At 54.7% G+C, this 126,559-nt stretch overlaps 7 protein-coding genes across 16 annotated transcripts in view; 3 read left to right on the forward strand and 4 right to left on the reverse strand.

Annotated features, from left to right (window-relative positions):
* The window catches only part of PER2 (period circadian regulator 2), a 40,508-nt gene extending 21,642 nt beyond the window's left edge, over nucleotides 1-18,866 (forward strand). For 5 of the 6 annotated variants that reach the window (XM_029225343.1, XM_029225340.1, XM_029225342.1 and 2 more), the window contains exons 10-24: nucleotides 2,012-2,118; nucleotides 2,710-2,863; nucleotides 3,074-3,182; nucleotides 3,890-4,015; nucleotides 4,481-4,565; nucleotides 5,003-5,165; nucleotides 5,252-5,376; nucleotides 6,200-6,364; nucleotides 7,353-7,607; nucleotides 9,651-10,471; nucleotides 11,586-11,772; nucleotides 12,532-12,582; nucleotides 12,696-12,885; nucleotides 13,854-14,004; nucleotides 16,659-18,866. In XM_029225343.1, the coding sequence (XP_029081176.1) occupies nucleotides 2,012-2,118; nucleotides 2,710-2,863; nucleotides 3,074-3,182; nucleotides 3,890-4,015; nucleotides 4,481-4,565; nucleotides 5,003-5,165; nucleotides 5,252-5,376; nucleotides 6,200-6,364; nucleotides 7,353-7,607; nucleotides 9,651-10,471; nucleotides 11,586-11,772; nucleotides 12,532-12,582; nucleotides 12,696-12,885; nucleotides 13,854-14,004; nucleotides 16,659-16,808 (2,839 nt within the window). In that variant the 3' untranslated portion in view covers nucleotides 16,809-18,866. Of the gene's footprint in view, nucleotides 1-2,011; nucleotides 2,119-2,709; nucleotides 2,864-3,073; nucleotides 3,183-3,889; nucleotides 4,016-4,480; nucleotides 4,566-5,002; nucleotides 5,166-5,251; nucleotides 5,377-6,199; nucleotides 6,365-7,352; nucleotides 7,608-9,650; nucleotides 10,472-11,585; nucleotides 11,773-12,373; nucleotides 12,583-12,695; nucleotides 12,886-13,853; nucleotides 14,005-16,658 lie in introns of those variants that run through there. The other variant, XR_003793951.1, reaches the window with a different exon arrangement.
* Nucleotides 18,867-23,372: 4,506 nt separating this feature from the next.
* On the forward strand, nucleotides 23,373-24,508 carry HES6 (hes family bHLH transcription factor 6). Of its 2 annotated transcripts, none has more exons than XM_029225799.1 (4): nucleotides 23,373-23,524; nucleotides 23,598-23,684; nucleotides 23,794-23,875; nucleotides 24,084-24,508. In XM_029225799.1, the coding sequence occupies exons 1-4, from the start codon at nucleotides 23,444-23,446 to the stop codon at nucleotides 24,506-24,508; spliced, it is 675 nt and encodes a 224-aa protein (XP_029081632.1). In that variant the 5' UTR covers nucleotides 23,373-23,443. The 2 variants fall into 2 exon arrangements, with proteins under 2 accessions (XP_029081632.1, XP_029081633.1); XM_029225800.1 differs by having other exon boundaries at nucleotides 23,800-23,875.
* A 19,659-nt stretch (nucleotides 24,509-44,167) lies between these two features.
* On the forward strand, nucleotides 44,168-73,230 carry ILKAP (ILK associated serine/threonine phosphatase). Of its 3 annotated transcripts, none has more exons than XM_029225325.1 (12): nucleotides 44,168-44,249; nucleotides 53,098-53,307; nucleotides 53,637-53,693; nucleotides 56,898-57,017; nucleotides 58,436-58,562; nucleotides 59,961-60,067; nucleotides 60,697-60,790; nucleotides 61,076-61,163; nucleotides 62,536-62,657; nucleotides 69,407-69,526; nucleotides 72,612-72,693; nucleotides 72,952-73,227. In XM_029225325.1, the coding sequence occupies exons 1-12, from the start codon at nucleotides 44,195-44,197 to the stop codon at nucleotides 73,090-73,092; spliced, it is 1,323 nt and encodes a 440-aa protein (XP_029081158.1). In that variant the 5' UTR covers nucleotides 44,168-44,194; the 3' UTR covers nucleotides 73,093-73,227. The 3 variants fall into 3 exon arrangements, with proteins under 3 accessions (XP_029081158.1, XP_029081159.1, XP_029081160.1); XM_029225327.1 differs by having other exon boundaries at nucleotides 44,169-44,249; nucleotides 53,098-53,163; XM_029225326.1 differs by lacking the exon at nucleotides 56,898-57,017 and having other exon boundaries at nucleotides 72,952-73,230.
* On the reverse strand, nucleotides 49,176-52,263 carry LOC114896857 (heterogeneous nuclear ribonucleoprotein A1-like). Its single transcript, XM_029225328.1, is given in 2 exon segments — nucleotides 49,176-51,462; nucleotides 51,465-52,263. Coding segments are annotated over 2 exon segments (960 nt in total). The 5' UTR covers nucleotides 51,889-52,263; the 3' UTR covers nucleotides 49,176-50,926.
* A 3,068-nt stretch (nucleotides 73,231-76,298) lies between the features above and the next one.
* Nucleotides 76,299-84,522, reverse strand: ERFE (erythroferrone). Its single transcript, XM_029225598.1, has 9 exons — nucleotides 84,376-84,522; nucleotides 84,050-84,196; nucleotides 81,829-81,993; nucleotides 80,389-80,491; nucleotides 78,895-79,160; nucleotides 78,714-78,822; nucleotides 78,530-78,620; nucleotides 77,691-77,769; nucleotides 76,299-76,431 (listed from the first exon to the last, which is right to left on the reverse strand). The coding sequence occupies exons 1-9, from the start codon at nucleotides 84,520-84,522 to the stop codon at nucleotides 76,333-76,335; spliced, it is 1,206 nt and encodes a 401-aa protein (XP_029081431.1). The 3' UTR covers nucleotides 76,299-76,332.
* A 7,421-nt stretch (nucleotides 84,523-91,943) lies between these two features.
* KLHL30 (kelch like family member 30) lies at nucleotides 91,944-100,474 on the reverse strand. The gene is made up of 7 exons (XM_029226095.1): nucleotides 99,701-100,474; nucleotides 98,267-98,402; nucleotides 96,284-96,370; nucleotides 95,594-95,749; nucleotides 94,245-94,433; nucleotides 93,568-93,713; nucleotides 91,944-92,195 (listed from the first exon to the last, which is right to left on the reverse strand). Exons 1-7 carry the CDS (start codon nucleotides 100,472-100,474, stop codon nucleotides 91,944-91,946), a joined length of 1,740 nt encoding a protein of 579 aa, XP_029081928.1.
* A 7,129-nt stretch (nucleotides 100,475-107,603) lies between these two features.
* ESPNL (espin like) overlaps nucleotides 107,604-126,559 on the reverse strand; it is a 27,025-nt gene continuing 8,069 nt past the window's right edge. The window contains exons 5-9 of one of the 2 annotated variants that reach the window (XM_029225768.1): nucleotides 119,775-119,906; nucleotides 114,053-114,170; nucleotides 112,886-112,995; nucleotides 111,818-112,012; nucleotides 107,604-109,691 (exon numbers count right to left, since the gene is read on the reverse strand). In XM_029225768.1, coding sequence (XP_029081601.1) covers nucleotides 108,099-109,691; nucleotides 111,818-112,012; nucleotides 112,886-112,995; nucleotides 114,053-114,170; nucleotides 119,775-119,906 — 2,148 coding nt within the window. In that variant the 3' untranslated portion in view covers nucleotides 107,604-108,098. Of the gene's footprint in view, nucleotides 109,692-111,817; nucleotides 112,013-112,885; nucleotides 113,002-114,052; nucleotides 114,171-119,774; nucleotides 119,907-126,559 lie in introns of both variants that reach the window. The other variant, XM_029225767.1, reaches the window with a different exon arrangement.

The following is a 126,559-nucleotide window of genomic DNA, read 5'->3' on the forward strand; positions in this document are numbered from 1 at the left end:
ACATAGACGATGAGACAGTCATGGAATTACACTGCAGACCTCTAATTATACATAGACAATGAGACAATCATGGAATTACACTGCAAACCTCCTAAGATGTGGACGCTGTGTAGGTGGGGCACTCTAGGGAGCTGGTCATCCTTCTAACTGAGCCTGTCTTTATTACCTTGTTTAATAAACCCATTTCAAAAATTGGGCACATGAATAAAGGCTGGTACAACCAGGGACCGTGTGCCTGGGGCAGTGTTAGGACACCCTTGGCAGGATCCCAGCACAAGTGCATCTTCCAGCCTGCGTGCCACAGGCTGCTACAGGGAGGGGGCCACCTCGTACCTCTGCCCAGAGCCCAGTCAGACTCCCCTCCTGCGTCTCCCACCCAGGGTGCTGTAGCTGGTGCCCATGGCCCCGCTGGAGTCGGGAGCACTGACCATTCTGAGAGGGCTCTGGGTTCTCTGGCATCGGGTCAGGGGCTGTGTGTGACTCCCCTGGCTCCTGGGCAGACGCACGAAGACGCAGAGAATGCCACGGCTGCCGGCAGTGATCAGGGAGAAGTCTCCTGGGAAGACACACGGGAAACACGCTGGGCTTCATGCAGTGGCATCCGTGGAGGGTCGGGACCTCCTCGCAGCCTGCACCTGGTCTGGGACACGAGGTGCCCCCTCGGATGCAGGCCCCGGGGCCTGCTGGACAAGTTCTGCTCTTGGGCAGCCAGGGCCCATCAGCCTCCACCAGCCCCTGACTGCTCAGGTGTGCCCTGCCGGCCACCTGCGGCAGAATCTCCAGAGGGACAGCGTCAGGTGCAGGTTCCCAGGCCCCGCCCAGCCCTGCCCAACAAGATCTTGGAGGTGGGGGAGTGGGAGCTGCATTTGTGTAGCAATCCCAGGATAATTTTTATTCCTCCAAAAGACTAAGAACTCCTGTCTGCAGCTGCCCCAGGTGCCCACTCATTTGTGTGCAGGAGGACTGGTGAGCAGGTCGTTACAGGCCAGCAGGCTGCAGAGCCTTCCTCAGCAAAGCCCAGTGGGCAGCCCAGCCCATGAGCCCAGGCTGGCCAGGGCTCCCCCCTCTCCTCCAACCAGGCCTTGGCCAGGGACATTCTGTACATCCTGTGCAAGGGAAGACACGAGGCCCAGAGAGCATGCCTCAGACGAGAAGGGAATCCAAGAATGGCGCCGGGCCCGTGAGGAAGTTCCACCCCACACAGAACAGGCAGCCTTCACTCTTAACGATGCAGGAGGACATCCTCCACCAGAACAGAAGGGTTTGGGAAAACAGCTGTTGGGATGAAAGAAGACGGGTCTGAGAAGGGGAAGGCCGAGCTGCAGCTCAGAAGCGGGGACGGCAACTGAGCGGGGATAGCAGAGGGTGCTGGACACACAGAGGGGACGGGACACAACAGAGGGAAGGGGGACTACAGAAGTTCAGTGCAAGACGTTGCCCAGAAAGCAAAACAGCTCCCAGGGAAGACCTGACGGGCACAGAGCGAAGGTCCCCAGCCAGTGGTGGCCACTCCTGGGGAGCCGCGGTCAATTGGACCGGACACAGCGACCACACTTAGAGCTGGAGCAGAACACCTTGAGCTGGAAAAGACGCACACGGGCGGGGTTTTCCTGGTCCCGGCAAACCTGTTAAAAAAAAAAAGTCCATGTCAGGCCACATCTAGCCAAACTCACGAACGACACAAAACAAGAGAAAGGTCTTAAGAGAAGAAAACAACGTTGTCATGATTGATTCAGGAAATAGACGCAGAGCTAGAGCACTGAGCCTGTAACGGGCAGGGACTTGTGGGGCCTTATTTCCTATCGCAGACCCTCGGCGATGCTGCCGTTGTCTGTTTGCTACTTAGCTAGAAGACTGACTGTTTCTTTGTTAGCATGAGACCCACATTTTGGTCTTTGGGGAATTTGGAGTCGGACTCGTTCCTGGAGATGGTCGGCTGCCCCGTTTGGAGGCTGTGTTCTGGCTCGTGTCCTGAAGCGCAGCCATGACCCTGTGTGCGCTTGCTTTGCAGGGCGGTCCCCCTCCTGGGCCACCTGCCCCAGGACCTGATCGAGACCCCTGTGCTCGTGCAGCTGCACCCCAGCGACAGGCCCCTGATGCTTGCCATCCACAAAAAGAGTAGGTCCCCTTCTCACGGTCCTTCCCGGGGGCATGGACAAAGCTAGCGCACTCTGGGAGTGTCTACCCGAGGTCAGCACCCACCGGGAGGGGTCCAGTGGGCTGCGGGCAAGGGGTGCCCCGCCCCCTGCCTGAGTCCTGGCGCTGTCGGTTGGTTGAGAGTCGCCCTCGGCCCGAGTCCTCGGCCTCTCATCTTTTACCATTGGCTTCGCCAGCAGGCGGGAGGAGAGACAGGGTCAGCTGCGGTGGGGGGTTGGGGGGTGGTCTGCCCAGGCCAGGGGCTGGACGACACATGTCCCCAGCAAGCCCAGGCCTCACCGACACAGGTGACACTGAGCGTCCCGCTGGCAGCAGACCTGTGAGGCTCGCGGGGAAGTGTGTCCTAAAACGTGTAAGGACACTGCTGCAAACAGTCCCCGGTCGCAATTTAAAGCAAGACGGGGGATTGAAAGTGGTGGCTTTGAAGAGGTATTGGCACCTCCTAAGTTTTCAGATGATTCCAGAATCAGGTGCATCTCCACGTGTCTTTTCTTGTACCGCGAACACCGGTTGAATCTCTTCGCTCCCTGAACTCTGTTTTCGCTCTCCTAGTCGTGCAGTCCGGCGGGCAGCCTTTCGACTATTCCCCCATCCGGTTCCGTGCCCGGAACGGGGAGTACGTCACGCTGGACACCAGCTGGTCCAGCTTCATCAACCCGTGGAGCAGGCAGATCTCCTTCGTCATCGGGAGACACAGAGTCAGGGTGTGAGTGTCCCCAGTGCCCCGGGGGGGCTGGAGACCAGGACCCCGGTCACCTCCCACCACGTGCTTGTGCTGACCTGCCCCCTGACCCCTGGGGGGCCCCAGCCTCGTTCAGGCAGAGCAGTGAGGGGGGGGGGAGGCAGGTGGCAGGTCGGGGGTCTGCAGAGAGGAGGGCGGGGCCCCGACTCACAGAGACAAACGAAAACCACGCAGGGGGCCTTTGAATGAGGACGTGTTCTCGGCTCAGCCGCACGCGGAGGAGAAGGCCCTGCAGCCCGGCGCCCAGGAGCTCACGGAGCAGATCCACCGGCTGCTGCTACAGGTGGGTGGGCTGCCTGCACGCCCTCCCTCCTGCCCCCGCAGGCAGCCCAGAGCTGCCCTGCGGCCTGGGGGCCCCCCACCCCCCGTTCTCAGGCCCTTCTCCTCCTTCCAGCTCTGCCCTGCGCCCTGCTGCGCATGGTGGTGGTTTCTGTCCCGCCCGCATGGGGCTGCCCCCGCCTCGCACATTCAGGGCATCTGTGTCTGAACCACAGCTCTGGGCAAGTGGCTGAAGGGCGCACCCCAGCCCAGTCCCCACGTCCCAGGCGCCAGCCCACACTTGACCCCCGTGGGTGGAAGGGGGCGGGGGCATCCCTGCAACACGGGACGTCGCGCTGTCCCCAGGGGGAACTGAGGACGCCCCTCCCTGTCCCTGGGGACACAGCACTCAAGACAGATTCCTGCAAGCACGTTGGCCCCACGAGGAGTGGCCTCTTGCCTCTCGGTTCCGGGGGCTGTGGGAACCGTCAGGCACCTTGTTTTGTTTCCAAGCCCCGTGGCCATGGACTCCCTGTTGGTGGAGTCTCCTGGGGACTGGGATCCAGGACCAGCCCCGCGGGTGGAGCCTGGGAGCCCACTGCAGCCTGACCCTGGGTCCAAGCCCGGCCCCACCTGGTCCCCGCCGAGGGCCCCCGGGCAGGTCGCGGCGCCTCTGAGAGAAGGCGGGCGCGCCCCGGCCCGTCCAGAGTCCTTCTGTTGCTGTCTCCCCAGCCTGTCCCACACAGCAGCTCCAGCGGCTACGGGAGCCTGGGCAGCAGCGGGTCCCACGAACACCTCCTGAGCCAGACCTCCTCCAGCGAATGCACCGGCCAGGAGGACCCCTGCCGGAGGAGAGCCGTACGTGCCCCTCTGTCCCCCCCTGTCCCTCTCTGTCTGCCATCTGTGACTCAAATGTCTGAGCACTTTAGAAACAGCCCTCGCCGGGGCCGAGCCTTTCCGACCTCACCTGCTCCTGGCTGCTCTGAACTTGGCTCACCTGGGACTTGTTGTGTAACCTCGAAAGGGTGGAGGCAGCCACAGACTGGCTAGAGGTTCAGGTGAAAATTATTTAACAGGCCAATCAAGCAAAAGTGAGGAGTTAACTGTAGGGTTAGGGTTAGAAAGAAGAAAGTGTAACCTGCCGTTCCCTTTACTTCTTATTCTTCCGAATCGTAAAATCTGCTGTATCTAGTTCTGCCTCTCAGGTCTCATTCAGAACTTGCTGCTGTTGCTGGGATTAATCCTGCTTTTCTCTTTCCAGGGTGGGGCAAAGGCTGCGGGGGGGGGGGGGCTCCCAGGGTGAATGATGTGTTTTTCTTCCAGGAGATTTGTAAAAATGGTAAGAAGGTCAAAAGCAAAAGCCCTTGTCCGGATGAATCTGGAGAACAAAAGAACGAGTCTGCTGCAGGTAACAAATGATCCAGCATTTCCTTAGTGAGACGGAAAAGCTGTACTGCCGGCAATTATGGTTAAAACTGTTATTCCCACCAAGTCATGTTTGAAAAGACCGACCCTCCCCAAGGCAGGGAGCGTCGACTGACCATAAGGCGCCTGTGATCTTATTGGCCCTGAAAGTTTCAGGAGCTCAAGTGAAGAACTGACCTTTCCCACTGCTGAGTCCCTGACCCTGGGGACAGGCCGGACCGAGTGCCGCAGAGAGAGCGCCCCCCAGGCCCCCTGCGGATGGCTTAGCAGTGCTGCATGAATAGCGGGTCTCTGTGTCCGTGAAGCGTATTCTGAGGCCCCAGCCTTATCTTTAGGTAGAATTAAAGTGCTTTGTCAGTATAGAGTGTACTCCGGGGAAAACAAGGATTAACTGAAAAAACAATGTTGTCGTTCCTCCAGAAATGCAGAGCAGTTCCCCGGCTCAGATGAAAGCTGTTGCAGCCCCGGAAAAGGACCGCTCCAGGGCCAGCCTGCCCGAGGCTGGCCTTCCTGAGGAGCCGGCCTTCAAGAGCCCGCTCGCGGGCTCCTACCAGCAGATCAGCTGCCTGGACAGTGTCATCAGGTGTGGCCCTCTGGCCTCCCTCCCCACCCAGCTGCTCATGCTGTGGGGTTCTCTGTTACGTGAAGCCCTTTATCACCCGCCCACAGGTACCTGGAGAGCTGCAGCCAGGCCACCACCCTGAAGAGGAAGTGTGAGTTCCCGGCACACCTCCCCACGCCGAAGGCCAGCGACAAGCGCAAGGCCACCGCCGGCCCCGGGCCACATGCCGCAGGTACCTGGTTCGTTTAAGCTGTTAACTGAGGGATAACTTAGACCCTCTCTGGTGGGATCAGGCGTCATTTGAGGTTCTGGAGCCCCTTTTTCCAGGTGGATTCTGAGCGGCTTCAGGGACACGGTATTAGGGTATAGGCTATTTTTTACATGACAAGAGTAGCTCAGAACTTCTTATGAGCTGGAGATAAAGGTGGTCCTGGACTTTGAGGGCAGGATCCTGCGGGGCTCCTGGAGGCCGGGGCCTCTCGGGCTGTCATTCTTGGGCATCTCAGAGGAGGCCTGGCCTCTGAGGGTCAGTGACCCCACGAGTCAGATGAGACCTCAGGCCCTTCAAACATGAGGGCGTTGCTGGCGGCCGCCACCAGGATCAGAAGTAGGGTCTTCCACTGTAGACGGAGGCCCAGGCGACCGGACAGCCGTGCCCTGGTGGAGTCTGGCCCAGCCCGCAGGGCGGGAGCGCCACCTGCCTGCCTGCACTCAGCAGACGGGTTCCTGACTGCTGGGCGGCCCTCCCCGCAGGCCCACGGCAGAGGCCCTGACCCAGGGCTCCATGGTCACCTGCTGCCTGCCGCCTCCCTCCTCCCAAAGGACTCAGGAGGTCAGGGCGGCGGCATTCCCATTTCAGAATCTCATCCTCTCCGCCATCCCTCGTGAATAAACACCTGAGGACACAGTGTCACCTGCCAGGACGTGTGCAGACTTGCAGCTGCCCCCCGCCCCTGCCCCCAGTACTGGGGCACCACCTAGGCCTCCACGCAGCTTATCCCGACAGTTCATTTTTATCGCATTTTTGTGTCTTGCTTCCATTTTCCCTTATAAAGAGACCGCATCACCCTTCAAGGTGAACAGCCACACGGACGTCAGCACGCACTTGACCTCGCTGACGCTGCCCAGCAAGGCACAGAGCGTGGTGTCCCTCACCAGCCAGTGCAGCTACAGCAGCACCATCGTTCACGTGGGCGACAAGAAGCCACAGCCTGAGCTCGGTACGCTTGCTGCTCCTTGGGTGATGTCAGGAGAAATCGGACTTGAACGATAGAGATGAGAAGTTTTGACTGCCGTCCTCAGATTCTCTTTAAGTTTATCCAAGTGTGGAGGTAGCTACACAGCCCAGTAACAGGGGTGCAGGAAATCCGTGCAGTGCCCGGCGGGGGCGGCCACACCTGTCCTGCCCCCGCTGCGCTCTGGTTCCACCTGTGACAGGTGTCTGCTCAGGTGTCGATACGGAGGGGCCTCCCAGGACCGAGCAGGGGTCCCAGGACTCCCCTTTCGTTGGTGCCGAGAGAAGCCTGGGGACGAGCCCCCGCCCAGCATCCTGCTTCCTTGGATGGGATTACAAGCCTTGCCCTCCCCACGTGAGGACAGGAGCCAGTGCGGGTCGTAATAGCAGGACAACCAAGGGCGTCACGCTGAGCTGTTCTTCAGATACCACGAGTAAAACGAATCCTGAATTCATTCTTTGCTTGGAAGGGGGGCGTGATGAGGGCAGAAGTACACATCAGAGAGTCAATGTCCAACCCCTTCCAGGACGGTCTGTGGTCCCACCCGCCCCATCCTGTCTGCACCCGCAGTTCCACTGGCCACACTGTCAAGCCCGTGATCCTGAGCCAGGATGAGGCCGTGCGCCAGCCTTAGCCTCTTGCTCTGAAAGCACAAGACAGCCTGGAGTGTCTTCAGCGTCAGAGGCTGAAAACCCCCCGAGGTGCCCCAATTTAGAGGACTGATCCCGGAGCCCCTGGGTAATGGGGCTTCCTACCCCTTTCGTCATTAACTTTCTCAGAAAGCTAAACAAATACATCATGTTGTGGGCATGCTGTGGGCGTCGTGAAGGAATCTTATCCCCATGCTGTGGGCATCGTGAAGGAATCTTCCGTGCGAATGATTTCTATTCTTCGTAGGTGCAGTATGCGTTTTTTCAGCCGTTTTAAAATAGAAGGGCCCTTGCAGATGAGAGCTGTGCGTCTTCTGTTACAGAGACGGTGGGAGATGCTGCCAGTGGGCCCGAGTCTCTGGATTGCCTGGCGGGCTCCGTGCTGCCCTGCGGCCTCGGTCAGGAGCAGGGGCCCTTCCGGAAGCTGGGCCTCACCAAGGAAGTGCTGGCCGCCCACACCCAGAGGGAGGAGCAGAGTTTCCTGCTAAAGTTCAGAGAAATAAGAAAGCTCAGTGTCTTCCAGTCTCACTGCCATTACTACTCACAAGACAGACGCAAGGGGCAGTCGAGTGAAAGAGGTAAGTGGTAATGCCTGAGCTAAAAGTGGATTTATTTTTTAACTTTATTCTTAATGCTACTGAGTCTAGCGCTGCTTTCAGAAGGCGAAACGTCCCCAGTTTGGGACACATGGGTTTGTAAGAAGCTGTTGGAACTTGACCAGTGATGTTCTCAAGGATGTCACTTTGTGTTCCCAAGGGAGCAGTGCTGTAAATAGTGGTGACAGTCCCAGCCCAGCCCCCTGTGGAATGCAGGGCGGACAGCTGCAGTGCTGCCATGCCAGACATTTCTTGCCTGGGTGACTTTGAGGGGCAAGAGACCCTACCCCACCTTCCCACCCAGACAGGACCCTCAGAGGACCAGCTGGGCTAAGGCACCGCCCAGAGAAGGAGCATGGCACTGACGGGGCGTTTGGTGTCAAGCCCCTGAGGGAGGAGGTTAGCCCCAGACGACACCGTAGGAGGGAATGGCACCCTTCTCCCCAGAGCACGTACGCTCCTGGCGGATTGGCCTCAGGGCCAGGCTGCTGACTCCAAGCCCGACAGAGCCCAGGGGTGCGTGAAGCTGCCCTTTAGGCTGAGAGCCATCAGGTGGTCAACGGGCAAGGGATGAAGTGGAACAGACAAGCTTCCCTGCCCCTTTTCTGGTCCAGGAGCCTGGCTCCCAACCCCCAGCCACCTTCCCAGGCCCCACTGACAAGGCCAAGCTGATCAGAGATGCCGCCTCTTCCCTGGGCTCCCAGGCCATGACACAGAGATCAGAGCTGAGAGCTAGTGAGCCCAGGGTACACACACCATGAGGACCCAACTCCCCCTGGTCTCTGGGCAGACACACCAAAACAGATGTCCCAGAAGTGAGAGGCTGACACACTCCTTAAGGAGTTTATCCCCAGACCCAGGGTTACTGCCAGCACATCGGGAACCTCTGTGGAAATCAGGAAACGGTGCCCACACCACCGTAGAATTCCAGCCCCCTCTTGCCCCCTTGGCCACGCATTTTGTGCAGTGCACAGACTGCACAGCTGTCCACAGCAGCCCCGCCCAGACCCTGGTGTGGCATCCCAGGAGCCCAGTGCTGTAGCTCCGGGTCCCAGTAGGGGGCAGATTTCCTGGGAAGAATACCAGGCAGATAGGCTGAATGGCAAAACCTCCACCCGCTTAGCAGTCTGCTTTGGGCTGGCCCATTTGCCTTTAGCGTGTGGCACAGCCGGCAGGGGATGTCCTCGCACACCTGCTGCAGGAGCCCGGAGTTACCCTCTGTGACAGGAGAGGAGAAGCTGAGGTTCCTGGGACCCGTTCCATTGCACACCCCACCCTCCCCACCCCACCCCCGGCTCGGCATGACCCCCAAGCCCATAGTACTCCCAGCGCCGGCCGGTGCCCAGGGGAGGTGGGGGGGGACATGCCCAGGGTCCCTTATGTCACTGGGTGGAGCCCCTCCAGCCTCCTGAGAAAGGCCCTCTCAGCGGCACTCATCGTCAGAGAGGAAGACCTTGGTTCCAAGGGCGAGTGTTCCTTCGGCCCTTTGCCTTCACTGGGCTGGAATCACAAGCTTTCTAAGCAGGAAACATCTCTTTTTAGGAACAGCAGCGATGAAGCTCGTAACACTGACAGATAAGGTTAGATGAGACCAGCGGTTCTGCCTCTAAGGTGTCACAAACCGCCCTTGGGGAATAGCGTCGACTTCCAGCTTTCTTACTGTTCTGGACAAATAAAACCTTCTTGATGCCACTTATCACTATTACTTCATGAAAGAAACGGCATTTTAATATGAGAAGAAAGCAAGGAATGTGATCTCGCAACAAAGGGTGGTCCTTTAAATGGATTGAATCTAGTTTTATGAAAACCTAACGTTTTGCCCTGATTTTTCTCACTTTCCTGAGGATCCGGGAAGACCGGGTGGTGGCCCCGTGATCCCCAGGCTGGCGATGGGGAGGGTGGGACTGACTGTTGAACTGGGAGGTGCCTTCAGGTTTCTGAGGTCCTACAAATCTCTGAAAATTGATGTAACAGGAAACATAACATAATTTTTACATTTTAACTCTTGTTTTCCCATTATTTTAGCTGCTCCCGGACTAAGAAATACCTCTGGAATAGATTCATCTTGGAAAAAAACGGGGAAGAACAGAAAACTTAAGTCCAAACGGGTCAAGCCTCGAGACTCCTTGGGGAGCCCTGGGTCCGGGGGGCCCCCACCCCAGCGGCTGCCACTGGTGGGCCTGAATGCCACCGCCTGGTCACCGTCGGACACATCCCAGTCCAGCTGCCCCGCGATGCCCTTCCCCACTCTGGTGCCCGCTTACTCCCTGCCCATGTTTCCAGCCCCAGGGATAGTGCCAGCTCCAGGGACCGTGGCAGCGGCACCCGGAACTCCCCACGCCGGCCTCGCGCTGCCCGTGGACACCCAGCGCGAGTTCGCGGTCCAGCCCCCACCGTCTGCCGGCCCCTTGCCCCCGGTCGTGGCCTTGGTCTTACCCAGCTGCCCCTTCTCTCCGGTGACCCCAAGCCTGCCCCCAGCTTTCTTCCCTGGCCAGCCGAACTTGCCGTCCGAGGTGATTCCTGCCTCGCAGCCCGAGTTCCCTGGTCGGACCTCATCCCCCAAACACCCGCACACGTGTGCCCTGGCAGAGCGCGGGCTGCCCGTGTCGCGCGTGGCCGCCCAGGCCGCCCTGCCCTCAGCCGCGGGGTCCGCAGGCAGGACCTCACCGCCGCTCTTCCAGTCCCGCGGGAGCTCGCCCCTGCAGCTCAGCCTGTTGCAGCTGGAGGAGGCCCCCGAGGGCGGCTCTGCGGCCGCAGGGCCCACGGGGCCCACAGAGACCGTGCGAGCGGGGCCCGACTGCCAGCTTGGCTCATCCTGGGACCGGCGGCCCGAGGCACCGCCAACCGTAAGGATCTCCTGATGCCCTTTGTCTAACGAAGGCAGGTGGCAAACGCAGCCGCCTTGGGCGGGTCACGAACATCCTGACCTCAGGTGGTCCCCGCACTGAGGTTACTACCAGACCATTTCAATTCCGACATAAACACGTGTGCTAGGAAATAACATTTTCCGGGTAAAAGACCCTATCAGAGTAGACCAGTTTTTATTGTCTTGGGATCTGAAGGGGAAAAGGGAGTTTGGTTGTCTGATGGCGGATGCAGGCTCCAAATAGCCACAGGTGATTTCGTGACTCATCGTCATGGGCCTCCAGGTTTTCAGTGAATGCTTTGAGGATAGAGCACAGTCAGGTGAAAGGTCAGAACGGAGGCGCCTTGGAGGGCAGCTGGCAGCAGAGGGGCTCACGGTGAAGGAGCAGGGCCAGGAGGGAGCTGGAAGCCAGTGCCATGGGTGTGTATCCTCCCACGTCTTGAGGGACGTTGGCGTGTACTCGTGCTCGGTTAATGAAATTGTAGTTTGATTTCCAGTTAATGCTTCTGTGTCCTGAGAGCTTCGGTGTGTGGTCGCATCCGCTGAGGCAGTGTGATCCGTGGGCCCTCCAAGGAAGGAGCTGCGCGGGGCTCCCCTGCCCGTGCTCCTGGGAGAGCAAGTGGGAACAGGGTGGCTGTCCCAGCACGGCTGCTGCCCTCCTGACTCCCGGGCCTACAGTCTGGGTTCCAAGGATTGGAGGGTGGGGGCGCTCCCAGGCCAAGCCCCCCTCATGTCCAAGCCTGTCCCCACTCTGGAGGTGCGGGAGCCGGGAAGCCAGAGCCCTGCCTCTGCGAGGAGCAGCTTTGGGGTGCTGCAGGAGACACTTGCCCGCCTTGGCGGAGGAACAAGCCTGAGGCTTCCCCCGCAGGGATCCAAGAGCTGCCGTCTTTAGTGGGACTCTCCCCAAACTAAATTTAATTAGATGGCATCCATCCCACTACTGAGAGTCCCGCTGTGGTCCCAGTAACCATGGGGTCTGCGCATGTGGCACGTGGAGGAAGGGCCAGCGGTCCAAGGAGGGTGCACCTGCTGTGTCCCTGAGAGTCTGGTGCAGACCAGACACCTGACTTGGTGTCTCCTCCCTGTTCCCAAAGTGCGACCAGCCCAAGGATGCCCAGAGCAGCGACGCCCTGTGCACGCCCAGCGGCCTGCTGCACCTCCTGCTGCGTGAGGACCTCCGCTCGGCCATGGGCTCAGCCCCGTCCGGGAGCGGGGCCTCCGCCACCTCCTGCTCCCTGGGCTCCGGCTCGCTGGGCTGCGATGCATCTGCAAGTGGGGCCGGTATGTAGGTGGTGCTGGGAGCGCCTGGGAGTCGGGGCGGGGTGGGAGGTGGCAGGTGTGTTTGGAAGATTCTCACGTGATACACCTGGGTGTCCTTGACTCTCCGGCCCCCAGGGAGCCAGTCACCCCAAAGCCGCAGGCTGACTTGGGCAGGGCCCCTACATGCAGGCATCCAGCTGCACCCCGAGCAGCTCCTTGGGGCCCTCGGCCGTTCAGACAGGCAGCTGGGTTCCTCCTACCCCGCTCCACCCGTGCAGATGGCAGCCCTGGCCCGCCCCACTTCCCTCTGTTGCCCGTCGCTCTTGACCTCAGCGGCACTGCAGGCCCCTCACCCCAGCTGGCCCTGCTTGGACTGTCCCTGGGGCTCCCCGGGTGTGCCGGGAGGGCTGGCAGGGGCTCGCCTTCCTGAGTTAGATCCCCTGGTGAGAAGCTAGCGTGTGGGCCGACCGGGATCGTTCAGGTGTGATCTGGAACCGCCCCACGGGAAGAGCACACACTCTCCCCAGACTGTAAGACCCCCGCTTCCCTGAAGTGAGCGGGCCCCTCTCCCTGCGGGAGGCCTGCCAGGAGGCACTCCGCGACAGCCGCCTGCCGCTCACAGGGGCGGCTTCTCTGTGGCCTGGCTTAGTCCGGAGGCAGTGAGCCTGGGAGAGAAGAGCACGGCTTCTAAGATATAGCCCCACCTGGATTCCTCGGGGCCTCCCCAGGAGAGAATCACCTCCATGGTACCAGCTGATATCCTGTTTTTAAATTACCCAGACAACTCGAGAATTGGAAAGAGAAGGGAAGGTCCACCAACCCAGGCACCAGGTACCAAACAAAACCCTTCAGCTCTGTAATGCTGCCGTTCTTTACACGAGCACAGCGTGCAAGGTCAGCGCAGTAGTCAAGGTTTTGACCTGCCATGCTTTGTGTTTTTAAAGGCAGCAGCAACACAAGTCACACCAGCAAGTGTTTTGGAAGCGTCGACTCCCCGGAGAATAACCACAGAGCAAAAGTGAAGGTGGACATGGCGGAGCGTGAGCGCCTCAAGGACGTCCTCCAGGACCCTGTCTGGCTGCTCGGGGCCCACACGGACGACAGCGTCATGATGGCATACCAGATGCCTTCGCGGTAACCGTTCACCGCCGGCTCGGGACGGTGAAGGGCTGGGTTCAGGTTTCCCCAGAACCCCAAGGCCAGAGGCCTTCCCTCGGGAGCCTTATCTCAGATTGAGCTGAGTGCACAGGTGGAAGCAGGGCTCCTCTAGATGGTGCCGCTGACCACACAGAGCCCGCAGAGTGACCTGCTACAGGCCTCCAGGATGACGGGCTCTGGGGACCCGCCACGGTGTCACAAGACGTTTACAAAGCATTCGTGCCAATGTCGTCTCTTTTGCTCTGTTGCCAGCAACCCTATGTGGTCAGTGATGTGTGTGTGTGTGTTTGTGTGTGTGTGTGTGTGTGTGTGTGTGTGTGTGTGTGTGTGTCTTAGAGATGCAAAAACCAAGAGTCAAGGTGGGTGACCAGCCCAAGGCTGCTGGCTGCTCTGTAGGGACCTGGGTCTGTGCCTCAGCTCTGACCACTCCAAGGAACCTGGAACCTATCAGGGTCCATGCCCCTGTGCAGTGCCCCCTCGGTGGAGGGACATGGGGGGGAGGAAGGACAGATTAACCCTGAGGCTCAGAACAGCCAGGCCTCTGGGCCAGGGGAGCCCAGGGCTCTGTCTCCAGGACTGCTGCGGGGCAGGCCAGTGTCGGCAGGTGGCAGGGGAGGGCTTGTCTACCTACCACCTCGCTGGTGAGAACCTCCCGGGCACAGAACCAAGTGTCTGCAGATACCCGGCTCCCATGGCTGCGCTAAAGTGAAATGAAAATTAGAACTCGGTGTATCATCTTCATAGAAAAACTACAGACTATCTACTAGGGAGATGACATTACCTTAAGTAGGGTAATTTATTTTAAATGGAAAGGAAATTTAAACAAAATCATCTAAAATTACATGATTAACACTGGAAGTGTTGGTAGAAAGCGAGTATATTCTTTAAAAAACAAAGCCCTTGAGACGTTCTAAAGCTTCCCTATTTCTAAATATTTCATGAAGAAATTTAGAAACGGTCCTGCAGGAGGACAGGGAGAAGCTGAAGGTGCTGCAGAGGCTCCAGCCCAGGTTCTCAGACAGGCAGAGGCAGGAGCTGCAGGACGTCCACCCGTGGATGCGATCGGGCGGCCTGCCCGCGGCCTTCGACGTGGCGGTGAGCTCTGGAGCGGGTTTTCTGACTTTGCGTTAAAAGGCACTGTGATGAGAATGCTCTGTGCTGTCTTTGCAACTGTTCTGTACATTTAAAACTTCTAAGATTAAAGGTTCATTAAAGGGCTTCCCTGGTGGCCCGGTGGTTGAGAGTCCGCCTGCCGATGCAGGGGACGCGGGTTCGTGCCCCGGTCCGGGAAGATCCCACGTGCCGCGGAGCGGCTGGGCCTGTGATCCACGGCCGCTGAGCCTGCGCGTCCGGAGCCTGTGCTCCGCAACGGGAGAGGCCACAGCGGTGAGAGGCCCGTGTGCCGGAAAAAAAAAAAAAAAAAAGTTCATTAAAAAAAAAAATACCACCACACTGTTAGGTTTCCTTCAAAGAACTTTCTTCCAATGGCTTTTCAACACTGTTTCCAAAAAGGTCTCGTAAATATCTAGTCTCAATCACATGCTGAAATCTGAATTTTTTTTCTTTCAATTCTGTTTCCAGTGAAAACACCCACACACACACTTCCTCTGTCATAAACCCTCAACATCCACGTAGAGCATTAAGTAACAGGGAGACAGCAGGTCCCCACCCTCCCTCCCACTCTCGCCAGGCTGCCCCTCCTGTCTCTGTTCCTTCCCGAGGGTCCCAGAGGTGTCTCTGTACCCCAGCTCCTCTTCCCCGCTCCCCTCAGAGCACCCCCATACCAGCACTGCCCGGGAGGCTGCTCTCGTCAAGGCCTCCAGATCCAGCAGCTGAATCCACTGACGTCTCCGTCCTCACCCTAACCGACCCACTCGCGGCATTCAGCGACGGCCGGCCCCTCCTCTGAGAGCACCCCTCCCTTGGCCCCGGGCCCTTGGCCCCTCGCTCTTGTACCCATCAGTGTGGATGCGCCCAGGCTCAGCGTTTGCACCTTCCTCTTCTCTCTACACTCCCTCTGGCGCTGTCAGCTCTCTCCTCCTGACCGAAAGTAGTGTCTTCGTGCCGAGACTCCCTAGCGTCCACCTCTGTCGAACTTCATCTGCTGTCCTGGTTATGCTCAGAGAGAGCCAGCCCACCCACTGTCTTCCCACCCACTCAAGGGTGACTCCATCACCCCTCTTGCTCGGTCCACAGCCCTCTGGACTCTCTTTCTGTCGTGCCCCATCCAGTCCACTAGCAGGTCCTACTGGCTTGACCTTCAAGGTGGCTGGAAACCAGCCCCTTCCCATCACTTCCAGCATCACCACCCTGGTCCACGCCACAGTGCTGCTTCACCTGATTGTCACAGTATCCCCCCCGCTGCACTCTGTTCCCCCTTGTCCCCTACAGTGAGATCACGTCACCCCTCAGCTCCGAGCCCTTCCAGCGGTGCCGCTTCTCAATCAGAATAAATTGCTGCGAAGCTGTTAAAATATGACACCCGCTCCCCACAGCTCCCATCTCCCCTCACTCCCTCCTCTCCAGTTCCCTGAACTCGTGGAGCAGGCTTCTGCCTCAGGGCCTTTGCACCTGCCCTTCCCTCTGCTTGGACTCCTCTTTCCTCAGACAGACACATGGCTCACTCCAGCTTCCTTCAAGTCTTTTTTTCACATGCTGCTGTGTTATTTATCTAATACTACCTAGCAAATAACCCCAAAGCTTAGGAGCTTAAAATAATAATCATTTATCATCTCCCACTGTTTCTTTGGGTTGGGAATTTAAGAGCAACTTAGCTGGGTGGTTCTGGCTCAGGGTCTCTCCTGAGGGCGAAGGTGAGATATTGGCCGGGGCTCATGCCATCTGAAGACAGGATGGTGGCTGGAAGATCCCCTTCCAAGGAGGCTCCCTCGCGTCCCTGCACATTGGTGCTGGCTGTTGGCAGGAGGCCTCAGTTCCTTGCTGTGTGGATCTGTGCATCGGGCTGCTTGTGTGTCCTCATGACATGATCCCGGCCTCCCCAGAGAGAACCGAGGGGCTGCAGTGCCTGTTACAACCCACATGTCACCTGCATCACCTCCTCTTTGTTAGTGGCAGGTCACCAAGTCCAGGCCTCCACCTTCTGAGGAAGGGGTGTCAAAGAATTTGTGGGCGTATTTTAAAACCACTACAGTCACTCTCTCAGTGGAACATCAGTAAAATTACAGACGTCCTCACATGCCTTATTCCACGTCAGCCCCGCATTTCCCATCTTTTAATACACTGTGGAGCATTTCTCATTCGGCTACTAGGAGATCACCTCCACTGGGACACAGATTTTCCTCTTTGTTCACTGCTGACTCCCAGTGCTTAGAACGTGCCTGGAACACGACAGGTGCTTAACAGATGGGAAATGAACAAATGAGACAGTACGTTGTTGCTATCCCTTTCTACAGATTAGAAAACTGAGGTTAGAGAAGGTCGGTAGCAACTCCAGGTCCCACAGGCAGAAAGAGGAGGAGCTGGCACTAGAGCCTCTGGTTGATGCTGTCCCCTCGCTATGCACAGCCACCTCGCAGACAAGGGAGGGGCCTGGGGAGCTGGGAGCAGGGACCTCTTGGGAAGAGCTCTGGCTCCTTGGAGAGCAGGCAGGGGTCCCATGCCCAGTGGCACCTGCTCACCCTCCAGCAGCCTCACGGCTGACTCCTGATCACCTGCACCTCTCTCAGCTTGAACTACTTTTTCGTACCAAAGATCTCATTTTTTTACTGATTTACATTTTTTCTTTTAAGGAATGTGTTTGCTGTGAAAACAAGGGAAAAGACAACGTTTGCATGTGGTATGAGGAAGCTACCCCTACTCTGGGACTCAGCGGAACAACCAACACCACAGAAGAGGAAAACGGACCCTCCCTGAGTCACAGAAACGAAGGGCAGACGTAACCCCCCACAGCGGGACAGCCAGTGGCGTACATTAGATGGTGATCTGAGGAGAGGGAGGGTCTTCACCTGTGTTTCTAATGAAATGGACGGATATACTTACATGGCTTTTTTTGTTCTAGAAAAAACCCATCGTTTTCTGAAGGGGTGATTTAAAACCGTGGCGGGTAGGAGAAGTTTGGGAAGAAATAGCTTTTTGTATTTAAAATATAAATATGGAGTTTTTGGGGACAGGGGAGGAGATTTTCATCATTGTTTAACTTGAGAAGGACTGCTTCCCTCCGTGTGTCGGGGAAGCGGCTGAGTGTCCTCAGCCAGAGCACCAGTGTCTGCTGGCTCCCCGTGGGCGGTCCCGAGGCATCGCACCGGGCTGTGACCAACAGCTAGGATGCCACAGGTGACTCCGCGCTGAGGGGCCGGCCTTTCAGAGCTTCCCCAGGGTGTGTTTGGATCAGATCAAAATATGTCCTCTCTGGGGGGCTGCTTTTTATCTAAATTATTTAGTCAGATTAGATGTTTTTAAAACATACCAAGTGGAGATCACAGCCTCTGCTAATTTTCTTTCAAAATGTTTTGCATTAAATGGCGTGAAGCGTAGTTTGGCAGACCAGCAGCTTCAGCTTCAAGTGTGGTAGCAGCAAACATTTCACCTGATGTAGCTTAAGTTTGGGGTGAACGAAGTTGAAATGCTCGCTCTGGACTAAAGATGCCTAGTGGTTTGTGTGACCAACTCCATCATAGAAATATACATCCTCAGAAATACACAGACCCTTGTGTATATTTTGACATCATTCTCGTATCCTTTTCAGACCGGGATAGCCAATATGTAGATAAAAACACATTGTCGGTCATCCCCTTATTGTGACTTCCCTCTGCAAACCAGGCTTTGATCGCCACACTTGGGACCCGCCCGTATTTATTCTTTGATTGGCACTTCCGAGACATCAGCTCTGGCCCAGCTGAGCCAGTGCTTTCTCCTGACTTAGCTGGGGGCTGCATCTGTGTTTTCCAGGGTGCCGTGATCTAACCGCTCTCACCACACCTGGGCTGGGACACGGACCCCTAATTCTTTTCATGAACCTGACCTCATTGGTGCGATTTCCAGTCTCTGTGGTGATGTCCACTGGCACTTTCAGGTGAATGGGACACTTGGGGAAAAGTGAGACCAGACGGCCCAACTTTTTGCAAAACCTCGTATTGCATCGTCTATCCCAAAGATTGTCTGCAAAAATGTTACATTGGTCCCTAGGGTGAATGAGAAGCTGCCAGTGATGAAACAACTGACTTACAATTGCATCGCGTCTGTAGAAAGTTAAAAGGGGGCAGCTTCCCCTGTTCTTTGCTGGAGAAGCAGCTACTAGAACAGGTGACGTCTCCTTGTAATCCAGTTGGTTTTCACAGTCAAACCACTTTATGCCTGAATATCAATCCTATTTTTCATAAACTCGAACACAGAAAGTTTAACTTTTTATTTTTTTTTAATTTACAAAGCAACATCACCTGCAGATACCCAAGACAAGGTGTAGTCTATGCATTTGTGTGGAGACTAGATGCTACAAACTGCTTCCTGCCACTAAAGTCAGATCATTAAGGGATTAGATGGGAGCCAAAGTTGCATTGACTTTCCCTAAACACAAGACTGCCAACACGTTCCCTCCTGTTAGCACTGTTTACCGGCAGCATTATCTTAGCGTTTATGTCTGTTCATTGATTGTTAACTGCTGCGGAGCTTCGACGTGTGCTGAGAAGTTGACAGCAGGAGCATTTTGTGAAATTGTTTACACGGTGCCACGCTTCGGGTCTTACATTTTCGTTAGTATGTGTGCTTACACGGGTGTTATAAAAAACTTCTTCTCGATTTTAAACTGAGCCTTCTTTTTAATATATTCCTAAAAAGATACGTAAATAAGCTCTCAGAGTCTGTGTAACGACGTGTTAAACCTTGCCGGACAAGTGGTTGGTTTATGTGCAAACCAGACTTTCTTCACCCAGTGCAATATGTTTGTTGGACTGCTTGTGTCTTTTTATGATTTTTTGCCTTTTAGAAAATTGGTAAATAAAGCAAGTATATTTTTATTTTTATTTGTGTATATTTTTAATGTAGCACAGAGGAACAGGAACCTGAATAGAGATCAAAGATTATCAAAATCTTTTTTTAAAAAAAAGAACCCGGGCTTCCCTGGTGGCGTGGTGGTTGAGAGTCCGCCTGCCGATGCAGGGGACACGGGTTCGTGCCCCAGCCCGGGAAGATCCCACATGCCGCGGAGCGGCTGGGCCCGTGAGCCATGGCCGCTGAGCCTGCACGTCCGGAGCCTGTGCTCCGCAACGGGAGAGGCCACAACAGTGAGAGGCCCGCGTATCGCAAAAAAAAAAAAAAAAAAAAAAAGAACCCTAGAAATTCTGGATTAGGAACTCTTCTGTCACAAAGGCCCCCCTCACCTCTTCCCCTGCACAGGGTGCCTCTCGCTGGTCCCTTCCTGTCTCTGTGTGTCTCTCTGACATGCAGCCCCACCCCAGTGAACTCCCAACGATTTAGATCTAATCCTGGAGTCCCGTTCCCCCATGGTTTTTCACTCACAGATGGGGAGTAAGCCACTCAGCTCAGCCCCTGGTGCCCCTGTCCACTCTGCGGTGACCCCAGGCACCTGCTCCATTCTCTTCCTGCCCCCTCCAGGATAGTCTGTCTCACCTGGGCTGGCTGCCTGTGTGCTGGCCATGGGGCTGAAAGCAGAGTGGTCTAAAGGACCTCGCGTCTCCATCAGAGGTGATACAGGCAGCGTGGCAGCCTCCTCCCACCCCACCCCCCAGTCCTTCCTTCCACAGCGATGAAGTCGTGCAGGGCCTGGTCAAACAGTGGAGGCCTGCTCCCCCCCCACCCCACTTTTCACACCAGGACCGTATTGTGGTGTCGGAGCAGGGAGATGAATGGATCCGGCCCTGGTGCCCAGCCTTCCAGAAGCTCCCTGAGCAGGAGGGAGGGCTCGACGCCGCTTCCTGTCCTGGCTGCCTAAATCCAAGTGGTGCTTGGGGGCTGGGGAGGCAAAGTCCTCCCAGTGAGCATGGAGGCCTCTGCAAACCCGCTAAGTGGCCAGATATGGCTGTTTCACTGAACGTCTGAGTGCCTTTGGGGGCTCTTAACTGCATTTTTATCTACCATATATCCCCAAGGGCATGTGCTCCCCTTATTTCTAAACCAAAAGGAGCTTCTCCAAGCCTCTGGGCTGATTGCCCACAAGGGGCCTGGACATCCGTAGGCTGGCCACTGTCTTTGTTCCCTGGGGATTTATGGCTTGCCACCCCTGCTGCTAACTGGTCCCCCTGTGGCCACTGCAGCCCTGCACAGCCTCTGTTGGCCTCTGTTTTTGGATATGAGGGGATCAAAGAGCCCAAATGCTCAGGAAGTCTGTGCTCAGGCAACCTTTGAAAGGGGGATCAGTCCAAGGGACAAATGGCAGGAAGCGTGCCTGCTAGACGAGGCCATGCAAAGGAGAAAGAAAGGGTGTGGTGGTCCTGAGACGGAGTAGCCAGGCTTCTGGGAGGAAAAGGCCAAGCCAGCCAGCCAATGGGCGCACTAAAGGAAATAGAGGCTGACTTCGAAGATGAGGCCTTGGGCAACTTCCAGTCTAACCAAGAAGGATTTTGCTGCCTCACACTCCCTGCTCTATCCCTATACTTTCTTCCCCAAGGGTACTTGGTCAGACTGAGGCATATCCCAGTACTTAATTTCTCCTTCCTTAACTCTAGACAGCGTTCCTCAATCCCCCCACCCCATGTAAGACAAGGGTTATGAGGTCCCTAGCCCATGCTTCAGCCTCCTCCCTTCTCCTGACAACTGTCATCTGTCCTTTTGTTTTTACAAAGCAATTTTATATCCTGTAACCATAATTAAGCCTTCCTTGCCTTTTCTATAGATTGACTCTAAAATGTTGAAACCCTATGAACAGTGTTACATCGTTCTGACTGTGAAAGAACTGGCTACTGGGCCAAGTAAGCGCTAAGATTACACTTCTCTTCTTCAGCAGCTTTTTGTTTTTCCTGGAGTTCCTAGTTGCCTTTCATTTTTTGCTTGCACCATTTGCCTTTATCATTCTTCCTCCACCTCCCACATTCAGTTCCCCATCCAATCAGGAAAAGATTACTAGTCTTCTCCCAGAGGCCTTCCCCAGAGCCCTGATCATCCTGTTCCAATACAAACTGCCTTTCAGGGAGAGCTTATTCAAACAATGTAATCAATAACGGGAGGGGTATGAATCAGAGTACAAGAAATATCACTGAGTTTATTTTTCCATATCTGAGCTCCTCAGAGTAGTAGAAGCTTAATTGTAGTTTCTTGGGGTGGGGGTGGGATTTCCTTCCCTGGGGTGATGTCTAAATGGTGAAGAAAAGTAAAGTTACAGGCCAGCTATCGGCTCTCTTGGGGTTCACTACTCAAGCCCCTCCCCCACTCTGTCAGTCCCTCCACTAGGAGTAGAGGGGGAAGGGTAGTCAGGTCTCTGACCAGGCAGGGGAGGATGGGAGGAAGAGAACTAAGCTTTCTGGCTTGTGGGGGAGACTGAGGACGACACAGGGTGATTGAAGGAAAGGAGTGGGTTCATACCTGGGTGAACAGCGCAGGGCTGGGGAAGTCCCCGGGCCCTGCTCACAGAAAAGCAAAGAGACGGCCAGGTGAGAATCAGCAGAAGGGGTTCCCAGGTACTTACAGAGGTCAGTGAGGTGACTTTGGGAACCATCAAGCCACTCACCAAACTTGTCCTACCTACGGAGGTCCCTCGGCGGGGAGCTGAAGTGAAACAGTCACCTGAAGGGCTGCCAGATCCATCTTCAGGTGGCTGGGGGCACAGGTGGGTGTCTGGGGCCTAGTCCTACCACCCCACCGCACTGCAGTCCCTGGATTTTTCTTTCCCCTGCTGCCTTCCAGCTAGGCTTGGGACACTCTCTCAATTTCCCTACCTACCCAGTGCTTCTGCTAGGCCAGGCTCTGTGCTGGGGGTAGATAAGGGGTCCTAGGTCAGACTGTACCCCCAGGGATGCTTGTAACCTGGAGGGGCACAGACCAGGCCCTGACAATCCCAGTCCCGGGAGGGAAGCAGAGGATTGGGTAAAGGGAAGCTGAGACCTGAACAGTGAGGAAACAGCCATTGAAGGGAGATCCCAGCGTGTTCCAGGTGTAAGGCTGTGTGTGTGCAAAGGCTTCACGGTCTGAAGACAAATTGGTACTCTGGCTGTGCCAGGAGACGCCGTGGACCTAGGCCGTTGGGGCTGTGGCCAGGCTGGGGTCCCCAGGGAGCTGCCCCACCGCCCACGCACCCCACCCTCACGGAGGCTGGGCCAACAGATGGGCGGCCAGCCGTGGGGGTGGCGGTCGTCTGGCGGACACAGGCGCACCCACCGCCCGCTCCCGCCCGAGTGACAAAGCGGCAAAGACAAAGGCGCGGCCAACACCTGTCGCTCTTGGCTAGGCTGCCGCTTTTCTCCGCCCGAAGCGGCTGCAGCTGCCAACTGTCACGGGCATCAAGTTACGGGGACCAGACGGCGGCCTCCACCAGCCGGGCGGGGAGCGGGGGAGGGCTGGGGGGGAAAGGGAGCCGAGGGGGACAGGAGGCGGGGAGGGGGACCGGGGCGAACAAACAAGGGTGCGGGGAAGGGTGGTTGGGCAGGGAGGGCGGGGACCAGGGAAGGGCGAGCTCGGGTTGGGAATCAGAGAACGTGGGTTCGGGGGCGGGCGGGCAGGGGAGGGCGGCGGTGGGTGCTGAGGGGGGAAAGGGAAGTGAAAGAGGGGTCGGGGAGCAAAGGGGACTAGAAGGAGATGAGGGGAACTCCGGTGGTGAGGGCGATGATGACCAGGAGAGAACAGACGGCCTGTGGGGACAGAGGATGACCCGAGAAGGAGAGCCTAGAGATGGAGCGGTGCGGGCGGGCCTGGGGACCCCGCCCCACTAGGATCCCTGAGCGGGCTGAAGGCGGTGTCGACGTTCGGATGTCAGGACCCACAGGTCCGCAAGAAACGCACTGGGGCCAAGGGCCCGCTCCCACCCCCGCTGCCCTAGGGGCCCTCACCTCCCTGGGGCTCTGCAGCCACCCCAGCCCGGACCTGTAGCTCCCTCCAGGCCCGGAGACCGCGGCTTTTGCTGTGGCTCTGGCCGCCAGGACCCCGGCACTTGGGCAGGAGCGTTCCTCTCCTGTTGCACCTTGGGTGAACAAAGTCAAGCGTGAATGAATGAATGGGCAGATGGATGCGCCCCTGCTAGCACGCACCGCAGACCTGGGCGCCTTGCTCGGGGTAGGAAGGGAAACAAGCGCACCCAGGGCCACAGCTCTCCGGGTCATCGCCCCCTCCGGTGCCCCACAATGCCGGAGTGGCGCGGAGGGCCCGGCTGGACCCCCCAGTCCCCGGCCGCAGGCCACGCCCCGCCAGCTGCCGGCCGACCCCGGCGGCGGGGCCAGACAAAGCACGCCTCTGCCATTGGCTCTCACGAGCAATCGGCGCCTTGAGATGCAAATAAGGCGCTATAAAAGGGGCGGTCGCCGCTGCAGGCGTGAGGACGCGGCGTAAGACGCCAGGGGGCGAGGGCGGCGGCGGCTGCGGGCCGCTGCGCTGCCAGGGGCGCGGGCGCGCTGCGCTCCGGGAGGTGGGGGTCATGGCTCCGCTCTTGGCGCCCGGCCGGGACCGTGCGGCCCGGGAGGATGAGGACGGCTGCGAGGCGCGGGGGGACCGCAAGGTGCTGGCTGTGGCCGTGGATGGGCGGGCGGGGGGCCGCGCAGCGCCGGGGCTCAGTTGCTCGCTTCCCGCAGGCCCGGAAACCCCTCGTGGAGAAGAAGAGGCGCGCGCGGATCAACGAGAGCTTGCAGGAGCTGCGGCTGCTGCTGGCGGGCGCCGAGGTGAGGCCGGCGGGCGGGCGCCCAGGGGCTGCGGGCGAGCGGGCGGGCGGGGGTCGCCGTCCGGCCTCGCCTCACCGACCCTCCCCACCGGGCGCTCCCGCCGGCGCAGGTGCAGGCCAAGCTGGAGAACGCCGAGGTGCTGGAGCTCACGGTGCGGCGCGTGCAGGGCGCGCTGCGGGGCCGGGCGCGCGGTGAGTGGCGGCGGGGCGCGCGGGCGGGGGCGCGTTCGCCTGGCCTGCCCCTGCCCGGGACCGAGGACTTCCCCTCCTGGAGCAGGGCGCGCCCCCCGCGTCTCCTGGGTGAGCCTTGTCCCCGGGGGCCGGGCGGGCCGGGCCACAGCAGTCAGTTGCTGCTCACCGAACCGGGCGCGGCCCTCTCGCCTCCCACCCCTGAACACAGAACGCGAGCAGCTGCAGGCGGAAGCAAGCGAGCGCTTCGCCGCCGGCTACATCCAGTGCATGCACGAGGTGCACACGTTCGTGTCGACGTGCCAGGCAATCGACGCCACCGTCGCCGCCGAGCTCCTGAACCACCTGCTAGAGTCCATGCCGCTGCGCGAGGGCAGCAGCTTCCGGGATCTGCTGGGAGACGCCCTGTCCGGGCCACCGGGAGCCCATGGGCGGAGCAACTGGCCAGTAGGAGGCGCCCTGGGGTCCCCACTGCCCAGCCCCCGGGGCTCCGGGGACGACCAGTCCTCCGACCTGGAGGAGGTCCCCGAGGCTGAACTGAGCCGGGCGCCTGCCGAGGGGCCGGACTTGGTGCCCGCAGCCCTGGGCAGCCTGACCGCCGCCCGCATAGCCCAGAGTGTCTGGAGACCTTGGTGACCAACGGCAGCCTGGGGCCTAAGGGGTGGGCCCTGCCTGCCCATGCTCTAGTCCCTCCTCCCTGGGGTCCAGGTATCTGGACAGGGGCAGGGCCCTGGATATCTCCCAGTTTTGCTGTCCTCCTCCAGTGGATGCTTGCAGGGCAGTCCCCGATAACCAGGCCAGCCAGGCCCCTGTTTCTTAAGGGAGTAACGTTTATGGACCATCCCCACCCCCGCCCCCTGCCCCCCTAGCCCTCTGGTGGGTGGAGGGAAGGAGCTACAGGCAGGAGGAAGTATCTTGCAGGGTTACCAGGTCTCTCACCTGTCCCAGACTTCTCAGGCACTGTGTGGGCCTGGGGGCAGAGGTGACAGAGTGGAGCTGAGCCTCTCCTGAGCGCTGGGCACGAGTGTCCTGGCAGCCCTGGCCATTCGGCCAGGACACAGGGGAGGCATTCTGCAGCACTGCCCAGAGCTGCCAGAGAGAAGCATGGCTCTCTGTATGTCTTGTGTTTAGCACACTTGAGTTTGTGTATTACGTTGCCTTCAGTTGTTCCAATTCTGTTAAGTAAAGGGTTTTGGAGAGTTAGTTACCCTTCTGAAGTATTGCTGAATGCTGTGGTGTCATTAAGGTGTCAAATGCACAAAGACTAAACCAAGCACATTTTTTTCCCATATCTAATGCTGTGAGTGGTTTTAAAACTTCTGACCCTTTGTCAGCAAAGTAAGTAGTGTAATGGCAGTGGAGATGGGACACCCTGCGACGTGGTCTCACGTTGGACGGTGCTTCTACCTCCCTACTGCCAGCCCATTCCACATCGGTTTCCCCTTCAGGTCCCTGGGCCCGGCCTGCACTCCCTGGGGATTGTGTGCATCCTGGCGATGGAAACCACTGCATGGAGTTTGTCTCCAGAGTAACTAAGCAACAGGGAAACGGCCTGTCCCTGGACCATTCTCTTGTTTGTGAGCTTCCAGGAATAAAACAAATGCCTGATTACTAGCCATGTGGTTTGGAAGTTTCTTTCAGAAGTCTGTTTTAAGGTCCATGAGTTTGATGCAGACGTCGGTCTAATTAGGTGGTCAGTTTTCTTGACTGAAGAGGGAGCTTCCCCATTGCCAGTGACCTCGGGGGCATGGAGACCCACCCAGTTCACGGCCCAGGCAGTTTGGACTTAAGGCCAAATTGAGCCCAGGAGGTCAGAACCCTTGGAAGGAGGGTGATGGGATGGGTAGCTGGGGTGTAGGGAGATGGCCCTCTTGGCCTGGGTCTGCAGACAGCATGCGGTCAGCTGATAGCAATCACTGCCACAGGTATCCCGGCCCCTGCATCTCCAGCTCCAGGACCCCAAAGCAGCTTGTTCTTGTTCTTACTTTGGGTTGGCAGTGCCCAGGCCGGGTCAAGGTGTGACAATTTAGGATTGACACCTGTGTCTCCTCTCCAGTGTGTGCCTTTGCTTGAAAAACATCTCTCCCAAGAACCCTTTTACAAAAGCCCCCTAGCAGATCCTGGCCACCAGGGGTGTTTCACTGTGGCTCCCCGGTGATTTAGTCTTAGACCTCGGCCACCAGGCTATAACCAGATGCAGCCTAATTTTAGCCACTGGGGTTGAGTTATTGAGGGGTTGGGGTAGGGAGGCAGGTCCATAAAAGAGAGCTCAAGAGAGATGGAGAGTTTTTCCTGGGATTATCTTAATCGCCCCAGTCGGATTGATGTAGGATGTGTCCACAGGGACACGAGAGCAGGTCCACCTGTAAGACGTCTGTCCCGTGTAGCTCCCAGCAGTACCCAAAGGCCACTGTGATGAGCTCTGATGCCATCTGGGGAGCATCAGACAGGGACTGTTTAGGAGGAACCACTCTTTACTCTCATACCCACACTTGTCACGTCCTCCCAAGGGGTCCTAGAAGGGGGCCCAGGGGAGCCCAAGACACAGGATTCGAGGTGCAGGAGGCTGACCTGGGGGAAAGATGTTGCTGGGACCAGGATACCCCTAAGGTCAGAACTCTGGCCCTGGGCCCCCTCCCACCTATGAGTCAGCTTCTCGGGACCCCCTCAAGAGCGGTGTCTTTTCTTTCTCACAAATATAAGTGGCTCCCAGAGCAGAGACCACTGTCAGCCTCCGTGGGGTGAGAGCAGCTTTTGCCTATGGTGCGGCCTGGGACCACCAGTTTCCTGCCTGCGTTCCTTCCCATTCTGCCAGACAACTTTCACACCACCTCCTCTCTCTGAAGTACCCAACAAACCCTTGCAAGCCTTGCTCTAGGCATTTGCTAGCCTTGCTTCGTCATTCCCCATGAATCCCCTCCTTCCCACTTCAGTCCCTGGCCCCCTGTCTTCATCCTCTATGAATGACATACATTGCCACCAACTTGGTGTCTCAAAACAACACACGTTTATTTGCTTGCACTCCTGTAAGCTAGGAGTCTGACGGGATTCACTAGGCTAAAGCCAACGCAGGGCTTCATTCCCTTCTGGAGGCTTGAGGGTGAATCCACTTCCCTTCCTTTTCCCACTGCAGAAGCCATCCACATGCCTTGGCTGGTGGCCCCCTTCCTCCACCTTCAAAGCAAGCAATGTTGCATCTTTCTGACCTTTCGTCCATAGTCACATTTCCTTCTGACCGTCCCCTACTTCTTCCCTCTTCTTTCTACTTGTGATTACTTTGAGACCACCTGGATAATCCAGGATAATCTCCCTACCTCAGGGTCCTTAACCCGTAATCAGACTTGCAAAGCCTCTTTTGCCATGTCAGGTAACATAGTCGCAGGGCGTGGAAATGAGGATGTGGACATCTTTGGGGATCCCTGTTCTGCCAACCACACCCACCTGCACCTCTGCCGAGGCTTTCTGCCTTCCATCGTGATGCAGTGTGGTGCCAGCCTTCTGCACGGGCTTTGGGTCCCATACCCTCGGACCTGCTCAGTGACCCTGCTCTCTGCACTGCATCATTAATCTCTCCTTCCTTCTGGGTCATTCTCGTTGACCTACAAACAAGCTGTAACATCTCCACCTAGAAAAAGAAGAGGGACTTTCCTTGTGGTCCAGTGGTTAAGATTTTGCTCTTCCAATGCAGGGGGCGCAGGTTCCATCCCTGGTCGGGGAACTAAGATCCCACAGACCACGCGGCAGGGCCAAAAAGTAAAAAAATAAAATAAAATAAATAATAAATAGAAAAAGAAGAGCTAAAACCTCCCGGGCCCGACGTACCCTATTAACCTCTGCTTCATTTCTCTGCTTTAAAGCAAAATTCCTTGAAAGCATTGTCTACACTTACTGTTACTGCTTTGGCACCTTTCACTTCTCTTCTTCCTCTCCAGTCAGGCTATTGCTCCCACCCCTGCCCTTGTCAAGAGCTTCAGTGACGTCCATGTTTCCAAATCCAGTGGCTGTATCTCTGTTTCAATTTACTCAACCTTCCAGCGAAGCACTCCTTAGGTGTTATCCCTCTCTCCCTCCTAAAAGGCTCTCCCCTCTCAACCTCAGGAACACTCGCTTTCCGGGCTGTCCTACCTTACTGGCCGTCCTCGGCCTCCTGCCAACTTCTGAACGTGGGCCTGCACGTCCAAGGCTCTGTGCCCAGCTCTTCCCTATCACCCCTGCCCAGGAAGCCCATCTGGCCCATTTGGTTTGTTACATCCACGTGCCCTCGAGCTAAAGTCCATCTCCATTCTGTTGGCTTCCCTATATCCTCCTGTCTACTCAGTGTTTCCACTGAGATGTGAGATGGGCGTCACAAACCACAGCCAAAGCACAACTGATTGTCACCCGAAAGGCGTTTGGAGGCGCCCAGCACTCGAGCGCGCTCGGAGGTGCTCGGAGGCATTCGGGAGGCGCTCGGAGGCTCTCGGGGTGTTTGGAGGAGCCGAGGCCTGGGCCGCGCCCTCCCGCCCCCACGCCCAGGGGGTGCCGCGATGACTTCTGGGAAGTGTAGTTCAAGCCCTTTCGTCTTCCTTTCCCCGAGGTCCCTGCAGGCCGAGCCGGAACTACGACTCCCAGAGGCCTTCCGGCCCAGAGGCCCCTCCTTTCGCCGCCTCGAGCTCCGAGCCCGGGGCCCAAGGGAGCCCAGCGGAGGCCAACGGCGGTCGGGGCTCTCGCTCAGTCGGCTAAGTGGCTCTGCGGCCGGCAGAGGCTAGGCTGCGGTCCCTCCAACGTCCCTGGGACCAGGAGAGGAAGCGATGAAGGCGCCGGCGTCCCGCAGCTCGGGCCCTCCTCCTGCGTCTCCAGCCCAGGACCGCTGACCGCCTCCGGTCGCCAGGAGGCCTGGACGTCGGGAATACTAAAAGCGCCCCAGATGGTTCAAAAGTGCAGCCAAAGCTCACAGCGACTGGTGTCGAGGAAAGAGGGAGTCGTTTCAGGCTGTGGCAATGGAAGCAGGTTTCTCGAGGAGGGAACACAAGCCTTACTGACCCTTCGGGAGACCAAGCCTCAGCTTTGTCCAGGTGCTTTGAGCACCTGTTACGTGCAGGGAACACAGAGACGAGAGTGTCCAGACGTTTGCTGTTGAGGAACTTGCATTCTCTTGAGATGGGCAAGAGCCCACAGAGAGCCGCAAGCCACCACATACTGCCCAGAGGTAGACAAAGGCGTTGCTTGGTGGAGAGTAGCCAGAGAAGCCCAGAGCTCATCAGGTTATTAAAGACAGTCCTTGGGTTTAAATGGATCTGAAAGGAGGAGGGATAAGGTTTTAAACCTGTGACCCAGAGGCCTTCTAGCTCCTCATGCGGCCACGCAGGCTTTTTGCTCTTCCACCCGCATACAAGGAACTGCCCTGCCCTGAAGATCGCGCACTCCCGCCGTCCGTGTCTGTTCTGCCCCTAGTTGTCACGCTGTCCATCCACTGTCAACAGGTGGCACTTGGGGCACCATCTTCCTCTCCCCTCCAGATCCCGCCCCGCCTTAATCTGGGAAAGTCGTGTAGGTGCTGTAGCACGTAACCGACTTCTCAGTCAGTGTATGTACTGTAGTAGACTTCTCAGTCAATAACCATGCCACGGGCTTTGTCACCCCTTACAGTTGAACTAGCTGCAAAACCCTAAGCTCCGCCTTCCATCCACTCCGTCCCAGGAAACTTGTTTAGACGTCATCGGGGTCTCCTAGTTACTGTCCTGCCGTTTCCTTCACAGTCAGGCTTCTTGAGAATAGTCTCTATTCTTACTTTCTTCATTCCCTCGCCTGCTTGCTCGTCACAAAATTTCACCATTTTCCATTTCCCACCATCCTACTGAAAACTTCTGGCAGTCTCTGGCAAAGACCTAGTTGCCAGGTAGACCCTTCATTTCCATCTTCCCTAGGTGTTACAGCATCTGACACTGTCAGTAACTTCTTGCTTCTCCATCTAGCTTTCTTGCTTTGTCTTCAACCATTCCTTCTCAAGTTCGAGACAGGGCTCTTCTCCTCAGCCCACCCTGTAAATATCACCATGTCCCACGTCTTCCTCGGACCTGTAATCTCTAAACTATGACCTGTATGATCTCCGTGGCTTCACCTACTGCGTCACTGACTCCAAAAAGGACCTCCAGCCCAGTCCTCTCTGGAGCTGTAGTCGGGTTGGTCCAAATGCCCGGGTTGTCACCTCTCAGACATCCCACAGGTTCTTCAAACTCAGCTCAAACCTGAGCTCGGCTTTCCGGCAAAGCCTGCCCTTTCTTTCATGTTCTGGAACCCCGAGAGCAGCACGGCCATCATCAACCACTCAGGGCAGAAACCGGACATTCGGGGAGACACCCAGTTTTCCTTCAGTCCCACCCTGCGAGCGGCGTCCAGGGGGTGTCAGTTCTACATCTTTAACGGACGGAGTGAAGGAATGAATGAATGAGTTTGCATCTTATACCTTTTATCCCTTTTCCTCTGTTCCTGCTGCTGCCTTCTCGATTCACGTCCTTATCACTCACCTGGAGAATGACAGTGGCCATTAAGTCTCTACATCTAGTATTACCTCCTGAACTTAAGTCCTTCAAAAGCCCAGCACTCCGCAGATTAGCAGGTGTAGTAGGCCCACAGCTCCCGTGGGTCGGCTCGGAACTTCATAGCTCCGCCCCTGTGCCCCGCTCCTGTCCCATACCCCTGCCAGGTGTTCATCTTGCTGCGCTGCTGGCTCACTGCTTGCCTTCAAGGTTGGCTCAGATATCACCTGTGGGAAGCATTTCCTGGTCCCCTTGGTTTTATGTAGCTTCCAAGGTTTCTCCCTTGCATTTCCGTGATGGTACATTTCAAACAATGGGTGTTTATTCATTCCACAATGTTTCTTTCATGCCTCCTCTTTGTCAGGTGTTATTCTAGTTGCTGGAGATAAAGTTTCTTCTCAAGCTTATACTGTAATGAGGGAAAGGGACAAGAAATACATGCTGTGGCAGACGGGGTTTACGTGCCAAGAAGAAAAATCAGTCAGCTCAAGGGGACAGGGAGTGATGGTGTGGAAGCAGGGTGCAGACTGATGATGGAGGTGACTGTAGGCTTTGTCTGAGCGGAAAACAGATGATATGGGGGAACAAGCAAGCCGCTGTCTTGGGAAGGGGTGGTCCAGGCAGAGGAAATAAGTGCAAAGGCCTGGAGGCAAGACGTCGCAGGGCCTGTTCAAGGGACTGTGCTGCTGGGTCCCTGAGTCTCTTAAAAAATACTCATGTTTTCTGTGCTTGTTGACACACACCAGGTACCAACGGACAGTATGTCAAGCGCTCTATTCATGTGACCTTATCCGTTCCTTACATGTCACAGTAACCCTCTAAGGCAGGCATTACTATTCTTAATTTCACAAATGAGGAAACTGAGGCTCAGATAGGTCAAGTAACATTTTCTTCAACTAGATTTTTGTTGTAAGAGGAATACACACTCCCAGGAAAAGTCGGGCATCACCGAAAGCCTGCAGTGGAAGGTCCAAGGTCTTCCCTCTTATTCTGCGCCTTCATCCCTCTCTCCAGGAGTCTCCAGGTTTAACAATTTCCTGGGTGTCTTTTACGAGGCTTTCCATGAATCCAGAATCATATAATGGGATAGGATAAATGTCTTTCTCTTCTTATGCAGATGGGCCCATTTGTACATACCATTCTGCAGGTTTTTTTAACCCAACAACACAATTGTTTATTCCACAGTGTAGACTGTGCGTCTGCTGTGTGCCGAGCACTGTCCTAGGCGCTGGGGACACGGGTGAGGAGGAAGAAGCCCCTCCTTCACGGGACCTCCTGGCCCACCGCACCCGTACACGCAGACCCTCCTCGCGCATCTTAACCCTGCAGGTGTCCTCCCCCTCCAAGGTTTTGCTAAGATCAACACTCAGCGAACAACCTGGGTACTTTATAGCATACCATATAAATTTCGGGATTTAAAATGGCTGGGCAAATGGTAAGTCATTGAAAAGTGTAAATCTTGTCAGATGGCTGCCGTGAAAAACTGTCTCAATTTACACTCCCACCTTCGGCAGATGAGGGTGGCGGTTTTCCATGCTCTTGCTCAGAGCGGGCATTCCTAGTTCCCTGATTTACTACTGTTAAAACTTCTTTTAAGGGAAGGAGATGAAATTGGGGGGTTGCCTCTCGGCATCGTTTGAGGTAACCACGTGTTTTCTCGTGTGCGTCCTCTGGTAATCACGTGTTTTCTCGTGTGCGTCCTCTGGCCTCTGGACACGAGGTGTTTTGTGATTGGGATTCACGGAGAATGAGCAATGCTTGTGTTTTCGTTACGAGCCCCAATGGTCATGGTGGGATCAAGGTCCTGCTGAACTCGGTTTGTATATAACTTGGTGTAGGATGTTTTAGACTGGATTTTATTTGTTGGAGCAGTTTTAGGTTCACAGAAACATGGAGCAGGAGGTACAGATGTTTCCATATAGTCCCTGTCCCCACACGTGCATGACCTCCCCCATCATCAGCATCCCTTGCCAGATGCTGTGACACGTCACTGTCACCCAAAGTTTACAGTTTACACTAGGGTTCACTCTCGGTGTCTGTGGTACATACTATGGATTTGGACAAATGTATAACATGTAGCCGCCATTGTCAATCATGCAGAGTAGTTTCGCTGCCTTCAAAACCCTCTGTGCTCCCCCATCATCCCTCCTTCCCAACCCCCGACAATCACTCATCTTTTCCAGTCTCCGTACTTTTGCCTTTTCCGGAATGTTGTGCAGGACTTTTTTTTTTTTTTTTTTTTTTTTTTTCGGTACGCGGGCCTCTCACTGTTGTGGCCTCTCCCGTTGCGGAGCACAGGCTCCGGACGCGCAGGCTCAGCGGCCGTGGCTCACGGGCCCAGCTGCACCGCGGCACGTGGGATCTTACCGGACCGGGGCACGACCCCGTGTCCCCTGCATCGGCAGGCGGACTCTCAACCACTGCGCCACCAGGGAAGCCCCTCTGCCCCTTCCTTAAAGGACACGTTTCACAATAAAAATAGCACCGCCAATTAATTTTGCACAGTGTGAGAGATTTTCTGACATTTACTCCAATTTCCCCAAACCAGTGTTGCTGTAAAGTTCCTTTCCCCATTGCCACGGAAAATAGAACAGTTGTCATTTTCTTCCTTTTTCAGTCCTTTCTCACAGTGCACAAAACATGCCTGAATGACAGGTTGTTCAATCATTATTGCTGCATTTTACAGACTCCAAAACTTGGCAGTTTATGACAACGCCTTCATTTGTGCATGGCCTGGCACTCCTTGCTTCAGACCCTTTGCTTGGTTGCAGTTGAAACTTCCGACATTTTTCCTGGAAATCTCTTTTTTACTATTGTGGTACTGTTGTACATCCCAGTTGTTGATTCATCTATATTTTTATTTTTATATTCTTTCTAACATATCTGTTAGTTTCCTAGTCTAATTTTATTCTTTACTTTGTTATTGTTCTTTGTTTGTTTGTTTGTTTTTGCTACCCCACGCGGCTTGGGGGATCTTGTTTCACGAGCCGGGGGTCAGGCGAAACTCCTGCAGTGGGAGCTCCAAGTCCAAACCACTGGACTAACAGAGGACCTCAGACCCCAGGGAATATCCATTGGAGTGAGATCTCACGGAGGTCCTCATCTCAGCACCAAGACCCAGCCTACAAACCCCAGTGTTGGAAGCCTCGGGCCAAACAACCAGTAAGACAGGAACACAATCCCACTCATAAAAAAATTTTTTAAATGAGACAACAAAAAAATATGTCACAGTTGAAGGAGCAAGGTAAAAACCTACAAGAACAAATAAATGAAGAGGAAATAGGCAACCTACCTGAAAAAGTAATGACAGTAAAGATGATCCAGAATCTCAGAAATAGAATGGAGGCACGGATTGAGAAAATACAAGAAAGGTATAACAAAGATCTAGAAGAATTCAGGGCTTCCCCAGTGGCACAGTGGTTAAGAATCCACCTGCCAATGCAGGAGACATGGGTTCGAGCCCTGGTCCAGGAAGATCCCACATGCTGTGGAGCAACAAATCCTGTGCACCACAACTACTGAGCCTGTGCTCTAGAGCCTGCGAGCCACAACTACTGAGCCTGCAAGCCACAACTACTGAAGTCTGTGCACATACAGCCCATGCTCTGTAACAAGAGAAGCCACTGCAATGAGAAGCCTGCACACCACAATGAAGAGTAGCCCCCACTCGCCGCAACTAGAGAAACCCCGCGTGCAGCAACAAAGACCCAATGCAGCCAAAAATAAATAAATAAATAAATTTATAGAACTAAAGAACAAACAAACAGAGATGAGTAACACAATAACTGAAATGAAAAATACACTAGAAGGAATCAATAACAGAATAACTGAGGCAGAAGAACGAATAAGTGAGCTGGAAGACAAAATGGTGGAAATAACTGCTGAGGAGCAGAATAAAGAAAAAAGAATGAAAAGAAGACAATCTCAGAGACCTCTGGGACAACTGAATGCACCAACATTCAAGTTATAGGGGTCCCAGAAGAAGAAGGGGAAAAGAAAGGGACTGAGGAGATATTTGAAGAGATTATAGTTGAAAACTTCCCTAACATGGGAAAAGAAATAGTCCCCCAAGTCCAGGAAGCACAGAGAGTCCCATACAGGATAAACCCTAATAAAAACACACAAAGACATATAAATCAAACTAACAAAAATTAAATTCAAAGAAAAAAAGTAAAAACCAGCAAGGGAAAAACAAAAAATAACATACAAAGGAATCCTCATAAGATTATCAGCTGATCTTTCAGCAGAAACACTGCAGGCCAGAAGGGAGTGGGAGGATATGCTTAAAGTGATGAAAAAGAAAAACCTACAATGAAGATTCCTCTACCCAGCAAGGATCTCATTCAGATTCAATGGAGAAATCAAAAGCTTTTCAGACAAGCAAAACCTAAGACAAATAAGCACCACCAAACCAGCTTTACAACAAATGCTGAAGAAACTTCTCTAGGTGGGAAACACAAGAGAAGAAAAAGACCCACAAAAACAAACCCCAAACAATTAAGAAAATGGTAATAGGAACATACATATCGACAATAACCTTGAATGTAAATGGATTAAATGCCCCAACCAAAAGACACAGACTGGCTGAATGGATACAAAAACAAGACCCATATATATGCTGTCTACAAGAGACCCACTTCAGACCTAGGGACACATACAGACTGAAAGTGAAAGGATGGAAAAAGATACTCCATGCAAATGGAAATCAAAAGAAAGCTGGAGTAGCAATACTCGTATCAGACAAAATAGACTTTAAAATAAAGACTGTTACAAGAGATAAGGAGGGACACTACATAATGATCAAAGGATCAATCCAAGAAGAAGATATAACAATTATAAATGTTTATGCACCCAACATAGGAGCACCTCAATACATAAGGCAAATGCTAACAACCATGAAAGGAGAAATTGACAGTAACGCAATAATAGTAGGGGACTTTAACACCCCACTTACACCAATGGACAGATCATCCAACCAGAAAATAAATAAGGAAACACAAGCTTTAAGTGACACAATAGACCGGATAGATTTAATTGATATTTATAGACCATTCCACCAAAAAGTGGCAGGGTACACTTTCTTCTCAAGTGCACACAGAACATTCTCCAGGGTAGATCACATCTTGGGTCACAAATCAAGCCATGGAAAATTTAAGAAAATTGAAATCGTATCAAGCATGTTTTCTGACCACAACGTTGTGAGATTGGAAATCAATTACAGCAAAAAAATTGTAAAAAACACAAATACATGGAGGCTAAACAGTGCGCTACTAAATAACCAAGAGATCACTGAAGAAATCAGAGAAGAAATAAAAAAATGTACAGAAACAAATGACAGCGAAAACACGACGACCCAAAACCTATGGGATGCAGCAAAAGCAATTCTAAGAGGGAAGTTTATAGCAATTCAATCTCACCTCAAGAAACAAGAAAAATCTCAAATAAACAATCTAACCCTACACTTAAAACAACTAGAGAAAGAAGAACAAAGAAAATCCAAAGTCAGTAGAAGGAAAGAAATCATAAAGATCAGAGCAGAAATAAATATAGAAATGAAGAAAACAGTAGCAAAGATCAATAAAACTAAAAACTGGTTCTTTGAGAAGATAAACAAAATTGATAAACCCTTAGCCAGACGCATCAAGAAAAAAAGGGAGAGGACGCAAATCAATAAAATTAGAAAGGAAAAAGGAGAAATCACAACTGACACGGCAGAAATACAAAGGATTATAAGAGACTACTACAAACAGCCATATGCCAATAAAATGGACAACCATGATGAAATCGACAAATTCTTGGAAATGTACAATTTTCCACAGCTGAACCAGGAAGAATTAGAAAATATAAACAGACCTATCACAAGCAATGAAATTGAAACTGTAATTAAAAATCTTCCAACAAACAAAAGTCCAGGACCAGAGGGCTTCACAGGCAAATTCTATCAAACATTTAGAGAAGAGCTAACACTGATGCTTCTGAAACTCTTCCAAAAAATTGCAGAGGGAGAAACACTCCCAAATTCATTCTACGAAGCCACCATCACCCTGATACCAAAACCAGAGTAAGATATCACACACAAAAGAGAAAATTATAGGGGCTTCCTTGGTGGCGCAGTGGTTGAGAGTCCGCCTGCCGATGCAGGGGACACGGGTTCGTGCCCCGGTCCGGGAAGATCCCACGTGCTGCGGAGCAGCTGGACCCGTGAGCCATGGCCACCGAGCCTGTGCGTCCGGAGCCTGTGCTCTGCAACGAGAGAGGCCACAACAGTGAGAGGCCCGCGTACAGCAAAAAAGAAAATTATAGACCAATATCACTAATGAACATAGGTGCAAAAACCCTGAACAAAATACTAGCAAACAGAATCCAACAGCACATTAAAAGGATCATACACCATGATCAAGTGGGATTTATCCCAGGGATGCAAGGATTCTTCAATATAAGCAAATCAATCTATGTGATACAGAACATTAACAAATTAAGGAATAAAAACCATATGATCATCTCAATAGATGCAGAAAAAGCTTTTGACAAAATTCAACACACATTTATGATAAAAACTCTCCAGAAAATGGGCATAGAGGGAACCTAACTTAACATCATAAAAGCCATATATGACAAACCCACAGCAAGCATCATACTCAATGGTGAAAACCTAAAAGCATTTCCACTAAGATCAGGAAAAAGACAAGGATGTCCACTCTCGCAACTCTTATTCAACATAGTTTTGGAAGTTCTAGCCACGGCAATCAGAGAAGAAAAAGAAATAAAAGGAATACAAATTGGAAAAGAAGAAGTAAACCTGTTGCTCTTTGCAGATGACATGATACTATACATAGAAAATCCTAAAGATGCCGCCAGAAAACTACTAGAACTAATCAATAAATTTGGCAAGGTTGCAGGATACAAAATGAATGCACAGAAATCTCTGGCATTCCTATACACCAACAATGAAAAATCAGAAATTAAGGAAACACTCCCATTTACCACTGCAACAAAAAGAATTAAATGCCTAGGAATAAACCTGCCTAAGGAGGCGAAAGACTTGCACTCAGAAAACTATAAAACACTACTGAAAGAAATCAAAGATGACATAAACAGATGGAGAAATATACCATGTTCTCGGATTGGAAGAATCAACACTGTGAAAATGACTATACTACCCAAAGCAATCTACAGATTCAATGCAATCCCTATCAAACTACCAGTAGCATTCTTCACAGAATTAAAACAAAAAATTTTACAATTCGTATGGAATCACAAAAGACTCCGAATAGCCAAAGCAATCTTGAGAAAGAAAAACGGAGTTGGAGGAATCAGGCTCCCTGACTTCAAACTATACCACAAAGCTAATCAAGACAGTATGGTATTGGCCCAAAAACAGAAATATAGATCGGTGGTAAAGGATAGAAAGCCCAGAGATAAACCCATGCACATACGGGCACCTAATTTACAACAAAGGAGGCAAGAACATAAAATGGAGAAAAGACAGCCTCTTCAATAAGTGGTGCTGGGAAAACTGGACAGCTACATGTTAAAGAATGAAATTAGAACACTACCCTACACCATACACAAAAACAAACTCCAAATGGATTAAAGACTTAAATGTAAGACCAGACACTACAAAACTCTTAGAGGAAAACATAGGAAAAAACACCCTTTGACATAAACCACAGCAAGATCTTTTTTGACCCACCTCCTAGAGTAACGGAAATAAAAACAAAAACAAACAAAATGGGACATAATTAAACTTAAAAGCTTTTGCACAGCAAAGGAAACCATAAACAAGACAAAAACACAACCCTCAGAATGGGAGAAAGTATTTGCAAATGAAACAACAAAGGATTAATCTCCAAAATATACAAACAGCCCATGGAGCTCAATATCAAAAAAACAAACAATCCAGTTAAAAACTGGGTGGAATACCTAAATAGACATTTCACCGAGGAAGACGTACAGATGGCCAAGAGGCACAGGAAAAGATGCTCAACATCACTAATTATTAGAGCAATGCAAATCAAAACTACAGTGAGGTACTACCTCACACCAGTGAGATTGGCCATTATCAAAAAATCTAGAAACAATAAATGCTGGAAAGGGTGTGGTGCACTATTAGTGGGAATGTAAATTGATACAGCCACTATGGAGAACAGTATGGAGGTTCCTTAAAAAACTACAAATAGAACTACCATATGACCCAGCAATCCCACTACTGGGCATATACCCTGAGAAAACCATAATTCAAAAAGAGTCATGTACCACAATGTTCATTGCAGCACTATTTACAATAGCCAGGACATGGAACCAACCTAAATGTCCACTGACAGATAAATGGATAAAGAAGATGTGGTGCATACATACAATGGAATATTACTCAGCCATAAAAAGAAACGAAATCGAGTTATTTGTAGTGAGGTGGATGGACCTAGAGTCTGTCATACAGAGTGAAGTAAGTCAGAAAGAGAAAAACAAATACCGTATGCTAACACATATATATGGAATCTAAAAGAAAGTGGTACTGATGAACCTAGTGGCAGGGCAGGAATAAAGATGTAGACATAGAGAATGGACTTGAGGACACGGGTGGGAGGGGGAAGCTGGGGAGAAGAGAGAGTAGCATCGACATATATGCACTACAGAATGTAAAATAGATAGCTAGTGGGAAGCAGCTGCATAGCACAGGGAGATCAGCTCGGTGCTTTGCGATGACCTAGAGGGGTAGGATAGGGAGGGTGGGAGGGAGGCTCAAGAGGGAGGGGATAAGGGGACATATGTGTGCATATAGCTGATTCACTTTGGTGTACAACAGAAACTAACAGTATTGTGGAGCAATTATACTCCAATAAAGATGTATTTTTAAAAAATATAGGGCTTCCCTGGTGGCGCAGTGGTTGAGAGTCCGCCTGCCGATGCAGGGGACATGGGTTCGTGCCCCCGTCCGGGAAGATCCCACATGCCGCGGAGCGGCTAAGCCCGTGAGCCATGGCCGCTGAGCCTGCGCATCCGGAGCCTGTGCTCCGCAACGGGAGAGGCCACAACAGTGAGGGGCCCACATACCGCAAAAAAAAAAAAAAAAAAAAAAATATATATATATATATATATATATATAACTGAATCACTTTGTTGTAGGCATGAAACTAACACAATATAGTCCATCAACTATACTTCCATTTTAAAAAAGAAACCTTATTTTATTTTGCTTGTGGTTTTGTGGGTCAGGATTTCATAAAGGGCTTAGCTGGGCAGTCCTTGCTTGGGGTCTCTCATGAGGTTGCAGTCAGCTGTTGGCTGGGGCTCAGAACCCTAGTCTGAGTGTTTCCCTGGAATGGATGTCCAAGATGACTCATTCGACTTGGCTGGCACTCACTGCTGGCTGTTGGCTGGCACCTCAGCAGGGTTGTTGAATGCAGTGCCTACGTGAGGCTTTTCCATCACGGCAGCCTCAGAGTAGTTGGACTTCTTACTTGGTGACTGACTTCCTCGAGAGCAAGCATCTCCAGAGAACCAGGCAGAAAGCTGAGTGGCCTTCTACGACCTAGCCTTGGAAGTCATATAATGGCACATCTTCCACTCTCTATCCGTCCAAGTAGTCGCAGCTCACCCAGGTTGAAGGGGAGGAGACTCAGAACCTACCTGTTGATGGGGGGAGTGGCAAGGACCCATTTAGAAGAGCACAGGGGATGGGAGACATGGTTGCAGCAAACTTTGGAAAATACCGTCTGCCACTCAGGCAACTGATAATGTCCTAGGACATCCGGTACCTTCCTTATCTCTAGACAGTTTAAGCTCTCAAAATCAGAAATCTATGATCTTTTTCTAAGAGCACAACAGTGAACTTAGTCTGGGCAGCCCTGGGCAAGCACGAAATTGGCTCCAAACTTCCTGACATTCCTGAGGTAGGAAGGCTTGTGTCATGAACTTTGAGCATCAAAAATGGACATATTCATCCATTCACTCATTCATCCATTCGTTCATTCATTCATTCATCATTCATCTAGCCAGTGTACGTGAGCATCTACTGCACGCCAGATGCAGTAATGTGCGAAACCAAACATAGTTCCTGACCTCCTACAGCTTACATTTTGTTAGGAGATCCAGTCGTTAATGACATAATCACATAAATAACCGTAAAACGGCAACTATGACAAAAGCCATAAAGGAGATGTGTAAAGGGGGATCGTACTTAGGTCACTCAAGAATGGTTTTCCTGAGGAATCGATGACTGAAATCCGAGGAACAAATGAAATTTTCCTGGAGTGGAGGACCTAGAAGAACATCCCAAGCCAAAGGACCCACATGAGGAAATATGCTGGGACCAGAGAGAAAAACTAGTACAGGGATTGAGAAAAGGCCTCAGGGAGAAGCCCGAAAGGAGGCCATGATTCGGTGACACAGACTTGGTGGGCGCAGGGGTCAGGGGGTGGATTCAAAAGGCAGTCAGGGGATAAAACTGATAGGACTTGGTGACGGAGGGTGTATTTGTTATCTATTGCTGCATAACAAATTACCACGATCGAGCAGCTTAAAACCACATCCATCTGTTATGGCACAGTTTCCATGGTTCAGGAGTCCAGGCACGATAGAGTCCTCTGCAAGGCTGCAGTCAGGGTGTGGGCCTGGACAGGAGTCTCATCTGAGGCTCGACTAGGAAGGACCAGCTTCCAAGCTCACAAGCTGTTGAAGCACTCATTTCCTTGTGTGCTCCTGGATTGAAGCCCTCCGCTTCCGTCAGCCGGAAGCCACCCTCAGGTCCTCGCTGTGGCCCTCTCCATTCTGCAGCTCACAGCGTGGTGTCTTGCTTCTTCAAAGTCAGCAAGAGAGAGTCTCTTAGTGTTGCTGAAACTTGGCCTCTGTACACCGGTGCCGGATTAAATCTCGGAGACAGTTTTGGGTGAAATAGAAAGAAATAGCTTTATTGCTTTGCCAGGCAAAGGGGGCCACAGCGGGCTACTTCCCTCAAGACTGTGTGTCCCTCCCTGGAGCGGGAAGTGAGGAGTCTTACAGAGTTCAAGGAACAGGGCGTGGTCAGCTCATGGACATTCTTCTGATTGGTCGGTGGTGAGGTAATTGGGAATCAGCATCATCAACCTTCTGGTTCCAACTGGTTTGGGGTCGACGTGCTTGTGGGCAGCGTGCCGTTAACTTCTTCCACTTGGTGTGGGTTTCAGTATCTGCAGAACAGCTCAAAGGACGTGGCTCAGAATATTATCTAGAGTCCTTGAGGAAGAACTAAAGGTCCTTGACTTTGTTTAATGACTAAAGTATTATTATTTTGTCTTGTTTGACTGTTTTCCTTTCTTCCTGCATTTTCTCACTTCTCTGATTAAATTAATTCTTTGACTAAAGTTTTTCTACAGACAAAAGGCAGGTGGAGGACATGGGTGGGAGTCTATTCTGAGAAGGCCTCATAGTATCCTGCTGGGTCACACTAGCAGGATGGGTGTCACTAACCTGTGTGAAGGAATTACATCCACGTAACCACATACCTCCTGACACTTTTGCTGTACTCTATTGACCAGAGCAAGTCACACCAGCCACGTTCAAAAGAAGGTGACCACACAAGAGCTGAATACGAGGAGACGGGGATTGTGGAAGCCACCTTGGAGGCTATCTTCCCAAGAGGGATTCTGGGGTAGGGACACAGGGAGGTGTCAATCCTGGAAGGAGATATCGAAGGGGATACGGTGAGGAGTCGAGAAAATGATTTTGGTTGGGACATGTTGAGTTTGAGGTACTTTTTTTTTTGTTTTTTTTTTCTTTGCTGTACGCGGGCCTCTCACTGTTGTGGCCTCTCCCGTTGCGGAGCACAGGCTCGGGACGCCCAGGCTCAGTGGCCATGGCTCACGGGCCCAGCTGCTCCGCGGCATGTGGGATCTTCCCGGACCGGGGCACGAACCCGTGTCCCCTGCATCGGCAGGCGGACTCTCAACCACTGTGCCACCAGGGAAGCCCTTGAGGTACCTTTGAGATATCCAATAGATGTCACATGAGTGATATTTGAACATGTGGATCTGGAGCTGGTAGGAAACATAAATTAATGAACCACGTTTAGATGAGTGGTAATTCAAGCCAAGTGTGGATGAGATTTGCCGAAGGAGGGAGTGTGGCATGAGGAGGACCCAGGATCAAGTCTTAAAGAATGCCATCAGTTAATCGCCGGGCAGAAGACGTGGGCCTGCAAAGCAGACAGAGAACAGGCGTCAAACCAGGAGAGCGATGTGTTCCACAAACCAAAGGGAAAGAGACACTGACCGTGTCATACTGCTGGGATTCATGTATGGTGACGACTAAAAACATCACCTCCACTTAGCCACAGAGTGGGAAACGACTGGTGAGCTTAGCAGGAACTGTTTTGGGGAAGTGATGAGGTGAAGCTAGGTTGGGGTGGGCTGAGAAGTGGATGAGAGGTGAGGAAATGGGACTGTATTGCTACTTTAGAGCATTTCTGCAGGGATGAGGCAGTTCATCTGTTAAAGGGATAGCAGAGAGCAGTGAGGGTTTCAAATAGTGGTGAGTGAGCGGGCAAGTAGATGAGAGGCATGAAGGCCCACTGGGCCCAACAATGTCCTCAGCCAGAGATCACCAGAAACACACCTGCAGTCGTCGGAATTGGGTTATTACTCATCCCAGCCAGGGAGACTATTACCACGGGCAAACCTCAGTAAAGGGACGTGCAGAGGACTTACAACATTTGGGTCTGTGTTAGTTGATTTGGGGAAACATTTAAGGAAGCAGGGCTTTGCTCTGGATTGGATTATGTCAGGAAAAGGAGGCAATTCCTTGACTGGATGTCTTAATAAATCGTATCGCAAAGGCAGGAAGACTAGAGAAATCCTAAACTTGTAATTGGTAAAGAAGCAGCAGTCACTCTTATTGGCCAAGACAGAAGGATGTTTGGTCACTTTTGTGGCTTGGCCAACGCTCGTCTTTTCGTCTGTGTTCAGACATGAAGAGAGGGGCCTCGGTTTTGGCTTGATCAGTCATCAGAGCCTGATGTCGACGTTTTATGAACCTGTGTATATTCAACAGAACACCGAGGCCCAGCTGTGTGCCAGGCCAGCTCCCTAACGTCACTGCTCCCTGGAACCTGCCATGGACGCTCCCTTTCCCCTCCCCGCCACGTGCCCGGATGGCGGCAGTCGAGACATGCCTCCTCTCCACCCTGCATCTTAAGGGGCCGCTCTATGAGGCTTCGGCTTCTCAATCTTAAATTGGCCAGGGATGGAGGCCCACCGTGGCGGTGTGAGGATGAAGGGACGGAACCGATGTGAAAACCCCATAAAGCCTTCCGGGCCACCAGGGCTCACTACAGCTGCCCTCGAGCTCAGACATGTGTATCTGGAAGGGCCTTCTTGGTATCGGACGGCAGTGCCCAGGAAGAGCAGGAGGGGCCCGGGACGGGCGTCCGACAGAAACATCTTACGATCCGCGGCGCATCAACCCTGCCGGCCCAGGTATCCGCTCGCGCAGCCGGCGAGGAGTAGACCTGTGCGCGTGCGCGCCGCCGCCCCGCCCCCTCACCGCCCCGCCCCCCCCGCCGGCGCGCAGGCCGCTGGGGCGGCCGGGCCACGCCGCGCGCCGATTGGTGGCGTTCCGGGCCCGCCTTCGGGTGATTGACGGCTCCCGGGCCGCCACCGCCCAGCCGACGCAACAGCCGCCGCCGCCGCTGCCTCCGCCTCCGTCTCAGCCGCAGGGTGTGGAGCCCGCCGCCGCTCGCGGGCTGCGCGTCTGCCGCCGCTGCCGCCGCCGCCGCCGCCGCCGCCGCCGCCGCCGCCTCCGCCTCCGCCTCCGCCTCCCAGCCTCCGCCATGGACCTGTTCGGGGACCTGCCGGAGCCCGAGCGCTCGCCGCGCCCGGCTGCGGGTAAGCGGGTGGCCGCCCGGACGGTGAGGAGAAGGAGGGCGGGCGGGCGGTGGCCTTGAGGCCGCGGCGCCTGAGGCGGCGGCGGGGACGGGGGAGGGTGAGCGCGGCCTACAGCGGCGCGGGGAGTTCGCGGTCTCCGCCATGTTCGCTGCGTAGGAGGAGGGGACCGCGGCTCGGAGACCTTTGTGTGCGGCCCACACGTGTGGCCGCCGCGGCCCGCGCACAGCCGCCGCCGTCCCCTCACGGGAGCCGCGCGCCGGGTCCGCCGGCCTGCGTCCGAACAGCTCGCCGTGTGGGCCGCGTCGTTCCGGGCGCGCTCCCAGTTGTGCGTTTTCTTCGGCTTTGTTTTTCGTCTCTACCCCGGAGATGGAAGTCATCGCCGACTCAGTCCTTGGGGTTGTGAGGCCCGGAAGAGAGGATTCATTCTCTCTGCTCCTCTCGTCGGATCTAACGATTCATGGTAGTTTTTGTGCTTTCCGGGGCCCCGGGAAGTGCCCGCTCTCCCCAGAGTGGAGGGCATTAGCCCAGGCCCGCTCCCCTGCCCGCCCCCGACCTCGGCCGCTGTGCCAGGTCCTTCCCGGAGGCTGGGGTTGGAGCTGCCCACGGCAGCAGCGCGGGGACCGCACGGTTGGTCCTGTGTGTCCAGCGGGTGACGGCCACGTCAGGTTGAGGTTGGCAAGACCTGTGAATGTGTTCACGGGCTAGGTACGCAGCTGGGTGCTGTGGTTTAGGGCTTTCTTTACGAGCCCAGCTTGGTGGCAGAAGACATGGAAAACTCTAAAAACGCATTCAGACTCCAGGCTCACCTCAGCGCCGGGTCTCAGTCTGAAAGCCTGCGGGGGGCGGGGGGCCCGCGTCTGCGGTAGGGGATGCGCGGGCGATTTGGGACCGCGCGGCGCGGGTCTGGAGAGCCTGGTTCGGGAACTGCCGTTGTAGCAGGGGAGGGGGAAGGTGACTGATGCCCAGCCTTTGCTCTCCAGGAGCCTAATTTTGCACGCAAGTGATGAAAATTGAACATGGCTAAGGTTAATGCCTGTGGGAAACGCTGAGTGTCCATAGGAGCGACGTTTGTAGTCCGTGGACAGAGAGCGGGGAAGGAGGTGGTGCTGGAATCTGGCCTCTCGGAAGATGGGTAGACTTGGGACTTGCAGAGACTCTAGGCAAGGGAACGGTGTGCTCTTTGGGGAACGTTTCGTTCTCTAGTTGGCCTGGGCGTACCAGCGTGGAGGGCTACTGTGACATGGGGCCCTAAAAGAAAGGCCCCCAGAGAAGGGGTTGTTGTGCCCTCCATGGGGCCTGGATTCTGGCTTGTCACACGTGGACCACCAGGCTGGCCAGTCTTTGTCGGGCCATTATTCCCAGTAACGGTGCCGTGACTTTTCCCTACCAGACATTCATCTTGTGGATTGTTTCTGAGATTTGTTTTCTAGAGTGTTCTAGGTACGGGTGAAAACTCTGGCTTGTGTATGCATTCTTCCTTACTCTGTTGATGGAGTATAACCTCTATCTGAATATGTTTGGGGCAGCGTTTGGACACGCAGATGTGCCTGTGGGCCTGTCATTTTCTTGAATCGCAAAGGGACCCTTGAAACGATACAAAACTTGACAACTCTTACAGGTTGGTGCTTGGGAGGGCGTACCCAGCCCTGGCTGAGATGACAGGGTGGCAGGGGTGCTGCGTGAAGTTTAAACGCCCCCTTCCCTGAAGCGTGGATTCGTGAACTGCTCCCTGCCTGTGGGGAGGGCACTGATACTGTCCTGCTTGGCTGAGTGTATGTTTTTAAATAGGCTTGAAAACAAAGAAGGCATGCTTTCTGAATTTGTAGCTGACAGAAAGCTGAGAGGGATAAGTACTAAAGTGAGTGACAGAATCGGGACCCAAAGTTATCTTGACAGGCATTTAGTTCAAACCAACAAGGTGAGTCTTAACAGGTTAAAAAAAATCATTTGAACAAGAACAGAATCTGATTTCACAATTTTGTGGAAATGCTTTGATTTTTGAAAACTTAATTCAAAACGTCATACTTTTTATTTCCGAAAAATTGATCATATTGATTGACAAAATTGAACGTAGAGAGAATGAAAGGAAAATAAAGTTGGTTTCATGAAGTGGATGGAGAGATGAGGCTAAATCGCACCATCATGACCCTCACAAAGGATGTGCAGGTGCCACCAATTTCTCAGCTAATTCAGGGAACAATAATAGACACTTTCACAGTCCCCAAAAAGAGTTGTTCCAGACATGTTATCAGACTGTGTGGTTTCTGATCCCAACTGTGCTCTTGCTGTCTTCTGTGGCAGTTCCTGCTTCTGGGAAACATGAATGTCGCCTCCTCCTGTTAGCCCACAGGTTAGACAGGGCGCTGTGTGTACAGTATTTAGCACAGGTAGAGCACGAGGTCTGCGCTTACTAGATGCTAGTGCCTAGTAGATGCTATTCTATGAGTTAACTTTCACAGCCATTCAGAAGGGGAAAAAAATGCACTCTTAAATGGATTTTGTGAAAACACTAAGTGTCCAAAGGGAGGAGGTATCACACTCCTCAGATCACATCAAGTGTATTTTATTTAGTTCTTTGATTTTTGTTTTAAACATTACATCTAATGTTCCTACCCCAAGCCTCCTAATTTTTATGGTCTGAAGAAAAATGTGGAAAGAACGCATTAAATGTTTTCAGATTTTGTGCTAAATTAGGAGTTTTCATACCAGCCCCTAACATGTTTTGACTGCTGAGTGAAATCAGGTTTTTTATATACAGTATACATAGCTTACCTAAAAAAGGGAGTATGTTTGTTATTATCAGATAGAAATGGAATTTCTCTGGTACATCATACTCATAAAAGTGCTGACTTGATGTCTTTAAAGATTGACAGCTTATATTTGGCAGTCCAAACAAGTTAAAGGTGTCCTGGTTTAAAGTTGTTTGGGCAGTAACCTGGTTTCAGTTTTATAGGGTGGTTCTTTCACTACACCAGTACACTTTAAAGCTGATGGTCAACTGTCAGGGACCAAATAAATATTTGCTTGGCAGGCCATCTTCAAAATATTTCCTTTTAGAAAATTGGAGATCTAAATATAAAATAAAGGCTAAGATATTAGAAAAAACTTGGACTAATTGTAAAACTTCAGGGTTAATAAGAAAAAACTCAAGTCATAAAAATTAGAATGGATTTAGCTATGTAAAAATAAAAAGTTTCTGCAGGCAAAATAGCACAAAGGCAAAAGACAGACTGAGAGAAAGTGGTTGTGGTACACAATACTAAAGGTTACTATCCCTAGTAAGGGAAAGGCGCAGATGAATTAATAAGAAAAAGAGATGACCCGTTAGAAAAATGGTCAAAGGATGTGTCCTGACAGTTTATAGAGGAAGAAATGCAAATGACCCATCAACCAGAGCTTCCTCCGTCACTGGAAAGGAATAGCAAATCACTGATGTGCCATATTTTTCACCCATCAGATTTAAAAATTGGCAAGATGGTAATGAGGGTGTAGAGAAATGGATATTCTCATAAAGCGTGTTGGGGGTGAAAGTTACCACAACTTTTTTTGGAACAAATTTTGGCATTTGTCAGATTTATTTATTTACCCTTTGACCAGCAGTTAGCAGATAAAATAAGGATATAAGTCTAGGGTTGTTTATTGTGGCATTATTTGTCATGTAAAAAACCAGAATCATGCTGCGTGCCCATCAGTAAGGGAACCAGACCAAGTGAGTGGCAGTGCTTTCCATAGAGAATAGTGTGCGGCTGTTGAAGCGAATCGTTAGACCCAGTGTGATGGCTTACATGAATAATGATGTATGTAGAGTGTTGTGTGTAGTATACTTCTACCTTTTAAAAATTAAAATGCACATACACAAGTTCACGAGCATAAAGGAAAGTGGAAAGTATACAATAAACTGTTACGGTGGCGGTGAGGCGGGGCCTTTTTCTAAAACGTCTGTGGTATTTGGAAAACATGTACAGTAGTCCCTCAGTATCTGTGGGGGATTGGTTCCAGGATCCCCTTCGGATACCAAAATCCGAGGATGCTCAAGTCCCTTATATATCAATAAAATGGCCTAGTACAATGGCCCTCCGTATCCACAGGTTCCACATCCTCGGATGAGGAGGTCAACTGTGTCACATTTGTAGTTGAAAAGAAAATCTAGGTATAAGAAGCAATTTAGGCAAAATATTTAAAAGCTTGTTGCTTTACTGTACGTAGCAACTTATAGCTAATCTGAATATAATCAGCCCAAGAGTATTTTTCTCAGCATAGTATGTAACTTTCAGTAGACTTAGCTTCAGAATGTACGTAACTTTAAAAACAAACCAACAATCTAGATAAGATTATCTGTAGTGGAAAACTTGTTTTCTGTCTTGTTTCTTTCTTTATGAGAGTTCTTATATTTAGAACTCAGGGGCCTCTTCCAAAGTTTAGGGTCAAGGTCACACTTGGTCCAATGATTGCAGCCCCAAATACTTTAAATTACTATTTATCCAAAACAGTGTAAGGTTCTGGCTAACCGGAAGTTCCCTTTATAGCATCTGTGACCTACAGATTGTTGTTAAAGAATCCAGATGCAAGCTATTCTAACTCTGACCCTTTCGATGGTGCAAAAAGGTGTCCCAGAGATCTTACAGGGCCTCGGGATTCTCCTTGTGGGGTTGTGTAAGGGTTAAATGAGATGATCCTTGTGAAGTTCCTAGAACAGTGTGGGGTGGGGGCAGTGTAGCATGTCGCCAAGAGCATGGGCTGGGAAAGCAGGCTGCCTGGGTTTGGATCTCCACTCCTCACTGGCGCTCTCTTGAACAGTTATTTAACCTAAGTGCCTCAGTTTTCTTATCAGTAAGTTACAATAATAATAGTACCCACCTCATAAGATTATTGTAAGGATTAAATCCATTAAAATTCGTAGAGCACTAGAATAGTTCCTGGCAGGCAGCGAGCGTTAATTATCATTTATATAAGCCATTTTCAGTTGTGGCCAACAAAAATATGAGATGATCTCATTGTGTTTAATTGAAATACCACTCAGAGTATTCCAGAGTGACAGAGGAGAGGAGAGGCTCATTCTGTTCAGCATGGGAAGATGAGCCCTTCTCTGGGGCTGGTGGTAGGTTTGAGGAACTGACTTAGACTGAGTTGTCGCCAAAGGAGAGAGGCCAGGCTAGTGCTAAGCTGGAAACTCTATTATGAGGAATGCTTGCCAGGACCGAAAATGTATTAATACCTGGGTAAAAGAGGACTTTGCCCCATTGGACATTGGATTTGGAAAGACCTGATTTAGATGGGTAGTTTAATTCAAAAATTAAAATCGGACCCTGCGTAAGTAGAAGGGTTGATTGTCCTCAAGTTGGCCTCCTCCCTATAATGTCCCCCTCTCCCAAGATGTCTGGTGCTCTGGCCCCGCTGAATCCAGTGTGATTGTTCTGGGTCATCCCATTCAGTTTTGAGTCTGTTGGAATGGGCATGTTGATGCTTAGACCAATACAGTTTGAGTTTCCCTTGGAAGTGGCTTGCTAGAATATTAGCAATTCTTGTAGGAGGATTAATACAGTGAGTAAATGGTTATCCTAAATGCCTTTTAGTGTCCTCCTAATGCTGTTTTTTGGATACTCCCCACAGAGTCTTTATGTCACTTGTGAGAAAAATGAAAGTATTTGTAATTACTTAATGTCTTTAGGGTAATCCTAAGGGATAAAAATGTAATTTATGGAGTCGACATTTCCCATTTGCATTAGGGGTATAAAGCAGAAGAGTTACTTTTTGTTAAATTAGGAATTACCAGGTATTTAATGTACTTCTGACCTAAAGACTCCTGAAGAAATTTCCTTTCTTGGAGTTTATAAATTTTAATTAAAATTTTTACTTTTTTAAAAAAGTAAAATTGATACCCAGCTCATTTCTAGGCAAAAAGACAATATGGATGAAACTTTTAGAGCATACACATTGAATTGGTTTTTACTTTTGTTTTTTTTAAGAGGGTATTAAATTGTTTATTTATTACACTTGATAGTGGATGATACACAAGCTTCATTCCCATCTATATCTGGTACCATAATCCAATTTAGATGTATTGCATAGGATGTGCCATAATCATATATTAATAATCAAAAAACTCCATGACTTGGCTTGGGTGACCCTTTTCACGGTGAACTCCAGGTCACAACGCAGTAACTGTCAGTTCAACTACACCAAGGTTTCGGAAGACAGTAGCTTCTCCACCAAAGCAGGTTGTAAATAAATTTTGAATGGAACCTGGCATCACCTTGAAGGAATACTAACTTCACACTGTTGGGGTAGTTTACCAAAATGGCTTCAGAGTAGACTAACTTTACACAGTACATTTAAAAAAAGGACACATTTATTCAGCGTCATGATCAGACTATTACGTTTAGCAATCAACAGCATGGGTGCAAAAAAAAAAAAAAAATCTACATTAAAATGCTTTGTTGGAATGCTTTACACTTTCCACAGAACAGAAACTAAAATAACCTGTTATACAGTCACAAATACAGTCCTCGAGTTTTTTTGCCCATACACATGAGTATTGTCTAAAACATGTCTTCTTTGTAGCAGCTAGGCCCTGCCACCACTGTGCTTGGCTGAGTTCACAGATCTGTTGTAACCTGTAGCTTCCCTGTCACTGCTCTGGCTCTCCTCTCCTGCTAAGCTTTGTTTCCTGGCAGTAATCAAAACCTCCTGCCACTGCCGTAGCTGCTGCTGCTGCTGGAACCACCACAGCCACCTTGGCTTCGGGGTTTAGCAAAGTATTGGCCTCCACCGCCATAGGGGCCAGAACTTCTGCCTCCAAAGTTTCCTCCTTTCATGGGTCCAAAATTTGAAGATTGATTGTTGTAACTGCCAAAATCATTGTAGCTTCCACCATCTCCAAAATTGCTTCCATCATGACCAAATCCATTATAGCCATCCCCACTGCCACCATATCCACCACCACCGCGGCTGCCACCAAAGCCACCTCGGCCACTGAAGTCTCCTCCACGACCAAAGTTGTCATTCCCACCAAAACCCCCTCCACGACCACCACCAAAGTTTCCAGAACCACTTCGACCTCTTTGGCTGGATGAGGAACTAGCCATCTCTTGCTTAGATAGGGCTTTCCTTACTTCATAGTTGTGGCCATTCACAGTGTGGTATTTCTGAATGAGAATCTTGTCTACAGAGTCATGGTCATCAAAGGTTACGAAAGCAAAGCCTCTCTTTTTACACTGCCTCGATCAGTCATGATTTCAAACACTTCAATTTTCCCGTACTGTTCAAAATAATCTCTTAGATGATGTTCTTCAGTGTCTTCTTTAATGCCACCAACAAAAATCTTTTTCACAGTTAAGTGGGCACCAGGTCTTTGAGAATCTTCTCTTGAGACGGCCCTCTTTGGTTCCCCAACTCTTCCATCTACCTCGTGTGGCCTTGCATTCATGGCCGCACCCACCTCCTCCACAGTGGCATATGTGACAAACCCGAAGCCTCTGGAGCGTTTGGTGTTTGGATCCCTCATTACCACACAATCTGTGAGCGTTCCCCACTGCTCAGAATGGCTCCTCAGACTGTCATCGGTTGTTTCAAAGCTCAAACCTCCGATGAAGAGCTTCTGCAGCTGTTCGGGCTCTTTGGGTGACTCTGACTTAGACATGACGGCAGTGGAGGGGCGGAGGGGAGATGTCAACGATGCTTACTCTGCAGCGTCCATGAGCAGAAAGGAGTAATCTACCGAACGTATCTCTGAATTGGTTTTTAAATGAGTACATTTCTGTACTTGAACTCAGAGGAGAAAGATCAGTGTGTTGAACTTCATAGGACGTGGATGTCCACACCTTCATCTTTAGCCCTCTGTTTCCCCCACGTTCCTGTGGGCCAGTTCATGTATTTCATAGCTTCAATAGAAATTTTGGGGAAAGCTGGAGAAGGAATAATGGTTACATTTTATGTGGAAAGGGATAATTGAGTATAAAATATTTCAGATAAGTACTTTTGGTAGGTAAATCTTTAGGTTTTTTTGTTTTTTGTTTTTCCGGTACGCGGGCCTCTCACTGTTGTGGCCTCTCCCGTTGCGGAGCACAGGCTCCAGACGCACAGGCTCAGTGGCTGTGGCTCATGGGCCCAGCCGCTCCGCGGCATGTGGGATCTTCCCGGACCAGGGCACGAACCTGTGTCCCCTACATCGGCAGGCGGACTCTCAACCACTGCGCCACCAGGGAAGCCCAATCTTTAGGTTTTTAGATAGAAAGTTTCCTGGCTTTCTCCTGAGTTTACCTTGGAGTATCTGAAATCCCTCGTTTTCTTCGTAGATATTTATTGAGTTGGGCACTGTGCTGTTAAGGCAGATTGGCTTCCCTCAGGCCTCTCACCATCTCTGTGCTCCGTGTGCTTAAGATTCTCCCTGGTGGTTAATTCAGAATGGTACTGAAATAGGATTTTTAAGACCTGTAGATCTTTGAAGAGTCCCTTTATTTCTGAAGTTCTGTATTGAGGTACCAAGATAGAATTACTGTTTTGCTCTAGAGTCAGTTTTTTCTTCCCAGGATTCACTTTTAAAGAAAGATTTTAAAATATTTGTTCAATAGTGAAATTATCAAAAAAAATGCTTGTTTCCCTCAAAACACCCAATAGCCCTTAAAACGCCTGTTGGGTCATCTTTCATTGCTTGTATTATATGTTGACTGTAACTTTTTGGAAACAAATGTCCGTATTAAATGGCTGTCAAGAAAATATTTTTAAAAAATAAGCTTTGTCCAGCAGGGGGGAGAAGATTTGAATTTAATGGCAAACTTAAAGATGTCCCCCTTTGAATCCCATCTGGCCAATGACCAAATGCTCTCTAAGCAGGTGTTCCGTGTTCTAGGGAAAGAAGCTCAGAAAGGATCTCTGCTCTTTGATGATCTCCCTCCGGCCAGCAGTACTGACTCAGGTACAGTCTTCAGGCTCTCCCAGGTGTGTGTCAACATGTCATCCTGGGATTGTAGTTGTCTCAATCTTTTTCCCTTTCCCCCATTTTCAACACACAGATGTTTTAGGTGTTGGACTGTCTTAAGTTTTGAATCCATGGCATCAGGTAAGGCAGAAAAATCCGCTAGTCGCTAGCCCTGAGAAACTGCATAAAAGCGTTGAGCAGTTTTCTCTGGTTCATTTGAGTGTTTAATATACTAGCTGGAATAAGATTTAACTCTTTAAGGCAGATTTTTTTGTTTCCTTTGAAATGATAGGACTTTAAAATAAAATAGGTTCAAGACATTATTTAGCACTGTATGAGTTGCCACTGGATTGACACAAGAGTTTTGAGTTTATTTCAATGACCTGTGTAGGTGTCCTGGTGGGATGGATTCTGAAACTTAAGCCTCCTCCTGGTTTTGTGGGCTCACTCAGTGTTCTGCTGTGTTTCAGGATCGGGGGGACCTTTGCTTTTTGATGATCTCCCACCAGCCAGCAGTGGTGATTCAGGTAAGTGGTAGGCAAAAATGTCCAACGTGCTGGTGGAAATAATATGCACTGTTTTACCCTTACGTAAAATTTATTTATTTATAGCTTGTAACAAGCCTTAGGATGATATTAAATCATAATACAACATAAGGTTTATTAAAACTGAATAGATACCGGGAATTTCTTGGCAGTCCAGTGGTTAGGACTCAGTGCTTTCACTGCTGGGGCCAAGGTTTGATCCCTGGTTGGGGAACTAAGTTCCCACAAAAAAAAAACCCTAAATAGATACCATTAGGTGGGAGCAAAAAGATGCTTAAATGCTACATCACTTTTTGGTGATTATTTTTTACTTCTTGCAACTGACTTTTAAGAAGTGAAGAGTCCAGAAATTTACTTTGATCTTTGTTATTAACGTTTTTTTTTTTTAACTTAATTAATTAATTTAGTTTTGGCTGTGTTGGGTCTTCGTTTCTGTGCAAGGGCTTTCTTTAGTTGTGGCAAGCAGGGGCCACTCTTCATCGCGGTGCGCAGGCCTCTCACTATTGCGGCCTCTCTGTTGCGGAGCACAGGCTCCAGACGCACAGGCTCAGTAGTTGTGGCTCACGGGCCTGGTTGCTCCGCGGCATGTGGGATCTTCCCAGACCAGAGCTCAAACCCATGTCCCCTGTATTAGCAGGCAGATTCTCAACCACTGCGCCACCAGGGAAGTCCCTGTTATTAACGTTTAAAAGAAAATCTCAGTCTGTCATTCTGGTTTTGCCTTGTTATATTCCTGACAGACCCAAATGTATCCAGCAGAAGTGTCTGAATATATGAAGTACAGTTAAAATATTTTCAGTTTCCTGATAAATAAGTCATTTGTTTTATGCCACTTACATTAAAAAGAATTTTGATTTTAAGAAAATGAAGTCAGAATGACACTGCTTTACTGACTGGTATAGACCATGTGCAGGAATTTGAATTCTTGACATTCAAGACCTTAGTTAATTATTTTCCAGTCAGTCCTTTTATGTTCTCAAGATTCTTTTTATTGATTTGGTTTCATTTTTGTCAAGCCTATTAACATTGGCTCTATCTGTTCCTGTAAATGTTTAACTTTTCCTTTTATGTCCCAATTACACAGAAGGGGAAAATAGAGCCGATTCTTCTAGGTTGTCATATATGACGAATGTATTATTCCACTAACTGAGAACTTCTCACATGGAATTCCCCCAAAGGGAGGGGGAAGGTAGGGCAATGGTGGGGGACAGTGGGGATGCAGGCTGTCCTTTTTCATGTGCAGTTATCCTCTAGTGTAAAAAACCTTCCTTATGTTGTCAAATAGAACACTTGCTGCTTTTCAGGTATATTCTTTGTATTATTAATTCTTTACCATAAATTCATTGGAATTAGTCTAGAAAGTATGGATTAAATTAGGTATCATTCCTATATTTAGAAAAAGTATCACAATCGTCTTACATAAGAAGTCTCAGGTTTTCAGGCTATGTATCCATACCAAAAAATTACAGCATTCTCATACAATCTACCCTAAAACCTTCCCAATAAAGACAGTGCACTTAGTTAAAATGAAAGTTAACGTGTGCAACTAGGGCTCTGAACAGATTTAATTTAAAAAAGGAAGATTCAGCATAGTTACATCTTAGTTATCCACAGGGCAAAAGGCAATAAACTAGTAGCGACTTAGAAGACGTCAACACCATTGTTAACAAGCTTGATTTTTTTGGATATAGAATCCAATCTTGTATGCAGTATTTAGGCTTTCTTGAGAAGACATATCTTTCTTCTCAAGCAGGCAAGAGCCATTTACAAAAATTGACTGCATTCTAGGCCATAAAGTAAGTCCCAGTAAAGAATCAGCTTCATATGTAGACCGCATTCTCTGATGACAATGTGATTCACTTAGAAGTCAATGACAGTTTAAAACATTTCTCTGTTTTTCAATTTAAAAGAAAGGAAGATTCTTTTACATACACATTGGGAAAACTGGAACACAAACAGTAAGTGACAGGAGGCTAATGAAGAGACCTTTGGGGAATCCGTGACATTGTCCCAGTTAATTTGCCTTACTATGTGGGGTGGGATGTGTGTGTTATACTGTTGCAGAAATCTGTCCTTTGCAAGTAATTGACCCTTCTTGCAGGCAGGGACATTTCTTTCCTTTTTTTTCTCAGTACTCAGAAATGTCTGGCAAAGAATAGTTGAATAAATAATAAATGGTTGCATGCTTTTATACCTAAATGCAGAGAATACTTAGGGCCATTTATTGGATACTTGATGGACCAGGCACTGTGATGAATGCTTTACATACCTTCTCCCCAGCAGTTTTCAAACAAGCCCCTGAGAGGACAGTATTCGCCCTATTACAGGTGAAGAAACTGAGGCTGAAAGGTTAAGTAACTTGCCTTAAGGGCACACCCCTTGGAAGTGGCAGAACTGAGATTTGAAACTAGACTTCTGTTGTTCCAAAATGCATACACACTGCAGGTGCTCTTAGCTCTGGCTTTGAATACAAATTCGTCCCTTTGCAAGTGGGAATGGCTTCAGCAGTCCTATTTTGCCTTTCAGGATACATACAGTTCTTAAAGCCTGATGTTTATTTTAAGCCTTTTTTGGCACTTGTTACTCTTTTTTTTTTTTTTTTGCGGTACGCGGGCCTCTCACCGCTGTGGCCTCTCCCATTGCGGAGCACAGGCTCCGGACGCGCAGGCTCAGCGGCCATGGCTCACGGGCCCAGCCGCTCCGCGGCATGTGGGATCTTCCCGGACCGGGGCACGAACCCGTGTCCCCTGCATCGGCAGTTGGACTCTCAACCACTGCGCCACCAGGGAAGCCCTACACTTGTTACTCTTTTGAACTGGTTCAGGACGTTTCACTTTGCAGATTTGGGAAACATAAATTATAAGTAAGGGCTTTTGGATGTAAAACATCATATATGTGCCATAGCCCCAAGATATGAATGTGTATTTTTACCACTGAGAAGCCTCTCTTGCATGTCCTCTTATGCCAGTCTGAGCAGGGCCTGGATCTTAATTTGTGGTCTCCCACTGTGGGTGCCCAGGCACTGCCCCACCCCTCAAAGTCATAGCCGTGACTGCTGTGCCTCTCTCTCTGCCAGGCCTCTCTCAAATGTCTTTTGTCTCTGAGGGCTGGGAGGGAGCCTGGTCTGCTAGGGACTCTTACCGTCTACAGCTGTGTTTCTGTCTGGCTTTGACTTTATATTTCCAGGTTCTCTTGACACTTCGATATCCCAGGTGGTAAAGAATGAAGGGAAAGGAGCAAAGAGAAAAACCTCTGAAGAAGAGAAGAATGGCAGTGAAGAGCTTGTGGAAAAGAAAGTTTGTAAAGGTTTTCAGACAGTTTGAAAACAAATGTATTAGACTTCATATTGTAAAACAACCCAGAGCAAAAAACAAGCTCAGCTTTCCGACGATATTGGATTGGCCAAAAAGTTCGTTCGGTTTTAAGTAAAAATAAAAGATATTTTTCATTTTCACCAAGAAGTTTATTGAATAATGTATTCATTAACTGAATGACCTTTTTGGCCAACCCAATACTTCCTTTTAATGTCTGTATTTAAGAAGTGGATAGGGTTTCTTATTTGCAAACGGATTTCCAAGTTTACTTTTGCTTCCTCTCTCTCTTTGGTCTCCATGTACATCTGTTACCTTTGGTCAGATAGGAAACCTGCATTTGTCCTTCAAGGGTTAAAAACCACAGGTAGTTCTTACTTAGCCTCCGGCAGTGAGTGTTTAGCTTATTGGCCCCCCAGTTCCTTGTCCCCAGCCTGTTGGTTAGCACTTGGAATTCTGTGAATAGCTCAGTAGGCAGGTCCCAAGAGACAGCCTGAGGCTGGAAAAAGCAATTGAAATTTGTAGTCAACTTTGTAACATGTCACAGTGAGTGGGGAAGAAATGAAAAGTATCAGCTAAAGAGAAAAACTGTGGATTTTCACTTATTGCACCGGCCACTTTGTCTTGTGCCATAAGTGATCTCAAGGCAGAGGCTGTAGGCTGCCGTGGAGGCGTGAGAGGACCTGCTCCGCCTCTGCTGTGAAGACGTGCGCTCAGCTTGGCTTGTCACTGCCTTGAGCCTGGAGAGCACTGTGCCTGCCACCAGCCGCTCTTCAGAAAGCGCTCATTCTATCACTTCTATGGCTCTAGGTGTCAGAAAAAGCTTAAACCAGCCATTAAAGAGAAATTTCTGCGCCTCCAGTGAACTCCTTTTTCCTTCCTCAGTTAAAGTAAAAGCAGCTGATCTTACCATTTGTTCAAATTCTTCCAGCCTCAAGCATGGAAATATATATTTCCAGTGTATCCAACAGGGCATTAGGGATAAACTCTACTTGCTTGCATTCCTCTAAACTAGAAATTTTTTTGTCCTTATTAAATTATTGACAGACTAGATTTGCACAGAATTCCTTGCCCCAGTTCAAGTCCCACTTCTGTGGGATGACAGCACATTCCTTGCTCTGGTGCTTTGACTTAATGCCCTCGCAAGAGAAGCCATTCTGTACTAACTTGCTGTCGTCTGCTGTCTCCTTTCCACTGCTCAGCCTTGCAGAAACCGGCCCTGTCCAACAGCGGCCTGAGTCCTGTAACAGACTTGCTGCCCGGGAGGCGCCTGGAGGGGTGCAGCTTATTTGTTTGCAGCATTAGGGCACTGCCGAGTACAACAGCCATAGCTCCCTCTCATTTGCTCTGGGACTAGGGCTTCTGGAGAGAAGGGCACAGTTTTGTATTGGCTTTTTGCTCTCTTTTTCTTAGGCTCTTCGGTGATCTTTGGTTTGAAAGGCTATGTAGCTGAGCGGAAGGGTGAGCGGGAGGAGATGCAGGACGCCCATGTCATCCTGAATGACATCACCGAGGAGTGTAGGCCCCCCTCCTCCCTCATGTGAGTGTCTGTGCTCCAGCAGCCTGATGGCATAAAAGTCTCTGTTCTGATGGGAACTTTGGGCTGTATCCAGTTGTGTTATTTAGAAAGACATATTTCTTGAGCTGCTTGGTTCAACATCAGTAGTTCTCAGCTGGGGTTGGTTTTACCCCCCAGGGACATTTTTGGTTGTCACAGTGGGGGATGTACTACTGGCATATGGTGAGTGGAGGCCAGGATGTTATCCTATAGTGCACGGGTTAGCCCTACAACAATTGTCCTGCTGAACTTGAGAAACCCTGCCAATTGGGAAATGACTCTCCCTATTTTGGGTCTTGGGGTGTGTGCTTTCCACCAGTACCTGAAGAGGTTCTGACAGATAGTATTCTTATTCTTTGACCCAGGAGATAGAGGTAGAAGCTGCTAATTACAGACAGAGGTGAATGGTGATCCGGGAGAGCTAGTGCATATAGTGAGGGCCCAGAAAGAGAACAAAAAAGCAGAAATGGCATCAAGAAGATTTCCTGCAGTTGTACAAACTAAAATGAAGGAAAAGGCATGGAGGAAAAGCCATTGCTCACCAAGAGCAGGAATATGCTTTGGAGTTGTTTTTGAACCCAGGAAAGGGGCTTCTGGAGAGCCCCACGGGGGTAGATATTTTCGGGATAGATTTAATTGAGGAACACTAAGCCATAACTAGCAAATACTACGCTGTAAGATTCTGAGTTATCAACCACATGAAATTTATTTTTTCATGGCTTGTGATGCCCCAAATTGAAAAGGAATTTCAAAAATGTTCGAAAAAAGAGCAGCTCTGCAGAATAAATGTCATTTCTCATAGGCATTTTTGTTCTATCCTTCTTGAAACAGTTTTTTAATGACATTTATTCTATTTATGTTTTTTGGCAAAACTTGAAAGGGGAATAGGAATAAGACTAGTAAGATAGGCTTTAAGAATTCTATATTGGTCAGAGTTTGAGCAAGAATCCTGAAATTACCTATTCTGTCTCTCATAGATTTTTTTAAATAATTTTTTTAATATCTTTATTGGAGTATAATTGCTTTACAATATTGTGTTAGTTTCTGCTATACAACAAAGTGAATCAGCTATAACTCTTACAGATATTTTTGACCGTCTTGGATCAGTAACTGTTTATCTGTGTGTTAGTGTTTGAAACTAAATCTGCTTTAAATAGAAAAAAGTTCTGAATTTTAGTTTAGTGAAAAATCAGGGTTAATAGATCTTGATTTTTAAAAACAAGTGTGAGTTTTTAATTCTTAATTTAAAAATGTCACGGAAGTTACTTAAATGTTTGTCTCAGGTAATGTTAATGTTCGCTGTCTAAGAGTTAACAGCTTTTATGGAGAGGAGTAGTCTTTGCTGTGAGAATCTCTCTGACTCTCAGTTCATTGTTCTAGTACCCGGGTTTCATATTTTGCTGTTTTCGATGGACATGGAGGAATTCGAGCCTCAAAATTTGCTGCACAGAATTTGCATCAGAACTTAATCAGGAAATTTCCTAAAGGTGAGACTGAGAGCTAAATCGGTTCATGTTCATCTTGGTGTTGGCTGTTTGTGCTGATCAGTGACATGTCACTGGCTTTAGCAGAGTCCTTGGTGACTCTAAAAGAGCAGGGATGGGCTTCCCTGGTGGCGCAGTGGTTGAGAGTCTGCCTGCCAATGCAGGGGACATGGGTTCGTGCCCCGGTCCGGGGAGATCCCACATGCCGCGGAGCGGCTGGGCCCGTGAGCCATGGCCGCTGAGCCTGCTCGTCCGGAGCCTGTGCTACACAACCGGAGAGGCCACAACAGTAAGAGGCCCGCGTACTGCAAAAAATAAAAATAAAAAAAAAATAAAAGAGCAGGGCTGAGAGGAGGCGGCTCCGAGGTGAGCAGGTGCAGTGGCCGTGCAGGTGTGCCTAGTATGGAACTTCTCGTGTCTCTGAGTGATTGGCCCCTCTCGTGGAATGTCTTTGGGTACAAGTGAGTGTCTTGCCTTTGTATTTGGGAGACTACTAAAACCAAATGCAGATGGTACTTAAAGGTGAGGAAGTACAGGTTGTTCTTGGTCGTAATACAGAAACAAAATGACAGTGGCGGGAGGATAATCTTCCTTCCTTAAGAGTTTGTTTTCTTTTGTTCCTTCTGTAATAGGAGATGTAATCAGTGTAGAGAAAACCGTGAAAAGATGCCTCTTGGACACTTTCAAGCATACTGATGAAGAATTCCTGAAGCAAGCTTCAAGCCAGTAAGTGTAATAACCACATGAAGACACATGAGTGGAGCGCGCGTGTTGTTTTCCTAAATGCATTCCAGGCCTGCTAATGCAGTTTAATGCTAATGCTCACTGTCTGAAAAGTTCCTAGCACCAAGTAATCTCTCACAACTTAACGAAATCTGGAACAGAAAAAAGCACGTATCAAAGAAACCATCCATTTAAAAAGTATAAGACACTCCCCATTCAACTCTGGAAATTAGTATCAAAGTGCTAGCATGTTGGTGGTGACTGTATTTCTGATGTGTTTCCCCCCAGGAAGCCTGCCTGGAAAGATGGGTCCACTGCTACCTGTGTTCTGGCTGTAGACAACATTCTTTATATTGCCAACCTCGGAGATAGTCGGGTATGTGACTCTGGAGCCACCTGTTTAGATAACAGCACGTCACATGGGAGAAGAGCTGTAGAAGCACTTGCTGGATAAGATTACGGTGATGATGGCTGGGTTGGAATCTTCTATTGGGGTTGCTGCAGGGGGTTCTGCTGCAGGGTTTAAGTTCTGGGTCAGGGAACAGCAGCTAAGCTTGAGGCTGTTTGTTCTCTGAGAAGGCTTATACCCTGTCTGTCAGGTACAGAGCCGTGAGTTGGAATTTAATTGGCCTGCAAGTACCTTAAATATTCATCTTCATTTTTCTGACCTCAGGCCATAATGAATGAATAACTCAAAAGCTGTAGCTAGAAAGTGCTAGATGATGTGACATATATCCGTTGAGCCCAGTACACCTGGCTGAGGGAGAAACCCGATGATTTCCCACTGGTGACATCCTGTGTCCCAGTCCCAGTTGTGGGGAATGACTCAGAGCTGGAGGGCGGTGCTCTGCAGGGTCTCTGCAGTCCCTCCCACCTCCGATGCCTGGAGCGGATGTTCACCTCCATTGCCGCTTGCTTTTCAGCCATTCTCCATGCTTGTTCAGCAGTCACTGGACAAAGTGACCTTCCCACTCTTACTAGCATCTTCAGACGTGGAAATAGCTGCTCCCACCCCTGTTGCTTTTAGGGTGATCTATAAATATGGAGCGCTAGGAGCTGTAGCATCACAGACGACAGCCCTGCCCTAGTGGAGTTCATATTCTGGTGATGTTTTAGTGGGTCTGTCTAGTGGACTGTCTCTTGTACATAGGTGTTTAGATCAAAGGACTTAAAAAAACAACATGAGTAAAATTGGCCAAAAAAAGAGAGACTTTGGAGTCAGGCCCAAGTTTGAGTCCTGGCCTTGCTCTCTGACTCTAGGCACGATGCTTATCTCCTGGGCCTCCGGCTTCCTCCTCTGTAGAATAAGAGGTTTGTCTGGAAGTTACCACACAGTAAACATGGTGGCGGGAACCCACGGAGAGGTACTTGGTCAGCCCACCAAACTGCCCTCGTCTTTGCCATTGTAAACTCTTGGAATGGTAACGCCTAAAGGGGCCTTGGTACCTGTTAGGTCCTCCCTTTCACGTCACAGGTGAGAAGATAATGGCCTAGTGAGGGTGAGCAGTGAGCTGTGGTTATCCAGCAGAGTTTGCACCAGAGTTGAGACCCAACCCTGGGGCTTCTCTCCCTGAATTTTTTTGTGACACCACTTTGCTGTTTGTACTTTTGATGCTGGATCCACTGACCTCAAGTTTGTCAGCAGGAGGCTGAATCTGAAACTCCATTGTTAGCCTTTCTCTTCAGCTGTCAACTTTAGGTGCTGGGCTCATTAAATTTCACAGCCAGTGTACTCTCCATCTTCCCAGGCAATCCTGTGTCGTTACAATGAGGAGAGTCAAAAACATGCAGCCTTAAGCCTCAGCAAGGAGCATAATCCAACCCAGTATGAAGAACGAATGAGAATACAGAAGGCTGGAGGGAATGTCAGGTAACCGGGGAGTGACGGGAACTCGGGAAGGAGGGTTCACTTATGTAAAAGCAACCTTGAGACCTCTGAGGGTGGAACGTTCTGTGTCATGCAATCTTCAGCGTAATGAGACTCTGTATGAGGTCTAACCTGGTGAAGTTGAAGTAGGTGAACGAATGTTGTAGGATTTCACCTGTGTCCAAGTGGGAGCAAAAAATGTATGCAAGAAACATGCTTCCCTACGTTTGCAAAAGGAGACCTGTCTCAAATTCAAGTTCACCGTTGGCAGCATTGTCTCTGGTCCTGGTAACTCTCATAAAAGTTGTCATTTGTCACAACCCGGTAAGCTACAGTTTTCGGCAAATTCTCCAGAGAGAAAATCTAAAGTGGTTAAGACAGTAAATGTAAGACATTAAGTAGTGTGTGCTGATCACCTCTGGTCTTCCTGGGGAACAACTTATCTAGCCCAGAGGGCCGCTCTTACCTGGCTGCGTCCGTGGCAATTCCAGTTCATCTCTCTTTACGCCTTTAAAGAGTGTGTGCCAGCTCTAGTTTATCGTCTGCCATCTCTCAGGTAGCTGAAGGAGGGCTTAAGTCTTTTCTGCACTTTAGGAGAATTATACTTTAAGGACATTGCATTATGAATTTGATCAGAGGTGTTTTCTGGTTCATCTTACAGTTTGACCCCATGAGGATTTTGTCTCCTGTTGGAGATAAGGGAGAAGTAATATATCAGTATAAGAGTGCAGTTATTTGTCCTTGGATGTGTAGTTTCTCTTGTTGTTTATTTGGGGCAGTTTTTATTATTGCTTCAGGCTGTTTCTAGCCAGGGGTGCAGGGAGGTCTCTGGAGAGCAGTTAGAATTCTTAGGGTTGGTTAAAAAAACTGGGTTAGTCAAAGGTGATTTGGGTCTTGGTTGTGGCTGTCTACATGAGCGTCGACGGAACTGTAGGCTGGGTTCAGACCTTGGCCAGTGCTCTGTGCCTGACTTCTCCCCCATGACTGCTGTGGAAGTTAATGCCCGAGAATGTGACCCCAGTGTTAGTGTCAGCATCACCTTTTCTGCCCTTTATTATAACTTTAAAATGCTGCTTTTGCCTGAACTCCTTGAAAAGATTTTGACATTGGCAGTCCTATGGCTGAAAGTAAGATTAGCTGCATTGCATTTACTTCCTGTTTCCCAGTCCCTACTTGCTAAGAACAGTGTGGGCTTAGGGTGAGCCCCTCAATTTAGAGAAACGGGGTGGGAGGCTCAGAGACAGCAGGGGCTTTCTGTTCCTGAGCAGCAGGGCCAGGCTGTGGCCCATCTCCTGCCTGAGGCCAGAGGTGGCATGCTTTTTCTTTTCCACCACCCCCTCCTCCTTTTATTATTAAAATTTTCAAACATGCAGAAAACATTTTAAAAGAGTAAACATTTCAATCTCTACCACCTAGATTCAGTAGTTAACATTTTGCCATTTTGCTTTGTCTATTTATGTGTGTGTTTGGCTGAACTATTTAAAAGTTAGTTGCAGACATAACACTTAAGAAAATAATAATTCCTTAGGTTGTATTAGGTTATCTAATATCCCGTCTGTACTCATATTTCCCCAGTTGTCCCCACAGTGTCTCTGTTTGAAACCAGGGTCTGGTGTGTTCGCATCTACCTTGGACTCACATCTTTCCATGTAGAATCGTCTCCACTTGTACTAGGCTTGGATCATCACTAGTCAGCACTTGTATAGGGTCACCAGTGCTGTTTTTTCATAGTATTGTTTAAGTTGCTTGTGTGTATTTCTTGTAAACTAGAAGTTAGGTCTAAAGGCTTCTTTAAATTCAGATAAGACATTTTCAGCAAAAATATTTGATGGGGGATGCTATGTACTTTTGATAGTCCCTCACTTCAGTAGCCATGTAAGGTCACTGGTGCGATACTGATTCCATGCTGGCTACCATGGCTACCGTGTGGTGACAACAGATGGCTCCAGAGTGAAAGGACGTGATTCTGTGTAATCAGCCCATGATCCGGGGAGATACACTTGAGCACCGCGTGAACACGGTGGCCCACCAGCCTTTCAGCTGACGCTTTTAGCATCCCTTAGTGATCCTTGCATGAATCATTTATTTCCCAGGGATGGCAAAGATGAGCATCTACTTCTGTGCTTCCTTCTACGTGTATTGACAGGCATCCTATAAAGAAAGGCTTTCCTTCATCAATAGGGGATGAACCATAGTTTCTCCCTGAAAGCAGGGTAAATGTTGAATTCTTTAATCACCATTTGCAGAGTGAGAGCCACCCACAGTTGTGGAAACTAGTGTTTTCTTTCCCTTCTCTGCTTCTCTCCATCCCCTTTTCCTTGCTCCATGAGTCACTGCAGGTGGCTTTATGTATTGGAGGCGCTGATTCTAGCTGTAGAGGCAGCGTGCTCTTGCTGCTCACATGACCTCATCTGTGGCCAGTGGGCGGGAGCTTTGGCTTGCTTCAGACACTTCTGCCTTTGTCTTAAAACTGAGCTCCATATGCTGGGGATGCTTGTTTCAACTGCAGCTTCATCAATTCTGCGTCTGTTCTTGGACAGAGCCAGGAAACACACACACACACACACACTCTCTCTCTCTCTCTCTCTCTCTCTCTTTCTCTCTTTAAGCTGTGAGCTTAGATTGCTATTTCTCATTCATATTGGACACTTATAGGGCTTTCTCTTAAATTCTTTGATTCAGTACTTGTAGTGTCTTCTTTTATGCTGAAAATCTTGGTTCCTAACAACATTAGTATATTTATTTGCCAGAATAGCTTGGAAATCATAGTATCAACAGTATCACTATTAATGAATTTGAGTTCCTTGTGGTTCTCTTATCCTTAGTCTGTGCTTCACTGAGGATATACGGAGTACTGTGTGTAAACATGGAATAATAATTTTCACTGCGGTTTTGTTACACTCTGGCTATTATGATCATTAGTTTCATTTTGCTTTCAACTTCAGGGCTTTCCCTGCTGGTGGGGATGTAAAATGGTGCATCTGCTGTGGAAAATAGTTTGGCAGTTCCTCACAAATTAAAAATAGATCTATCATCACAACATTGTAAATCAAGTGTACTTCAATAAAAAATAAATTTAAAAATAAAAAATAAATAGATCTACCATATGATCTAGCAATTCCACTCCTGGGTATATACCCCCCAAAATTCAAAGCAGTGGATTTGAAGAGATAGGCGTGCACCCATGTTCATAGCAGCATTTTTCACAAGAACCAAAAGGTGGAAGCAACCCAAGTGTCCATCCACAGATGAAGTGATGAACAAAATACGGTTTCTCCATACAGTGGAAATACTATTCAGCCTTAACAAGGAAGGAAATCCTGTCACATGGATGAACCTTGAGGACATTTTGCTAAGTGTTAGAATAAGCTAGTCACAGAAGAGTGACTGCTGTATGGTTTCACTTATATGAGGTCCCTGAGTGGTCAGAATCATCACCGGGACAGAAAGTAGGGTGGGAGTTGTCGGGGGAGGGGGAGGGGGAGTTAATGTTTAATGGCCGCAGAGTTCAGTTTGGGAAGATGGGAAGGTTTTTGGAGATGGATTGTGGTGATGGTTGCACAACAACGTGAATGTACTTAATGCCACTCAGCTGTACGTTTAAAAGTAGTTCAGGGCTTCCCTGGTGGCGCAGTGGCTGAGAGTCCGCCTGCCAATGTAGGGTCCAGGGAGATCCCACATGCCGCGGAGCGGCTGGGCCCGTGAGCCATGGACGCTGAGCCTGCGTGTCTGGAGCCTGTGCTCCACAAGAGGGGCTGCGATAGAGGCCCGCGCACCGCAATGAAGAGTGGACCCTGCTCACCGCAACTAGAGAAAGCCCTCGCACAGAAACGAAGACCCAACACAGCCAAAAATAAATAAATAAATAAATTTATTTAAAAAAAAAAAGTAGTTAAGATGCTAAATTTTATGTTACATGTATTTTTACCACAATTTTAAAAATGAAAACCCCTCCACGTTTACGTGGTTAATTATCTAAGTTAAATAAAAGGCACAGTTAGACATGCTTTCGTCTCTGTTCCCTTCACCCTTATTTCCTGATTCTTTCCAGTGTTCCTTTTTACAAAAGTAAGCAAATCCGCGTATGTGTTTTTATTTTCCTACTTGCTTACACTGAAGGTAGTGTACTGTATGCAGCAGTGCGTTACGCTCCTTCAGGTGGCTTCCTCGGAGGAGGTGAAAACAGTTTTGTGTTTATTTTACAAGGAAGGCAACTGAACAGCTGAAGGGAAGCTTGCACATGTAGCATTTAGTGTCAGATTTGCAGTACTTGTGCTGGTACAGGTCTTTGATGGCAAAAAGAAACACTTCTGGAATCATACCTGCAGTTTTCTCTGTAGCACGCATTGTATTGATACACCGGATCTTGGCATCTGCAATCCTGGGATGGTCAGAAGAGGAGGGAGCGTCCACCTCCCAGCCTCAGCTTTCTGAGCCCGGCGAGACCACCGAGTCCCTGCATTCGCTCACCTGCCAGAGTTGCTGAAGTTCAAGCAGGGTCTGGCTTGTCCTCACAGCCAGATTGGCTGTCCCAGTGCCTCCCTCTCCGATTGCGAAGGGAGAACCGGAACAGAAAATGGCAGCAAAAAGAGCTACGATCAGGGGACTCTGTTGAACGACTTTCCCACCAATAGAACAGCAGTTCTCTGACGGCTGGGCAGATGGGAAGGAGATGAGGGACAAAGCAGCGTGGAGCAAAAGTCGCTTGAGGGCGGGAGGCCAGGCCTGTGGACGATTGGTACCGAGGGAGGCACGTGGGTCGTGAGTGTGGACCTCAAAGCCCACTCCCTCCTCAGCATGGTGGTCTTGGGGGAGAACTTTGAGGGTAGCGGGAGGAGAGTGGGTTTTCAGCCGTTTGTTGAGGGAGAACCCGCTGCAGAGCACGCAGCTTCCTATTGTGCGTTTAGGAAGCTGGCCGCGTATCGGGTGCGTGTGGAGGAGCTCTGCTGAGGGGGATTGGAGCGTGCCGGAAAGTGCGAGCCCACACATCCACGTGGCTGGTTCCGGACAGGCCTCTTCGGGTGTGGTCCTGTTCCAGTTGTCACTGACCATGAAGGCAGGTGGTGTGGCTTCGTGCTCTTGTGATGCACAGCCTTAGAGTTGGCACTGGCCTCTGGAGCTGACTGGCGTTTGCACACGCACGTCTTAGATAGCCCGTGACACTGAGTGCAGGCAGAGTGACAGCCAGCTTGCGGTGTCCGTTTCTGAAGTGTAAGTGGCTTTTCCTGGGTCTGCGATTCTGTCTGTTGTTGCTTTCTCCTGTCACTCCAGTAGTTGAGTGAGTGTAAGATTTCCACTCTGTGTAGAACTTCGCTCAGTAAACAAGAATGGAAATGGCAGCTTCTGTGTTGTGGCGCACACATTTTTCTTCATTAGACTCAGGAATTGTTCCACATTTTGTGTACTGAGTTGTGCTGGTAGTAACTGGGGCTTTGGGACCTGCCATTGCACACAATCTCATTGAAACAAGCTGGGTTTATGACTTGGGGGTGCGGTTGGGTGCGCACCAGGCACCCAGTTCCTTGATCCTGAAGAAGCGCTTTGTTGGCTTCTCGCGGTGCTCGTGCTTTGAGCTGCTTCCTCAAAGGCGCTCTTGAGGCTGAGGGATCCCGCCCCCCGCCCCACTTCACTCTTCAGCTCGGCCCCTGTGCACTTCGGCCCCTCTTGCTGCGCGTTTTACTGTTTGCACTTGAGAAGACTGCTCAGCTCTTCACAGACACCGGCAGAAGTCTTCATTGCTGGTGATTCAGCTGTGACCACTGGGAGGGTGAGGGCGACTTTGTGGGCACAGTGAAGGGCCAGGGGCCAGGCTGAGCTCTGACTCTATGAGACAGCAGCCCAGACCCAGGCGAGCAGCTTCTGGCCATGTGTGTCCATCACACAGCATCTCCAGAGCTTGTTCCATCGTTTGGGAGCCCCGTGGTGACAGTCCACCTCCACGCACAGCTTTGCTGTGTGCTGAGTGCTCTGACGCACCTTGTCGAGCGTGGGTTCTGGTTTTACACATGAGGGTCTAGATGCTTGGGAGGTTGCAGCTGCCCGAGGTCACACAGCAAGTACACCGCCAGAATTGTCCTTGGGAGTGTCAGGCTAGGGACTGTTTCTCCTGCTGACAGAACTCTGTCTTACAATGTGGAGTCTTCTTATAGGTCACCTTCCCATCTCCCTATCCCTCATCTAAAAATAGAATGGGTGGAAGTGCAATGCTGTGCAGAACACTGCCATTTGTATTGAAGTCAGGTTAGATCATGTTCATACCCAGTGTAAAGAAAACGTGCTTCCAGATCTGGGAATAGAGTCATTTCCAGGTATTTTCCGAATCTGATTAGACTGAAATACAAATACCCTCTGTTCCAGCCATTCCTAACTCTGGTGACATGGTTGGATCACGTGAGAAGCTTTAACATAAAAACAAAGCCAGGTCCCCACCCGATCAAGTTTGACCCTGGGCTTTGGGCAAATCAATGGATTAGGCCCAGGGCTGCCATATGCCAGCTAGAGGGGGCGCTGTCCCCATCAGTGTGCTGTTGGGCTGAGGAGCCAGGGGCAGCAGGAGTGTGAACGACCTAGAACAAAGAAGACTCAGCACAAAAATGCTCAGACGCTGCTATGTATTAGAGGCTAAGAGATGTGGATTCCACAGGTTACATCTTTTACTCTATCCCGTTTTTCTGATTTTAAGATCGGATTCTGAGTACTGTGACCCGTGATCTGTCAGATGGAATCTGAATTTGCTTTTCCCCTCATTTTAGGGACGGGCGTGTCCTGGGTGTGCTGGAGGTGTCCCGCTCCATTGGGGATGGGCAGTACAAGCGCTGTGGGGTCACTTCTGTGCCAGATATCAGACGCTGCCAGCTGACCCCCAACGACAGGTAAAACCTCCCAGAGGCACAGGTGTGCACACACATGGTTTTGTTTCTCTTCTGATTTCTTCCAGTTTGTGTAGTGAACCTGGGGTGGGCAGCCATGTCTCGGGCACTGTGCTAGGCCCTGGAGGTGCAGGGATAAATAAAATGCCGTTTCCGCTCTCGTGGGGTCCACAGTCTGCCGGGGGGGGACCACCTGTGAATGGGCGGTTCCAGTCTAGTGTGTCTTAAGAGTGTGGGGTGCTCTGGGAGACTTTGGCCGTGGGGGGAGAGAGGCATCCTTGCTGGAGAAAAGAGAAGGGCTTTTTGGCAGAGCGGACACAAGGGACAGGATGAAAATGTGGCCAGGCAGATGCCATAATAGGGAGTCAGGAAAGTGATGGCAGGGTACCTGGGGACAGATTGTAAAGGCCCTGGATTCTTTGCTGAGGAGCTTGAATTTTAGCTCATAATTGGTGGAGAATCCTGGGAGGTTTTTAAGCAGAGTCAAGTTAGGTTGAGAAAGAGACCCCTTGTTTAATTGTCCAGCCCCTAATTCTGAGCTGCTTGAAGGTGAGGCACCATGCCTAGTGCCAGAAGCCCTCAGCAAGTCAGCGTTGGAGGCTGGAGTAGGACGGAGCCCAGCGGCCAATTAGGAACTGATGCACTGGCCCTTGCTGTGGGTGCGGATGGGGGAGGTGAACTAAGGCAGCAGTGGAAGGAGACCGGGGAGGCCAGTGCTGCGAGGGAGGAGCCTTACCCCGGCCCCCCGCCTGCTGAGTGAGCATCTTAGGACACGGTTCCACCAGCTCCTCTGGTTTTCTAGATGATGCCTCAGGGGAGTCTCGTCTGTCCCCACATTAGACCAGGCCCCCTGTTGTATGTACTGCTCGAGCTCCCTCTGCTTTGGATCATGGTTGTGTGTTTGTATGGCCAGTTGCTTAGGGTCTGTCACATGAGTGGAAGGGGCCAGCACCTGCTTGGACCTGTGCCCTGGTAGATACGTGTTGAATGAATGCCCAGTCAAAAGAGGAAAACCAGGACCTGGGTATTAAAATGAGGAGAAAAGGGTGTTAGATCTGTGGGGAAACTGTCCTAGGAGAACCAGAACTGTCTCGTCTCATCCATCATTGTTCAGAAAGACTTTCCTTGGGAAGTCTAGAGGGGGCTTTGAAAGGGAGGTAGTCCTGTTCTCAGATGGTGAAAGTGGAAGGTGGTTCTCCCTTCACGTGGGGAGTGAGTGCTTGAGAACATTCCTTAAGTCCACAAACTGTCAGTTTTATTGGGTTGGCCAAAAAGTGCCTTTGGTTTTTTAAGTAAAAATAAAAGACACATTTTTCATTTTCACCAAGAACTTTATTGAAGAACGTATTCACCCTTTTGTTCCACTACCTTCTGCCATTTTTCAGCCAACTTCACAATCCCATCTTCCCAAAACTCTTTATCTTTTTGAGCAAAGAACTGTTCCAGGGGCCTTTTACAGTCATCCAGGGAATCGACATTTTTTTCCATTGAGAGAATTTTGTAAAGACTGAAATAAATGGAAATCCGAAGGTGCAATGTCTGGTGAATACGGTGGATGAATCAAACTTCCCAGCCAAGCTGTAACAGCTTTTGCCTGGTCATCAAAGAAACATGCCGTTTTGCGTTATCCTGCTGGAAGATTATGTGTTTTCTCTTGACTAATTCTGGACACTTTTCGTCGAGTGCTGCTTTCAGTTGGTGTAATTGGGAGCAGTACTTGTTGGAATTAATCGTTTGGTTTTCCAGAAGGAGCTCATATGAGAGGACTCCCTTCCAATCCCACCATATACACAACATCACCTTCTTTGGATGAAGACCGGCCTTTGGTGTGGTTGGTGGTGGTTCATTTCGCTTGCCCCACGATCTCTTCCGTTCCACATTATTGTCACTTTTTATTGCCCATCATGATTTGTTTTAAAAACGGAACATTTTCATTACATTTCAGTAGAGAATCACATGCGGAAATGTGGTCAAGAAAGTTTTTTTCGCTTAACTTACGTGGAACCGAAACATCAAAGCGATGAACATAACCAAGCTGGTGCAGGTGATTTTCAGTGCTTGATTTGGATATTTCGAGTGTGTCGGCTGTCTCCTGCGTGGTATAACGGTGATTGTTCTCAATTAATGTCTTGATTTGATCACTACTTCAACTGGTCTACCTGACCATGGAGCGGCATCCAGTGAGAAATCTCCAGCACAAAACTTCACAGACCACTTTTGACACATTCGATCAGTCACAGCACCTTCTCCATACACTGCACAAATCTTTTTTTGCACTTCAGTTGCGTTTTTACCTTTCTTGAAATAATCATAATATGCTGAAAATGTTGCGCTTTTTTCTCTCCCATCTTCAATATTAAAACGGCTACACAAAAATTCACCAATTTTGATAAGTCTTTTTTTTTTTTTTGCGGTACACGGGCCTGTCACTGTTGTGGCCTCTCCCGTTGCAGAGCACAGGCTCCGGACGCGCAGGCTCAGTGGCCATGGCTCACGGGCCCAGCTGCTCCGAGGCATGTGGGATCTTCCCGGACCGGGGCACGAACCCGTGTCCCCTGCATCGGCAGGCAGACTCTCAACCACTGCGCCACCAGGGAAGCCCGATAAGTCTTTGTTTTAAATGTACGCTGATATGACAGCTGTCACATACAATCTAACAAAATTGTTTCGAATGATGTTAAAGACAACTGAGTGCTACAGAGCCATCTTACAGAAAAAAACCGAACGAACCTTTTGGCCCACACAGTATGTTTGGGAAATGGCTCGAGGCATGTGGTGATAGAAATTTAGCACGTACTTACCATAACACCTGATGGATTTTATTTGGTGATTTTCCTAGAGTTTGTCTAAGAAGTGGGTTTGGGTTAATCCATAATTTTTGGTGAACAGAGAGTAGTCCCAATTTTGATGTGTAACATTTCACCTACAAATACTTTTAAGTAGTTTTAACCTTTGTCTCATAGAAGTTAAATTGATTTTAAAAAATGTTTAGCCTTTGAGTAGTTGGACAAGTATTTTTACCTCCACTGCCAGGCCATTTCATAAAGTTTGCTGCTAAAACCCATTTATATTTTTCTCTGTGTTGTAGGTTTATTTTGCTGGCCTGTGATGGCCTCTTCAAGGTCTTTAACCCAGAAGAAGCCGTGAACTTCATCTTGTCCTGCCTTGAGGTAAGAAGTCTCACAAGGGAGAGGGTGCCAGTCGTCCCAGCTGCACTTGGGCTTTAGAGGAGAAGTCCCGAAGCCCCCTTCCTCCCCCATGTTCCCTGTGGTTGGGAGTGGGAACTCCAGCCCGGGGACTCACCCGTCAGTTTGTCCTGCCCGCCCTGATGGGGACTGGGGAGCAGTTCTTCCTTGTGGCAGTGGTGTCTCAGGAGAGTGATGGGGTGCAGGGTCCCCACTCACCAGTGCCCCTTTCCTGCCCGGTAGGATGAGAAGATCCAGAGCCGAGAAGGGAAGCCCGCCGTGGACGCCCGCTACGAAGCCGCCTGCAACAGGCTGGCCAACAAGGCGGTGCAGCGGGGCTCGGCGGACAATGTCACCGTGATGGTGGTGCGGATAGGGCACTGAGGTGCTGCGGGCCGGGGCGCAGCGTGGTGTTCACTTCCAATGTTCACTTTGTGTGTTGTGCACATTATGTGTTTCGTGTACTCCTGTGGGATTCCCATGGTTGTAAATAAAGGTTTCGTTTTTTTTTTTTCTAGATTTTTGAGTTATCTTATTACATTTTGAGCAACTCTTGACCTTTCAGAGGTTGCGTTTGCTTTCGGATATGCTTTGGGTCTCTCCTCGTTAAAACCATTATAGGCATCTTGGGTTGGCCAGTGATAACGGCCCATCCTTAGTAAGCTGCTCGTTGTGCAGTGCTTTGTGGTTTATGCGCACCTTTCCTGTGCTGTTTCACCCTCCTGATAACTGCTTGGGGAAGTGGCATTTTACAATGAGGAAATCGAGGTAACGACTGCATTGGACAGGCCACGACTAGAGCCCAGGGCTGCTGGAGCACTCTGGCTGCTTTCAGCTTTCTATACAAAAATAAGGTTACAAAACGTTATGCGGCATGATCCCAGGCTCAGCCAGGGGAACAAGATGAGGTGGTCACTCTGTGGAGCAGTGTGCCCCCAACGGGCCCTCCAGAAACACCACGGGATTCTGCTTATTTCCAGTTCTGTGATGACAGATGCAGTCTGGCTGAGGGACTCTAAGAAGGACTGGGTTTACTGGGTTTCACGTCTGGGTCCGCCGGGTGCAAAATGCGTACTTTTCCAGGTTTGAGTAGTCAAGCTGCTGTTCCCTGTGGCCAAGTCCAGCCTCCCGTCTTAGTCTTAGGAATGTGCATTCAGTTGGTTCTGTGCTGGGCTGAGGTTGATGGTCACGATCACACTTCGTCAAAGATGTTAAAAATGCATGATGAGCCTACTCAGAAAAACAAACTTTAAAATTCTTTTCAAGCCCTTATTTATATGTAAAGCAGGCCATTGGTATTGCTGTAATTACTCAGTAAAGCAGCTTTTAGGTCTGTGTAAATGCTGCCTCAGGATGATGTAAGATTCTGAAAATTTGCTTTTGAAGCTGTTTTGTCATGTTTGCTGGCCCTGCCCAGCCTGCGCACATGGCCTTATCACCTCGTCAGTTCTGTCAGTGGGACCGGCCTCCCTACAAGTACCTCGGGAGCGTTTCCAGCACACCCTTCACCAGAGTGTTAAGAGCCAGGTTTCACTCCTGCTGAGGACTGGGACGACGCGGTGTGGCATCGCGGAAGGAAAGAACCTCAGCGTCTCAGAATTGGGAAGTGGGACAATTTATTCAATAAACATTTTCTTACAGCAAACAAGGCACCAGTCTTTGACCATGTATCCCTAATCCCCAGACCGCTAGTGTCCTAGAGCTGGGAGAGGCTTGGTGCTGGGCTTCCCTGGACGGGCTCTCCCTGCCACCTTCTCCATGGGTCTGAGGGCCCAGTGGGCTGGAAACATCCTTCCACCTCCCCTCCCAGAGCTCACTCCTCTGTCCTTGGTGAGCCTGGCCTAAATGACTAAGACTCTATATTTTAAGGTCTGCCCTTTGTTTCTATAATTTTGTATAATCACATAAAATAATTCTCAAAAGTCAGTTTATATATATATGTGTGTATATATATATATGTATATATATATATATATATATATTCCACCTGACAATATTATACAATAAATACTTCAATAAATTGCTGTGTGACACACTCATATTGAGAAAATGAAAGACATCTGTGGGTTTTTCAAGGGTAAAAGATAGCTTCTCTAAAATATCTGGATACAAAGTGAAATCCAGAAAAGGGCGTGGCCACACCATCCCTTATCAGAGAGCATGGGCAGGCAGGACGCCGGCCAGCTCGCACTTCCTGGTAGGGCGGGTACGAGTCCTACTGAGAACTGTGCCAGGGCTGCCAAAGGGCACAGAGTGGTGGTTTGTGTGCATTGCGCCTGCGGGTCCCCTGGCTGGGAGGGAAATGTCTGAGCCTGACTGTGGCGCTGGAAGCTTAGGGCTCCGGGGCATCAGCTAGGCCTGGCCACAGTCACCTGCTCACCCCAAGGCCAGCTAGAAGGTTACGGTGAGAGGTGACTGCAGCCATTGCCCCCTTCTCTCCCAGGCCTGAGAAGGGGGCAATGGCTTGCCAGACCAGCTTGGCCCCCAGGACATCTTATGGTACCCTGTTCCTGTAGCCTGTTTTGTGTGTAGGTACAGGGTTGGGTAACTTCCTCAGCAGGCAGCGGGGGCCCTGCACCTTGAAAGAAATTGCAGCAACTCCCAGACCCCCATCACCACTGCTACCCGCATCCCATCACTGCTGCAGCAGCACAGAAGGACTTGGGACCTGGTCTTCTCAGGACACCCATCTGAGCTTGGGGCCATATTCCCACCCCCGTGGGGAAGATTCTTTCAAGAGCCCCAGAGCTGGATGGACCCAGCGGGGCTAGGCTGCGGTTGGGCACCGAGAGCCTGTCAGCTTGTGGGAAGCGTCCGCTTCATCCGTGCAGATGGGCAGGCAGGGCCTGGCCGCCCCTCACCTGCAAGGGTGTTCTAGCCCTTTCATCTGGTGGGTGGATCTGAGCAGTGAGCCAGGGGCCACAAGGGGGTGGGCAAGAGGCCCTCATCCACGAGAGGGTCTGTGATGGAGGGGGAGGGTGCAGCTCCTATGTGGAAAGGCTGGGTGAGCGTGCAAGTGACCTTGCACATGTCACAAGTGAAAACAGCTCCAGACTGTCACTGTCCCTTGTCAGCCCCCATCCAGTGTCTCTCTGGTGCCTGAGGCTGCTATGCCCCAGGGCCACAAGGAGAGGCTTGGGCCCCGTTGTCCCTGCAGGCTAAAGGCAGGGCTGGGAGAGGGGCAGGTGGGGACCAGGCAGGCTGGGCGGCCTCTGCCCTCCGTCCTGGCACTCCCAGCAGGCAGCCCGTGAGAACACTAAGAAAGATGGAAAAGGTGGGGCTGGGCCACAGCAACAAAGCTGAGGCTGCCGGGGCCACTGGGGCCAGGAGGGGCCCAGGTCTGCAGCTGGGGAGGGACAAAGCACGTGCTCCTGGGCACGCTGAAACGTCTCCCCTTTAACTTAAGCTGGCATCCTGAAATCATTCCCAGTCTGGGACTGCCAGTTTGCGTGTCACCTCCCCGGGCTGCCTGTAGTGGCATCTCTGGGTTGAACTGCGGTGGCCAGTGTGGGCAGTTCGGCGGCCTCCCTCCTGCGTGTGGCCCCCGCCACTCCGCCACGGCCCCGAGATTGTTCGCACTCCTGCTCCGTTTGCCCGGCGAGAGGGAGAGCCTGGGGTGGCCGGTCATACACCGAGGAGGACAGCACTGAAGTGGGAGCCACTGCGCACTGTGAGGGAGGAGCTGCTGGCATTGTCCAGGAAGACGGAGGTGTACTGCCCCGCCTGCAGGGAAGGTCAGCGTCAGCCTGGATGCCGCCGGCCTGCAGGTGCGCCCACCATACACCATGCCCGCCCCGCCCCGCCCCGCCCCAGGACAGGAGCGAGGGCCGCAGGCCTTGCCCTCAAACCCAGCACCCCTGACGCCTGGTCTAGTGCCTCCTCCCCAGCTCCATCAGCCCCGGCACCAGTGGGCTCCCTGTAGTGCGTGTGCAGGGGAGCAAGTCTCTGCTCACGGCCAGGGCGGGGCTCGAGCGTCAAACAGTTCCCTCTGCGGCACTGGAAGCCTGAAAGCGTGCTGAACTCACGTGTGACGGTGCCCCTTCCCCCCACAGGCCTGGCCACTGACCCATTTGGTAGAGCCACGGTCGGACTGGTACTCTGCCTGGCTACTCCGAATGTGGTCCAGGCATCAGCAGGGTCACATCCCCAGATGTGAGCTGGGAACTCCCAGAGATGCAGAATCTGGGCATTTGCATCTGAAGACCCCAGGCACGCTGTGTGCCATCTGAGTTCACGCAGCAGTGCCAGGGACCAGACCTCTAAACGCCTTCCAGCAACCACAGCCGCCTGCAGCCACAGCCTGGCCTCCAATCCTGGCTTTGCTGTGCGAGCTTGGGCAAATTACTTAACGCTTCTGTGCCCTAGTTCCCTTATTTGTAAACAGGGGAATAATATTTTCTACCTCAAGGTGCTGTGAGTAATGGGTAATTGATGTTAAGTGCTCAGAACGGGCCTGGCCTAGTTAGTGCTATTTACATGTGAGCTTTATTCCGCACATTTGTACCTAAATTTTTCTTTCTTAGGAAATCTCATCTTTTCATCAGTTTCTCAAGCCCTTGCCCAAATCCCCACAGTTCTAGAAAGAGACTGTCAGTTGGGGTTTTGTGTAGGAAATAACTGTGTCTGCTTCCCGAAGTCCCAATGGGCCAGGGGATCGTGATGTCATCCCGGGCAAAGAGCTGATCTCTGTCACTGCCCCCCCCCCCCGTTGCCCACTGAGTCCCTTCCGAAGGGCTCGTTACGGCCAGAAGCACCAGTCCTCAATATGGGGGGGCCAAGTCTGGGGAAAGGAGCCCCGGTCTCGGCCTGGCTCTGCCTGGACTAGCGGGAGTGCTCTGTACTGCCCTGACTCTTGCCCGGGCCTGGAGGCTGAGGGCACTGCACCCAGAGCTCTGAGCACCCACCAGCACCCCTCCCTGCCCAGTCACCCCCACGGCTGTGTCCAGGTGGTGGCCCCCCCCAGCGGAGCCTGCCCCACACACCTGCAGATACAGAACGCCGTTGACCGAGATGGTGAAGAACTCGCTGCTGCTCTGCAGCCCCATGACAGCCTCCAGGGAGCTGCGGCCAAAACAGAAAGAGGGTGGGCCTGAGACCCCTGCCCCGGAACCACCAACTGCACCCACAATGTGCTCACAATCACCGCAGCGCCCGACACCCAGCAAAGTGCCCTGAGAACGGCTGTCTTAGCCAGGGCTTCTGGTGGAGGTGGCATCTGAACTGGGTCCCCAAGAGGAGTAAGGACAGGCTCCACAGGGCTGAAGGTGTGCCGTGAGGGCCGGGCGGCAAATCCTGGCTCTGATGGGAAGCGAGACACTGGCCGGTGCAGCTGGAGGTGCGGGGCTGGCAGCAGTGAGGCTGGGTTCAGGCCAATCGGTGCAGGGCTTTCCAAACCAGAGTGAGAAGATTTGAACTTCACTCATGCATGCCTTCTGCAACCGCTGTGGAGCACCTGCTCTCTGCCTGGGCTGTTCTGGGTGCTGGGGACACCGAAGGAGCAGCCCTGCCCTCCCGGACCAGCAAGAGACGGGAAGCTGGACAAGTTCACAGAGAAGGGCTGGGAGAGAGCCTGGGGAGGGTCCGCACAGACTGGTCAGGACAGGCCTGGGGACGCGACGCTGGCGCCTCGGGTCGCCGGATGGGAGTCAGTCCCCTGTGGGGGGCGGACTGAGCAGGGGCTGGGGCGGGCCGGGCCCCCACGTCCCGGGTCGGGGTTCGGGGAGCGCGCACCAGGGCGGGAGGAACGCCTGACGGTAGCCGGGGAGAGCCCCGAGGGAGGAGGCGGGCGCCCGGGCTGCGCGCCCTGCCCGCGCCCACTCACGCGTGGTGCTGGCACCGGGACTGGATGCAGATGAGCAGGCGCAAGCGGTCCCGGGGGCGCGGCGGCGCCCGTCTCGTCTGCTCCGCCAGCGCTGCGGGGGAGGCACGGGGGCGGTCACCGGGCGGCGGGAACCAAGCGCGGCGGGGCGCCCCCCCCCAGGCCCCGCCCCAGCCCCGGGCCTCACCCACGTGCAGCGTGGCGGCGAGTGCGTAGAAGCCGGCCACGGGCGCCGTGTACTGGCCGCTGGTCAGGTTCAGGCCCGGGCCGCGGCGGAAGGCGCCCTCGGCGTTGGGCTGCGGGCGCACGTACGGTCACCCCGAGCCCGCTGCGCCCGCCGCGCCCCGGCCGCCCCGGCCCGGACTCACCACGTAGTAGACGCCGAGCTCGTGCAGCGCGCGCCGCTCCACCGACGCGTCCCGGCGCAGGCGGCAGTGGAAGGCGGCCTCGATGCGCGGCGCCCGTGGACCCGGGGCCAGGGGCGCAGCCAGCAGCGCCAGCACGCCCGCGCCCCCCGCCGCCGCCGCCGCCTCCTCCTCCTCCTCCTCCTCGTCCTCCGCGGGGACGGCCGGCACCGCGGCGGGGCCGCGCGGGCGGGGCTCAGGCTCCGCGCACTCGCGTGTGCGCACCGCGCCTGGCACAGAGCGAGCGGTGGCCGCGCCGGGACCACCTCGCTCGCCCTTCCGTGTCCCGCCCGGACCCCTTCCCCAAACCCGGGCGCTGCTGACAGCGCGGGGGGCCATTACCGGTTACCCCGGAACCGCGCGCCGGGCGCACGCAGTCGGGCCTGGCGGGTCTTCAGAAACTGCCTCCTGATCCTGCGGCTGCACCTGTTTCCTTTCACACTTTGGCTACCGGGAAGCTCAGGGCTGATTCACCCAGGACCCTCGTTCTCCTGCTTCACCTGCCTATCCTACCGCTTCTTCCCCCTTCCCGCTGCTGTTTCTTCTCTGTTTACATTTTTGTTGTATCAGGGAATGCAATAGTTTAAGCCAGACTGGTCATTTTTGAAAAGAAGTTGGGTATAAATAAATAATTTTGCAGCTATATTGCACATAATATGGAGGTTCTTCAGCCGCTGAAGCTGGTCTATTTAAATGAACAGTACATTAAATTGAAGGGGGAAAAAGACTCAGTAGCTCTTCACAATGACATTATCTAGTCAATAGCGTGAGCTGCGACTCGGCAGCTGGCCACAGTGCAGGGACACCGCCCTCGGTGCCGGAGCCCCGCTCAGCGCTGCTCTCTCCGCCTGCGGCCTCCAGCGGCTGCCCCATCCTCCTCCCTGTGCTGCCCCCAGACACCATCCTCCTTGCCCCGTGAGGGCGGCCTCCTGGTGCCCTCCCATGCGGCTCTGAGGCCGGCGGCAGAGATCTGTCAGGAGAAGAGGTGGGGGCACAGGTGATCAGGGGGTAGAAGGGGGCCTGTGTTACTGGGCTGAGCCTCCGATCTCCCTGGTGTCTCTGCGGGGATCAGAGGAGCACTTTACAAGCTTACGGGGCCCTGAGCCCCCCCTGACAGTCCCCACCTGGGGGGCACGGGCTTAGATCTCTCAGCCTTTGCTAGGCTCACCGGACTCGCAGGTGGGGCATGGATGCTGGTCCCCAGGCCCCTGCTGAACACCGAGTGGCCAAGTCCACCTTCCTCTGGAAGCCACCTCTTCACCACGCTCCTCCCACCTCCCCCGCAAGCTCCTGACCCACGGCCTTGACCCAGGCCAGCACCAGAGCAGAAGCCTCCTTGGGATACCGGTCAACAGACAAAGGTCTAGCCCACCTCAGCTCCTCCAGGATGCCCTCCCCGGCCCCGCTCACACCGGGGGTGGGGTGGGTGGGGTGGGTGGGGTGGGTGCCCCTCCCTACCTTTCAGCAGCAGCTGGAACTCTTTCAGCAGGACCTCAGGTGGGGTGATGGGACCCGGGGGGCCCTGGGGGCCGGGGGGCCCTGGGGGACCTGGCAGGCTGAGCTGAAAGAGAAGCTTGACAGTGAAGACATCTGAACAGGCAGGCTGGGGACCGCGGGCACCCCCTCTGCAAGCTCTTGCCACCGAGCCTGGCAAGGGAGGGGGGGTGGGGTCCTGCTTTGACCCCTGGGGTGGAGGTCAGCCTCCAGGGCCTCCGATTCCCCTGAGGAGGCAGTGAAAGCTGCAGGCACAGGGCCTCAGGGTGGTGGGGCCCCTGGGGGCAGGGCTGGGGGGAGGAAAGTGCACAAACGGGGAAGCAGAGGGCTGCAGCCCAGCCCCGGGGCTGGATTTCCTGATGGAAGGAAAAGGGGAGGGAGGGACACGCCAGGCTGCTTTCGACTCTCAAGGTCTGTCTCGGTCTGTCTCGGCAGCAGCTGGCAAGTCCTCCCTGTGCCTGGCCCAGCACCGGGGCCTGGGGTCCTCAAGGAGCCCTCACTGGGCTGGGCTGGTACCCACCCAGGAGCAAGGAAGTCCCCTGCAAGGAGGAGCCTGGGGGAGCCCCCAGCTCAGCGTCGGGGGTGACGGGTCAGACCATGGTGACAGCCCAGCAGCCCGGCTGCCTCAGGCTCAGAGCCCGGCACTCGGTCACTGGGTCAGATCTGGGGCAGGGTGAGGCCCGAACTCAGCATGGGCAGCACAGCCGTGACCAGAGCGCTCACCCCAGGGGACACAGCCCTCTTTGGGGCTCAAGGTAAGAGTCAGCCATCAGGACCAGGTGCCAGGTCCCTGCCAGGCTGAATGAGAGTGGGGGCCAGCAGCTGCCAGGGCCCCCATGTCCCCCAGCCACTAGGAACCAGACCGTGCCACCCCAGCCCGCCTGTAGGCCCCTCCAGCTTGGTCCCTGACGGCCCTACCAGGCCAGACCAGGCCTCCCGTGCCAGGATGCAGAGGGGAGAGAAAGCGGGGAGCCAGTGAGGCTGCCTGGCATTCCAGGGGTGCAGGGTAAATGGTTGGAACAGGCCCCAAACTCAGGGTCACTAGGCCCCAGCTTGACAGTTCTGTGCCCTCTGGCCCAAGGGTGAGGGTCTCTGCTTGTCGGAACTGCTCAGGGTGTCCAGGGGGAGCCAGTGAGGGGTGTGGGGTGGTAGTGGTGGACTGGGGGTTTGGGGAAAGGCCCGTGGGTGGGGGCTCACACACACACACACCCACACACACCCAAGACACACACACACCCAGGACACACACACCCAGGACACACACACACACACACCCCCAAGACACGTACACCCAGGACACACACACACACACACACACCCGAGGACACACACACACACCCAGGACACACACACACACACACACACACACACACACGCAACACTGGCTGGGGCTCCAGGGCTCACCTTCAACTTCTTGGCTTTGCCTCGGCTCCCCTTCTTGCTGTTGGCGCCCTTGTCACTCTGCCTAACGAAGAGCATCCAGGCATCTCGCGGATCGATGCCGCGCACTTGCTCCACGGGGGGCTCCTGGAACATGGCGGCCATCAGCTGGTCTGCCTCCCCTGGACGCTTTGCAGGAGGTCACTGTGCAGGACTGGCCTCCGGCACCCTCGGGCCCATCACTGCGCCCTCCAAGACAGCACAGCCCCGGCCCCCAGCCCCGCGGAGGACGACCCCTGGGGAACAGGCCACTCCACAGCCTGGACTTAGCGGGAGAAGAGGCCCCTGGGCATGGGTGCGTGGGAATCGGGCTCTGCTGGGCCACCAGGCCTGTCCCAGCTTCCGTCCCGGGAGCTGCAGTGAATGCACCTTCCTGGGAGTCGGAGAATCAGACCACCGGCTCCACGGGTGCTCAGGCAGGGGCCCCCGACTACCAGCAGGCCCCCCGACCAAGCCCGATGGTCCGAAGTTCCAGGGAGGCCAATTTCAGCCCTCAGGGATGTTAAGCCTACAGTCCAGTGCGGTTAGGGGGACCGGGGTAGGGGGGTGTCCAGCACTGAGACATGACTCCAGGCGCCTGCACGGCATGTGAGATGCGTGACCTAAGCAAGGACAGTGATGGTTCCAGAAATGTCCATTCCCCTTCATAGTGCGTTCTGACTAGTCCTGACATGGAGGAGAGTTCCAGGAGGTACCTTGCAGGGAGAGGCCCTTGGCCCTCCGGGCAGTGGGCCTCGCACAGTCTGAGCTCCAGGCAGTGCTGCCAGCTGGGACGGAAATTGGCTCCAGAGGGCTTAGATGAGGTCATGGGTGCCGACTCCGGTGACTGATGGAAGGACCCTGGGATCTTGGAGCCACCAGGCCCTTTCGTCAGAGGCAGACTCAGTGGTCTGGCAGCCCCTCTGCAAGGATCTGGGGCTTCCCATCAGGAGCCAGTGTGCTGTGATGGGGACGGGCTTCTGTGATGGAGGAGCCTGGGAAGCCTCAGAAAGGCCTCAGAGTGCCTGGGGCTTCCCCACATCTCCCTGGGTGCTGGGCCCCGCGAGGCACCCCCCGACTGCTTCCTCTCCACGGACACCAGGACCTGTGGCCTCACTTCACGGCCTCACGCTGCCCTCAGTGGAAACACGTGGCAGGAGGATTCTACATGGGCTGGACGGTGTGCCACACTGGCCCTCCAGCTGGACCAGTAGCCTGTGGAAGGACTCAGACCCCAGTTTGGTTTGGGGAACTGAAACAGGTGGGACCACGTTGGTCTGGGGATCTGGGAGATGGGCCTGTGGCAGTATGGGTGGGTATCTGGCAACTGCCCTGGCCGACTGAAGTCTCCAGCCTCCAGGGGCTCTCAGAAAGGAGCCTCCGTGGACCCAAGGAGGGTCCAAGGCCAGAACCCCACCTGGAAGCACGTGAAGCCCCCTCTGCTTCCTGGCCACCACAGCCCAACATCTGGCAACCCTGCCCCCCAGGGGTTGTGGTTGGCTGGCTGGGTAGGGTTTGCCTTCAGTCCATGGGAAGTGGCCGGAGGTGATGGGAACGAGGGCTTCGGGGAGGCCCCTCCCAGGGGGCAGGCAGGGCTGGCCGACACCTCCACCTGTCTTTAATGGGGGTGTTCTTTAGTGGAGGCATCACGGTTCCCAGAGTGATGCTGAGAGCAGAGGTGCAGGCTTGAGGTCCCAGCCAAGGCTCTGCCCTTTGCACTGCCCACAGGCATCTTCAGAAAAAAGAAACTCAAAGCTCTTTCCCCGACGGCCCTCACCTCCCTGTCTGAAAGGCCCCACCCACACTGAGGGCCCCTCTGAAGGCCCCAATTCCCCAGCCTCCTCCAACCTGAGCACCCTTTTGTGTAGCAAGGGAAGGAAGAAGCAGGCTGAGCTAAGCATCACCGGCCTCGGCCAGAAATCACACGTCACTGGGGGCCCGGCACCCCACCCCTTTCTCCCCTGCACCCTCCCCAACCGGCAGGAAGGCAGTTTTTGTTTTTCAGAGAGACTTGCACCAAACAGATTGGGGGCAGGGGTGGGGTGCGGTGGTGGTCAGTAACTTGCTCACACTTTTACAAATACGTTCTTCCCATTTCAGGAGAATGAAGTTATTTACACTTTACTCACTTCCCAACGCAGAAGTCCCCAAAGAAAAGGCATTTCCCCCGGTCTGGTAGAACTCTGCTTCAATGCCAAAGAACTACCCCAAAAGCCAAGGTCACAGCTGGCCTTAAGGCGCCCGTGGGGAGGTGCAGTGAGGTGGCGTCCAGACCTCCTGGGCCTGCCCCGCAAGCTAAACGTTTTTCTGCCCACTTCACAAAGGAGGACACCCAAGCCTGCCCAGGTCCCCGCTCGCGGCGCCGCGCTCCCCACCGCCCCGGAAGCAAGCGCCCTCCGCCTCCGGGGCGCCCTGGAGCTCAGGAGGTGCGGGCTCCGGGTGGGGAAGCTGAGGCCCGGAGGTCTCTGCGGCGCTGGGGCCCGGACGGGTAGTCGGGCGGCGTCTTACCTGCGGGCTGGCGGCCGACCCCGCGGGCAGCTCGTTCCCGGGCGGCGGCTCTTCGCGGGCGCGGCTCCCCGAGGGCGCGCCGGGCTCTGGGGAGCCGAGGCCCGCGGCGGCGGCCAGCAGGCCCGCGTACGCGAGCATCAGGGCTCCGGCAGGACAGCAGGCGGGGGCCATGCGGGTGGCGGGTCCCTCTCTCCTCCGAGCGCTGCGTCTGGGACTCGCCCTCCGGCTCCGCGCCTTATAACGCGCTTGAATCCCCCGCGTCGCCCGGAGAGCGCGCATCACCGCCGGCGCCCCCTCCCGGCTCCCGCGCGCGCTGCAGCCGCGGGGGCAGGGGGCCGGTGCGGGGAGGGAAGGGGGCGCTGCGGGGCGGGGCACGCGTTAGGAAAGGGGGCGCGGGGTCGAGGAAGGCAGTACAGGGGAGGCAGGGGGCTCGGAGAGCGCTGGCTGGCGGTGGCCTGAGCGCCCCCTGCTGTCGAGCGCGCTTCCGCCCCAGCTCGGGGCCCCCGGTCCCTCCTGCGCTCTGTCCCGCGCTTCTGCTTGGCGGGGAGCCCGGACGCCCCTTCTCCCGACCCGGGGCATCCCTCTCCCCTCCCTATCCCGCGCGTCTTCTGCGGGGACCTCGAGACGCCTCCTCCCCATTCTCCCGGCCGCGCCCTGCGTGTTGGATTGAGCACATCGGAGCGCGAAGACCGTCAGGGTCCCTCCTTGAGGCCTTTTCCCAGGCGGCGGCCCCTCCCTTCAGAGGCAGCCTTCTCCCCAAGGCTGGGGCGCCCTGAGGTCAGGGATGGGCTCTTCCTCCCCAGCAGGGCGCACCTGCAGGGGCCTCCGGGGGCGGGGGTGGGGCACGGAGCAAATCTACAGCCGGGGACAGGCGCCCTGCACTGAAGCGGGCGCCCTGAGGCCTGGACTGGGAGGATTGAGCCCAATCTCGACCTGGGGGCCGGGGCGGGGTGGGGCGGGGCGGGGGGCCGATCCGACCCGGGACCACATTACCCGCAGCCCACCAGGATCAGCACAGGGCACGCCGCGGGCACAGGTGGACCAGGCCGTGCAGGCCTGGGGTCCAGGCTTCTCCCGGAAAAGAGCAGCCCCTTCACTCTTCCCTGGGCTGTTTGTTCTAACACCTGCGCGTCGCCTCTCCACCCCTACCGTCCACTCCGCCCACACCCCGCCCCGACTGCCTGCCGAGGCTGGCACTCCAGGCTCTCCAGTGTCCCTATCCGAGGGGCCTGAACCTGGTGGGTAAACAATGCATTTTATTCAGGGGGTTCAAGGGAAGGGCACAGCTGAGGACTGCACCTTACAAGGGCCTGCCACCCTCACAAGGGGTGATTTCCACCTCTTCTGAGAAGAGGGGGGACCTCCCCCTGTCCTGTTACAGAGGGTGGCTCCACCAATTTCAGCAAGTGCGGCCAGGGCCTGGGGGAGGGGCTGGGGGTCATCCTCAGTCAGGGCCTCACCGCATCGCCTGCGGCCTTCCCCACCCCTGCACTGTTTCCAGGGGACAGGAAACACTTAATACTTTAGAAAAAGCCTGGTATTAGATGTTAATTTTTCCCTGTGATTCTGCCTCTTTTCCTGTAGGATGGGGGGATGGTGGTAGTTTTGGGGGGGTTTAAAGAGAAAAACACCCTTCCCACCCTGAGAATGTGTCCCCGCCAGGGTGTGTCCTACAGACTTACTCTATGAGACTTAACTGAAAGGCAAATTAGAACTGCAGAGGAGCTCTGTCTTTATCTTTATAAATTTGGGGGGAAAATTATCAGTGGAATGAAAAAACTGAAATTCCTCTAGAAATTGCAGCTCTCCAAGGAGATATTTGAGAAATACTGGCTTTTATAATACATACTCAATAAACTATATGAACTTATTCCATCGGCAACCATTTGCTACAAATAAGGCCATTTGCTCCAAAATTTGTAGATGGTGTTGCCAGAAGGTTCTCAAAGAATTCAGGACTTCTTGGGTGGCTTCTCATTTCTGGTCCCACAAGGAGCATCTGTTAGGAAGCCGGGCATTGGAACTTTGTAATGACGTGTGTGTGTGTGTGTGTGTGCTGGGCGTGTGCTTCAGCGTTAGGTATTAAAATTTTGTTCACTTTCATTTTGTGGGGGAGACTTCATCTGGGACCATAGGATGCCAAGTGTGGGGTGTTTTCATCGTTGAAACCCACAGTCCGCTGGCAGAGAGGGGCTTCTGTCCTCAGGAGATGCAGCTCTGTGAACAGTACCTTCATGTTTCTGAAAAAGCTTGTCCACATCCAGCACCTCATTCACTTCTCACTGGTCAGCCCAGCGAGATGAGGGTTCGCTAGGGACTCACAGCCTGGGCTCGGGCTGGGGCCGGGCTGGGGCCGGGCTGTGCCCTCAGGCCCCCTGGGCATGGTCACATCTTCACAGCCACATGTTTTGCCCATCAGGGTCCTGCCTATTCTTGCTGATGAACTTGAAGGTTATTGAAAATACAGCTCTGTCTTTTCCCTGAGACGGGAACCCCTTAGGTGTGGGGTTTCCTATGGGGGTGTGGCGGTGAGCGAGGCCCAGGGAAAAGTGTGCAGCTGCCACTCTTGAACCACGGGGCTCATCACGAGCTTTCCCTTCCTGGGGGGATGGAAGTCCAAGGGGGCAGCCCGATGTGGTGGGAAAGGGGCTCCACCTGGGCTCTGCCCCTCACCTGAGGGTGGCCAGCCTGTCCTTGAGCTCCTTGGAGTCTCAGCTTCCTTGGCTGAGAGCTGGGATTAATGCACGTGTCCTCAGGGCCTGCTCTAGGAGGAGCTGAGTCCATGGCAGGTCCTGTGTGGAGCCACGAGTGAGGCCTGCTTGCCTTCCAGGCTGCCTGAGCAGTGAGGGTCATCACATCACATCATGGGGGCGCGGAGGGTAGGTGCCCTCAGACCTACCTGAAGACAGAGGCCTTGGGCCATGGAGGCCATGGCAGAGCATGGTCAGAGCCCAGGTCACACCCAGCCACGGGTCTGCTCAGCAAACCTGGTCCTCACCCGGCCCTCTGAGGCTTTGGAGGAGGCACACCTCAGGGCCTTTAGGCACTCATCCCCCGAAGCCTCAGTTTGCTGCTCTGTACAATGGGCACAATAACAGGGGGACGTGTGGGGAGGGAGGGACCAGATTTGGGTCACGTGATCCTTAAGATAGTCTTGTGACACCATTTCCAACTCACAGTAGGGAGCCCCAGTCCTCACAAGGCCAGCATTGAGGACAGGAGCTGTTGCTATGTGAAAAACAGTTATTTTCCCAAACAGTGAACAATCCTCATGATGTCATAGGCCTGCCAGAGGTCCCAAATCAAATCCGTTCTGGTGCTGTGCAGCCTCCAGTAACCCTCTCCGGAGGTGATGACACAGCCTGGCCGTGGGGCAGGAAAGCACAGAGGGCTGGGGCCTTCAGGTGGGGCTCCCTGCAGGTTTCTGGGGTCGCATTCCAAAAACAGCCTCTACTCAGAGGAGGGGGGAGCTTAGCAAAGCATCATGCAGCTCAAGGACCACCACAAAAAAGGTCCCGATGGCCCTGGGGGCCCCTTCCACTGCAGCAGCATCCCGTGGGCTCAGAAGTGAGGGTGGCATCTGAGGGTGAGTTAATGGATCCCAGGGAGGAGCAACTGGATGGAGTGGCCGCAGGAGGGGGCGGGCGGGGCTCGAGGTGGCCTCCCCCACGCGCCTTCACGCCTGGCTGAAATCTAATCCTCATTCTTGGGCCCTCATGTCACGGCCTCAGCCCTGGCTTCCCAGTGGCCTGCTGCAGTCAAGCTGTTCCCACTCTTCTCTCTTCCTCCAAAGGAAGGACCTTTGCAGATGAAGTCATGGGAATCAAAGCTCCCTCTGCCCCCCAAAACGATGGGAACCTTGTTGTGTGGCCTCCCAGTATACAGGCGGGCAACCTTTGCTGTCCATCGGAGCCTTCCCAGCATGACATCATCTAATTCTCAAGTCACGTGATTGTCCCCATTGCACAGGCAAGGAAACTGAGGCTAGGTCTTGGGATTGGCCTGAGGTCACAGAGCCACCAAATGAAAACTCGTCCAGATCCGGCCCCCGCAACTTGAGGTCAGTAGCTCTGAAGCCCACAGATTCAATTCAATTCAATGAATGTTGACTCAGTTCCTGCTACGTGCTAAGCACAGGGACAAGTGCTGGGAACCTGCGTGTACTTCCTGGATGGGACCGTGGGCAACCTCAGGTCTAATGCTCGGGGGAAGCATTCCTTCTCACCTCTCACCAAGAGGGTCTCTTGGGTTATTTTCTGCTAATTGTTTCCATGTTTTCAAGAGATTCATTTTAAAATTAGGCCTTAGCCCACCTCTCAGCTTAACGCAGGATGGTAGGCTCTCGATGGCTCCGTTTGCCATTGTGGGAAGAAGCACATTCTTAAATGTGATTGTGACCAAGGTAATTCCTAGGACAGTCTATTAGCTTTGAGGACATCACGTTGCCTCCTAGGGTGTTCATGTCAAACAGGCAATTACTTTCTCCGTGAAGAGTCTCATCACAGTCTATTCCATTCTTCAATTAATCCGCTTCATGCCCGGCTGCTCTCCTATGTACCTAGTCCTGCACACATAGCAACGGCAGGTACGTTTCAGCCTGAGTGTCCAGCGCTGTGCTAGGCGCTGGGAATCAAAGACGAATGACACAGCCCTGGAGGAGTGGACATCCTTACGCTGTATGTGGCTGAAACCACCCTGTTCTTCAGTCACTACCAAAATCCAGGTCAATACGCATACTTTCCACTGGGCCAACTGGTCAACCAGCCAACTGGTGCAGTGGTCTACATGGACTACAGTGAACCGTCATTTGACCAGTCCATTTAATTACAAATGTCAGCTGGCTGATTCCAGCAATCCCTGTCCCTGCCTGGTACAGGGAAGATGCTCAGTAATGAAATGGTCTTGTCTAGGAGGTACTGGAAAATGCAAGTCCAGTGGAAATGTCTAGAAGCATCCCCAGACCCTGGCTCATCTGGGGACCAAAGGGAGCTTCACCCGGCTCAGCCGTGCTGGGCCTGGCTGTGGAGAGCACTGTGGTCACTGCAGGCAGGGTCTGCTGGAGGTGTCTCAGTCTACCCAACATGGTCTGAGGGAAAGACAGCATGCACCCACCTGGCACACACGAGTATTCTGGAGCGGGGCAGGTGGTCACCTGCCGTGGGTCTGAGAGTGGTGGGCATCTGCACGTGTTCCAGAGTTACCTGCTCCCTTTTCTAGATTCCACACTAGCCCCAAGCCTTCTGATGAGCCTTGATTTCTGGGGGCTTTGGAAAGGGGTGTGGAGGCCTGGATTCTCCATGACCATCCTTGCTTGAATGAGTGCATGAGTGTCCATCTTACATGAGAATCTCTTGTGTTTGCTTTGTGTGCTGGAGATCTTGTTTGCCCATCCTTGTGCCCTGTCCACCCCTCTCCACCTGCTCTCTGCCCCTGCAGGCTGGCCACTACAGACTGTGTCAGTGGCCTGTCTTTCCTCTGATTCTGGTTGGGTTTGGCCAGTGGGAGGCACTGGGGGAGTGGCAGTGGCAGTGGCAGTGGCCGCGTTCCTCTAGCAAAGGCCCCAGCTCCTCGGCAGCCCTTTCCCTCTAGCTCCCTTTCTGGGGTCTGCATCTCCTCTGCTCGGCCCTGGAGGCCGAGGGGTGGTGGCAGCTCCCCACCGTCGGTAGCCCTGGGAGCTCCTCGAGCCCTTGCTGGGTCCCCCTCAGCCTGCCCACACCTCGGAAATAGCTCCTCATTAAACTATTCTCCATCACTCAACTGGTGGGGCCCAATTCCAGCTCTGCTGATCAGACGAAGGGCGGTTTGGCGCCCCAAAGTTGAGGACAAGGCCCTGGAGTGGGCTATGCTCCCCCACCCCAAGTACTGCCCCCCAGTGCCGTGGGGGCAAGTGGGGCAGAAAGCAGGCCTTCTCCTAGAACACCGCCTTTTCAACTACCCATTTGTCATCAAAATAAGTCCACTTTGACACGTTCAGTCTTTGTTTTGAAACAGCACTTTCAATCACTGTCTGGATTGAAAATTCAGAAGATTTTCTTAAGGAAAGATTCAAGGATCCCAGAAACCTTCATCCTCATTTTCACCCAGGCCACCAGCCCACCACGTGTCCTCAGGTGCAGAGAGCAGACACTCAGCAGGCCCCGCTCTGTCTGGGCCCTGGGCCCAACTCAATTCTCCCGTAAGACATGGCTGTGAGGGCTCAGGTCTGGGAGCAAAGTGGATCTGGATCCATAGAAGCTGGAGGGACTAGGGGTTCCTTCCTCAGGACCAGGGATGTCAAAGCTCCCTTGGGTCCCTGATGCCTTCACAGAGGAGCCTGTGGGCTGGTCCTGGAGAGGAAACCCGGGTCCTGAGGGGGTGGGAGGTACCCGAGGCCTCAGCTGCTCGGTGCCAGGCTGGACCCAGAGCTCCCCATCTGGAGCCCTGTGTCCCCTGACGGAGCCTGTGTCAAAGGGGCTGGCCCACGGAGCACCCAGTGGGAGTCCTTCATCATCCCCTTGGCTACAAACTTGGCCTTGTTCAGGATGAGGTGGAAGGAGCAGGGCGGCCGAGCCAGCCCCGCGAGGGGACCCAGTCCAAGTCAGGGGGCTCTGGGCAGGCGCGAGCCACCCGAGTCACCCTAAGTGCTGGTCTTCCTGGCTCAGGAGGCCGCCTGGGCGCAAGCCACCAAGGCGCCCAAGGGCCATCCCCTGAAGTCCCTGCAGGACCCCCGCCCCTGTGGGCCCCCGTCTGGGGACCTTCATTTTGATGAAGAGCCTTTGTTTAGAAGCAAATCTCCCCAAGAAACAGGGGGGGTCCTGGCTCTCGCTGCTCGCCTCCCTGGGAAGCCCTACTGCCCCCTCTGCCCCCAGCGCCCAAGCGGGTGGGAGGACCCTCTCTCCTCCCGCCACGCCCCACCCCCTTCCCTCAGAGCCTCTGAGTGCTGCCCTCCTGGGGCTGACACAGGAAAAGCTGGGTCTCCTTTGTCCCCAGAAACAGTCTTTGGAAACAAGGTGCCAACGTAAGGCTGGGGGCAGGGAGAGCAGACAGCCCACCCGAGGCAGCCCCATGTGCCCGAGGCCCAGAGAGGGTCGGCTGCCGGCCGTGGTCACACAGCTGTGGGACAGGCAGAAGCAGGCCTCCCAGGGCTGGGCGCTGACCCCACCTCAGGCCCTTTGCTCTGTGCTGCCCACCCTCTGCAACAGCCTCAGCTTCCTGGGCCTCCGTGTCACCCTCACCTGTGCAGGTCCTCCAAAAGCCACCAGTGGGACACACAGCCAGGGGCGGCCAGTATTCAGAGAGCACGGGAGTTCTCTCAAGGCTCCCCCGGCCCTGGGCTCCTTCCTCTGAGGTCTCAGACACCCCACAGGCAGTAGAGCTGCTTCTCCCATCCATACAGGCTTCCAGAGGCCCAGCCCTTCCCGCGGGTCAGCTCAGAGTTTGGCGTGGTGGCTGCGGAGACCAAGGCTGTGTCCTCTGACGTCCCCTGGTGGCCCGAACCCAGCCCAAGCCCTGGAGGGGACGGCGACACTTTGGTTCACAAACCACAGCGAAAGGGGGCCGTCCCCCGGGGCGGGAGCTCAGCCGGGCCTACTCCAGGTGCGCCAAGGGGCGGCTTAGGGCTCCTGGGTGGGCCCGAAGGGCTGGGTCCACTTGGAGACATCCAGGAAGACGGCGGAGGCCCCATGGTAGAGCCAGAGGCGGGGCAGGGCGCCGTGGCGGGTCCAGGCGTCGCGCCGGGGGTCGTAGGCCTCCATCTCCACGTGGTAGTCGCCGTCCATGCCCTGCCAGCGGCCGCCCGTCACGTACAGCTCATCCCCCAGCGACACCAGCGCCCCGTTCTCATGCAGGCTGTGCAGGGACTGCACCTGTGGACAGTCCTCGGTCAGTGTCCAGTGGGCGACTGGAGGGTGGTGGTGACGGTGCCCTCGGGGTGGGACGGGGGGACATGCAGAGAGGACGGCCCGCACCCCATCCAGGGCACCAGCACACCTGCTGCCTGGGACCTCACCCCGGCTGCCCCTCCAGGACCCCTCAGACTCTCCCTTCAGTGGAGAGACCCCACTGCTCCCCTCTCCACCCTACGTCTCCCAGGATGATGTTTCCGGCCCCCTCTTTCTCTCTTAGGCCTGAATTTGCTCACATCTGAAGCTGGGGAGTCAAAGGGGGTGGGAGATGTGGAGGCCTGACCCCAGGGCTCCCTCCCAGGGTGAGGGCTGGGCTGAGCTTCTGATTCTCGGCGGTTCTCTCTCGGAGGGAACAGATGTGGCCTCAGCCCTGACTGGTGCCCCATGGGACCCATTGCTCTGCCCCTGCACCCCTTGCCTCGGCCCGTAGCCTAGGGGTGCCCTGGATGGGGGCTGCGGGGTGAGGGTTAAAGATGTGGGCCCTTCTGGAAGAGCCTGGGAGGGCAGGAAGAGAGAGGTCTTGGGCGGCAACCCCCCAGGCCTGGGAAGGACCAAGTGGAGCCCCGCACAGCTGGGACCCAACCCAGAACCACGCTGTGGGCTGGGACGGGCCCGGCCGGCGGGACCCAGGAAGAGAGTGTCAGCCTGGAAGGTCCTCCCTGCACCTGTTCTGCCACTGTAATGGGGGCCTCCGGTCAGCTGAGCGCTGACGCCAGGGGCCAGCTGCGGCCAGCAGGATCACAGAGGCCTTGCTGCTGCCCTGCTGGCCCTGCTAGTGCCGAGGCCACCACGGGCTCCGGGCACTGTCCCTCCCCCTTCTCGGGAAGAAACAGGGGGAAAGGCCAGGGCTCCGTTGCCCCCAGGGCTCCACCCACCACGCCCTCCCCTGGGCCTGATGGAGGAGGGAGGGAGTAGCGGCAATGGGGGTGGGGGGAACGGGGTGCCTAGGAATGGCTGCTCCCCGCCCCCACAGCTCAGGAATCCCCTCCCTGGCTTGACCACCCCCAGGGCCGGGAGACTCACTCCCCCTCGGGCCCGGCCGACACCAAGAGGGAAGTGCTGTCTCTGAGTCCACAGGTCCCTGAGTACTGAGCCCGGTTTTGCCCCCTGAGGAGGACAGGCGCTGTGTGCTGGGGACAGAGCATCCTCCGTGACCAGCAGCCCGAGGTTCTCGGCGCGCTCATGCTCAGGGGGGCTCTGGGCTCTTGTGTCTCCATTCACTGTCCCCACCTCCCTCGGTGGCGACACCCCCAGACCCCACCGTCCCCAGGCCTGCTCTCTGCAGGGTCGGGGGTCCAGGTGGGGGTTGCCCTGGGAGGTGAGGCTGGCTCACCTTCTGCCACAGGTTGGCCCCGGGGTCGTACACGTAGACCTTCTTGGTATTGTCCCCCACCAGGTAGAGCGCCCCGTGCAGCGCCGTGCAGCGCGGCGAGGACAAGTACTTGGGGAGGAAGGGCGAGGCAACCACGCTCCACGCGTCTGCGGGGACACGCCCCAGCCCGTGTCACCGTGTGGCTGTGCGGCCAGGGCTCCCGAGGGGGCCCAAAGCCTGGCACAGAGTCTAGAGCCCACGCTGGCGCCCACTGTGCCTTGGGGGTCCGGGCCACTGCTCGTCCCCAGGAGGCCAGTTCCAGCCAGATGCAGCAGCCAGACAGCTTTCAGTCCCAGGGCTGGGCTTCCCTGTCCCCCGCCCTGGGCACTCTGCCCCCAGCCCCCTATACCTCTAGGCTGGGATGGAGCTGTGGCTCTGAGCTGGTGACCCCCTTTGTCCCCTGCCCCCTTGGTCCCCTGCCTTCCTTGACTGTCCCATCTGCCGCTGATGGGGCCATGGCCGCCCGCACCCTGACCCTCTCGGCCTCACCTACCCCTGGGGCCTCCACCCTCCCACTCACTGAGGTGGGATCCCACTTGTGCCCTGCCCCCGGGTCCCACCTACCCCTCGGCCACACTGGGAGGGACTGGTGGCCCGGCCCCGGCCCCTCCCTGTGCCCCATGCCCCCTCTCCCTGACCTGTGACGGGATTGTAGCACTGCAGAGCCAGGGCGTTGTACTTGCAGGCGCTGGAACCCACCAGGTAGAGCCTGCCCTGGCAGCCGGCCGCCGAGAAGTTGCTGACGTACTTGAGGGCTGGGCTGATGGGCATCCAGGTGTCCGTGTAGGGGTCGTAGCTCTCCACCTCTACAGCATCCAGAGTGGTGCCTGCAGGGGAAAGGGGTGGAGGTGTCAGGGCTGCAGGGGCTAGGATGAGGGAAGGCTCCTGGAAACGTAGGGTCTGGGGCCCTGTAGAGGCCGCAGGGACCACTCCGGGCGCCCCAGGAGGGGAAGGGCACGGCCTTGAGAGGCAGGGGACTTATCCTCATTTTACAGAGAGCGAAGCTGGGGCTCGGAGAGGTGAGGGTGTCTGCCCAAGGCCTCACCTCCAAGAAGTGGCATGAGGGTGGGCACCTGGACCCAGGACCGCCCGACTCCAGAGTGGGCAATGGGTCCTCACGGTGAAGCCCAGCCTCTCTGAACCTTTCAGAGCCCAGGGCCCTTGGAGAGGTGCCCACGGGGCCCTCAGGAGGCCACCACCCCCTGACCCCTCACATGGTGGGGTCCTTCCGTGGGAGAGAGGAGGTCAGTGTGGATGGAGCTATAGGCAGCACCTCCGCTCTGGATGTGACAATGACATAGACCAGCCGTGGGTGGGAGGGCTTCCTGCTCTCCCTGGAGCCCACCTTGGGCTCTGAGAGCCTGGGGACCCTGAGCTGCCCTGGGCCCTACGCATGCCCCCTACACTTGGGTCAGGGATACGGCAGCCACTGAGGGCAAGGGGGCTGGCCAGGACAGGTGGGGCACCTAGGACGGCCTCAGGGCCAGCTTGTCACCTCCAGAGGCCTTGGGAAACTCCCACACGCATCTCATGTCTCAACACTCATCTAACTGTTAGCGTCTCCTTGCAGCAGCTCCGGGGTGTAAGGGGGATAAGGTGGGCCCTGGGCTCAGGCTGAGGGGCATGGTGTGGGCAAAGGTGACAGCAAAAGGAGGCACGGTGGGTCCCCTCACCCCAGGGACGTCACCGAGGAGGTGACCCCAAGCTGAGGGCTGAGCCCAAGTTTCTGAGATGGGAGTGGTCTCCCTGCTGGCAGCTCGAGGCCCCAGCTCCTCATGGGTCCCTTTCGGGGACTGACTCGTTGTCCTGTTCTTGCGTCCCTGGAGAGCACTGAATCTTCCTGGGGCCAGGTACCAAGGCTCCCGTCTGAGCCTCACCCCGGATGCCCAGGGAGCAGGTGGCCCAGGTGTGGGGGCGAGAGGCTGCCAGGAGGCAGAGGGCGAGGAGGGGCCGGAAGGAGGCAGGAGGCGAGGGGAGGGAGCCTCACCGCCAATGGCGTAGATCTCCCCGTTGAGCGCCACGCTGGCGTGGTTCGTGCGGGCCTTCAGCATGGGCGCCACAGGCCTCCAGGCTGCCTCCCTCAGCGGGAAGCACCAGGCCTGCGTCGTGGACCAGGTGTCCGTCTTGGTGCCCCGAGAGCCCCCTGCCGGGAGAGGCTCTGTCCACTCGGGCGCCCGCCAGCCTGGACTCTCCAGGACCCCGCCCCCTTCCCCCCACGCCAGGCCTCCGTCCTGCGGGACACTGGGCGGGGGGCGGCCGTGGTGGCGCAGTCTTGCCGTGTGACTTGGACACCCCAGAAACAAGCGGAACATGATCAGTGGTTTCAAACCTCCACCAGTGGAAGCTTGCTTCTCAATCAGACCTTACAAGGACCCTCAACTTCTAAGACATAAAACAGAAGACTGACCCCGGCACCCTCCATCACACAGCTCCTTCTGGGGAGGCCCCGGCTGTAGGACAGAACCCAGAACGGTTCCCTGCACCCTCGTGTGGACTGTAAATGTCCTTGCTTTCACAAGATGGAAAGGTCTGGAAGAGCCTTGACTAAACGGGCAGGGATCCCACTGAGCGCAGGGCGGGGTTGGTTCTCACGGCCATTACATTCAGGGGTCAGATCTGCTCTGTGGATTAAGCTGCTGGGAGCCTGGCTCAAGGCGGGTAGCGCCCGCCTGCCCACCTGTCACGTAGACATCGTTGTTCAGTGCCGCCAGAGAGAAGCCCCACTTGTGGTAGTCAGGGAAGTCTGGGAGCGCCATCCACCTCTCTGGCAAGAAGAGAGAGGGGTCAGGGTGGCTGGGCTCACTACGGGGGCCTCTCCTCCCCGCTCTAGTGCAGAAATGTCCCCTCACCGGTGGGGAGGGCCGAGGGGCGGGACTCAGCTGGGGGCAGAGGTGGGGGAGGACACCTGGTGGGTTGAGGCTCGAGGGGGCCCCGGGTGCTGCGTGGGCATCAGCCTTGGCTCCTGGAGACCCCTGGTGCCCCACACCACCCTCAGAGCCCAGCACCCAGACTGGACACCTGACTGCACCCAGGGTGTGCCGAGAAGTGGTCCAGGCTCCAGAGGCCAGGTCTCACCCCGGCCCTGCAGCAGATCCCACTGACCCCCGATGGCCCTCTTGGGCCTGAGTCAGGTCCCACCTCAGTCAGATGGGGGAATGGGTTAAGGGGCCTGATCACTAGCCACAGGTGGGTTATGACACCAGCCTCATTCATTCACTCATTTCTCATCCGTTCATTCATCCTGAGCACCTTCCGTGCCCACGGGCAGTGTGGAGATCAGGCTCGGCCATGTAGCGGGCAGAGCGGGTCCAAACCCCAGCTCTTCTGCACCGGCAGCGTGGCCTTGGATAAACCGCAGCCTCGGTTTCCTCGTCTGTAGAATGGGGCTAATTCCCATCTCTCGGGGGTGTGGGGACTACAGGAGACTCGTCTGTCAGACGGCAGCTGCTGTTAAAAGTACAGTGTCCCTAAGGTGAGGGATGGGGTAACGCACCCGCGCTGGACCTGCCTTCACAAAGCTACATGAGGTAAACTGAAGCGAGAGATGAGAAAGTGCTTTGAAAAAACCAAAATGAGGCAATAAGTGTGGGAATGGTTAAGTCCTATAATGGACACATTTTGGGTGCTTGTGGTAGGCTGTGGGAGAGACCTGGGCCTCGGGGATGTTCCTGGGAGGACTTTGTTTACTGTTTACGACAGTTTTCAGGACATGTGAAACCCCAGGCTTCGCCGGGTGCCTGCCCGCTGGGCAGGGACTGCGTGTCCCCCTGACTCATGTCTGTGTCACCCCAGGGTGGGGACTGCCCAGCAGTCACCAGACCTTTGCCTGCCAGTGCCCCCCTGCCCCCTCCCCTCGGGGTCTGAGGGACAGCTGTTCCTGGGCTCAGCTCCTGACGTCAGCCCCTAAATCCCTTCTCGTCAGGCCCTGACTTGGGACAGCCGGCCTCGGACTTCCTGGAGCCCGCCAGCCGCTGACGCTATGGGGGTGGTGGCCACCGGCCGAGCGGCCCCAGGACAGCGGCCAGCTCCTCAGTGCTTTCCAAAGAGCTTCCTGGGGCCAGTGTGGCCCCTCCACCGTCCTGCTGCCCTCTCAACCCTGCTTTCTTGTGGTCAGGAGAGGCCCCATCCAGACGGCAGGCCTGGCCCCTCTTCCCATTGGCTCCTTGTTACAAAGGCCATCTCACAGATGAGGAAACCGAGGCTCAAGGAGATGGAGAGACCCGCTCAAAGGCCGGAATCAGAGCCCCACTGGGCCGACCCAGAGCCTGAGCTCTCACTCCCCAGGCTGTCTGCACCCCCGGCCCTCTGTCCTACCCCTGGGACCTGGTTCCACTGGGCGCACAGGGCAGGGGTGCCAAGAGGAAGCAGCGGTCAGGCCACGCTCCCACTCTGGCCAGCGGCCACCTTCCCACGCTGTCCCGTCTGGGAGGTAGGACCCTTTACCCAGGGCCCCAGGGCCCAAAGTTAGGGCTGTGGCTGGAGGGAGAGGGAGCCACAGCGCCCCACATGGTCAGCCCCCCTCCCCTGCGGGGGCCCCGGTTTCCTCTGCAGCCCCCCATCCTGCCCCCGCGCGGCCGGTGGGTGCCCCGCTCTCTGTGCAGCCCGTGTCACGGTGCGGGGACAGCAGGGCCCGTGCCCTGGGCGCCGGACGGTCACTCACTGGCCTCGGGGTCGTAGAAGGCGAAGTTCCCGGGGCGGGGAGCCAGCTGCTCGGCGTCCTCCTCCTCTTCCTCCAGCGCCCGCCCGCCAACCACCACCAGAACCTCCTCCAGCTCCCGCGGGAGGCCCAGCAGCGCCTGTGGGGCCGGGAGGGCTGGGGTCAGAGGCGCCCGGGCGCCAGCAGGCCCCTAAGGTGGCTTCTGCAGCTGGGGGTGGCCGGGGTGTTTGGGGACAGCCGTGGGCCCTCCGCGTGGCCCTGTGACAGGGCGGGGCGAGCCGTAGTGCGTGCGTGCCCGGGTGTGCTTGTGCGTCGGTGCGCACTCACACGCACACGTCCACACGCCGTGCCGGCGACGGTAAGAAGAGCTCAGGGCCGGGAGAAGCGGGGGCAGCAGGTCCTGGTGTGCCTGCGCGTGAGACCCGCTCGCTTCGAGCGGCCAAGGCCCGTACGTTTCCCCAGCTCCCCACCTAAGCTCCCCGCCCCACCAGGAGCCCAGCTCCCCGAGCCAGCCTGTGGCAGGTCGCGCTGGGATGGCCTAGCAGGAAATGCTGGGATGTTCCTACCTGGGTGGGTAAGGAGCCACCGCCCAGAGCTCCCATGATCCCGGGGTCCCACTGCCTCTCAGACCTGCCCTCCCACCACCCGCCATCACAGGGTGACCACCTAGTGGGCGGGGCTCCTAGCTGGCTCCAGCGCGAGGCCGCCCTCGGGGCCTGGCGGGGCCTGGCGGGGCTGCGGTTAGTATTTGCCACCACACACCCCACCACTGGCCCGAGCCACGTCTTTGTCCCCTGACGTGGCTCCTAAGAAGCCCTTCCGAGCAAGGCTGCCTGGCAGCGGACAGACTTCGGCTCCCCTGGCCCGTCGCTTCATTAGGACCTGTCCACCCACTGGGCCCACCTCCAGCACAGATAGGAAATTGCACCCGATAAATGCTTGAGCAGCTTCCTAAGGGGCAGGTGGTGGCCGACTGCCACGCCTGTCCGTGCTCCTTGCCTGGGCGCAAGCTGTGCCATCTTCCTGTACTATTGTCCCCCTTGCCAAGCTCCTATCCTTCCTCTAAAGCCCAACTCAGATGCTGCCTCCTCCGGAGAGCTCTCCGTGACTGCCTGACCCTCTGAGGATGCCCACAGCCCAGCGCTGGCCTTTCTCATGCTGCCTTAGGTGTGTTTCCAGGTTTGTCCCCACCAAGCTGTGGGCTCCTTCAAGACAGGGGTTGGGAATGACCACTTCTGGGGTCCCTCTCCCCTCACGTCCAGGGTATGGCACACACAGGGGCGCAACCCGTACTTGGGGATGAACTGCGACCCCCTCACAGGTAACCAGCCCAAGGGAGGCAGAGTTGCAAGGTTGGGGACACCCCCATCATGCTGTCTGTCCCCATGCCGGTGGGGCCTCTGGAGCGCCTCTCCCCGCTCCCCACCCGTCACTCACCCCCTCGTGGCCCTGAGACAGGGCCTCCCGACAGGCCTCCGACTCTCGGATCAGCGGCTCCGTGGTCAGCAGATGCTGCACGCGGGGCCGGGGCACGGCGTCCAGGTGCACCAGGCCGAGCAGCTCGGGCAGGTGGGTGGCCCGGGCCTGGGGGTCGTGGCGCACCCAGCGCAGCAGGGCCTCCAGCCGGCTCTGCTCCGGCTGCACCTGCAGCAGGTCGCCGGCCAGACAAGTGGCCAGCCGCTCGTGGGACAGCTGCAGAAACTCATCCTCCTGTGCTACGGCTTCAAAGTTCCCCCTCAGGAAGGCCCAGGCCTTGGCAGCCACGCCCAGCAACCCCTGCTGCTCCCCAAACTCACAGATGCCGAGGCAGTTGGTGGCATCCAGCTGCTGCTGCAGGTAGCGGCCGCAGACCTTCTGCACGGCGGGGAAGTGGAGGCGCGCGGCCGTGCGCGTCAGCGCCTCCACGTTGCCCTGGGTGATGGTCAGCCGGCCCGTGTACACGAAGTCCACCAGCTGCGCCACCACGGCCGGCTCCATGTCCCTCAGCTCCACGCGCGCCGAGAAGCTCTCGGCGAAGTCGCCCGCGAACATGGCGTGGAAGTAGGGGCTGCTCAGTGCCAGGAGCCCCCGGTGGCAGGGCAGCTCCCGGCCACCCACCAGCAGTGTGACGTCTGCCAGCTTGGGCTGGGAGCGCAGCCGCCGCAGGCCATCCAGCATGTCCTGGGCGTGCGAGGGCAGGTGGAAGTCCAGGTCGTCCACGTTCCACACCATGACTGCGCGGCCACCTACTCACGGGCGTCCCCACGGGCTCCTAGGGAGAGGAGCCAGCACGGTCAGCCACGGGGACGGTCTCCTCAGCCCGAGTCACCCATCCACCCGACCGTCGGTCTGAGCATCAACTATGTGTGAAGCGCTTCGCCCAGCCTCTCACCTAAGCCATCCCCATAGCCCTGCAAGGCAGGCAGTGTCTTTCCCAGGTTACAGTGCGGAGGCTGAGGCTCAGAGCGGGCGGGAGACCTAGTCGTGGTCAAGTGATCAGGGCAGGACAGGCCAGCAAGGGAACCAAGCCTCAGCCCCCCTCCATACCTCCTCCTGGAGCGTGGGGATCCCTGTGGACCCCCAAACCCCCAAGCGGCCTCCTCTGCTCCCAGATCCCACCTTGCTGGGGAGAGCATCGGCATTTGAATAGTTTCTGCCCCATAGGTCCTCACTGGCCATGACCTTGCTGGGTGACCTTGGGTGAGCCACGCCCCTTTCTCATCTGCCAGCTTCCTCATCTGCCGAGTAAGAGGCTGGCGGTGAAAGGGGCCGAGGGGTCACGTCCCCACGGCAGCTTGTGCTGTCACGGTGCCCCCCACGTGCCAGGCCCATCCTGAGCTTTGCACAAATACTCATCACTCAGCCCTCGCGGCAACCCCGAGAGCTGGCTGCTGTTTGAGTCCCTTTGACAAGTGGGGAGACAGAGGCAAAAAAGGCTCAGGTCGCTTGTCCAAGACCACACAGCTCAGACATGGGGGAGCCAGGCTCGGGGGCCTGGGCCCTGAACCCCCAGGTTACACGTCGCTGGGCGTAGGTTGGTAAAGAAAAGCAGGCAAAGGAAACTTTCTGGGGGGCGGCCGCCGTTCACATTGCCTGATTCAGCAGATCCTCTTCTGGGCTTATTTAATGATGTGCATATTTCTTTACGATCTTCGGGTATTTTTGCCCTAAGAAAACCGCCCCAGAGAAACAAAGGTTCTGCACAGGTGATCTCACCCCGAGTTACCACACAGCAAAAAAGCTGTCTGTCCACCAGGGGGCAGCTTCGGACCCATCAAAGAGAAGGCCAGTGCAAAATGCTGGGTCAACCAAGAGCCATCAAAGTGACAAAGCCCCATAAGGAGAACCGTGCACCACGGGTGCCCCGGGGTGGGGGTGCCGTTGGTGGGAGTTGAGCAGGGAAGCACCCAAGGAACCCACCTAGGGGCCCAAGGACCTGCCTGGGCTCTGCCCAGACAGGACTGGTAGGGAGCCCTGGTCCGTGTCCATCCTGCCTGACCCAGCGGTCTCTCTGGCCAGGATGAAGGTGGCCCTTCCCTCCCAGGGGAACGCAGGAGATCAGTCAGGCGGCCGCCACCCCCAGGCCTCGCATTCCCCTCATTGCTGTGGCCCCGTTCTCCAGGCATTGCAGCCCCGGGGACCAGCGGGCCAGGGTGCCCAGCAGCTTCCCATGGGGCCTCAGGTTGTCTGCTGACACCTGCTGCCCCGCAGTTCCAGCAGGGGGGCGGGTGCTTCCAGAGGGTCTCAGAGCCTCCACCCAGTGCCTGCCAGGCCAGGAGAGAGGAGGGCAGAGTGGGCAGGACACCAAAGGGCCTTAACCCAGCTCTGGCCAGGGGCTGGCAGCTGTGGCCCCGGCTGCAGTCAGAGGTGTGGTCCAGCCTCCCCCGGCCCACCCTCGCCCTCTTCCCCAGCCAGGACCTGAGCCCCCACCCCACGCTGAGGGGCCTGGCCTAGCCAGCGTGCAGGGTCTCTCCAAAGCACCCAGCGCTGTGATCTCCAAGCCCACTGAGCTGTCCCACTAGAACCCACCCTCCCCTCTGGTCCCAGCCCTGGTCCTCACCTTGCCTTCCCATCTGCCCCCCCAGACCCTACCTCTCAGTCGGCACCTGGACCTTGTCTCAGAACTCAAGCTGGAGAGCAGGACTGCCCAGCGGCCAAGGGGTATGGAGGGCCTGCTGGGATATGACTGGGCTGGGCTGGGCTGGGCGGGGCGGCCACGTGGGGGCAGAAGGGTATTTTTAGCCTCTGTCAGTGTGGGGAGGGAGGGAGGGAGGGAGGGTGGCCAGTGGGGGAAGGAGAGAGGTGACAGCTCTTCCCTGGCTGTCCTCCCTGAAAGCCCACACTGGCCTGGAGCCTCCTGTGACCCCCTGAGACAGGACAGGTGGCAGGAGGCACCGTAGGGCAGGGGCGAGTCCGGGCTTACACCCTCCCAGTGGTGTTTGGCTGACTGCGCGGGGTGGGGCACGGCTCCCCCCACTTCTGTTTCTTCATCTGCAAGAGGGTCCCCCTCAGGTGAAGCCTGAGCTGGGGACTCAGGAGCCACACGGAGCCCCCAGTTCAGGGCCTGGGTGTCCTGAGCACCCAGCAGGTACCAGCTTCCCTGTGGTTATTGACAGGTGCCCACATGGCCTCTTATTCTCCACCAAGTGGGGAAAAGTTATCATCATGAAGAAATGTGGGTTGCTCAGCAAAGACTTTCAAAACCTGGGGTCCCTGGTGGCGAGGAGTCTCGGTGGTAAAGGAGGGGCCCAGAGAGGTGCCCGCCAGGCTGGTAACAGGGTCATGGGATCCCAAGGATCTGTCCCCTCGTATTGTGGCCTTGGCCTCCCTGCCCTGCTGTCTTCATTAGTCGTGAGCATCAAAGATGGCTAAGAAATGGGATCATCTACAAATACAGCAGCGGCGGCTCACAGCCTCCCCGGAGTGGGGAGTCCTTGCCGTCTGGGTCTCGGTGGGGCTCTGGAGCCACAGACCCTGACTGAGTCTGGGCTTGAGCCCAAAGAGCTGCAAGGGTGTCTCTCATGCCAGCAGTCAGAGGAAAGCGTCCTGGCCCAGGGCCTGCAGGTACACAGGAGAGAAGCCTGCAGCCTGGTGAGGCCAGGTGGGGCCTCTACCTGTCAGCCCCTCCTTCCTGTACCCGCGTGGGCCTTACCAATGCAACCATTTTCTAGGCGTGTTGCAACGTGGAAGAGTCAGGTAGGGCCGAGGCTGACAGGCCTCCTGACACCCACTGGGGACTGGCTTTTGATGCTCTTATGGTGCAGAGAGGCCCGGGGGTCCCAGGGTGACAGTCTCACTCCTGGCAAGCTTTGGTAATTTCCCAAGGGTATCTGGGTGTCATGACACCTCGCGTCCGAGACAGATGGCTCTGCTTGCTGCTGGGGTGCTGGTTGTGAGCTGGGCACCACAGTCTCTGCTCTCGTGACGTGAGGACCCAGTCGTTACACACATACTGCAGTGATTGCCTAGTTGATTATACGTTCACAAGATTCTTCCAAACTTTGCTCACTCACAGGTTTCCTGAATCCATGATTCTCTCCCCAGCCCAGCCCAGCCCAGCCCAGCTCAGTCATATCCCAGTTCAGGCCAGTCCAGTCATAGCCCACCCCAGCCCAAGGCCCTGCCCCCTGCCCCCAGAGAGTCCCAGGACTTTCCCCGTAGCCTTGGGCATCAGCCTCATGCCCAGGGGCCTCGTGGATGTCCCCACCTCTCACTGTGTCCAGGGCCATCCCGGGGAAGGCGCTGGAGGGGGAACAGAGTTATTGGTCTTGCCTCCCAGCCCCACTGTGTTTGCAGGCAGAACGCGGAGGGTTAAGGCATTCCTGGCTCAGGCTGGAGGAAATGAGGACAGGGGATTCTGATGACAGGCCACTTCACAGGCAGCCGCCTCCCCTCGTGTGCCAAGAAAGGAGGCCCTTCAGGGACCCAACGCCTCGGATGACAGGTCAGTTTGGGAAACTCGAAACCAGGGGCTCAACATATCCTCCTCATCATATTGCTACCGAGTGGTGCGGTTTCTAAAAATACGCTGCTCGTTTCTTTTTATGATGATAAAAATGACACCTGTTCATTGTGGGAAATTTAGAAAACACAGAAAAGTACAAAGAAGAAAACTGGTAGAAGGAAATCCCCATGAACACACCGGTGTTAGAATGACTGCAGTGTGTGTCCTGTTTCATCACAATATTGTATCGTGAGCATTTCTGATGTGATTAGTCTTTGAAAATATGATTTTGGGGACTTCCCTGGAGGTCAAGTGGTTAAGATTTCGCCTTCCAAGGCAGGGGGTGTGGGTTCGATCCCTGGTCGGGGAGCTAAGATCCCACATGCCTCGTGGCCAAAAAAGAAAAACAAAAACCAAAACATAGAAGAGAAGTGATATTGTGACAAATTCAATAAAGACTTTAAAAAATGGTCCACATCAAAAAAAATAAAAAGAAAATAAGATTTTTAATTTCATCATAAAGGGAACATATCACACTTTAAGAAGGTGGAAGTGACACCCAGTCACTCCTATTAAGGGACGTGTGAGTTGTGTGCCGTTTTGGACTATGATAACTAGTACGGTGTCGCCTCTGTGATTCCTCCCCCAGAACAGATTTGGAGAGTGAGTTCACCAAGGTTTACAGCTCGACGTGTGGACAAGAGGGTCGTCATCTTGGGTGACAGAGGCACTTTCTCCATCAGGAGGTAAAACTGTCCCCTACACTTGGCCCGGTGCCTTCACGCCGTGAGGTCCTGCTCAACCAGACCCGTCCACCTCCTCGGTCATACATTTTTTCCCCCAAATAGTTACCAACATTCTCTGTACTGTTATTAATAATTCCTTCTTTCCCCCACGGATTTGCTGCAGTGCCTTTATCTCAAGGGCAAAGTTTTCTGTGTGAAATATCTCAGCTTTCTCTCTTCTGGTCTGTTGATCTGAGTGACCATATTCTGGGGTCAGAACCACCTTGTTTGATGGACTATTGCTTTATAATTATGATGTTGTCATACTTGAAATGTAAGCCCCTTCGTTACTCTTCTATTTAAAATCTTCTAGTCTGTTGTATTAGTTAGCTATTGCTGCATAACAAATGACCCCAAAGTCTAGTGTCTTAAAACAATGAACATTTATTATCTCACACAGTTTCATGGTTCTGGGACCACTTTAGTGGGTGGTTCTGCCTCAGGATCTATCCTTAGATGGCTCCAAGGGGCTGGCCGGACTGCAGTTGTCTGAAGGCTGGCCTTGGGTGGGGGCCCACACAGACCTCCCCACAGGGCTGCTCCGAACATGGCGGCCAGCTTCCCCCAGAGATAAGACAGCAACAAAGATGGGAGTCTTTCATAACCTACTTGGAGGTGCTGTCTGTGGCTTCTGCCATATTCTGAGGTACAATGTGGGAGGGACTCCAGCAGACGTGCTTCCAGGAGGTGGGCTTACTGGAGGCCTTCTTGGAGGCTGGCCTCCACAGCTGGCTTTGTTCATGGTTTGCTTCAAAAGAACTTTAGAGTCATTAAAAAAGAGTTTGACTTTGCCTAAATCTATGCATTGATATGTGAACAGCTTACACTATTCCCATATTTTTCCCATACAGCTTTTTCTTCATATTTGTCCTGCACATATTTATGAGCCGGGGAGAGAGACGGGGTTCCCTTTCTCCAGTATTTTCCCGACTCTTCTGGAAGCCCCTGTTTTTGCACCTTGTTTTGTGTCTGGTCACCTCACAGCCTCCGGATCCCTATGTAGTGGCTCCGGGGTCCTCAGTGAGCTTTTGACAACTGGATGACAGGATTATAGGGACCAAACAGGCCTTACAGCGGCACGTGTGGCCTCGCCAGGGCCAGCCCTTGCCTACGGCAGGGGACACCTGCTTCCCACAGGAGAGTTGCTAGTGGGCCAGGGGTTCCCAGGTCGCTGGGCATCAGGATCACCTGGAATATCTTTAAAAAGAAACCCAGCTTTATCAGGCCCAGCCCAGGCAAAGGGACTCAGAATCCCCAGGGCTGCTCCCGGGACACCGTGTTTTTATAAGAAGGACCCCCAGGAAGCAGAGTGTCCGCAGAAAGGCATTTGGGGAGTCCCCCATGACTGCCAAGCAGAGAAGTCCTCTCCTCCCTTCCAGGCCTCAAGCTTGGGTCTGAGCCCCCCGCCTCAACCCCTGCCTGCCACTCACCTTGAACCCAGGTCCTCATGGACCCCAGGATACTGTGGGCTGCTCCCAGCTGGCCTCGGTCCAGTCTCTTAGCTGGGAAAGTGAGGGCATGGAGGGACTTGCCCAGGGCCATAGTGAGTAGGCAGGGGCGCCTTAAGCTGGGCGTGCTGGCCCCCGCTCGGCGCTCTCCTGAGCACCCTGGCCAGCAGGCGACCTCTGGGACTGCGCTCTGTGTCTGCCGCCCGCCCCCTCCGGGCCACCTCTGAACAACAGTGTCCTGCAGGAGGCCCACAGGGAGAGAGACATCGGAGGGCCCAGCACCTTCTGACCCCCGGCCCCCGGGCTCCCCCCACCCCCCTTGGACCTGCACCCCGCCAACCTGGGCAGCGGAAGCGCCCTGTGGACCAGCCCTTTTCTAGCTCCAAAGGTTGAGTTTTGGGTCTAAGCGCCAGGGCATCATGACGGCAACAGCGTATGGGATGCTCCCAGCTGCCTGAGGTTGGTGCCCTGCTCATTAGAACCTGTTCCTTAAAATACTGACACAGGCTGGTGTCACTTTCACCCCAGGACAGAGACCCCCTCATACGGGACCTCAGTCCACCCTCGCCAGGACGCTGGGAATGGGCGGTCAATGCCATACCCCCATTTTACAGATGAGGAGGTAGAGGCTCTGTGGGGCTAAGGATGCTGCCTCTGTTGTTTCAGCCGAGCTGAGCTGAGGACTGGGGTCTTGGTGCCCACCAGGTGGGGCCCTCTCTCTCTATGGGCACAGGTGGGAAGGCCGGCCAGGAATGGATCTTTATTTAGCCAACTCACGTCAGGTGTCCACCCTGCAGGAGGGTATGGAGCTGGAGCCATTGCCAGCGCTGCCCCCCAGCCCGGCCCTGGCAGCTCTGACTTTATATTTTCCTGATCATCCCTCCCTGTGACAGCCTCAAGTCAGCTGGCTGGGAGGACCCTCTGTTCCATCCCACATCTTGTCTGAGCCGTCCAAGCTCTGCAGGCACGTAGGAACACCACAAGAGACCCCTATCCCAACGGGTCTGTCTGCAGGGAGGCGGCGGCCCGTAGGAGATTCCTGAAACCTCTCCCCAGCACACTGCCTGCTGGGGCCACGGCACAGCTGCAAGACACCTCTCCCCTAAAGCCCCTTGGTTTCCCTCCCTGACCCGGAGAATTTGGGAGTCTGGTCTCTTGCCCGTCGAATCCCGTTCTCTCCGACCCCCAGCTCCTCTGCCACTTCACAGGTGGGGAAAGGGGACAGAAGAGGGGAAGGGGCATGGCCCAAGGTCACCAGAAGGAACCAAGGCAGGACCCGAGGAGGGCAGACAGAGGCTCAGGACGTGACCAGAGCCACCGGCACCAGAAGCACTGAGAGAAGGGACACCCAGGCGACTCTGGAAGGAGGACCAAGGGGAAACCCGGGCTGGAATCACAGGTGCCTGAAGGAAGACCAGGCAGAAGGGTGGGGGCCGAGATGGCAAGTCATCCAACTTCGGGGCCGACTGGGGGACTGACTTTCGGGCCAGCGGTGAGAAGGGCTCTGAAGCTGATTCCTGCCAGGGGGCAGACCTGGAGGGTGGCAACTAGCACGCTGAGGATCCGCCGGCCTGCCCTCAAGGCTCACCTGGCCACCAGGTGGGCGAAAGGAAAAGAGAAGAGAGAACCAAAACCACACCGGGAGCCCCGTTGGTAGGAAGGCAGGCTGCCAGCCCATCTCACTCCCCGAAGCTGAACATCTCGGCTTCTTTCTCCTTCCAGAAGGCGAAGCTCCGGTCGATGTAGCCACAGATGTCCTCGCTGTTGAAGCTGCCCCGCTGGGGGCTGGACCCCAGCCTCTGTGCCGCGGGCCCGGGGCCGCCGCTGGGGCCGGCATGGGGCAGGGGCCGGAGCGGGGTCAGGCCCGACTTGCGGCCGGGCTCTGCGCCCCAGGGGTGACTGCGGCCGGAGCCGAAAAAGCGGGCTTTGATGTCCTCGAAGCTGTCGTTCCAGGCACGGCGGCCGGCAGCCACCTCGTCCGTCACGGCCTTGTGGAAGGCGCGCGCGGCCTCCCAGCCGTGGGCGCCCAGGTGCTCGAAGACCTCGAAGCAGAGCAGGTGACGCATCTTGCGCTCCTCAGCCGACAGGTCGCACTCCAGGAGCTGGAAGTAGCCCAGCATGAAGAGGTCCAGCGTGAGGCTGCCGTAGGGCACCGGCGCCCCGTCCACGTGGGGCAGGAACTGCTCGGGGGACAGGGGGCCGTGGGGCCGCCGGCTCAGCCGCCGCAGCTGCCGGGCGGGCACGTGGGCCAGGATGGACTTCCAGTTGCCCAGCAGGTGGGCGATGATGCTGCGCTGCTGCCACAGGTGGCCCAGCCGCGGGCTCTCGCTGGACGGCAGGGAGGGGAGCTGAGGGCCCCCGGCCGCCTCCCGCCGCCGCGGCTCCACGCGCCGGGCCTCCAGGGTCCTGCATGCCACCGTCTTCAGGGCCGGCGTGTAGGCCGACTTCTTCCAGTGGCTGAGGAAGAGCATGACGATGCGCTCCTTGCGAAGGCTGGCCAGGTCAGGGCCAGGCACGGCTCCCGCCTCCGACGGGGCCTCCTCGCAGCTGATGCCCGAGTCGCTGGCCTCCTCCGCGTCGCCCGGCCCCGGCTCCCCTCCGATCGGGCCGCCGCGGGGCTGCAAGGGGGAGGGCCAGCAGCCTCTCAGGCACGGCCCCGGCTGGGGCCCCAGCTCACAGGGGCCAGGGCTCGGGGTGCAGGGCCGGCCGGGGGCTGACTCGAAGTTGCCACGAAGTGTCCGCACCGACACCCCACACTCCTGGATCTCGCGCTGGGCCTCGCTCCTCGGAGGGCTGGCTGGGGCCTCCCTGGGGGCCTCCAGTGGGGGCCTCTCCTCGCCTTGCACCAGCCCGTTCACGCCCTTCAGCAGCAGCGACAAGCTGCGCACCAGCCGGGCAACGTGGCTGCACCAGAAGGGCAGGGGCTGCGCGCCGGGTGTGGCCTGCAAAGTCCCCCCGGAGCCCTCGGGCTCGACCTCGGGGCTGGGGCCTTCCTCGCCCTCCAGCCCGGGCGCGCGGGGCAGGAAGTGGCTGTTGACAGTGACGCTGACCAGGGGCGCAGGCAGCAGGGCCTGCAGCTCGGCCGCCAGCCGGCCCAGCTCGCTCTCGTACTCCTGGCAGCGGCGCCGCAGCTGCAGGTCTGCGATCTGCTTCTCCAGGTACACCAGGTCGTCCTCGGTCAGCAGCTCCCCGAAGGGGCCCAGGATGGCCTGGTGAGTCTGCGAGTACCGCCAGGCCGCCTGCTCTGTGGTGCCCGTGCTCCCGCCGTCATCCTGGGCACAGGGAGGGCAGCTCAGCGGGGCCACAGCCCACGTGGCAAGTTCCTGCTGGACACAAGCTCCCCTGGGAACCCCAGCCCAGCCCCTGGACACCCGCTGGCCACTGCCTGGACTCTGAGGGCAAACGAGGTGAGCGGCCAGCCCCGTTCCCGAGTCTGAGGCTCAGGGCAGTCACCCACCCTGGAGGGCCCAGTCTTCCCCTCAGAAGGGGTAAGGGTGCCTCTGCTCTGCCACCTGCATGTCCTCCTCAACTCCTCAATGTTGATTTCAAAGACTCTTTCTCCTCAGAGCCCCCCAATCCCTCCACAGAGTCTTCTGCGGTTGGACGGCAGCCCTAAGGATGGGCAGCCTCAACAGCTCTGCTCTCAGTTCTTGCAGCACGTGGCCAACTTCACCCAAAACACCACCCCTCGGGGCTTCCCCTGGCACCAGGATACAGCTGTGCCCCCAGCGCTCACAGTTTGCAGGGGAGACCGACACAGAGAGCCTCCGAGCTGGGCTCCCTCTGGGTGCAGCTCTGTGCCCACCTGATTACTTCTCCGAGACCCCTGATGGAGGCCCTGCATCTGCCCCATTTCACAGGTGAGGGGACTGAGTTGCCACCTGGTTGCCAAGAGGCCCGGGATTGTCTGGTGCCAGGTGGCACTCTGCACAAGTAAGTTCTGATTCCTTGTCCCAGGAGGCCCGGGGAGGGGAGCAGGTGCTGCAGGGGTGGGGGGAGCTGCTGTCCTGGGCAGTGTCCGGCCCACAAGGGTCGGGCACAGGAACCCGCAGCCTACGGCCAGGCTGTGACTGGGCCAATCCCTCCCCCTTCAGTCTGTCCTTCCTGTTTCCCGGAGTTCTTCCGCATACCCTTGGCCCTGCCCCAGGGTCAGATTCCAAAGGGCTTCCCGGCTGTGGTAGGAGGCCCCACCCACCCCTGCCTGGCTCCACCCTCAACCTCATGGGTGTCCATCGCGGACTTCGAGGACAGGCTGGGCCGTTAGACCAGCGCCACCCAACACTTCTGAGATGAGGGGATGGCATGCCGAAACCTGCAGTGGCCATTAGCCACCTGGGGCTACGGAAGTGAAATGTGGCTAATGCAGCTAACTGAGGGGCAGGGGATTTATTTTTATTTCATTTTAATTCATTTAAATAGCCACATATGGCTGGCATTATTGTATTGACAGGGCAGCTCTAGACCAAGGGTGCAGAATACATCATTCAGACAAAATTGTATTCCTCCAGGATAAGACTCTACAACAACGGTCCACATGGTAGCCAGAGGGAGCCTGTTGAAATCCAAGTCAGATCACAGCCCTTCCCTGCTCAGATTCTCAACGGTTCCCGCCAAGGTGATATCTGCCTGACCCCTCTCCAACCTCACCTCTGCCCACCAGGCCTTATTCACTGCGCTCGGCAGGACCAGCATGCTCCTCCCTTGGGCCAGCCCATCCGTGCCTCAGGACCTTTGCACTTGCTGTTCCCTCTGCTCCCAATCACTTGTCCCACATTCCCATAGGGCTCCCCTCTCACTTGCTTCTGGCCCCTGCTCAAGGCCACTCCCCAGAGAGGCTGCCCCTGACCACCCGGGCGGAAGAGCCCCCTTCCCTTTTCACTGCTTCGCTTCTCTCCTTAGCACTTGGAACCACCCTCAGCGCAGTTGCCCAGTCACCCCGCCTTCCCTGCTGGAATATAAGCGCTAGGGGGCGGGGCTGGTCTCCTTCACTGCTGAGAACAGAGCTTGGCACACGGCGGGCACGGGATACAATCGTTAGATCCAAGAACATGTGGGGACCACATCATTAGATATGAAGGGTTACAGGTGAAGGGACACAGCCCTCTGATCTGGTTCAGCTTCACGGTCTGGCAGAAGAGGAAGCTGAGGCCACAGAGGGACATGCAGTGGCGTTCCGGGTCTCAGGACTCGAGGTGTGTGCTCAGGGACCCCACATTCCACGTCCACCAGCCAGTACAAAGCCTCTTGTTTTCGCCTCCGCCCTCTACGCTCTCGTCCCACCCGGGCCCCGCCCACCTCCCACAACGCCACGCCCATCACCCAATCCGGCCCTGCCCTCCAAGCCGGGCCCCGCCCCCTTTCAGGCCCCGCCCCCACCCTCGTCCCCGCCGGGCCCCACCTGAACCTCTGGCGCTGGAGCTGCGCCCAGGCGAGCCTGCAGCTTCCGCACCATCACCTGCCGCTTCCACTCGGGGATGGGCCGGCCGCGCTCATCCCGCGTGGGCACCAGCCCGTCAAGGTCGCCCGCGGGCAGCCCATCCAGCTGCAGCGCGACCAGGCTGTCCGGGGCGCCCCCCGCTGCCGTCTCCGTCACCTGTGTGGACAGGCAGGTCGTTCAAGGCCCCTATGGGCCTCTGGTCCGGGAGGGAGCGGAGGGAAGGACCGCCCTGGGCAAGCGCAGCTGAGGGAGGAGGGGCGGTGGAGGCTGACCAGGTAGGGCAGGGGAGCTGACCACTGACGGCACCCCCAGCCTGTCTAAGTGTGAGTCTTCTGAGGGCAGGGACCCCGCTGTGCCCTGTGGGACCCAGGCACGTGTTGGGAGGCTTGCTGGCTGAGAGAGGCAGAGATATCGCCCAGGGCACACCATGTGGATGGGCAAACTCGTTTGGGGAACAGTTGCATAGACAAGTTTGGTGGCCAATTCTGGACTGCAGGACTTGTCAGAGCCTTTAATGTGCTGTGTGCACTGTAACTCTACAAGGGGGCAGCACGATGCAGCACTTCCCAAACTCAAAAAGAGCATCTCAGGGGCTGAGAGTTCCCAAGACCCATTCAGGGAAAGGGTGGCTGGATTTAAAAGGGGCTGGTGCCCAGAAAGAGAAGGAGTGGGCCACTGGGAGCCCCCCGAGGAGGAGAGCAGTGGGCGCCAGGCCCACCCTTCCCATGGACTGATGCTTCCCTGTACCGTGACAGCAGCATCTGTCAGGATGAGGGGCTTGGGCCACTGGAACCCCCTGGAATCAGAGAAGTGTCCCTCGTCTACTGTGATGGGGAGACAGGTTGCTTCTGGCCTTGGAATCTCCATCTCCTCAGATGCCAGCCAGTCACCCCAGGGGCCTCCTGGAGGAAAGGGCCTGGCTGCCCCAGGAGTGACCTGGCTGGGGCCCACATAGGAGAACACGGTGAGAAGCCAGCCGGGCTTTGGCTGGGGTGCCTTGGGAGACAGGGATACGGCGGGGGTTCTCACCATAGGGACGGCTGTGGCACCGGTGGTGACCCTCGGGGGTGCTGTGCGGGTCACGTGCTCCCTCGGAAGAGGCTGGTCAGGCTGGCCGGGCCAGGCTGGGCTGAGAGACGCTGCCACTGCAAGGAAGGGGCAGCTGGAGTCAGAGAGGTCGGGGGATGGGGAGCAGAGGACCCCGGACCTGGGGTAGGACTGGCCTTCCTGAAGGACCACTGGACTTGGAGCCAAAGGCCCAAGCAGCTCCCTGCCAAGTGCCCTGGGACCTGGGCAAACTCATTCATCCCTGGCATTCCAGAGGTGTCCTTGGAGCCCCCTCCAAGCCCTGCCGGTTGGGGAGCCTGCATTCTACCCACCTCATCCCATCCCATGGCCCGTCCCCCCCTCCCCAGCCTCTCCTGTAGCCTAGAAGGAGCTAGAAAGGGCATAGGGTTCCGTGGTCTGGGGATCTAATGCAGCCCCATCAGACCACAAACCTGTCCTTTCACCGCTCTTCCCTCCACTAAACACACACGCACGCACACACACACGCACGCACGCACGCACACACACACACGCACACGCACGCACGTACCCCTACGTGTGACTGTATAACTACAGCCCATTCCATGAAGCACGCTGACCTTCCCTGCACATGGGGCCTGCTGACATTTTTCATGCTATTCCATTGCCGTTTCATTTTCATAAGTGCTGTCACGGTTCCCTAACGGATGGTGACCGCTCCCCCGCCCCCTGCTGGAATCTCAGGGAACAGCAGCGGACTCGGAGGCCCCTTCAGACACAGCCTCTGATTTCCCTCTGCACAGGCTGAGGCCCAGAGAAGGGAGGAGGCTGCCCGAGATCTCAGCGGCAGGAGAGTCAGGCCGCGGGGGCTTCAGGGCTCACAGAGAGACGCCCGAGGGCTGGGCAGGAGGCTGTTTAATTGTGGTTATGGAGTTTGTCCTCACTTGAAAAAGGCAACAGGACAATAAAGGAATCCTGGAAGAGCTGGGGTGCTGGCTCACGGGAAGGGGTGGTCCCGGCCCTGTCCTCAGTGTTCTGTGTGCCCAGCTGCCGAGGCTTCTGCTCCCCACCTCCCCCCGGCCCCTTCGAAGGACCTCGGAGGTGAGGCCAGAAAGGCCCACTCCCAGCACCCACAGCCCAGGCCAGTCCTCCCTGGAGACGTGTACGCACCAGTGGGATCCCCGACACCTGGGCCCCCTCTTCTTCCATCGTCCAGGGAGTGCCTTGCAGCCGACAGCGGAGGAGGGGGGAATGGCGGCGGCGGTGGGGGCGCCATCAGGAGTGGCACCTGGGGGCAGACAGGCCTGGTCACTGGGAGGCCCAGGTGGGCCTCGACTTGGGCTCCCAGGTGGGGGTGGGAAGCATCCAGTAGGCTAGCCCTGGCCGGGTCTTCCTGGGGCTGGGGCTGTGCATCTGAATGGAGCTCAGAGAGGTAAGTTTGCAGGAGTGAGGGGCAGCGCCCCTAGAGGTTCTGTCCACCCCTCCACACTGGTGAGCAGCGCTCCCCAAACATACCCACGCACTTGTCTGAGAGCTGCCACCCCTAGGTGAACCCCTCATCTCAAGGCCCGGCTCCCTGTGGAGGCAGCTTAACTCAGCGGCTCTGGGCTCTGGGTCAGGGTCTGGTGTCCCCCTCTTGCTCACTCACCACTCCTTGGCCTTACAAGAGACACGTGCACACTTGCACACACACACCCTCCCTGACTGTCCTGACTGTGCTGAGACACACTGCCTGGACCTGCCCCCTCTCTCAGCCCTGGGCATAGGGGAAACCACAACGAACTTGCAACTCTTCTCAGCTCCATAAACAGTGCAGCCGTGTGACCGCGCCTCAGAGCAGAGGCGCTGTGCCCAGGACCCACCATGCAGTGTCTAGGCCACTCTCCCAAGGGCCACCCGGAGACAGAGACCACCAACATTGGTCCCCGGCAGCCTGGGGTCAGGGAGATCCATCAGCCCCAGTCTGGGGCTGCAGGGGCACCCGCATTTCAACCCCATGTCTGCCCCGGGTCTGGGGCGAGGCACAGACCTGGCCTTGACCATCTCCCCTGCCCCCAAGCGCTGACTGGTGGGCAGCCGGAAAGAATCCTCGACCTGGAGGTGCCACTGGCCCCTGCATCCCCCCCAGCTGAGGCCTGCAAGGTCTCAGCTTTTGCATCTGACCAATGGGAGCCAAGAGTCGAGACTGGAGCACGCAGGCTGCTGTGAGGCCGCATGTGGTGCGTCGCTCCCCAGGCGGCAGAGAAGTTCTCTGGGAGGATGCTGAGCTGTCCTCCAAGGACTCCAGAGCCGGGCTTGCTGCCTTTTGGTTTAAAGCTGAACGTCAAAAGGCTGGCCGGCCGTCTTTCAGATGACGTGGCTCCGGCTGAGCCAGTGTCGCCTGGATGCCTGAGAGCACATGGCCACCCCAGCTCGGGTCCCCAGCAGGGAGGGCCACTCACGGCGGTCTCTCTGGGCACCCACCACTGGCTGTCAGACCAAAGCTCCTCGCCCTGCTCCCTCCAGCGGGTAGCTGCGGTGGAAGGTGGCCTCAGGGCTGCCAGGCGGGGCAGAGGGGCTGGTTCCAGCCCGCCGCCCCCAGGCGGGACACGTGGTTTGGCGCCGGTGTCACGCATGGGTGGCTCGTGCTGCAGCTCTTTTGAAGGTTCTCCAGTCTCTGTCTTGAAGTTCTTAATCAGTTGTTAACAAGAGGCCCACGTTTTCATTTTGCGCTGAGCCCTGCACGTGATGTAGCTGGAGCTGCAGGGCCAAGACCCCCGGCCACGCTGAGTGTCCCCTGGCTCACCTGTAGGTAGGCCCTGTCCCTCCCGCAGGCAAGGAGGCACAGGCGTTAGGTGGCCTCCCCAGCCTGGGGGATTCCCGTCAGAAGAATCCCCGGCTCTGCAGCCACTGCCTCGGGCCCCTCAGTCGCATTCCCATCCAGGACCCTCGGCCAGGCGGACCCAAGGGGAGGGGAACACAGCCCGACCCCTTATCTGCCACCGCCCTGCACCTCATACCTCACTCTGCAGGAATCTGTGCCGAGAGCCCAGGAGCCCTGGTTCGACAGGGCGGGGAGCGTCTGCCAGGCCCCAGCCGGGAGGACCTTCAGAAGCAGGTGCTGGGCTGTGAGCACAGGAAGCTGTGGCTGTCCTGGACCGTCGGGGGCTGTCGCAGCTGCCGCCCCCAGGAGCTGGAGGTGTCGCATTAATATTTGAAGGCTGAGGTGTCAGGTGGCCCGGCGGGCTTAGGCTGGGTGTGGGATCCCTTACCACTGTGCCTTAACCCTCCGCAGCGCAGGGGCCGGGGGAGCGGACCCTCGGGAGAGGTGGGGGAGACCTGAGATCCCTGGTCACGCAAGAAGGGACCACCCAGATGACTCCCGCAGTACAGTCTGATGGGCAGAGCAGGGCTGAGTCCCAGGTCGGCCCGGGCCCCTGCACAACCAGGACGGGGCTGTGAGGCTGCGGCACTCTCCCCTGCTCCCTGCCCCTGCCTGGGAGCCCGCAGCCCCTCCCCGCAATTGAATCTGCTCTCGGGCTGAGGGGCAAGGGCTTCCCAGTCCCTGCAGAGTGAAGGGCTCAGCTGGGGTGGCTGGGGCCCTGTCATTCCGGGGAAGATGGAAGAGGCAGGAAGTTGTTCCAGGGCCCAGGGGGATGGACTTGGCGCCAGTACAGTACCCACAGCCTGGGAGACCTCATGCCACCTGGTCCCTGAGGCTGAAGTCTGCTCCAACCCTCACCAAGGAGAAGCCTTGCGGAGGCACTCAGTGTCCCCCAGGCCTGAGTTTCTCTGCCTTTGATGGGAAGTGGAGGGGTTACTGAGAGCCCCTGGCGGGGCCTGGCACACGTGGCACTCAGACCTCTTTGCTGTTGTTAGCACGGTGTCTTGATGATCTCTGAATTTCAGCGGGGACGGGGGTCGGCTGTGCTGCTTCCCAGGTGACAGGAGTATCCACATCCCCGTGCCCCTCATTCGGGCCCTGGACACTAACCGAATCTACGAGGACCCGAGGGACTGGCAGATGTTGGGTCCCGACATTTGGGATTCTGACAGCTGGGCGTGTGCTGCCCCCAAAGGGGGCTGTTGCCCTAAGGTTGGCGGTCAGCTGGCCCTGGGCTGGTGCCCTTCCCACGGCCTGGTGTCTCCTTTTCTGTGTTTCTGATGAGATTTGAGCAGCGCCATGCCTGCCATGCATTATATATCGAGGACAGCTGTGGCGAGCCGGGTTACAGGCCTGTAATGCCACCCGGGCCGAGAAAATCATGACCCACAGATGGGCGACGGCTGAGATTCGGTTACTGGCTGCACGGCCAGGCCCCGCCCCTCCCTGGGGGAGGAGACTGCCCAGGGGAGTCCCTTGCCCTCTCTGGGCCTCAGTTTCCCCATCTGTAGAAGGAAGGGGTCCTAGGGCCCTTCTGGACCAGGGGAGGGAAATTAGCACCCGCTGTGTGCTCAAGGCACACATCTACCGGCCAGCAAGGCTCCTGAGTTACATTATACAGATGAGAACATCGAGGCTCACAGACGCTCAGAACTGGGGGTGCCGCCCGGCCGGGAAGACTCACTCCAGCTCTGGTGAGCGCTGAGTGCCGGGCTGGGGGCAAGCTGAAGGGCTAGGCTCCCCCTCCTGGGCCACTACTCCTCACTGTTGCTGCCGTCCAGCGTCTCACTCTAACCTGGCCCTGCAGCCAGGAGCCCAACTGCCCGGCCCACTCCTTGGGGGTCAGAGAGGCCCAAGCCCTCACTGTGCAGAGGGGTACCCCAGGCCCAGGGGTTGGCAAGGCTTGGTCAAGGTCGAGGTGGTGTGGTCGAGGCAGGGCCTGGCCTTCCCGAGCCTCGCGGAGGCCCCGCAATGGGCAGCGGGTGAACCCAGGCCCTGCGAAGCCTCCCAGGAAGGGGGCGCCTCCCACAGGGCAGGTCTCCGTTCCCTGTCCAGCCGTGCCCCCCAAGGCTGCCTCTCTTGGGACCCACGGCTCCCTGGGGGCAGAGGCAGGCGGCCATGTGGAGAGGAAAAAGATGGCTTTCAGCACCTCCTCTGAGCCCCACACAGGGAGAGGCCACGCGGGCGACCTCTGGATATCGTGTTTCCATCAATACTGCATCAGGCGCACAGCTGACAGCCTGCCGTCCGCGGGGCCGAGACTGCCGGTGAGGTGGGGGCTGGCGGGGAGCTACTCCAGCCAGCTCCGGACGCAGTGAATCTCAGGGAGGTGGCCCAGCCTGCCCACTCTCCACCACCGCAGGCGGGGCACGTGGACGGGCTGGACACCGTGGGCCGGAAGGCCGGGAGGAGAGGCTAAACAGACAGGCCAGCCCGGCTTGGGGAGTCCTGAGCGGAGGGGATGCTGCCTTGTATCCTGTGGCGACACCAAGGAGGCCACCAGGACCAGGCGAAACCGCAGGAAGCCTGACATGGGCTGGTCCCCAAAACCCTGGGGGCTCAGGAGAGCGCCCAGAGCCTCCAACCCCTAGGAGAGCTGGGCACAGTGGCCAGGACGGGCTGGCAGATGTGCCAGGACCTGGGGATGGAGAGCAGGGGGCAGAGACCCTGCTTGGACAGAAGGCTCAGCCGTGGGCACCGCCGTGTGGGCTGGGGACAAGCAGGGGACCCCAGCCAGAGGCCAGGCGGCACCTGCTCCCTGGCAGCTGAGCAGCTGCCCACCCCACCTCCAGGCCGGCCCCAGGGCCCACACAGAGGTTGGGGGGCCCAGGCGGCCAGGGCATCCCTGGCCGGTGGACTGCAGAGCTCTGTCCGCTACACCAGGAACCCGCTGAGTTCCCGCAACTTCTGGAACCCAAGCCAGAAAGACAGCCCTTATCATACAATAGCCAATCGAAGGGTTAGTGAATAATCCATACATTGATTACTTCAAGCAGTGAGTATAGTCCTGTTTCTGAAACTACGACACCAGGACAAACCAGGACTCCCAACTCGTGTGCCCCGAAGCACCCCTGGCCTTTGACCCAAGGCCTCCTGGGTGTGGCTTTCAGGCAGTGGAGACAAGAGGCTCTCAGTGGTGGTCGGGTGAGGACCATGCCACTGGCCCGGGGCCGGGGCCGGTGGCTCAGCCTCAGCTGGTCGCGGATGCTCCGGGGGGCGCCCCGAGGGAAAGGAGGCACAGCAGCCGTGGGTGAGACCCGGCGTGGGGGGCACCTCGCCCCTCTGGGCCTCGGTGCTCTCACCTGAAGGCAGGGCCAGGCGATCCCGGGACGCCTGCCGAAGGGGCGGCCGCTACAGAAAACTGCGGCACGATCTATATTTGCCGCCCGGGGCCTGCAGTCGGGGGTGGAGGCCGGGCGGGAGGGCACTGGCCCTACGCTTCCCCACCACACACCCGCCCGGCCTCCCTCACCTGTCCACTCGCTCACCCGCCTGTCCACTGCTCCACTCATTCGGCACACACGCGTGGCCCGTCACGTGCTGGGGGCTGGGACCCACGAGGCCCTTGCCCTTGCGGACCGAGGCCCGGCGAGGTCACGTGCCCAGGTGGGAGGGCGGGACGAGACTCTCCTCTTCCGGGCTGCACGGGGCTGGCCCGCCTCACTGGGTCACCTCACCCAGGGCCCAGGGCCCTGCTCCCACCCCCGGGGTGTCTTCAGCCTGACACAGCGTCACCCAACAGCAGCCCTGGCCAGAAGCATGGATCCCAGGTCCTAAGTGTGGTTGCTGTGGCCCAGGTGGAGGGCAGACCTCGGCCGAGGTCCAGCCACAGCCCAGCCCTGGTCCCGGCTGTCACGGCCCTGGTCGCAGCCCTGTTCCCGGCACCGGCTCAGGCGCGGCCAGGCCCTTTCACGTGACAATGACACTGTGTACGCAGACGGCTCCCCAGCTACCCGGCCGTCAGCGCGGCAGGGGTCTGTCACCCGGCCCGGGGGTGGGGGGGTGGGGGGGTGGGACCGCGAAGCTTACCGGCCGGGTGCTGTCGCGGAGGTACTGGGCGCAGTCGCGGTGGCCGTGGTACTCCGCCAGGTCTGCGGCCGTGTAGCCATCCTCGTCCCGCAGGGCGGGGTCCACGCGGTGCGAGAGCAGGGTCTGGCAGCACTGTGGGGAGGGCGCACCCGTGGCCACACGGCCGGCCCCCCCCACCCAGCCCCGAGCTGGGGCACCGAGGCCGTTCAGTCCGGGGCACGGCCTGAACCCGTGCCCGGACCCAGGCTGCCCTGCCTGCGGGCACCGGCATGCCCCTGTCCCGGGTGGGAACCCCAGGCGCTCGCGCTCAGGAGCTCACCAAGGGCCCAGCTGGTCAGTCAGCGACCCAGCCGGATCCTAGCCAGGCAGCCTGACCCCGACTTTGCCCTTGTAACCCTTGCCTCGGGTTCAGATACGGAGCCGGTTTCCATTTTTACAGTGACCCTTGGAGGCGTGTGTCATTTTCACACGAAGAAACCGGGGTGCAGGAGGCTAAACAACGTGGTTCCACCCCAGGACTCTGGGCCTGTGCCCTGTCCACCTCACCCTGCCCACTCCTTGGCCTCCGGTCAGGCCTGGCACTCGATGAGCCCCTCTTCTTGGCCCCAAGCCTAGGCGAGCTCTGGGGGCTCCCACCCTCACCCTCTGTGTCTCTATGTCTGAGCTCACGGCTCCACCAGCCACACGCATGCTCCCTCCTCGCTCAAGCTGGGCCTGGGCCCCCTTGTCTCCCTCCTGACTGGTCCTCTGGGCTCGTGTGATGGGAGCTGGGAGGAGAGGAAGGCCTGGAGGCCCAGAAGCTGGGAGGAGAGGGGAGGATGGAGGAGAACAAAGCGAGAGGAGATCCGGGTCTGTGAAGGGCCCTTTGTGAAGGAGGCTGTGATGGGGTGCGGGGGGAGGATACAGGGCGCTGCAGGAGCCAGCTGTGCGTCCAGAGCGTGTTGGGGGGGGGTCACAGCGGAAGCGGAGTGGAGCAGGGGCCACCGGAGTGTCAGGCCTGGCCCCAGATGGGCGGGGACGGCAGCCCGGGGGAGGGAGGGGGGAGGAGAGAACTTTCCCGCCGAATGATGGCGATTACTGCTGGCAAACGATGGTGACCCATCTGTGAGCAGAGGGTGGGTGGTTACAGATGACCAAGAGTTAGGTCTGGAAATCCGTGAGGTAGCCGTGCCAGCGGCAAAAACAGGTGGGCAGACGGATCCGCGTCAAGGAGTAGAGAACCAGGCAGGTACCACCAATCCACTCTCCAGAGCCAACGTAAAAAATGGACTAAATGTGAAAGGCACCTTCCTAGAGCATCAGACAGGCAACAAGGAAGTGAGGACTTGTCAGACCAAGCTCAGGACACAAGGAAAATCCCGAGGGATAAGCCCACCACTCAGAACAGCTTTCGCCCTAAGAGCAGGCTGACGCAGAAGAAATGGCTGTAACCAGAGCAGCTGTGTCACAGGCTCACGAGACTAGGGAGACCAGCAACAGCTCAGGGTCCACCGCAGGCTGGGCCTCTGCCCTCAGAGAAAAGGTGAAGCAGGAGCCAGCCCGCCCTCTGCTTCCCGTCACGCAGGTGCTCCAGGAATCTCAAGCCGGATTGTGGACTAATATGATCCACGTGTGCCTGTCAGCCAGAAGCAAGTAAGATGTCACCTAAGGCCCTAAATAATGATGTGCAGCATCGACTCAAACAGAACCAGCAGCACAAGGAAATAAGATACCAGAAACGAGAACCAGGGGACCCAACACACAAAGAAACAGACCCACAAAGTCCTGAGAAATAGCAGACTGTAACACAGCTGTGCTCACTGCTTTCAAGGAAGTAAAAACCAAGCTTGAAAATTTAGGCATGGAATTGTAAATTCTAAAAAGCGGCACAGATTTTAAACCATCAACAAAATGAAAAGACAACCTACGGAATGGGAGAAAATACTTGCAAACAACGTGACTGATAAGGGGTTAATATCCAAAATAGCTCATACAACTCAACATCATAAACAACCCAATCAAAAAATGGGCAGAAGGGACTTCCTTGGTGGCGCAGTGGTTAAGACTCTGCACTCCCAATGCAGGGGGCCCAGGTTCGATAATCTGGTCGGGGAACTAGATCCCACATACTGCAACTAAGAGTTCACATGCCACAACTAAGGAGCCCTCCAGCCGCAACTAAGGAGACCACCTGCTGCAACTAAGACCTGGCGCAACCAAAAAAAAAAAAAAACGGGCAGAAGACCTAAATAGCCATTTCTGCAAAGAAGACACACAGATGGGCAACAGGCACATGCAAAGATGCTCAACACCACTAATTATTAGAGGAATGCAGATGAAAACCACAATCACCTCACACTGGTCAGAATGGCCATCATCAAAAAGTCTACAAACAACAAATGCTGGAGAGGGTGTGGAGAAAAGGGAACCCTCCTGCACTGTTGGTGGGAATGTAAACTGATACAGCCACTATGGAGAACAGTAGGGAGGGTTCCTTAAAAAACTACAAATAGAACTACCATATGACCCAGCAATCCCACTCCTGGGCATATATCCGGAAAAATGAAAACTCTAATTTGAAAAGATACTATCACTTTGAATTACTGGTTTCCTCATTAATTAATGAATTAAATAAAAATGTTTGACACAGGCTCATTTTATAGTTGAATGAAAGTCACGATTACCAGCACTTTTAAAAATTATCCTTTAACATGTGGAATCATTGCAAATTCACGGTTAAAAATCAGACAGCTGGAGACGCAAACGTCAGGTGCAGCATTGCCATTGGTGATGTCATTTGCTCAAATAGTGAATAAGTTTTGGTAAAGTGCTAAATAAAACAAAAGTCTATCTTCCCTCAATATATACAGTCGGACCATTCTTGGAAAACTCTTATGTATATTAAAACTATGAAGAAACATTGGTGTATGTGTATGTATATTTGAATTTAGGTTCTAAGCTTAGATAATTACATGTACTTGAGTTAGGTTCGAAGCTCAGATAACTATGAACAGGTTTTCTACCTACATACCTGTCCGATTCATTGGGAACTTGCTTGGGGCACAAGACCCTTCCTCACTGTGCAGGACTGTTCTGGAGTAGCGGGCTACCCGGCCTCCCCCACAAGAGCACCCCAATCGTTGTAACAACAGAAACAGCCCTGAAATTTCCCAAACCGACCACTCATCTACTGCAGATATTCTCTGGTTCTCGAATCCTTGGTCACATACTAAGCAAGTGCTCAATAACTCTTTGTTCAATGAGTGTCTGCATGAAGGAAAGCGTGGACATGAATCGTTGACCAGTAAAGACTCTAAAAAATTAGCCAGCACAGAAAGTCGACAGAGGCAATCGTCTGCTCGGAACGCCTTTTTGGGGACTCATAATACTCAGTAAAAATTCTCTCTTGAATTAGCAGCAATGTTAAGCTAGGTAGAGAACTACCAACGAGTTTTAACTGCGTATCTAAACCTTGAAGGGACCTCGTTTACACCTGTCTTCTGCTGTTTCCTCTTCAACCTCGTCAGCAAAGCCCCAGACCACACCCCATCTTATGGCAACTTCCCGGTCCACAGCGAGCCCTCCTCCAAACAGCAAGGAAATCATGTGCCCTCTTCTCGGGATCCCACAGCAGCTCCCAAATGGCTCCTTACACAATATTAAAACTAGTTCAAGGTCTTCCACCACTGACCTCTCACTACAAGCCCCAGCTTCTACTCTCCACTCCGTCCTAGCACCCTGAGCGCTTATAACCCTCTCTCCCTTGCTAGAAACCCTACTCCTTCCGACATTCACTGCTTTAAGAATGACCGTCTTCCAATAAACTCTGTGTCAGTAACTCAAAAAGAAAAGAACGACCATCTCTATGAATTCTTTCTAGATTAGCTCAGCTAACGCTACTCACATAGATGGTTCTCAAATTTGACATATATTAGAGTCACCCGGGGAGCTTTAAGAAGTCCTGATACGTGGGCTCCCTAGGACCAATTAAATCAGAATCGCTGGGGTAGGTGGAGCTCAGGTATTAGAATATTTTAAACCTGTTCTGGAGAGTTGTAGTGTGCGGCCCCCTTTGAGAACCATTACCCCAGTGCTATCTACCACACTTAAAATCCTAGGCAAAATGTTAGCAAATTACATTCACCTATGTATAAAAGAGATCGTTTTTCATGACCAAATTGAGTTTACTCCAAGAATGCAAGGTTGGTTTAACATTTGAAAGAGTAATCAGAGTAGAAAGCAAGGTCTTGAAGAGACAGTTGCACACCCATGTTCATTGCAGCATTATTCACAATAGCCCAAAGGTGGAACCCAAATGTCCACTGATGGCTGAATGGATAAAGATAACGTGGTATAACATACCGTGGAATATTACTCAGCCTTATAAAAGAAAGAAAGCCTCATACATGCCACAACATGAATGAACCTTGAGGACATTATGCTAAGGGAAATAAGGCAGTCACAAAAAGATAAATACTGTATGATTCCACTTGTATGAGGTCCCTAGAGTAAACAAACTCATAGAGACAGAAAGGAGAATGGTGGTTGTCAGGGCCTGGGGAAGTGGGGATGGGGAGTTGTTGCTTAATGGGTACAGACTTTCCGTTTTGCAAGATAGAAGTTCTGGAGCTGTGTCGTACAGCAATGTGCATATATTTATACTTCTGCCCTGTACACTTAGAAATGGTTAAGATGGTCAATTTCATGTTATAGAAATGGTTAAGATGGTCAATTTCATGTTATGTAGTTTTTACTCAATTAAAAAACCAAGTAATCAGTGTAATTTGTGACATAAGAAAGACTGAGATATAGAAAAACAAAACACATACTAAACTATCATTATCCCCCACTGGGGGTGCTAGGGCACCAGCTCATTATTCTGAAGTTTTGTTTTTAAAGGGTAGGGGGGGAACTGTCACAGCTCGGGGGAGCCTAAGGAGACAAGATGATGAAATGTCATGTGGTGTCATGGAAGGGATCCTGGAACAGGAAAAGTACATCAGGTGAAAAATAAGGAAACCTGAATGAAGTATGGACTTCGGTTAGTAATATTGTATCAATTTTGGTACATCAATTGTGACAAACGTACCATGCTAATGTAAATTGTTAATAATAGGGGGAAATGGATGTGAACTCTGTGAGAACTGTCTGTACTAGTGTCTCAATATTTCTACAAATCTAAAACTCTTCCAAATTATTCTAAAATAGAATTTATTGGGGTTTCCCTGGTGGCGCAGTGGTTGAGAGTCTGCCTGCCGATGCAGGGGACACAGGTTCGTGCCCTGGTCCGGGAAGATCCCACATGCCGTGGAGCGGCTGGGCCCGTGAGCCATGGCCGCTAAGCCTGTGCATCCAGAGCCTGTGCTCCGCAATGGCAGAGGCCACAACAGTGAGAGGTCTGTGTACCGAAAAATAAAAATAATAAAAATAAAATAAAATAGAATTTATTTTAAAACGGGGTGTGGCGTGGGGTGGGAATGAAGCATTATCCTGTATTTCCTGGATGAATATATTTCTGGAATTGCTAACAGATTAAGACCCAACAGACAAATCAATAATGTGTGGACTTTGCTTCACTCCTGATTACAGCACAAGCAGGGAAATGGATATTAGATGGCTACTAGACAGACCGGATATTAGACGATATTAAGAAATTATTGGGGGCTTCCCTGGTGGCACAGTGGTTAGGAATCCGCCTGCCAATGCAGGGGACACGGGTTCGAGCCCTGGTCCGGGAAGATCTCACATGCCACGGAGCAACTAAGCCCATGCGCCACAACTACTGGCCCTGCGCTCTAGAGCCCGCGAGCCACAACTACTGAGCCCACATGCTGCAACTACTGAAGCCCACGTGCCTAGAGCCCGTGCTCCACAACAAGAGAAGCCACCGCAGTGAGAAGCCCGCGCACCGCAACGGAGAATATTCCCCGCTCGCCGCAACTAGAGAAAGCCCGTGCGCAGCAACGAAGACCCAACGCAGGCCCAAAAATTTAATTAATTAATTAATTTTAAAAAGTAGTCTAAAAAAAAATAAATAAAAGAAATGATCATGAATTATTTTTAGGCGTGATAATGGTTTGAGGCTGTGAAAAGAAACAAAGGGAGTCTTCGTCTCCTGGAGAAGTCCACTGAAGTATTTATGGATAAAAAGATGTGCCTTCTCTGACTTGCTGTTAAATAATAGTGGGGTGGAGGGAGTGGCCAAGAGAGGCCAATGAGCTGAGGCAGGAGGCTCTGCTCTTGTGTGTTTAGAGTTTTCATAACAGATTGAAAAGGAAAGCAGTTCTCAGCCTTGAGGCCTGAGCTATTTTATTTTCGTATTAAGGGAGGGTGAGGAGGTGGTGGTCTCTTGGCTTATCGGGTGAGCTTCTTGGGCTCCTATAGACTATTTCACTTGAAAAAGATGATGCTGCTTAAAAATAGAGTTTTTAGAGCGCTGCTCCAGCCACCCTCCCGATTACGGAGCCGGAGGCTGGGAGACGGGCGGCTGCCTGAGCCTCGCTGCAACGGCTCAGGGCTCTTCAGGCCACCAACCGCCTGCGGGGACCGCCCTCCCCGCCTCCCACCCTGTCACCTGCTCAGCTTCTTCTCTCGTGTCCAGGACAAAAGGGATGACTGTAGGGGTAACTGCAGGCTCTTCCTCTTCTCTGAGGACTGGCCTGGCCCGGACTGAGGTTCACGCCTGCCCTTCCCCTCCCTCTAGATGGGGGCGGATTGGGGGCATTGAGCCAGGGAGGGCTGAGTGGTGGCTTGCAGGGGTGAGAGGAGGGGGGCTGGGGTGGAGGGGTGGAGGGGTGGTGGGGTGG

Source organism: Monodon monoceros, unplaced genomic scaffold, assembly GCF_005190385.1.
Source record: "Monodon monoceros isolate NGI ecotype Baffin Bay Population unplaced genomic scaffold, NGI_Narwhal_1 Super_Scaffold_16, whole genome shotgun sequence".
Classification (NCBI taxonomy): Eukaryota; Metazoa; Chordata; class Mammalia; order Artiodactyla; family Monodontidae; genus Monodon; species Monodon monoceros.

What these genes read in the sequence shown, in the direction of transcription:
- ERFE (XM_029225598.1), bottom strand. Translation starts at nt 84,522, where the DNA reads ATGGCCCCCGCCTGCTGTCCTGCCGGAGCCCTGATGCTCGCGTACGCG. An exon ending in GTTCCAGCTGCTGCTGAAAG is followed by an intron (nt 79,161 to 80,388) that starts GTAGGGAGGGGC and finishes GCTCTGTGCCAG; the next exon opens with GCGCGGTGCGCACACGCGAG. An exon ending in ACGGCGTTCTGTATCTGCAG is followed by an intron (nt 76,432 to 77,690) that starts GTGTGTGGGGCA and finishes CCTTCCCTGCAG; the next exon opens with GCGGGGCAGTACACCTCCGT.
- ILKAP (XM_029225325.1), top strand. Translation starts at nt 44,195, where the DNA reads ATGGACCTGTTCGGGGACCTGCCGGAGCCCGAGCGCTCGCCGCGCCCG. An exon ending in AATCAGGAAATTTCCTAAAG is followed by an intron (nt 60,068 to 60,696) that starts GTGAGACTGAGA and finishes CTTCTGTAATAG; the next exon opens with GAGATGTAATCAGTGTAGAG. An exon ending in TCATCTTGTCCTGCCTTGAG is followed by an intron (nt 72,694 to 72,951) that starts GTAAGAAGTCTC and finishes CCTGCCCGGTAG; the next exon opens with GATGAGAAGATCCAGAGCCG.
- HES6 (XM_029225799.1), top strand. Translation starts at nt 23,444, where the DNA reads ATGGCTCCGCTCTTGGCGCCCGGCCGGGACCGTGCGGCCCGGGAGGAT. An exon ending in AGGCGCGGGGGGACCGCAAG is followed by an intron (nt 23,525 to 23,597) that starts GTGCTGGCTGTG and finishes CGCTTCCCGCAG; the next exon opens with GCCCGGAAACCCCTCGTGGA. An exon ending in TGCTGCTGGCGGGCGCCGAG is followed by an intron (nt 23,685 to 23,793) that starts GTGAGGCCGGCG and finishes CCGCCGGCGCAG; the next exon opens with GTGCAGGCCAAGCTGGAGAA.
- KLHL30 (XM_029226095.1), bottom strand. Translation starts at nt 100,474, where the DNA reads ATGGTGTGGAACGTGGACGACCTGGACTTCCACCTGCCCTCGCACGCC. An exon ending in TGTCTCAGGGCCACGAGGGG is followed by an intron (nt 98,403 to 99,700) that starts GTGAGTGACGGG and finishes CCGGCCCCACAG; the next exon opens with GCGCTGCTGGGCCTCCCGCG. An exon ending in GGAGATCTACGCCATTGGCG is followed by an intron (nt 94,434 to 95,593) that starts GTGAGGCTCCCT and finishes TTTCCCCTGCAG; the next exon opens with GCACCACTCTGGATGCTGTA.